This window comes from Apium graveolens, chromosome 10, assembly GCF_009905375.1.
Source record: "Apium graveolens cultivar Ventura chromosome 10, ASM990537v1, whole genome shotgun sequence".
NCBI classification, from domain to species: Eukaryota; Viridiplantae; Streptophyta; class Magnoliopsida; order Apiales; family Apiaceae; genus Apium; species Apium graveolens.
The window spans coordinates 205,545,744-205,689,922 of record NC_133656.1 but is presented as its reverse complement, the minus strand read 5'-3'; the positions used below and the strand labels follow the sequence as shown (position 1 = coordinate 205,689,922).

Genomic DNA, 144,179 nt, shown 5'->3' with positions numbered 1-144,179 from the left:
ATTGTTTCATACTCCAAGTAGTCATTTAAGGACTTTAACCAAGGTTTCAAAGTAAGGCGAGGCGAAATGGTTCGTTCGCGAAACGCCGTTACTTAAAACGGCCGTTTCTCCTAAACCGTTCATCGGATTCAAGAGAACCATATATCAAAAAGAAGCTTATGATATATTCTAGCTAAACATGGCAAGTTCACAGATTCAAGAGTTAGCTCTCTATCCCGAACACTAAGAACAAGAAGTTGTATAAAAACGGGCATTACGACGACTATGTTTACGCGATTACCAAGTTTTAAACCACTCCAAACAACCACAATTCAACTCACAATCAACAATACAACAAACCCTCATCCAAACCTTACTACATCAGTCCCAAATCTCAAGATTTTCCAATTCATTCAACCCTAAACATGAACTACTAACTATACTTAAGTTTCATTAACTATAAATAAGATTCCAACATCCAAATCACTACAAATTCAATCCAAACTTTAAACACACAAGCATCATGCTTCTCATTTACTATAAAAATCAAAACCAAACCTAATACTCAAAGTAAAGTTAGGGTTCAGAGGTGTTATACCTTCCTTGGAGTGATTAGAGTAGCTAGGAAGCCTTAAGAAGCCTTGAGATAACTGAGGAATGCTTGGATCTTAAAGGAAAAACAAAGAAAACAAAGTTAGTAACTTGAAAACGCTATTCATCATCTTGTTCCTTGATTTATTGGAAGAGATTCATGAAGAATTGGAGGCTTAAACTTCTAGGATAGCCATAACTAATCATAAGGGACCTTGGATAATTACCTTGTAATTTAACAAAGCTTGAATCTTGATTTTTGGAATTTTTCTCCTTGAAAAATGAAGAAGGCCGAGAGCTTCTTCTTCTTGGGAGGGGTTTTACTTTGTTAAATGTGTTTGTGGTGGAAAATGGAAGTGAATGGGATATTTGGGTGATTAATTGGTTGAATAAAGTGAGTGGAGTGTGACTAAGCATGACATCACCTTGGCGACTTCATCATTTGCCACTTGTCATCACTTGGTGGTGGAAGCATCTTTTTATGCTAATCCTTGCTTAATTGCTTGATTATCATCCTTGATCCTTGCACGAATCTCTCTTGCATTACTTGTCGTTTAATTATTGTACGACTCGTTTATCGTTCGTTCTTGCTAATCGTTTGAGGGATCATATCCGAGATCTTATTACTTGGGTTCCCTTAACCTTTCTCAATATATTATATTCCTTTTATGATCCTCTCTTATAATCCTTCAATTTAAATCCTTTTAATCATGTTACCTTATACTCAATTCTTTCAGTATCTGGTGGATTTTCGGTAAAAATCAAAGTGTTCGAATTTGGATTCTAGCGATCTTTACATACACTTATATACCATATAGAGTACTAATAAGATCTCAGAATATCAATAAAAGAACTGCTACATAGTGTGGCATGAAAAGTTTTCTTAATCAGCATAATCAGCAAAATCACTATTTATAAGGGTTACAAAAAGTCCAAAATTTTTGGGGTTCTTACACTTTGTGAAGGTAATTGCTGGAATTATTACCTTACTGACATTAATGTTGAGCACTTTTTCCCCCTCACTATCTGACTCCCCCTGACTAACTGGAATGATAGAGACTTTCTCCTCCTTTTTGTTAACATCAAGTTGAGCAGAATTTGAGGTTTGTGCAGCCACCAATTTCTGAAGAAGGAGTGTCTGTTGAGCTTGATGGAGTTGAATGTTAGTGATAAAAGTTTCTAGGGCCTTCATCCTAACGTCAAAGGAATCAATCTTGCTACTAAGATCAGAATCTTTCCTGAGTTGCCTGTTAATATCTCTCATTGTTGTGTTAGGAAGAATAGACTCCAATCTTTAAGTGATGTCCTTCTTGACTTGTCCAATTTCTGTCTTGATCTCAGACACATGTTGATTTTATTTGAGAGATTGGATTTTTTTCAAGTAAAGAAACTCAAGGTAATCTTGGAGAAGACTCTTGGTGTTGACGTCTGTAGTAGCTTGAAGAGCTGTTTGAGTCTGATGGATTATGTGGAATAGAGTTGATTTGAAGTGATGCTCACTACAGTCTTTGCTAAACATCCATGCTGGAGTGTTTGTGATTGAGCTAGGACCTGCATCTCCCCCTATGTCCAACAAATCCTCCTCATCATTTGAAGCATCCCCAAATGTGCCACTAAAATCTAACTCAAAATCATCACCAGCTGTAGGTGGAAGTGAATTGATTGCATCATTGGCCCTTAGCATTGAAGATATTGTGTGCACCAATTATAGTATCTTTTCAGCCTCCTCATTGCCCTATCCAGCCAGAATTTGATATGTTGGAACATGATGAGTAAATGTCTTAGCATCCAAAGAGATAAAATCTATAACAGCTTGATATTCTTGTTGAAACAGTCTCTCCTTTTCTGCATCACTGACATTCATTGACTCACTAGCAATGATGTCCACCCTTATATCTCATGTACCTACTTTTATCTCATTTTATCTCTATTTTTGCATCAAGGGCTCCCCTTGGCTTCCCACCCTTATACCCTCACCTTCACAATTTAAGGTGAGACTCCTCTCACTTACTTTTTCCAAGCTGGAAGAAATAGCTTGCATTTGTTCACTCATTTCCTCTCCTTTTTCCTGAGAGCAAATCAGCCTCTCACTCTGTTCACTCCCTTCCCTCAATCCTAAGAGTGATTGTACAACTACCAGATCGTCTGCACTTGTAACAATAGTTGAAATTTCAAGTGGTGCAGTGATATTCAATGTATGAGAAACATCCGTCGAGGTAGAAGTTGAGATTTTCAACGGATGATTACCGTTAAGCACATCCATCGAGATACAATCACTGGTCAACGGATAAAGGATATCCGTCGAGATAGTAGAAATGACAGAGTTTGGAGTTGAAACTACTGTAAAATCTGTGGTGATTGATTTGATATTTTGCACAGATTTCTCAGTAGAATCAGAAAGAAATGGCAAGTGAGCTAACAAATCATCTAAAAATGATGCTCACTTGCTTGAGATTTTGGCTTCTCCATGACAGTTAAAGATGGGGAATCAGGAATTGATGTATGAATCATGTCCACATCCAAAGAGTTAGTGGGTGAGTTTTGTGTGTGGTGCTTCTATTGTGAGAGATTTCTGTGACTCCACATTTACTGGAGCCACATCAATCTGACTTTGAGAAGGTGTTGTAACTGAGTCTTTGACTGCAGTTTATAAAGTCTGTGCACCTTGTGTATCCCCAAGTGTTTTATATTTCTTCTTTCTAATGTAAGTTTGAGGTTGATCTGTGTCCCTAACCCTTTTTTCATGTGCTCTTGGTTGATAGATTGTTTCAATAGTTACACCCTTTTGGGAGGATGCAACTAGCAATGAGCTTGAATCCTTATTTAGCATTACAGTCTGTTGGGAGACTGCAATGTGGCTAGGATGGGTTACATACACCTCACTCTCTTTATTCTTAGGGCTTCTTTGATGTTCACCCTGTCTCTCACCAGGCTCACTTCCCTTCACACTCCCCTCCTGGCTTTTGGTAGATTTTAAAACTAGTTTCTTTTGAGAGAAACTAGAGTGGGTTTTCTTTGACTTGGATTTGGAAATTTTTGATTTTGTGGCTTGGGTAGGCACCTTTTTGATCACTGGCACAGATGCCATAGCCACAGTTATTTGCAAAGATACTTGTGATAGAGAAGTAGCAGGGATATAAGTGTTTACCTCACTTACCTGAGGCTGCTCCATAATTGGCATGTAGATGAGGGAACCTCCTTATGGTGATTAGCCCTGTTAAGATCATCAATAACTCTTCTCTCTTGGACCCAACAATCTAACTTGTTTGTTGGGTTCACAATTTAGCGATCCTAAAAAATAAAGTTAGCTATCATCATAAAGAATCTAGCATAATAGATGTTCTTAGACCTCTTCTTAATGTCTCCTAATTAACTCCCCAATTCATACATTACAGAAGTACTGAAATTAAAATACTTATCACTCAGAAGCATATAGAGCATATTAACAAGTGAGTAAGTTACAACATCAAAATTGCTAACTTTTCCAGAAAAGACTTTAATAAAAGAGTCACAGAGAAAGCTCCATTCTTTCCTAAATCCTAGTCTCCTAACTTCACCTAATTTGGTGGCAGTAGGAGCATAACCCATAGTAATAAGCATGTTACTCGCATATGTGTCTGTGTGTAGAGCAAGTGTGTTATTTTCAGGAAATTTAAAGCATGCTTCAAGAGTATCACAGTTAATACAGTGTTCCCTACCTTTGAGAGGAAAGGTAATGATCTTATCCTTGAAGTTGAATTCACGGTAGTAGTCCAAATCTCCTTAACAACTTCACAGTAGATGATTAGAGGCTCGAGCATAGCATGACTCAGTTTGCAGCTTCGAATGAAGTCCATCATTTTGTGATAGTCTTCAGATACAAGAATCTCCATATTCACCAAAGCTACGAAGTTGTTTTTTCATATACATATCCCAGTTTGAGACATGATTTTGACTACTGGTGCCATTACTGTGATTGAAAATAGTTGCATAAAGGGGTTTTTGCTTTGAAGACGAAGAGAGATTAGAGATAGCTTGAGAAAGATAAAAGTAAAAATGAAAATGGAATAAGCTTTTATACTTTCTCAAAAATAAACGGTTAAAAAAATAAAAGCAAAAATAAAGTCACCAATCAAATTAGCCCAAAATAGCCGTTTAAAAAATGAAGAAACCTGTCAAAATTCTAATGATTATCCATCAAAATATACTTGTAGGCTGTAAGTAAATTCAACAGATAATGCCTAAAATTAACGGCTAAGGATGAGAGCAATTCGACGGATAAGGATTAAAGGTACCCAGAATAATATTTGACATTTCAATGGATGATAAAATTCAACGGATATTCATTTTCAAAGAATAATGAACATGCGTCGAGATGTAAATTCTGACTTAGCCAAAATTTCATCTTTGACAAGAAATATCAAATTTTATTATGGCTGCAATTTAAGTTTCATAGACATTAAAACAGATTAAGAGTAATTAAGCATACCTAACTCAATTATCAATCTAGTAAAGGTGGATTCATCAAGTGGCTTGGTGAAGATGTCTACAAGTTGCTTCTCACTTGGAACAAAAAAAAGTTCCACGGTACCATTCATCACATGTTCTCTAATGAAATGGTACTTGATGTCAGTGTGCTTGGTACTTGAATGTTGTACTGGATTTTCAGTAATTGCAACGGCACTATGTTATCACAAAAAATATGAATCTTTTCCACATATAGACCATAGTCCAACAGTTGATTTTTCATCCATAAAATATGTGCACAACAACTACCAACAGCAATATATTCAGCCTCATATGTAGAAGTAGAGACTGAATTTTGCTTTTTACTGAATCAGGATACTCGCTTATTTCCTAGAAATTGACAGGTTCTTGTAGTACTTTTTCTATCAATTTTACAACCTGCATAATCTGCATCTGAATAACCAGTTAGATCAAAACCAGAATCTCTAGGATACCAAATGCCAAGTTTTGGTGTTCCTTTGAGATGTCTGAAAATTCTCTTAATAGCTACTAAATGAGATTCTCTAGGATCAGCCTGAAATATAGCACAAAGTCAAGTTGCAAACATTATATTTGGCATACTGGCTGTTAAATATAAAAGTGAGCCAACCATGCCTCTATAGCTTGAAATATCCATAGACTTTTTAGTAGTGTTTACTTCAAGTTTTGTTGCAGTGGTCATGGGAGTTTTTACAGATGTGCAATCCATTAAATTAAACTTATTTAAAAGATCATAAATATATTTGGTTTGAATAATGAATATTCCATCACTAACTTGCTTAACTTGTAAACCAAGAAAGTAAGTTAGTTCTCCCATCATGCTCATTTCATATTTACTTTGCATCAATTTAGCAAACTTTTTATAAAGTTTCTCATCTGTAGAGCCAATAATAATATCATCTACATAATTTGAACAAGTATAATATAGCCATTAACATTTCTATAGAATAAAGTTTTATCAACAATACCTCTTGTGAAATGATTTTCTAAGAGAAACTTTGACAAGGTGTCATACTAGGCTCTAGGTGCTTACTTCAATCCATAAAGTGCTTTCAAAAGATAGTAGACATATTCTGGAAAATTGGGGTCTTCAAAACCAGGAGGCTGACTAACATAGACTTCCTACTCCAAATCTCCATTTAGAAAGGCACTTTTAACATCCATTTGATAGACCTTGAAATTGGCATGGGCTGCATAAGCTAAAAGATTCTGATGGCTTCAAGTCTTGCAATAGGAGCAAAGGTTTCATCAAATTCCTTCTTATTGACAGTAGCCCTTAGCAACCAATCTAGCTTTGTTCCTAACTACTATGCCATTATCATCCATCTTGTTTCTGAATACCCACTTGGTGTCAATAGACTTCTTTCCTTTAGGCTTAGGTACTAGCTTCTTTATGTATTTCAAATTGGTTTAGCTCCTCCTGCATAGTTAAAACCTAATCATGATCCAATATAGCTTCTTCTACCTTTTTAGGTTCTTCCTGAGACAGAAAGCTGTTGTAGACATTCTTCTTGAGTTGCTTTCTTTGTTTGCACTCATGAAGATGCATCACCAATAATTAATTCAAATAGGTGATCTCTAGTCCATTTTCTCTGATGTGGTGGATTAGCTCAAGATGAAGAGGCCTCATAGTTGTCTTGATGTGTGACTGAGTTTTGATTAGCAGAAACTCCCCCTGAGTTTGTGGATCTTTGACTTGAAGATGGGGTTCTTTCTGATTATAATCCGTATTGGCTTTCAACTCATATTGATGGCTCAACAGATGTTGATCTTTGACTTCCGATGGATGATGCAGATTGTCTCTCAACAGATAATGCACTTGGTTTTTCGACGGATATTGAATTATGTGCTTCATTTATTGTAGATTTTTATGTATTATGTTAGGAATATGTGTATTAATTTGATGATAAGTTAAACAAAATACTTAAGTAGAAATCTAGTGTTTGTAGCCTCAATGGATAAGACCATTCTGGCTATCCGTTGATGGAGTAGCTTTACTTAGAAATAAGTTTAGTATTGTAGCACATTTCAGTTTCTGTATTTAAGTTATAACTCTTAGATGTTGTGGGAAATTATAAGTCATGTTGACTACTAGTGGATATGTAAATAGGAGGGCTAATTGTAAATATTTCATGCCTTGTAATTTTGTATAAGTGAAGTAGTATCAACTGATAAATTAAAGGCCTTCAACGGATGAGAAACAAAGCTTCAACGGATGTCTCTAAAGCTTCAACGGATAACATCCATCAAGGGATGAGTGCATCAACGGATAAAGCTTCAACTGCTAATGCATCAACGGATAAAGCCATCAACGGATGAAAGCTTCAACGGATGCTCAGTTCAATAGCAGTTGATAGTGACAATTCATAAGATGACAGAGGCACATGGGTTGACAGAGACAACTGGAATGTGGCAGCCTCTTGGAGGAATCAAGAAAATGCAGCATTTCCATTCTGGTGCAAACAAGGAAGTATTCAAAGATTCACAGAATATCCTAGATTGCATTGGATAGAGAAATGAAGAAGAAACATGTGAAGAATCTTTTTTTAATTATATTTATACTTTTGTCTTCACTTGTAAACTTGGTGATATATAAACCAAGTTGCAGCTAGTAATTAGATGGTGAATTTTCCAGAGCTGTTTAGAAAAACATAGAGAGAAAATCATCTAGTTTGTACTAGGACGCAGCTGTGATCAATTCTTTGAATCACAGATTTTTTGAAATACACATCTCTGGTGGAACAACAAATCCACCAGAAAAGTTTTTGAAGCCTTTGTGTTCTTTACATTTGTGTCTTGAATATATATCTGTCTGCACCTGCTCAAAGCGATTCACACACAACTGTTCATCAAAACACTTAGCCTTTGAAACTGCTCAAAACTTGAAAATATTTTGAGATTTACATTCAACCCCCCTTCTGTAAATCTCATTGTTAGTTCCTTGGGAATAACAATTGGTATCAGAGCAAGCTCTTAACTTCAAAGAGTTTAAAGATCTATTCTACTAACATCATGAGTAAGAAGGATATTGGTGTAAAGATTCCAATCCTGGAAAGAGATAATTATCATCACTGAAAAGTGAAGATGCATCTACATCTTCTCTCTCAAGATGAAAGCTACATCAACTGCATTGAAAATGGTCCTCACATCCCTCACAAGGTGGCCACAGCTGCAACTGCCACAGTTGCTATTGGACAGTCTATTCCCAAGCCAAAAGCAGAATGGACTGATGAAGATATTGAAGAGGTTCACAAGGACAAGAAAGCCATGAACATTCTGTTTAATGGCCTAGATCAAGATATGTTTGATAATGTCATTAACAGCCAAACTGTTAAGGAAATTTGGGATACTGTGCAACTTATCTGTGAAGGTACTGAACAAGTCAGAGAAAACAAAATGCAGCTTCTCATTCAACAGTATGAATACTTTCATTTTGAAGAAGGAGAATCACTGAATGATACCTTCAATAGATTTCAGAAACTATTGAATTGATTGAAGCTGTATGGCAGAGTGTACCAAGTCAAGGATTCCAACTTAAAATTTATGAGGTCTCTACCAAAGGAATGGAAGCCTATGACTGTTTCACTAAGGAATTCTCAAGATTATAAGGACTTCACACTTGAAAGATTATATGGAATTTTGAAGACCTATGAACTTGAGATGGAGCAAGATGAGCTGTTGGAAAAGGGAAAGAGAAAAGGTGGATCAGTTGCACTTGTAGCTGACAATGAGAAGACTGAAGCCAGGAATGAAGAAAAGACAATGCCAAGTCTCAAAATTGGCACATGCAAATCAGAATCAAGCAAGGGAAAGGAGCAAGTAGCTGAGGTTGAAGATAGTTCCAGTCAAGATGACTCTGATGATGTTGATGAACATCTGGTTTTTTTGTTCAGAAGGTTTGCAAAGATGAAATTCAAGAAAAATGCTAAATTCACTAAGTCAAACAAGAACATGGTGGACAAATCTAAGTTCAAATGTTATAACTGTGGCATAAGTGGACACTTTGCAAATGAGTGCAGAAAGCCAACCTCTGATAAGAAGAAATTTGGGCAAGTGGATTACAAAAAAAAATATTTCGATTTGCTCAAACAAAAGGAAAAAGCTTTTCTGACTCAGGATGACTAGGCAGCGGATGGAGCCAATGAAGATGATGATATGGAATATGTCAACTTAGCCCTGATGGCTAATTCTGATGATAATGAAACTAGTTCATCAAGCAACCAGGTAATTACAACTGACCTCTCTCAGCTTTCTAAAATTGAATGCAATGAAGCTATAAATGATATGTCCAATGAATTATATCATTTGCGTGTTTCCCTTAAATCACTAGCTAAAGAAAACATAAGAATTAAAGAGAATAATTTGTTTTTAAGTGATAAGAATGCTGTGTTAGAGGGTAAGGTAATTGAGCTTGAAAAGATTAAAATCAAATGCTTATCTGTTGAGAGTGAACTAGAAGAATCTGTTAAGAAAGTAGAAATTCTTTATAAACAATTAGAACGTGAACAAGATGTAATCAAGGCCTGGAAAACATCTAGGGATGTTAGTGCTCAGATTGTCAAGGTTCAGGGAATTGAATCACTCTGTGAGAATGCCTGGAAGAAAAACAAAAAGGAAGTACAGTTAATTGATGGATTATCAACGGATGTGGAATCAACGGATGATGAAATTTATCCGTTGAAGGAAGAAAAGGAGCATTCGTTGAAGGCTCATCAATTAAAACAGGCAAGTGATTCTAAAAAGAACAATTTGAAAAATCTCAATAAGAAGTTTGGTTCAACTTCCAAGAACTTTGTCAAAGAAGAAGCTAGCACATCCAAAGATGCTAGTAAGGTGAATATAGGACACATGACTTTAGATCAGTTGAAGAATAGGCTTAAGATGGTTGAGGATAAAAAGGAAACTAAAAAGAAATCTAATAGAAATGGGAAGGTAGGGATTAACAAACACAACAATTACACACCTGATAAGTATGCTCCTAGAAAAAGTTGTGTGCATTGTAAAAGTGTTAATCATCTATCTGCTAACTGCAAGACTGTTAAGAATGCTCCCATTCCTTTAACTTCTTCCATGCCTAACATGTCTATGTCACCTCTGTATGCTATGCCTGTTATGTCTCAACAGAATCCTCATGCACATTTTGCAAACATGCCATATGTTAATAATCCTTATTTTGCTGCATTCAGTATGCCTCAAATGCCATACAACATGCCTATGTGGAATAATATGTTTGCACAACCTATGCCTTATCAAATTCAACCAAATGTGCTAAATGATTCTGTGACTAACCCTACACTTCAACCAACCACATCCGAGACCAAGGTTGACCCAATGTTACCTAAGTCAAAAGATGCAGGAGGTATGAAGTCTAGGAAAAAGACTAACAAGGCTGGACCCAAGGAAACTTGGGTACCAAAATCCACTTGATTTGATTTTGTTGTGTGCAGGGAAAAAGAAGGAATCTATGGTAATTGGACAGTGGTTGTTCAAGGCACATGACAGGAGATTTCACCCTGCTCACAGAGTTCAAGGAGAGAGCTGGCCTTAGCATAACCTTTGGAGATGACAGCAAAGGGTTCACTATGGGATATGGCTTGATTTCAAAAGAAAATATCATCATTGATGAAGTTGCATTAGTTGATGGTCTCAAGCACAATCTATTGAGCATCAGTCAACTATGTGACAGAGGGAATATTGTTTCCTTCAATTCTGAAGCCTGTGTTGTCATAAGTAAGAAGGACAACAAAGTGGTTCTAACTGGAGTTAGAAAAGGGAATGTGTACTTGGCTGACTTCAACTCTACAGATGCATAATCAATTACTTGTCTTTTCAGCAAAGCAAGTCCAGATGAAAGTTGGCTATGGCACAATAAGCTGTCCCATTTGAATTTCAAGACAATGAATGATCTAGTCAAAAAGGACTTAGTTAGAGGAATGCCTCTAGTGGAATTCTCAAGGGATGGACTGTGTGATGCTTGTCAGAAAGGAAAGCAAAAGAGAGCATCATTCAGTAAGAAGCTTGAATCAGCAACTGATGAACCATTACAACTGCTACACATGGATCTTTTTGGACCAGTCAATGTATTGTCAATTTCAAGGAAAAGATATTGCCTAGTGATTGTAGATAATTTCTCAAAGTTTTCATGGACCTACTTTCTTGGATCAAAGGATGAAGCTAGTGAAATCATTATCAATCATATCAAGCAAGTCAATAATCATCCAGATTTCAAAGTAAGGAATATCAGGAGTGATAATGGAACTGAGTTTAGGAATTCTACCATGAGGTTGTTCTTTGAAGAAAATGGGATCATGCATGAGTTTTCAGCTCCAAGGACTCCACAACAGAATGGTGTGGTGGAAAGGAAGAACAGGTCACTAATTGAAGCTGCAAGAACAATGCTTGAAGAGTCAAAACTCCCAACATATTTTTGGGCTGAGGCTGTTAACTGTACATGTTACACTCAGAATATTTCTCTAATCAATCAGGCAAAAGGCATGACTCCCTATCAATTGTTCAAGAGAAGAAAACCAACTTTAAACTTTCTTCATGTCTTTGGTTGCAAATGCTACATTCTAAGGAATCAACCTGATCACAAAGGGAAGTTTGATGCAAAGGCTGATGAAGGAATATTTGTTGGTTATTCTGCTGGAAAATCATATAGGGTCTACAATCTAAGAACCAACATTGTTATGGAATCTGTGCATGTTGTGTTTGATGATAAAAAGATTGATGGACTAACAGATGAGGGACATCATGCAGGACTCAAATTTGACAAACATTGAGATATATTGTGATGATAGTGAAGATGAGAATGATGGAGAAGGCACCTCGAAAAGAATTCAAAATCTGCCTTTCGATAATGCACAAAATGCTGCATCAGTTGAAAGTCATAATTCAGCATCCGTTGAAAGAAGTAATGCAACATCCGTTGAAAGACAAAGTGCATCATCCGTTGAAGTACATAATGAAGCATCCGTTGATCATAGTCTATCAACGGATAATCAATTTACTTCATCAGTTGATAGAACTCCCAGTTCCTTTTAAAGGATTAGTAACTCAGGGGGAGTTTCAGCCAATCAACACTCTATCTCACATCATGACAATACTGAGGCAACCTCAGCTAGAGCTAATCTACCACCTCAAAGGAAATGGACCAAGAATCATCCTTTTGAATTGATCATTGGTGATGCAACATCTAAGGTGCAGACTAGAAGGGGTACTCAAGATTAATGCCTATACAGTAGTTTTCTATCACAGGAGGAACCTAAGAGAGTGGAAGAAGCTCTATTGGATCCAGATTGGATTTTAGCAATGCAAGAGGAGCTAAACCAATTTGAGAGGAATAAGGTATGGAAGCTGGTACCCAAGCCAAAGAACAAGAGCTCTATTGACACAAAATGGGTATTCAGGAACAAGATGGATAAAAATGGCATTTCCATAAGGAATAAATCCAGATTGGTTGCCAAGGGCTATTCTCAACAAGTAGGAATAGATTTTGATGAGACATTTGCTCCAGTTGCAAGACTTGAAGCCATCAGAATCTTTCTAGCCTATGCAGCCCATGCCAATTTCAAAGTCTATCAAATGGATGTCAAGAGTGCATTTCTGAATGGAGAATTGGAGGAAGAAGTTTATGTAAGCCAACCTCCAGGATTTGAAGATCCAAACTTTCTAGACTATGTGTATTATCTGTTGAAAGCACTCTATGGACTAAAGCAAGCACCTAGAGCCTGGCATGAGACTTTGTCAAAATTTCTCCTAGATAATTACTTCACAAGAAGTACTGTTGACAAAACTCTTTTCTTTAGAAATGTTAATGGCTCTACAATACTTGTTCAAATCTATGTAGATGATATTATATTTGGTTCTACAGATGATAAGCTTTGCAAAAAGTTTGCTAAGTTAATGCAAAGTAAATATGAAATGAGCATGATGGGAGAGCTAACTTATTTTTTTGGTTTACAAGTTAAACAAGTTAGTGGTGGAATTTTCATTAGTCAAACTAAATATATTTATGATCTTTTAAAGAAGTTTGACTTAATGGATTGTTCATCTGCAAAAACTCCCATGGCCACTGCCACCAACCTTGATTTAAATAAGGCTGAAAAGTCTGTAGATATTACAAGTTATAGAGGCATGGTTGGCTCACTTCTATATTTAACTGCTAGTAGACCTGATATAATATTTTCTACATGTCTCTGTGCTAGATTTCAAGCTGACCCTAAAGAATCTCACTTATCTAATTGGCTACTCAGATGCAGATTATGCAGGTTGCAAAATAGACAGGAAAAGTACAACTGGTACCTGTCAATTTCTAGGGAATAAGCTTGTGTTATGGTTCAGCAAGAAGCAAAATTCTGTTTCTACATCAACAGCTGAAGCTGAGTACATTGCTGCTGGTAGTTGTTGTGCACAGATACTGTGGATGAGAAATCAACTATTTGACTATGGGTTAACTGTTGACAAAATTCCAATATTCTGTGAAAACACAAGTGCCATTGCCATTACTGAAAATCTAGTATAGCACTCAAGAACCAAGCACATTGACATCAAGTATCACTTCATAAGGGAATATATGATGAATGGTACAGTGGAACTTCATTTTGTTCCAAGTGAAAAGCAGATTGCAGACATATTTACCAAGCCACTTGATGAATCAACATTCACAAGATTAGTAAGTGAGCTAGGTATGCTTAATTATTCATAAATTCATGTCCTTATTATAATTTGTTTTGAAGCCTAAAATGAATTTGTTGCAAGAACAAAGTTGGCTTTAAGTAAAGATTATTCTATCAATGGATATTCCCTATCCGTTGAAAGCCAAAATTGTTCTATCAACAGATGTTCATTATCCGTTGAAAGACAAATACATTTCTGGTAATTTTATCCTTCAACGGATAAAACTGTGTTAATCTTCAACGGATAACTATTTACCTCATCCGTTGAAGTGTCACATCCGTTGTTTTAAGTAAGTCACAACCGTTGATTCTTTTACTTAACCGTTGATACATATATATATACACAGTTGTGTGTATTTGTATTAAAGGTAGTTTTTAGAATTCATACAGTTTTCTTTATTCTCAAACAGCTGTAATTTACTTAAAAATAGTGTACAATCATTTTCTTTGTGTTTTAATTTGAGAAAGTATAAAAGCCCTTTGAATTCTTATTTTCACTTTACGCTTTCTTGCAATTTTTCAAAAGCTTTTACTCTCTCTTTCTCTCCCAAAACTCTCAACTGTTCTCTGCAACCTCTACCCACTACAATGGCACCAGTAGTAAAGATAATGTCCCAGTCCGGATTTGTCTATGAGAAAAATAATTTCGTAGCTTTGGTGGAAAAGAATGAAGCTCACTCAGATTATCACAAGATGATGGACTTCATCAAAAACTGCAAACTAAGCTATACAATGCTGGAAGCCCCAACTATTTACTGTGAGGTAATTGAGGAGATTTGGACAACTGCAGAGTTCAATCCCACATATATGACCATCACTTTCTCTCTCAAATGTAAGGATTATTGTATTAACTGTGATGATATACAGTCCTGGTTCAAACTACCTGAGAACAATGCCATGACACCATACACTAATAATGATGTATCTAGCATGTTAGATTCCATAGGCTATTCTTTTGATTCTGCTAGTTTAGGGAGTATTAGAAGAAAAGGCCTTAGGAAAGAATGGAGTTTTCTTGGTGATGCCTTTATCAAGGTTTTCTCTGGGAAAATTAGTAATTTTGATGCAATAACTTCATCTCTATTTAATATGCTCTATATGCTAGTTTCTGATATGTATTTTAATTTTAGCAACTATGTCATGCTAGAATTGGGTACCAGGTTAGGTAACAAAGCGAATAGACCTCATAACATCTACTATGCTAGATTCTTTATGTTATTGGCAAACCATGTTGCTGAAGGTTTGGTCATAACCAATGAGAGTAATAAACTCAAATGTTGGGCACAAGAGAAAAGGGTTCTTGCAGACCTTTTGAGAATTAACCTCAACAATCAGGTGTCATTGGTATATTTACCAATAATGAATGCACCTCAGGTAAGTGAGGTAAATACTTCTTCAACTCCTACTACTTCCAGCCCCATTATTTCTTTGCCTTCAAGTGTGGCCATGGAATCTGTGTCTTTGTCCCAACAGATTCCTACCAAAGCCACCAAACCTAAAGTTTCAAGACCAAAGTCAAAGAAAGCCACCTCTGTTGTTTCTCAAAAGACAACAGTTGTAACAACTACCATAAACCTTGAGGGGAGTGAACAGGGTGTGAGTGGTGAGGGGAGGGGTGAACATCAAGAAACCCCCCAGGATAAGGTAGGAGAGGTGAGTGGTACCCCAGCTAGCCAAGCCACAGTTTCTCAAAAGACTGTGGTGGTTGAAAATGATTCAAACTCATCCCTAGTTGCATCCTCCCAAAAGGGTGTAGCTATTGAAAATAGTCCCCAACCAGGGACACAGAGCAAAAGAGGGAGGGAAACTGAAGCCACACACTCACTTGTGAAAGCCTTTACAAGAGGAAAGAGGGTCAAAACCTTAGTTTCCACACAGGGTGCACACACTGCACAAATACACCCACCTGTATTTATGCCTTCTCAAATTCAGCTTGATGTGACTCCAACAAATGTGGAGTCACAGTCCCATTCTCTCACAATTGACACACATCAATCACCAAATTCTCCATCACTATCTCTGGATATGGACATGATATTCACATCAATTCTTGATTCTCCCTCTTTACAACTTAGGGAGGAGCCCCACTCAAATACTGGTGATCATCATCTTTTAGATGATTTGTTGGATCATCAGCCAATTCTTTCAGACTTAGTTGAAGAATCTGTGTCACTTAAATTAAAATCAATCTACACAGATTCAACAATTATGTTAATTTCAGTTTCTACTTCTTTTCCTTCTTCAACGGATATTCCTCATCCATTGATAAGTGGTTGTTCTTCGACGGATAAGCTTAACAGCAGTTATCCGTTGATACCATCAGTTCCTACTTCAACGGATACTCTCTATCCGTTGATAGTCTCTATACAAATAACTGAATCAATTCCAAGTGTAGAAGACATGGTAACTGTACAATCACTTCCAGGATTGAGGGAAGGGAGTGAAAATTTGAGTGAGAGGCTGGGTTGCTCCCAGGAAAAAGGAGAGGTTGAGAGTCTAAATATGCATGCTATTTCTTCCAGCATGGCAAAAGAAAGTGAGAGGAGTGCCACCTTAGTAGGTGAGAGTGAGGGTGTGAGGAGTGTGAGCCAGGGGGAGCCCTGATGCAAGAAAAGAGAGAAATTGAGAGAGAAGCAGGTACAGAAGGTATAAGGGTGGATCCAGCCATTGCTAATGAGTCAATGATTGTGGATGATGCTGGAAAGGAAAGACAATTTCAGCAACATTACAAAGCTGTAATTGATAACATTTCCTTGGATGCTGACACTTTTACTCATCCTGTGTCAGCCTTTCAATTGTTGGCTACTCAGGGCAATGAGGAGGCAGAAAAGACTTTAAACTTAGTGCATACTTCAGAATCTCTACAAAGGGATAAAGCTGTTGTCAACTTGATGCCTTCTACAGCTGGTGAGCCATCTGAAGAATTTAGAGTAAATTCTAATGATGATGACTCTGTTTCATTTGATGGAAGCATGAACTTAGGGGGAGATGAAGGCCCAAGTTTTATTCCAGACTTACCTGAATGGGCATTGACAAATGAGTCAACACCTGGACAATTCAATGTCTCCTTAGTCAAACAAATCATGTCTATCCAAAGAGCCATTCAGAACACCTCCAATGCTGGTACCAAGGATCTTCTTCAAGCCCACCTAGATTCTCTACATCTCTTGAAGCTACAGCAAGACAGAATCTGAGTGTGGATGAACTCAAGAAGGATATAGCTGACTTGAAGTCCTAAAATTCTGAGAAGCTGGATTCAGTCATGCCCTATGGTACCATGCAGGACTTGTTACTGAGACTGAGAAGAGAATCAGATGCTGAAAAGAGGCTGGCCAAGTTGGAAGACAGAGTTCAAGTCATTGAAAACTCTGTGGTCACCATTCTTCAAAATCAACAGTCTCAAACAAGTCTACTCATGCAACTGGCTAAAGCACAAGGCTTGACTCCTCTCCTTGATGATAACAAAAAGGGGGAGAATAAAGTGGAAGGGGGAGGGGAGCCATCTACAAACATCGAAATATCCAAAGTGCTAGTTCCTGCCATCACTACTTCTCCAACACTTCAAATCAAAGGAAAGCTTGATGGAATTGATCTAATCCAGCTAGCAGAGCTGAGATGAAGGTGAAGGAGCAAAGAAAAAGAATTGATGAAAGGATGCAACAAGTGTTTGGCTCTACAACTTTAAAATCATTATCTGTGAAACATAGCACAAAGGTTGAGCAAATCATTTTGGAGCACAAGCCAGTAAAGAAGAATAAGGGTGGAGAAACTTCTTTCAGGAATGTGAAACCCATGGTACTCAAGCCATCCACTAGATTCAACAGGGACTCTACAAAGAACCCACTAAACTTTAGTCAATCAAAAGAAGTAGATTTTCCTCTTCCAAAACCCGATGAAGATAAAGTTTTGGGTGGCAGCATCATAAAGCACAAAGAGACCAATGATGTAGTGGAAAGAATGAATATGGCTATCATTTATAGAGAAGGAAAGAGTATATATGTGATGCAAGGACATCCCAAATTCTCAAAAGCCAAGAGGGAAGAAACCATGAGGTTAAAGGAAGAAGCCAAAAAGCTGAAGGCTGACAAAAGAGCACAAGCAAAGCTTGAAAAACAGCTAGAGTCAAGTAAGACTGAAGAAAGGAAGAAGATTGAAGACAAGAGTGAAGAAAACAAGATTGAAAGCAGAAATGTGGATATGGGGAATGTGGTTGGTGAGAGTGTGGAGGAAAGAAAGGAATGGCAGAAAGGGAACAGAAAGAAGGCTAATGCAAAAAGGAAGAGTGAAGATGACACTAAAGAAACCCAATCAAAATCTAAACCACTACCTTCCATTCCTGAATTTTTTGTTGCTGATCCTAGTATAAATGTCCATGGTGAACCAATCATTCCTAAAGAGGAACCTATTGATTGGGACACCATCAACTTGCCTACCTTCCTAACTATCTCTCCACCACCAAAGAAACTGAAAAGGAAATCCAAATCAACACCTCCCCCAACCTCAAGTAAATTCACTAAGAAATACAAACCTAAGCCTAAGCCACAAGCCTCAAAGGATGATTATGTTCACATTTGTGACATAAAAGAGTTTACAGATATTGAACTCTATCTGGATGAGCTGGAGGAAGTTAGAGGAATAAGTGTATACAAACAGCTCCCAGAAAGACTAATGTTCAAGTATAAAGAAAGTGAGGAAAGGACTTGGCCTCTTCAAAGAATTCTGAATGAAGGCTATTCTACCTTGGTTAGAGTCTACTCAGCTATCAAAAGGGATTCTGGCTTTACCAGGACTGCCAAAGCTGAGATTCTCAACAAGATTGCCAGCATAAGGAAAACTTGGTGGGAGTCTAATTCCTTACCAAGAACATTACTCATCCCTGAGCATGGAATTGCAGTTCATAAATCACCTCATTGGCTGATGGAGTTCAGAGACAATAAAGGAGTCAGAAGATTTTTCAGACTTGAAGACCAACTTAAAATTGCCAGTAATGAAACTCTCAAGGACATGCAATCTAAGTTGGATATCAGTGAAGAAGATGAAGCTGAATTCTACAGACAACTCCAACTACAAGTAGAGGAGAATGACAGGAGGCTAGGGAAGAAAACAAGGGATCAAAGGAAAAGAAAATAATTTGCTCAGCCTAAAGGAGCATCCTTGAAAACAATGTAATTCTTCAATTCTATCTCAGTACATACACAATTGCAGCACTTTTCAATTTCTACTTGATTTCAGTTCATATATTTGTTAAGTGTTTTGTTATCATCAAGTTAAACCCAAATTTATGCCTACAATTCTAGTAGACATAAATAGGGGGATATTGTTACGAATATGTGTATTAGTTTGATGATAAGTAAAATAAAACACTTAAGTAGAAATCTAGTCTTTGTAGCCTCAACGGATAAGACCATTCTGGCTATCCGTTGATGAATTAGCTTTACTTAGAAATAAGTTTAGTATTGTAGCACATTTTAGTTTTTGTATTTAAGTTATAATTCTTAGATGTTGTGAGAAATTATAAGTCATGTTGACTACTAGTGGATATGCAAATAGGAGGGCTAATTGTAAATATTTCATTCCTTGTAATTTTGTATAAGTGAAGTAGTATCAACTGATAAATTAAAGGCCTTCAACGGATGAGAAACAAAGCTTCAACGGATGTCTCTAAAGCTTTAACGGATAACATCCATCAACGGATGAGTGCATCAACGGATATAGCTTCAACTGCTAATGCATCAACGGATAAAGCCATCAACGGATGAAAGCTTCAACGGATGCTCAGTTCAATAGCAGTTGACAGTGACAATTCATAAGATGACAGAGTTACATGGGTTGACAGAGACAATTGGAATGTGGTAGCCTCTTGGAGAAATCAAGAAAATGCAGCATTTCCATTCTGGTGCAAACAAGGAAGTATTCAAAGATTCACAGATTATCCTAGATTGCATTGGATAGAGAAATGAAGAAGAAACATGTGAAGAATATTTTTTAATTGTATTTGTACTTTTGTCTTCACTTGTAAACTTGGTGATATATAAACCAAGTTCAGCTAGTAATTAGATGGTGAATTTTCCAGAGCTGTTTAGAAAAACATAGAGAGAAAATCATCTAGTTTGTACTAGGACGCAACTGTGATCAATTCTTTGAATCACAGATTTTCTGAAATACACATCTCTGGTGGAACAACAAATCCACCAGAAAAGTTTTTGAAGCCTTTGCGTTCTTTACATTTGTGTCTTGAATATATATTTGTCTGCACCTGCTCAAAGCAATTCACACACAACTATTCATCAAAACACTTAGCCTTTGAAACTGCTCAAAACTTGAAAAAGTTTTGAGATTTACATTCAACCCCCCTTCTGTAAATCTCATTATTAGTTCCTTGGGAATAACATATTATCTTTAGATATTGTGTCTTGATCACTTTGATCATCAATATCATCAAAAATCATCTCAACATTATCAAATTTGAGGCTTTTATGGAAATCTCCATCTTGTAGTCCTTCAATCTTCTTATCATCAAATACAACATGTACAGATTCCATAACAATGTTGGTTCTGAGATTGTAGACTCTGTATGCTTTTCCAACTGCATACCCAACAAAAATGCCTTCATCTTCTTTGGAATCAAACTTTCCATGCTGATCAGTTTGATTCCTTAAGATAAAACATTTACAGTCAAAGACATGAAGAAAGTTTAATGTTGGCTTCCTATTCTTGAACAATTGGTAGGGTGTCATGCATTTTTCTTGATTGACCAAAGATATATTCTGAGTGTAGCATGCAGTGTTTATAGTTTCTGCCCAAAAGTATGTTGGTTACTTTGATTCTTCTAGCATTGTTCTTGCAGCTTTAATAAGACATATGTTCCTCCTTTCTACCACTCCATTTTTTTGTGGGGTTCTTGCTACTGAAAACTCATGCATGATCCCATTTTCTTCACAAAACAATCTCATCACAGAATTCTTGAACTCGATTCCATTACCACTCCTGATTCTTCCAACTTTGAAATCAGGATGATTGTTGGCTTGCCTTATGTGATTGATGATTATTACACTAGCTTCATCTTTGGATTTGAGAAAATATGTCCAAGAGAACTTTGAGAAATCATCCACAATTACTAGGAAGTATCTTTTCTTTGAGATGGATAATACATTGACTGGTCCAAATAAATCGATGTGCAGCAGTTGCAAAGGTTCTTCAATTGTTGAATCAAGCTTCTTTTTGAATGATGCCTTGATCTGCTTTTCTTTCTGACAGGAATCACACAATCCATCCTTTGAGAATTCCACTTGAGGAATGCCTCTTACCAAATCTTTCATGACTAGTTTATTCATAGTATTGAAATTAAGATGGGATAGATTCTTATGTCATAGCCAACTTTCATCTTGACTTGCCTTGCTGAAGAAACAAGTGACAGATTCTGCATATGATGAGTTGAAGTCAACTAGATACATATTTTCTTTTCTCACACCAGTGAGAACTGAAAGTGTTTGTCCTAAATCCAATCATGTATGATGAGTTCGGAAGAACTTTCTTGTATTCCTATTTGATTTCATTGAAATTAATAAAAGACTTGTTTTAGTTTTATTATGGGCTTTATCTATTTAAAGTGTTTTATATAAGATGCTCCATAGTTTAGAGTAAAGCTTCTATAATTATAATGAGATTATAATAGTGAGATCTAGAAGATGATAACTCTAGACTTAAACAGTTCCTGATCATAGGATAACTAATCGGATGTTAGTGGATCTGCAAAGATTGGTACATACTATGCTTGCTCCCTTCAGGCGGATGTCTGTTCTCATAGGCATTTGTGTGGTGACACTATAGCTAGTATGTAGGTGCTTATTAGGGAATAAGTTCACTGAACATGACTCGATAAGTTGAACAGCTAATGGAGATTACTCACGTGTCAATAGTTATTCACTGAGTGATAGTTGTACAAGTGTCCTTAGACTTGAGATCGTTAAAGTTATCTTGTATATAATGAACTGTGTTTTGGTTTAGTCCTTAGTCTCAAGGACATCCATTAGGTCTATTCTGGGCATAGGGATTTGTGTATAGAGATAGTTAACGTCAATAGAGGATCTACCCCTTCCAGTATAGGAAGAGAATATCCTATGTTATTCTTAGTATGCGAGTTCTGGAATCTCTGGCCAGAGTGTATGGAATTAGAAAGGAGTTTCCAATTTCCATTAATATCAACTTTTCATTATAAATAAGAAATCATATGATTAAATTTGATAGGCCTGACACGAGATCCATGCCTTGTATTTAATCGGGATATTATAAGGGTAGAAGGAATTCATTGTACGGTAACTAGTCACTGACAAGTTCTTGGTATTCTAAGCAGTAAATTCATATTATCCGGATAGTCGCGATATGTTGAGAAGCATCACTCACGATGTAGAATAAATATAATTAATCAGTTAATTATATTTAGTGAATTTTAGTATTCATGTAAATATTTAATAAAATTTTATTATTATTTATTTCTACTACCGGCATAATATTGAACCTACAGGGTCACACCATAAAAGAATATTTTCTTTGATGAAATAATGAGAGAGAGAATTATTTTCTAAATAGTTTAGAAAAAGAAATAATGATTAAAATAGTTTTAATTATTATTAAAGTATTTTATAAAGATAAAATGTGGGGCTAATATATATATATTGATATATTATGAAAAACCGTAGGAGTGCCCTATAAATAGAATGAGATGGCTCATTCTAAATATACACTTGGTTTTGTGAAAACCCTAAGAAGAGCAACTGGTAGCAACTGGTGGATACCAGTAGAGTGCTTCACACACTGAGGAGCAACTGCTAGCAACCATATTATAAAGCTTCGATTTTCAAGGTATGGTTACGATTCCTCCGTTTTTCTGATTTATACGTTTTCTATATGTGCGATACATGGTTTTTACGGAATAATTATTATATCATGCTTCCGCTCATCCGTAAATTCCTTCAATGGCATCAGAGCTAGGTTTTGCATATAGAGATTCATATAAAAAAAATTCAGATTTTTTTATGCATGTATGGATTTGTTATGATTTTTGCAAGTTTATTTAGATTTAATTATGAATTAATTCGAAATAATTTTTGCATAAGATCTTGACTACTGATCTGGGTTCTACAAGTGTTGTAAATCATCTAGGTATTTTTTCATAATTTTGTGATGTGTAGATTATTTGTTATGAATTTCTAAAAATTGTTTTAACTAAAATTCATGAAATAATTATGCATGTGAATAAATATGATTAAAATTTGCACAAGGACCCCTGGCTGATTTGACAATTTTCTGCTACTGCCTGATTTAAGAAATTATATTATTTTGATTTTTATTAACTTATTAATTAAATGTTAATTAATTTATTAATAATAAAATTAAAATAATAACATATTAATAAAAGTTATTAAGTGAGGGAGTAAAGGAAAGGGGTTACCCTTTTTTTTGAAATGGCAGTAAGCTGACAAACAAACGGCAGGAAAGAAAAAAAAAATCTGCAACGGTCGGGCGTCAGCTGTGCCAGGCGCGTGTAGCACACGTGCGGGGGGGGGGGGGGGGGGGTTGGTGTCGCGCATTCTGTGAATGCGTTACACATTGTTGCGCATTTACGAAATGTGTTACACACAGAAATGGCTTAACAGTATTGTAACGCATTACCGGAATGTGTTACAACCCTTGTAATGCGTTTCTGTAATGCGTTACAACCCGTCTGTCCACATTAAATTTGATTTTTTGGGAAGTTCATAACTCCGTTTTGGGCATGTAATATATCGTTGGATTCTTTTTTCCGAGACGGATCTAATGGAGTGGTCAAATATTTTTTATATAAAAATTTTGAACTTTTTATATTCCCGAAAGTGTTTTAAAGCATGTTTTAATTGTTTTAATTGCTTTTAAATGCTATAATAAATCCATACATCATTATCTCAATGTGTGACATGGTATTACTTGCATTCTTACTTGTTTATTTATTTTTATATATGAGATATATACCTATGTTTATCATGCGATGATAGATTTAGGTGAACTTAAATCAAAATAAGGCGTGCTCTAGAAAATCTAGAATATGAATCATTTCTTGCCTTAACAATAATATTATGAATACAATCATGAGATTCTTATGTTTATGAAACACGTAATTAAATATGAATTTTCAATACTGAGAGAAAGGATGATTCTGTCAAAAGCAGATTTCGATCTGTAAGAAAGGGGTATTAAGTGACGCCTCTTGACAATGCTCCCCCCGATCTGGGAATCATCTGATTATCGATTATTGATTCAAAATATTTAATTTAAAAGGAAGAATCTCTTTATAATATGATTATGATTGTAACATAATATAATCCCTCTAAAATTAAATAATATCAAGTAGTAATTGGCCAATGACACAACGAGTTTATGTCGGTCATAGCCTTCCAACATGGTAGAAAGTAGTTCTTATTTTTAAATCATTGTCGTTTCGTGCTACAGCCGAGGGCTTTGATTTCGAAATAAGAAATACTTTTCTATTACATATAGATGTGTACATTGAATTAGAATCTAAAGGTCGTTACGTGCTGCAGTCGTGGGCCGTTGGAGACTGATTCAATTGTACGAAATGTTGGGTTAGACTTGACTTAGAATATTGAGTCTGTCATGCTACAGTCGTGACTCAATTATTCAAGAGGCTAAAGTTTTATTAGAGAATAACATAAGATGTAATTGACAAGAGTTTTCTGCCTATTGAACATCACATGACGTTTCGTGCTACAGCCGAGGTTGTGTGATGGAATGTAGGATCCCTATTCCCACTAGCATTATGAATGCTTAATTTTTCACTTAAGAGGTTGTATAAATTAGATAAACTAGTGGGAGCCACTTATGAATAAAGACTCGATTTATATAGTGTTTTGAAATGAAATTGAATATTTGCTCAGTATTGTTATGTGTTCATCATTTACAGATTTACTATATACGTTATGTCTTCTGCACTATCACTCCGGAGTATACTAGATGCTCACAAGTTGACTGGTCCTAATTTTGCTGTCTGGCTTCGAAACTTGAGAATTGTTCTCAGGGTTGAGAAGCTAGAATATGTGTTTGACTCACCTAAGCCTGCTGAACCTGCTGACGATGCACATAATAATGAACATGTTGTGTATCGTAAGTGGATAGATGATGCAAATGTTGCTCAATGTATCATACTAGCTTCCATGAACATTGAGCTACAGAAGCAGCATGAGCATATGGATGCTCACACTATCCTTACGCATCTACAAGAGTTGTATGATGTGGCAGGGAGGACAGCTCGATATGAGATATCGAAGGAGCTGTTCGGTTGTAGGATGTCTGAAGGATCATCTGTGAATGACCATGTACTTAAGATGATCAATTTGATTGAATGTCTTGGACAACTTGGTTTTAACATGCATGGGGAACTGACTCAAGACTTGGTCTTGCAATCACTTTCGGGTTTGTTTTCGCAGTTTATTGTGAACTTTCAAATGAATAAGCTGGATGTCAGCCTGGATGAACTCCACAACATATTGAAGACTGCGGAATCAAATTTTCCCTCCAAGAAGAGCTCTGTTCTTCTAATTGGTGAAGGTTCCAATCCTAAGAAAAGGAAGAAGAACCCTTCCAAGAAGAAGAAAGTAGGTGAGAAAAAGCCGGTTCCACCAAAAGCTGAAGACCCCAAGAACAAAACTGTTTGCTTCCACTGTAACAAGGTGGGGCACTGGAAAAGGAACTGCAAGGTTTACCTTGCAGAATTTAAGAAGAAGAAGGGTAGTGAGACTACCACTTCTATTTCAGGTATGTTCATGATTGAAGTGAATATGTCATTAAATCAAATTTCTACTGGGGTATTAGATACTGCCTGTGGTTCTCACATTTGCAATTCGTTGCAGGGACTAAGGAGAAGTAGGACTCTTGAGGAAGAGGAGGTGATTCTACGGATGGGAAATGGAGCAAGAGTTGTTGCTGAAGCTATAGGATCATTTCATTTACATATGCCTACAGGCAAGACTATTGTTTTAAATAATTGTTATTTTGTTCCCTCGATTGTGAGGAATATTATTTATATTCCCATGTTAGACTTGGATGGATTTTCGTTTGTTATTCAAAATAATAAATGTTCAATTCTTAGAGATAACGTTCTTTATGGAAGTGGTATTTTAAATAATGATATGTATATATATGACGTAGAGCATAATTTACTACAAATTGAACATACTAATAAAAGAAAAAGGGATGATGAAAATCTCATATTTTTGTGGCACTGCAGACTTGGTCATATTAGTGAAAATAGACCGCGGACATTGCATAAGGAAGGGTTACTTGACCCCTTTGATTTTGAATCATGTCCTACATGCGAGTCTTGTCTATTGGGAAAAATGACCAAATCTCCATTTAGTGGACATGGAGAGAGGGCTGCAGATTTGCTATAATTGGTACACACGGATGTATGTGGACCAATGTCTACGCAAGCTATGGGTGGATTTTCATACTTCATTATTTTCATAGATGATCGATCTAGATTCGAATATGTGTATTTGATGAAACACAAGTCTGAAGCCTTTGAAAAGTTCAAAGAATATAAGCATGAAGTGGAGAAACAAACCAAACATAGTATTATAACTCTTCGATCAGATCGAGGTGGTGAATACTTGAATGGAGAGTTTCTAGATTATCTCAAAAAAATGGTATATTCTCCCAGTGGACTCCTCCATATACTCCAAAGTTGAGTGGGGTATCTGAAAGGAGAAATCAAACTTTGTTAGACATGGTTCGGTCCATGATGAGCTATGCGGATCTTCCAGTATTCCTGTGGGGTTATGCATTGGAAACCTCATCATATTTACTGAATAAGGTGCCTTCCAAATCTGTTCCTCAAACTCCATATGAGATATGGAAAGAAAGGAAACCAAGTCTTAAACACGTTAAGATTTGGGGATGTCCAGCTTATGTCAAGAAAGTTGACCCTGATAAGCTGGAATCTGGCTCCGTAAAATGTAGTTTTGTGGGATATCCTAAAGAGACTTTAGGGTATTACTTTTACACCGATCATAGGGTGTTTGTCTCCAGACATGCTACCTTCTTGGAAAAGTAGTTTATCCTTGAAGGAAACAGTGGGAGCAAAATTGAACTTGATGAAGTTCAAGAAGCTCAAACTACTACGGTTCAAGTGGAAACACCTGTTCAGACTGAACAACCTTCTGTGGAACAGCCCTTAGGCCAGGGAGAGTATCTCTCCAACCTGAGAGGTATTATGGCCTTGTCATTGAGAATGATAATGAGTTGTCAATCATTTATGATGATGACCCTATGACCTATAATGAGGCTATGAGTAGTGTTGACTCAGAGAAATGGCAAAGTGCCATGAAATTCGAATGGAATCTATGTATACCAACCAAGTATGGACTTTGGTTGAAGCACCTGAGGGTATGAAGCCTATTGAGTGCAAATGGGTATGCAAAAGAAAGATTGGAGCAGATGGCCAGGTGGAGACCTATAAGGCCAGGCTCGTGGCAAAAGGATTCAGACAAAGGCAAGGGATTGACTTTGATGAAACTTTTTCGCCTGTAGCCCTGTTAAAATCAATTCGGATTTTGCTTGCGATTGCTGCTTACTACGACTATGAGATCTGGAAAATGGACGTAAAAACGGCCTTCCTCAATAGGAAACTTGAAGAGGAAGTGTATATGACACATCCAAAGCGTTTTCTTTCCAAAGGAAATGAACACCTAGTGTGTAAGCTGCTACGAACCATATATGGTTTAAAGCAAGCTTCTCGTAGATGGAACATCCCTTTTGATGAGACAATCAAAAAGTTTGGTTTCATCAAAAACATATATGAACCATGTGTCTACAAGAAGGTTAGTGGGAGCGCGATAACATTTTTTGTATTGTATGTGGATGACATACTTCTAATAGGAAATGATATACCGATGCTGCAATCAGTCAAAGTGTGGCTATCGAAGAACTTCACTATGAAGGACTTGGGAGAAGCATCCTACATTCTCGGTATGAAGATCTATAGAGATAGATCTAGAAGAATGATAGGTCTTACCCAGGGTACATACATCCAGAAAGTGCTTAAAAGGTTTAGCATGGAAAACTCCAAAAGAGGTCTCATACCGATGAGCCATGGAGTGTCCCTTTCCGAAAAGATGTCTCCTAAGACATCTGAGGAAAGAGAGCGTATGAGTAAGATTCCTTATACTTCAGCAATAGGATCTATCATGTACGCGATGTTATGTACTAGGCCTGATGTTGCTTATTCAATTAGTGTGATGAGCAGATATCAGTCCAATCCAGGTGAAGACCACTGGAAAGCAGTGAAGAACATCCTTAAGTACTTACGAAGGACTAAGGATATTTTTCTTGTTTTTGGTGGTGGATCTGAGTTGAAAATAGAGGGTTATACTGACTCTAGTTTTCAATCAGAAAGTGATGATAGCAAATCCATGTCAGGGTACGTGTTTACTCTGAATGGTGGTGCGATTAGTTGGAAGAGTTCCAAACAGTCTACAACGGCTGACTCCACAGCGGAAGCAGAATATATAGATGCAAGTGAGGCTGCAAAAGAAGCCATTTGGATGAGGAAATTTGTTTCTGAGTTGGGAGTTGTTCCTAGCATTGAGGAGCCTATTGTGTTGTATTGTGATAACAACGCAGCAATAGAACAAGCCAAGGAACCTAGGTCTCATAAAAATTCCAAACATGTTTTGCGACGCTTTCATTTGATTAGGGAAATCATTGAAAGAGAAGATGTCAAGATTGAGAGAGTTGACACACATAACAACGTAGCAGACCCACTCACAAAGTCATTATCTCAGATTCACTTTGATCATCATAAAGAGAAGATGGGTATTAGATATCAGGGTGATTGGCTTTAGTTCAAGTGGGAGATTGAAAATGTTTGTTGTGACGACTGAGAATTTTGCAACGTAATTAAGTGAATAAAGTATGTGTTATGTGATGTGATTATAATAATTATGTGACTAAGTGATGATTATTTGTCTTATCTGTATACTAGAGTTTAGGATCGTGGATAAAAAAATGTTCCAATTTAAAGAGTCAGCTTAAAAGATAAGATGTGGTGTCGGGCCGTCAGGTAGAACGGAACCCGCCCTAATATGGAGTTAAAGAATATAAAATGTGAATTATGTGTGATTGAATGAAATGAATGAGTAAATAAAGTATTTCGTCCTAAGTGACGTGTTGATTGGTAAAGACGTTGAGAAGCGTAATCGAAACGCTGAGCGTCGGGCCGTCAGGCTGAACGTGACCCGGTACGCATAAAAGAGGATAAAGATTAAAGAGGGATAGATTCTATGATCAGACCTGAGTCGTTATGTAACTGTATATGTGTGATTGCTTGACTGAGTGTATGACTATGTGTTCTATGTCAATTTTGTAAATTTTAAAGGAATTACTTGATTTAAATAAAGGTTTAATTAACCTTCGCGTATTTTTATAAAATCATTCGAGTAAGATAAAAACATGGGATTTGTTTTGTTATCTTCGTAATGGTCCTAGAGACTTTTTAAAAATGATGAGTGAATTTGATAGTTGATCTTTGCATTTTTAAATTGATTTTATGTGAAAAATGTATTTATTAAAGCAAGTTTGCGAAATTCATATAAAATCAACCGTTCGCTCAAATTCTTATTATGAGTAATGGATAAAAAGCTAATTTCAAGACCTACGTGTTAAAATTGTCATTTTCGATAATTCTCGACTTTCCGAGAGAGATATATTTTATATTTGAATTTTGTTGCATTTGAGTAAAAAGAGAAAGAATGTGTGAGCCAAAAAGGAATTAATAGATTACCATTTTGCCCTTGCTTTGGTGGAGTACAAAATCACCCCTCCCTCACCCATTTTCTTTTTCTTTCCCGTGCACTCACTCTTTCCTCTCTTCTCTTTTCTTTCCTCTCTCTCTCGAACACTCTCTCTCACTCTCTCTCGGCTCTCTCATCTCTCACCTCTCTCACTTGCATGCAACCATCAAAACATACTCAAACACAAAGATATTGCTACCTTTAGTTGTTATTTTTGGTATACACTTCGATTCCTATTTGCATGTAAGTAATTATAAAAGTTTTGTTGGTTAATCACTATGGTAGTGTTCAAGAAAAACCATTTCTTGATACATAACCATGAGAGTGAATTCAAGCATGTTTAGAGGTTACAAACTCAAGAAGAGACCCATTATGGGCTCTCTCAAGTTCGGCCACCACCGGCCATGATCCAAAGGAGAGTCGGTGGATTTTCCATGGTGTGATCATTTGATTTTAGCTTTGCATGTTATGATTTCTTGAAGATTTAAAAAAGGGTTTTGTTTCTTTGATGAAAATCGAGTGTGTGCTTGATAAAATGATTTCATTGATTGTGTTAGGAAGTAAATGAATGTGTGCAAATGATTGTTGCTTAGAAAATCAAAAATTAAAGTTTGTATGTGGATTTTTGCTTCGGCTTTTTGCTAATTAAGAAGAGGAATTTGATTTTTGTGAGATAATCTTGGTAAATACTAAGTTTATATGGCATAAAAGTGATTGCATGTTAGTTTTAAAGAAGATCAAGATATGCATGTCATTGATTTGTCCTTGAGATGTAAATTTGAGTTTTTGCCGAATGGGAATTTAGTTAAAAAGGGGTTAATTTGATGAATAAGTGGATGCATGTTATGATCTAGGTGAAATTCGATTGTGTTAAGGAATTTAGTTGGTTTACTTGATGAAAATGAAGTCTTTCATATAATGATCAGTCGAAATTGAATTGCATGCAAGCATTTATGTATGATTTGGTTCGAATTATTGTTGATAAAATGAGATGTTAGTTTAATTGTTGGATTATGCTATGATTAAGGATGCATGGTGTAATTTTGAGAAATTTGATTGTATATATATATAATTATGGTTCAAATTTTTATGATTAAAAGAAAGGGGAATGATTCTTTAATGGTTTTTGAATGAGTTATGTGGTTATATGATTTAAATTACGTATTTGATTGATTTTGTGTGATAAGGCCAAATAGGCCATAGGGATTAAGAGTCAAAAACTTGATTTTGATGATCACAAGGATGATTGAAAGTGTATAAATGAATATCTATGAATTTGTTTGCTTAATTGTAGTATGTGGTTCGAATTAAGGAACAAAGGAAAAAGGGAACTAAGTTGAATGATTTTAAAAGATATAAGTGATAGTTATAGACGTAAATGTTTGGTTGCGAATAAATCTTGTACTCGTACGAGTTATATTAGTGTGATTTGAGAAATAGCCAAGGTTAAGCGAGTACGCTTTGATTGTTAAATATATAAGGGTATAAAAGCTACGAGAAAGGGATATGCTATATGCTATGCGCTATGTGCTTATATGTATAAGCTATATTCGTATACTCGAGTCAAAGATATAATCGAGTTATCGTATAGAGTGATCGTTCCGGGAACGAGAGTTGAGAATCTGATTAAGATTTTGGGTTTTATTGTAGATTCGAAGCGTGAGGGCATTCAGGCTAGGAAAGGAAAGGATTTGCTAGGTGGCAGTAGTTCAACCTTCAGGAAAGCAAATTCAGGCAAGTAACTCTGATTACTTGTGTAAATGGTTATAAAGAGAATATTGTTCATACCATGTAGAGTATTGAACTGTTTAAGTATGAAACCCTCGTTTTATGAAACCCTGATATTGATTTGAAGTACCCTTGTTCTTGATAACCTGTTATTGATAAGCCTATTGATTTCACCCTTTGATAATCTGTCTTTTCTGTTCAAGTTACCTATTAAGCCATGAATTATATTGAACCTTTTAATTATCTTTGTTAACCCTGTTTAATGATATCCTGTTTCTCTTGATCACCCTACTGATCCCTAAATCAGTGCTGATCCTTCTAATTTAGTGCTTTGTTATCCTTGATACAGAATTCTTATGAATTGTTCCTTGCGAATCTTTGAATCACTCCCTGAACTTTGTTTCCTTAAAATCTGAATTAAGAATGAGTTTCGACTTGAAAAAGTCCGAATGATTTCAAATGCTTGGTAATGATAAAAATGGATTTTTGAGAACCTACTTGTTTTTCCAACTCAAGGTTTTCCAAATGAATTTCTGATGGATTGGATTGGGACGTAAGAGGCTAGTGGGACTAGTCCAGCATGGTAAGAGGCTAGCGGGGCTAGTCCAACTTAAGGCTGAAATTATGCCGAATGGTACCTTAAAGACCAGAATGGAGGTCGATACGGACTGATCACCCGTATATAATGAAATGGAAAGATAAAGTGATCCAATCAAGGGTTCTAATTGATTATTTAAAAGGGAACTGAAACTTTTGTTCAGTAAATTGATTTTGAAAATGAAAATGGTTTATATTGCCTTGAAAAGAGTTGATTATGTTATTGTGGAGCTTAAAGCTCGAGAACCCTGATTCTTGAAATTGTTGATCATATGATTGATTCTATATCTTGAAATACTGTTGTTTTCCTCTATCAAAAGATCTATTTTGATCCTACAATGATTTGTAATGAATGTCGGCTTTCGTCCTGCTTTGAGCCTTGTTCCTTGAAAGCCCCATACTATTCTTCAGAAACCTTTCCTTAACCTAAAAAGATGGAAATCTGCCACCTAGATTAAATAAAGTAGAATGCCCTAGTTTGTTAAAGCATGTTGTGATATAATATTGTAGAACTACTATATAGTTACTTGCTGAGTTTTATACTCATTTGTTTTGTCTTAATCTAACCATGGCAGTTAAGCAAGAAGATGGCCAGGCTTAGGCGTACTGCTCGTAAGAGCGTACCTGGTGGTCCCTACCGTGTTGAGGGCTTCCGGTTGCCAGAGCAGGTAATGGTAATCATGAGTGAGCTCGCGCCTAGAAAGAAGTGTATAAAGATACAATGGGTTATCTGTCGGTTCCCAGCCGGAATTGATGTTGGTTATCTAATAATATTTTGGGTTTGTAAGTTATATTTTATGATTGGTAGTTGTGATCTTGTCTCATACTTTATCCTGTTGATCCTGTTAGTAGTTAATCGGGGTTTATGCATATTTAATTATTAGATTAGAGGTGTGTGAGTCCTCATTTCCTAACCCCGAGATTGAGGGCGTCACATTTATCCTAAATCCAATCATGTATGATGAGTTAGGAAGAACTTTCTTGTATTCCTATTTGATTTCATTGAAATTAATAAAAAACTTGTTTTAATTTTATTATGGGCTTTATCTATTTAAATTGTTTTAAATAAGATGCTCCATAGTTTAGAGTAAAGCTTCTAGAATTATAATGAGATCATAATAGTGAGATCTAGAAGATGATAACTCTAGACTTAAACAGTTCCTGATCATAGGATAACTAATCGGATGTTAGTGGATCCGCAAAGATTGGTACATACTATGCTTGCTCCCTTCAGGAGGATGTCTGTTCTCATAGGCATTTGTGTGGTGACACTATAGCTAGTATGTAGGTGCTTATTAGGGAATAAGTTCACTGAACATGACTCGATAAGTTGAACAGCTAATGGAGATTACTCACGTGTCAATAGTTATTCACTGAGTGATAGTTGTACAAGTGTACTTAGACTTGAGATCGTTAAAGTTATCTTGTATATAATGAACTGTACTTTGGTTTAGTCCTTAGTCTCAAGGACATCCATTAGGTCTATTCTGGGCATAGGGATTTGTGTATAGAGATAGTTAACGTCAATAGAGGATCTACCCCTTCCAGTATAGGAAGAGAATATCCTATGTTATTCTTAGTATGCAAGTTTTGGAATCTCTGGCCAGAGTGTATGGAATTAGAAAGGAGTTTCCAATTTGCATTAATATGAACTTTGCATTATGAATAAGAAATCATATGATTAAATTTGATAGGCCTGACATGAGATCCATGCCTTGTATTTAATCGGGATATTATAAGGGTAGAAGAAATTCATTGTACGGTAACTAGTCACTGACAGGTTCTTGGTATTCTAAGCAGTGAATTCATATTATCCGGATAGTCGCGATATGTTAAGAAGAATCACTCATGATGTTGAATTTTAGTATTCATGTAAATAATTAATAAAAGTTTATTATTATTTATTTCTACTACCAGCATAATATTGAACCTACAGGGTCACACCATAAAAGAATATTTTCTTTGATGAAATAATGAGAGAGAGAATTATTTTCTAAATAGTTTAGAAAAAGAAATAATGATTAAAATAGTTTTAATTATTATTAAAGCATTTTTTAAGCTAAAATGTGGGGCTAATATATATATATTGATATATTATGAAAAACCGTAGGAGTGCCCTATAAATAGAATGAGATGGCTCATTCTAAATATACACTCGGTTTTGTGAAAACCCTAAGAAGAGCTAGCCTCCATCTTCTTCCTCTCTCTCTCTCTCTCTCTCCTAAAAATCCATTTTTATAAAAGCTTGGTTTTATAAAAAGCTTCATCGAAGAGGATCATTCTTGGTGGATACCGGTAGAGTGCTTCACACACTGAGGAGCAACTGCTAGCAACCATATTATAAAGCTTCGATTTTCAAGGTATGGTTACAATTCCTCCGTTTTTCTGATTTATACGTTTTTCTATATGTGCGATACATGATTTTTACGGAATAATTGTTATATCATGCTTTCGCTCATCCGTAAATTCCTTCAAGAACCACTTTGTTGTTTTCTTGTTGGTCACAACACAAGCTTCAGAACTGAATGTTAGTGAGTTGCCCTTATCACAAAGCTGACTAATACTCGGCAAATTATGTTTAAGTCCATCCACTAGGGCAACTTCCTCAATGATGATATTGTCCTTTGAAATCAAGCCATATCCCACAGTATAACCCTTGTTGTCATCTCCAAAAGTAATACTTGGGCCAGCTCTCTCCTTGAACTCAGTGAGCATGGTAGAATTTCCAGTCATGTGCCTTGAGTACCCACACTCCAATACCAAAGATTCCTTCTATTTCCCTACACAGAACAAAATCAAATCAAGTTAATTTTGGTACCCAAGTTTCCTTGGGTCCTGTTTTGTTAGCCTTTTTCTTGGGTTTCTTAAGCTTGTCCTCATTTGACTTAGGTATTTGAGATTCATCCTTAGTCAATTGAGTAGAGCCTTTAAAACCATTCATCATTACAGAATTATCATGAACAGACTGGTTAATATGAAAAGTCATATTATGTGCAAACATGTTATTCCAGTAAGGCATGCTAAATGGCATTTGTGGCATACTAAATGCAGCATAGTAAGGATTTTATGCAAATGGCATATTAGCAAGTTGTGCATTTAAATTATGTGCAGGCATAACATTCACAGGCATTGTAGGCATGTTAGGAAATGAAAAAGGTACAGACATGGGTGCAGGCATAGCAAGTTTGCAATTAACAGACATATGATTAACACTACCACACATCACACAGATTTTTCTAGGTGCATACTTGACAGGTGTGTAGTTGTTATGCTTGTTAATTCATACTTTCCAATTCCTATTATTCTTCCTTTTTGATTCTGCTTTAACCTACATTTTATCCAACCTGTCATGCAATTGAATCCACATCCGTTGAGAGTCCTTCTACCAAACTGGAATCTGGTTTCTCTTTGCTCTTTTTCCATGCTTCATCACAGTAGGATTTTATACCTTGAACTTCAGTATTTTGAGCATGGACATCTCTAGATGATTTCCATACCTTAATTACTTCCTATTCTTGTTCAAGTTGCTTTCTTAAAATCTCCTCTTTCTTTAAGGATTCAGTTAGTTCATCTTTGGCAATCTTGCACTCCATCTTCAGTTTCTCAAACTCAACAAATTGAGTTTCTAACGCATTATTTCTTTCACTCAAAAATAATTTGTTCTCTTTAATTTTAGTGTTTTCTTTAATGAGAGATTCGAGTGTAACACGCAGATGATATAATCCAGTAGACATGTCATTTATAGCATCATTACACTCCGCTTTATATAAATATGCTAGATTAGTAGTAATTACCTGATTACTGGATGAACTGACCTCTGTTTCATCTGATTTAGCCATAAGTGCTAGATTGACATAGCTTGTATCCTCATCCTCCTCTAATACATCAGCAACCCAATCATTTTTCTGAGTTAGAAAAGCCCTTTCCTTCTGTTTGAGCAACTCAAAGTATTTCCTTTTGTAATCCACAGGCTCAAACTTCTTTCTGTCAGAATCAGGCTTTCTGCATTCACTTGCAAAATGACTACTCAAGCCACACTTAAAACAATTGAATTTTGACTTATCAACCATGTTTCTGTTTGGCTTATATGCTCCAAATTTCTTCTTGAATTTGAGCTTGGCAAACCTTCTGGATAAAAAAATCCAGATGCTCATCTATGTCATCCATATCGTCTTGATTCAGATGATCTTCATGTTCAACTACTAGCCCTTTTCCTTTGCCTTCACAAACTCCAGGGTTTGGTAGAGATTCCACAGCTTCAAACTTTATCTCCTTCTCTCTCTCTTGTTCAGCAACCAATGCAATGGATCCTCCCTTCTTCCTTCCTTTTTTAGCTTCTCATCTTGCTCTGTTTCAATCTCATAGGTCTTTAGAATCCCATATAATCTGTCCAAGGTAAATTCCTTGTAATCTTGAAAATTTCTTAGAGAGACTGTCATAGGCTTCCATTCCTTTGGTAGAGAGCTAAGGAATTTGAGATTTGAGTCCTTTGTCTGATAGACTCTTCCATGCGGTTTTAGAGCATTTAGCAGTTTTTGAAACCTACTAAAAATGTCAGTGGGTGACTCACTTTCTTCATTATGAAAATGCTCATATTGCTGAATCAAAAGTTGCATTTTATTTTCCCTTGCTCAGTTCCATCACATATAACTTAAATTGTATCCCAGACCTCTTTAGCAGTTTTTCAATTTATGATGTTGTCAAACATGTCACTATCGACACCATTAAACAAAATTTTCATGGCCTTCTTATCCTTATGAACTTGTTCAATATCTGGATCAGACCATTCTGCTCTATTTTTGGGATGGATGGCTCATTTCCTGTAGCAGCTCTCATAGGGACATGAGGACCTTTTTAATGCAGTCCACATATTCTTCATCTTGAGAGAGGAGATGCAGGTGCATTTTAACCTTCCAATGGTGATAATTGTCTTTGTCCAGAAATGGAATCTTTACTCCAACATCTTTTCTGCTCATCTTGTTAGTTGTTGTGATCTTTAAACTTTTTATTCTTCAAGAGCTTGCTCTGATACCAATTGTTACTCCCAAACAATCTTACAAATAATTACAGAAAGGGGGTTGAATTTAATTCTGGTTTCTTTTTTATTTTAAGAAATGTTTTATCTTAAATATATAATTGTGTTTGATTTAGCTAAAGTGCGGAATGAAAATATTGAGGAAATCAAACACAAAGTAATTAAACAGAACTATTTAAAAACTTTCTGGTGGATTGAAATTTTCCACCAGAGGTATATATAAAATCGAGAACTCTGTGATGCAAGATTTGCACACAGCTGCTTACAAGTAGAACTTACAAAAAAAAAGAAAATCTTTACAGATACAGCTTTATCAATTTCTCTGGTAAATTGCTTACTAAATTGATATTATTCTACTTGCTACCCTTGGTTTTTATATATCACTAAGTTATATGATAAAAAGATAAACAAATAAGACAAAATGTTTCTTAGTATAATTACATGCTTCTTCATTTCTCTATCCAGCATCTTTGAATATCTCCAGTTTAGCATGGAAATGGAAATGCTTCTTTGTTCTCTAAACCTGTAAATAGGCTGCCACATTCCATTTGCATCTAATCAACCCATGATACTGACAAGTCACTATCAACTGCTATTTGAATTTAAACATCCGTTGAAACTTCATTGGATCATCCATTGAAACTGTGTTGAATCATCCGTCGAAGTTTCACTAGATCATTCGTTGAAGGTAACTTGGGTCATCCGTCGAAGCCTTGTAGAATCATCCATTGAAAGTATTCCATAGCAGTTAACTCTATTTCACTTATGCAAAATTACAAGGCATCTAATATTTACAATTAGCCAACCTATTTTGCATATCACACTAGTAGTCAACATGACTTTGAATATCCTACAACTTTTAGATCTTTAAGGCATTGTAGGATGCATAAATGTGTTACAAGACTTATTAATACATAGAGCTGTTCACGAACAGAGCCAAGCCGCCTTTTGATACCGAGACGGGCTTTCATTTTTTTCTGACGAGCCGAGCCGAGCCGAGCTTTCTTAACGAACAAAAACCCATGTTCGAGCTCGAGGTCGTTAACGAACGAGCCGAACACGAGCTTTTATCGAACAAAATCGAGCCGAGTCGAACCGAGCCGAACACGAGCTTTCTCCATCAAAATGAGCCGAGTCGAGCCGAGCCGAGCCGAGCCGAGCCGAGCCGAGCCGAGCCGAGCTGAATTAAAAAAATCTGGTCAAAACACCGGTTGACTGTTAAAATAACGAACCAAATACTTTTATTTTTTTCTAAAATTTTTGTCATATCACTAAAATATATTGATCTTAACATCCGTACGGTTGGATCATTCATAAAGATATTTTTAAAAAAATCGAAACATTAATATGATACTGAACACTAGTTACAATTACAGGTCTAAACACCGGTTGACTGTTAAAATAACAAATCAAATACATTTATTTTTTTCTAAATTTTTTGTCATATCACTAAAATATATAGATTTTAATATCCGTATGGTTGGATCATCTATAAATATTTTTAAAAAAATCAAAACACGAATACGAGACTAAACACCAGTTACAAGTATATGTCAAAAACACCGGTTGACTGTTAAAATAACAAATCATATATATTTATTTATTTCTACAAAAAATTTCAGGTCACTGAAATATATAGATATTAACATCCGTACGGTTAGATCACTCATAAATTTTTTTTTAAAAATTGAAACATTAATATGAGACTAAACACTGGTTACAAGTACTATTCAAATAATTGGTTGATTGTCAAAATAACAAACAAAATAAATTTATTTTTTTCTAGAATTTTTATCATGTCACTAAAATATATAAATATTAACATTCGTATGGTTGGATCATTCATAAATATTTTTTAAAAAATTGAAACATTAATATGAGACTAAACACTAGTTACAAGTAGTGTTCAAACAATTGGTTGATTGTCAAAATAACAAACAAAATAAATTTATTTTTTTTAAAAAAAAATCATGTCACTAAAATATATAGATATTAACATCCGTACGATTGGATCATTCATAAATATTTTTTTTAAAATTGAAACATTAATATGAGACTAAACACTAGTTACAAGTAGTGTTCAAACAATTGGTTGATTGTCAAAATAACAAATAAAATAAATTTATTTTTTTCTAAAATTTTTATCATGTCACTAAAATATATAGATATTAACATCCGTACGGTTGGATCATTCATAAATATTTTTTAAAAAATTGAAACATTAATATGAGACTAAACACTAGTTACAAGTAGTGTTCAAACAATTGGTTGATTGTCAAAATAACAAACAAAATAAATTTATATTCGAAAAGCTCGAGCTCGAGCTCGGCTCGATTATTTTCGAGTCGAATTCGAATATTTTACGAGCCGAGTTCGAGTAGCTCACGAACAGTTTGGCTCGTTTACACCCCTACTCCTGAGTACCGATCTAACATCAATTGTATTTCTTTATTGTTGCTAACATAAGTGAGATGATTAGTTCCCGACAACGAAACATCATCCTCGTAAACTCCATTCACATAGCTAGCAAAAACAACAAGAGAAAACACAAATTTTTTGAGAAAATGTGAAGCCATTGTGTTGAAAGTATTGGATGGTCAAATGTTGGAGTTTAACAAGAGCAGTTTATATAGATGTCTTATGGGCCTATATGATATTGGGAGATTAGGATAACTATGAATTAAACATTTAATAAAGATTTCCTTAATTATGTCTGAAATACCGTGGACAGTAAATTAACCGCGTTATGCATGCATTAGCTGTAAAAAGATTAAAGTTACCCCGTAACTAGATAAGTGATGCTCAGCTGAATTGAAAAAGAAAACTTGAAAAAATTAATTAACAGTATGAACGGATAAAATTTATTATTTGAGGAACATCCATTAGTTTTTCCTGAAAAAATCGGTTAATTCATTCTTCACTCGTTTTTAGCCTACTAATTAACAACATGCTTTGTTCTCAATTATCGGGGTTCTTCAAAATTTAAGATTGGGAGAAAACAGTCCATGCAAAATTTACTCCCTCTGTTCCCGCTTTTGACTTTGTAACACCTATTTTTGCATGTTAAAAAATATACTTAAACGTAATTATCATATTTAATACATATATAAAATAAAAATTTAAACTATAAGCTTTAATTAAATATAAAAATAAATTTTAATTTTTATAGAATATGAATAATTTTTTTGTTACCTTGAAACATGAGCGTGTTTAAAAATTATATTATTGAAAATAAGACTGAGTAATAATTTGTTTAATAAACAAAGTCTAAGATATTATAAACAATATATATGAATGAACCGTGCTCATTAGGTACCAAAAAATGTCCAACATAACACATTACCATAATATCTGAGGCAATAACCGATAATAAACTGACAAATAAATTTTTTTTAGAGAAGAAAATTCCATTAATTATGAGAAGAATCACTCAGAACATACTCTAACATACAGGAAGGAGGAGAAGTAAAAGAGTTCACAGTTCCTAGAATACATGGTAGTTTAGCTAAATTATGAGCTACACTATTTGCTTGCCTCCGAACATGCTGAACTTTTAAATCCGATCTTTGTCGTAGAATGTGCCTACAACTATCCAGAATACTACCAACCTCAGAACAATATGCAGTACCCTGCTGCAACGCACTGACCATATTTAGAGCATCACACTCGACCTCCATATTTCCCAGGCCCAGACTTTCAATCTGTTAGTCCCTTAACAATATGGAAAGAATTACAGAAGGGGGGTTGAATGGAATTCTTGAAACTTTTTCTTGAATTAAAAATGTTCTAACTCGAATATATATATATATATATCAGTGTGAATTGATTAGCACAATGCAGAATAGTTACTTAAATGAATCAAAACACAAGTAATCAAAAACAAGAGTCTTTAAAAACTTTCTGGTGGATTTGAATGATTTCACCAGATATATATATATATATATATCTATTATATATCGAGAGAACCCTGTGTGCAAAATGCTCACAGCTGCTTACAACAATTGAACAACTAAGAATACAGAGAAATACTAAGAATTCTGCTTACAAAATGTTTCTCTGCTTGTTTCTCAGATTGTCTATTTTCTTGTCTATCTAGTCTATTACAATACTACTTCATAACCCTATTCCAGCATCTTTGAATATCTTCATAATAGCATGGAAATGGCAATGCTTATTTGTTCTTGAAAACCCAGTTGAATAGGCTACCACATTCCATTTGCATCCACTCGACGCATGTGACTGAGTTGTCAATGTCAACAGATATTTGAATTCTTTATCCGTCGGGTTATTGATCATCCGTCGAGTTATTGATCATCCGTCGGGTTGTTGATCATCCGTCGAATTCATTGTAGTTCATCCGTCGGGTAGCAATTAGGCACTTGACTTCATTTCACTTATGCAGAATTACAAGACATCATTTATCTACAATTAATCAACCTATTCTGCATATCTATCTGATGTCAACATGACTTAAGTACTACTACAGATTCTAAATAATATGTATGCAGAAATGTGCTTCAGACTTATTATTACACAAGCTACTCACTCGATGGATAATAAGTCATCATCCGTCGGGACTATATTGAGTCATCCGTCGGGACTTTAAACCTTATCCGTCGAGTGCTACATTATTTCACTAAGTAAAATCTACCAAGATATTTTGTTCATGAAATCGTCAAGTACACAACATATACACAACAATCTCTCCCAATTTATGTCTACTGGAATTGTAGCCATAAATTAAGAGACACTTGATGATAAAAAAACATCTTAAAAATACAACTTTAAAAGAAAGTAGATATTACTGAAAAGTGCTTCAATTAACAAAATGTACAAAGTTTTTGCTCACAGTCATTTTCAAGATGCTCCTCTAGCCTGAGCAGATTTATCTAGTTCCTTGAAGGTCTGGATCTCTTTCCAAGCTTTCTGTTATTTTCCTCAATCTGATTTTGGAGCTGCCTGTGGAATTCCAGTTCATCAGAGTCTGAGAGATTTAGATTTCCTTGCATTTCCAAAAGAGTCTCATTGCTAGAGATGCTCAATTGATCTTCTAATCTGAAAAATCTTCTCACTCCTTTGTCATCCATGAACTCCATCAGCCAGTAGGGCCTTAGATGGACTCTTCTCCCTGTGTGGGGGATAATTAGAGTCTTTGGGAGTGCATCTTTGGCTCTAATACTCCTTAGTTCTTCAATCTTCTTCAGTACCAATCTTCTTGCAGTAATATTGAACCCAAAGTTCTTCTTGAAGGATGAATAAACTTTAATCAGTACAGCTTGGCTTTCTTGAAGGATCCTGTGAAGTGGCCACTGAATCTCCTTTCCTCCTTTGTACTTGAACACTAATCTTTCAGGTAGGTTTCTGTATGCATCAATTCCTCTCACTTCATCTAGTTCATCTATATAGAGGTTTAGATCAGAAATTTTTTTGATGTCACACAAGTACATGTAATCTCCCTTTCTGACTTTAGATTGAGCTTTGACTAGAGATTTGGATTTGAGAGGTGACAGCTTCACTTTCTTGACTGCTCTTGACTTTGTTCTTCTTGTCTTGTTAAGGATTGGAAAATAGAAGTCAGGAATTTGTATGTTCTCCCATTCTACTAGTTCATCCTTAGGCACAATAGGTTCACTATGGATGTTCCTGTAAGGATCCACCACCTTAACATCTTCAAATACCATAGAGGGTTTTGATGCTTGAGTTGTAGTTGGAGTGGATTCCTTGGGAAACTGATTCTCCAATTCCTTATCAACAATATCCAGTTTCCTTTTTGTTCTTTTAGCCAATTCCTTGATTCTTGGAGATTTCTTCTGTTGTTCAACTTGCTTCTTTGATTCAATAACTTCAGATGGCTGAGAAGAAATTTGTTGTGATGAGTTTACAGCATGTAGCTTGGCCAAGATAGAAATTTGCTCTTTCTTTTGTTTAGTCTTTTAAGCATCAAGAGCATCTTGCTTCTTTTCCTGCTTCAATCTAGCCTTTTCTTCTCTCTTTGCTTGAGCAAATTGAGGATGTCCAGCCACCACACAAATTTCTTTCCCATTTCTGAAAATTCTAGCAATCCTTCTTTTTGAATCTGAGTCAGCTGGATCATTGTAGAAGGCAATTGACCTTGACAGAAGCTTCTTTTCATCAGGCTTAGGTGTCTCATACACAGTATCCAAAGGGTTCTTCAATGATGATTTTGAGTAGTTTACCCTTGGTTTCATAATTATTTCAGCCTTTGGAGATTTGATGCAGGATGACTGTCCTCTTTCCAGATAGTTCATGCTCATCTCATTCACACTGATTTGCATGACTTGAGAGTGATGGATGGCTGACTTAACTGGCTCCTTGACAAGTTCAAACTTCTTCTGTATTTCCTCATCAATTTTTTCAGTTGACTAAACTCAACTTCTCCTTATCAGCTGCTCTTATGTTGGTTGCTGCTGCATTGATCAGATCTATACTATTTGTAACTGGTGGCTTTGAGATAGTAATTGAAGGTACAATCACTTTACTGATTTGAATATGAATCCTCTCCCCCTCACTTGGTCCTTTCTCCCCCTTTTTGTTATCATCAAGTTGAGTAGAGGAGGAGGTTTGAACAACCACCAATTTCTGAATTAGATATGTCTGTTAGGCTTGATGAAGATGAATGTCTGTTAAAGATGCTTCCATGGCTGACATTCTTGTGTCCAAGGCATCTATCTTGTTGGAAAGATCAGAATTTTTCCTTAATTGCCTCTTGATGTCAAGCATTATAGCTTCTGGAAGTTTAGAATCTAGCTTGTCTGAGATAGCCTTCTTCATCTCCTCAATATCACCCTTCATGGTGTTTACATCCCTAGCATGCTGGAAGCCCTGGATTTGTTGAAGTTGCAGGGAGGCTAGATGTGCCTGAAGGAGCTTCTTGATGCAGACATTAGTAGTGGTTTGAAGAGCAGTATTTGTCTGATTGATTAGTTGGATCAAAGTTGTCTTGAAGTAGTGCTCATCACAGTGCTTTGAGAATGCCCATGATGGCCTGATCTTGAACTTGAGCCTACTTCTCCCCCTATGTCCATGGCCTCATCTTCACTATATCCACTCCCATCACCAAAGAAATCAGCTGAACCACCAGTCTCATAGTCCACATCACCAACTATAGAAGGCAAAGTTGTGATGGCAACCTTAGCTCTCATCATAGACTGTGTGGTATGCACCAAATTCAGCATCCTTTCTGCATTGTCATTTCCCTGTTCAGCTAGAAGTTGATAAGCTGGAATAGGGTGAGTAAATGCCTCATCATCAAGGGAAGTGGAATCTATAACAACTTTAGGATGCTGAGATAGTCCTTCCCTGTCTGCATCCTGGACATTCATTAACTCACTAGCAATGACATCCATCCTTATAGCTCCAGTACCTGCATTTCTCTCATTTTCTCTCTTTTATTGCATCCGGGTCTCACCCTGGCTCCCCACCCTCACACACTCACCTTCACCTACTAAGGTGGGACTCCTCTCACTCTCTTTTTCCAATCCTGAAGAAATGGATTGCATAGTTTCACTCATTTCCTTTCCTTTTTCCTGGGAGCAACCCAGACTCTCACTTAAAACACTCTTCTCTCTCAATCCTAAGAATGACTGTACAACCACTAAGTCTTCTGCACTTGAAATAAATGAAGTTTGAAGCTGTGCAGAGATACTCGACGGATGAGTGATATCCATCGAGTGAGTGGTGTTATTATCCGACGGATAACTGCTGTTAAGCTTATCCATCGGGATACAGTCACTACTCGACGGATGAGCAATATCCATCAAGAGAGTAGAAATGAATGAGCTGAGAAAAAAAACTAATGTTGACTCTGTGCTGATTGAAGATATTTTGGGCACAGATGATACAACAGTTCCTGAAAGAATTGGCAAGTGAGCCAACAAATTATCTAAAATATGATGCTCACTTGCACTAGATTTTGGCTTCCCCAACAGAGTTAAAGAAGGGGAATCAGGAATTGATGTTTTTATCATATCCACATCCAGAGAATTTGTTGGTGAGTTTGGTGTTTGAGGTGCTTCTATGACTAGAGATTTTGGCTGTGACTCCATATTTATTGGAGCCACATTAAACTGAATTTGTGAAGGTGCAGTGATTGTGTCTGTTGCACCAGTTTGCACTGTGTGTGTACCCTGTGCATCCCCAAGGGTTTTAGATTTCTTCTTTCTGGCATAAGTTTGGGGTGAGCTTGTGTCCCTAACCCTCTTGGCCTGTGCTCTTGGTTGAGAGCTTTGTTCAATAACTACATCCTTTTGGGAGGATGCAGCTAGAAATGAGCTTTTGTCCTTTTTAAGCACTGTAGTTTGTTGGGAAATTGCAGTGTGGCTAGGCTGGGATCCACTCAACTTTCCATCCTTATTCTTAGGGTTTCTTTTATGTTCACCCCTTCCCTCACCTACCTTTCCCTCCTTCACACTCCCCTCTTTGGTTTTAGTGGATTTTGTAACTGGCATCTTTTGAGAGATACCAGAGAGGGCTTTCTTAGATTTGGATTTTGAGATAATTGCAGGTATGGTGGCTTGGGTAGGCAACTGTTTGGTCATTGACACAGTTTCCATAGCCACACTAGAAATCAAATAAATTATTGAGGTTGGAATAGTTGTAGGGATAGATGAACTTACCTCACTTACCTGAGGTGCTTGCATTACAGGAAAATAGAACAATGGCACATCCTTGTGATGATTGGCCCTGTTCAAATCTGCAATGAGCCTTCTCTCTTGAACCCAACAATCTAGTTTGTTGTTTGGGTTCTCAAGCACAATCTCTTCACAGAGGTGGTTAGCTAACAACATAAAGAATCTAGCATAATACACATTTTTACCTCTTTTATTTAACTCACCTAATTTAAAGCCTAACTCAAAAAAGATAAGATCACTGAAAGTGTAGAATTTATATGTAACTAGCATGTAGAGCATGTTAAGCATGGATATATTGACTGAATCAAAATTATTGATTTTTCCTGAAAAGACCTTTGTCACAACATCACACATAAAACTCCATTCTTTCCTAAGACCCATTCTCCTAATGTCACTTAACTTAGAAGTAGGAAGAGCATAGTTCATGGAATTAAGCATATTGATAATATCAGTGTTAGTGTGTGGTGAAGTTGCAGTGTTATCGGGAATCTTGAAACATGCTTTTATAACATCACTATTGATACAGAATTCTTTACCTTTAATGGTGAGAGTGATGGTTTTATCTGTAGAGTTGTAGGTAGCAATGGTACACATCTCTTCAACAACTTCACAGAAGATTGTAGGAGATTCCAGCATGGCATAACTGAGTTTGCAATTCCTCACAAAGTTCATCATCTTGTGATAGTCACCAGATTGCTGAATACCCTTGTTAACCAGTGCAGTGAAACTGTTCTTCTCATAAATGAACCCAGTTTGAGACATAATCTTTACAACAGGTGCCATTGTTAGAGAATAAGAGCTTGAAGAGAAAGAGAGTAAGTACTTTGAGAGAGAATGAAATTAGAGCAGTTGAATTGAGAGTGATAAAAGAAAAGCAATTGAAATGAAATAAGCTTTTATACTATCTCAAAAATAACTGTTAAAAATAATAAAGTAAAATAAACTAACCAATAGAAATTGCCTAAAATAGCCGTTTAAAAATAAACTGTAAAAATTCCACCCATTATCCGTCGTGTTATGCTTACAAACTATAAGTATACTCGATGGATAATGTATAGGGAATTAACGGTTGAGATTAAGACAATTCGACGGATGAGGATAAACGGATATCCGTCGAGTCATAAAATATTCCAGAAAAATAATTGATTCTTATTAGCAAATAAAATTCTGACGGATGATCAAACTCGATGGATAAAGATCATTCGTCGAGATATAAATTTTGACTTAGTCAAAATTTCATCCAAGACTGAAAAATCAATTAAATTTCTGGTTGCATTTCAACTTGCAAATTAACTCATATAGATTTAGGAGTAATTAAGCATACCTAGCTCACTTACCAACCTTGAAAAGGTGGATTCATCCAGTGGCTTGGTAAAGATATTTTCAAGCTGCTTCTCACTAGGAACAAAATGTAGTTCCACAGTACCATTCATTACATGTTCCCTTATGAAGTGGTACTTGATATCTATGTGCTTCGTCCTTGAATGTTGTACTGGATTTTCAGTGATGGCTATTGCACTTGTGTTATCACAGAAAATAGGAATCCTCTCAACTTGCAAATCAAAGTCTAGCAATTGATATTTCATCCATAATATCTGTGCACATCAACTACCAGCAGTAATATATTCAGCTTCAACTGTAGAGGTGGAAACTGAATTTTGCTTTTTATTGAACCAGGACACAAGCTTGTTTCCTAGAAATTGACAGGTTCCTGTTGTACTCTTTCTATCAATTCTACAACCTGCATAATCTGCATCTGAATAACCAGTTAGATCAAAACCAAAATCTCTAGGGTACCAAATGCCAAGTTTTGGTGTTCCCTTGAGATATCTGAAAATTCTCTTAATAGCTATTAAGTGAGATTCTCTATGATTAGCCTGAAATCTAGCACATAAACATGTAGCAAACATTATATCTGGCCTACTAGCTATTAAGTACAGAAGTGAGCCAACCATGCCTCTATAACTTGAAATATCCACAGACTTTTCAGTAGTGTTTAATTCAAGCTTAGTTGCAGTGGCCATGGAAGTTTTTGCAGATGTACAATCCACTAGATCAAACTTCTTTAAAAGATCAAAAATGTATTTAGTTTGACTAATGAATATTCCATCACTAACTTGTTTAACTTGTAAACCAAGAAAGTAAGTCAGTTCTCCCATCATACTCATTTCATACTTACTTTGCATCAGTTTGGCAAACTTTTTGCAAAGTTTCTCATCTGTAGAGCCAAAAATAATATCATCTACATAAATTTGAACAAGTATACTAGAGCCATTAACATTTTTGAAAAACAAAGTTTTATCTACAGTACCTCTTGTGAAGTGATTTTCCAAAAGGAACTTTGATAAAGTGTCATACCAGGCTCTAGGTGCTTGCTTCAGTCCATAAAGTGCTTTCAAAAGATAGTAGACATGTTCTGGAAAATTTAGATCTTCAAAACCAGGAGGCTGACTGCCATAGACTTCCTCCTCCAAATCTCCATTCATAAAGGCACTTTTGACATCCATTTGATAGACCTTAAAATTGGCATGGGCTGCATAGGCTAAGAAAATTCTGATGGCTTCAAGTCTTGCAATAGGAGCAAATGTTTCATCAAAATCTATTCCTTCTTGTTGACAATATCCCTTATCAACCAATCTAGCTTTTTTCCTGACTACTATGCCATTTTCATCCATCTTGTTTCTGAATACTCATTTGGTGTCTATTGGATTCTTTCCTTTAGGCTTGGGCACCAGCTTCCATACATTATTCCTTTCAAATTTGTTTAGCTCCTCCTGCATAGCTAAAATCCAATCAGGATCCAACAAAGCTTCTTCTACCTTCTTTGGCTCTTCCTTGGAAAGAAAGCTACTGCATAGGCATTCTTCTTTAGTTGTTCTTCTTGTTTGAACTCTAGAAGAAACATCACCAATGATAAGCTCAAAGGGGTGATCTTTTGTCCATTTTCTTTGTTGAGGTAGATTAGCTCTAGATGTAGAGGCCTCATTGTTGTTTTGATGTGTGATTGAGTTTTGATTGTTAGAAACTCCCCCTGAGTTTGTGGATCTTTAATTTAAGAAAGGGAAACTTTCTATAGGTGATCTATCTTGATTTCCAGCTTCTCTTGATAACCCGACGGATGGTGAATTTTGAGTACCGACGGATGAAGCTGGTTGTCTCCCAACAGATAATACAGATTGCCTCCCGACGGATGAAGCATTATGCAACTCGACGGATGTTGAGTTTTGTGCTTCAATTGTAGTAGATTTTTCTGCATTATCCTTAGATGCTGTTTCTTGATCACTTTCATCATCACTGTCATCACTAACCATCTCCACATTATCAAATTTGAGGCTCTCATGGTAATCTCCATCTTGCAGTCCTTCAATCTTTTTATCATCAAACACAACATGTATAGATTCCACAACAATGTTGGTTCTTAGATTGTAGACTCTATATGCTTTACCAACAGTATATCCAACAAAAATTCCTTCATCTGCTTTAACATCAAACTTCCCATTTTGATCAGTTTGATTTCTCAGAATATAGCACTTGCAGCCAAAGACATGAAGAAAATTTAGAGTTGGCTTCTTGTTCTTGAATAATTGATAGGGAGTCATGCATCTTGCTTAATTAACCAGAGAAATATTCTGAGTGTAGCATGCAGTATTAACAGCTTCAGCCCAGAAATATGTTGGCAGTTTAGATTCTTCAAGCATTGTCCTTGCAGCTTCAATAAGTGATCTGTTCTTCATTTCCACTACTCCATTCTGTTGTGGAGTTCTTGCTGCTGAAAATTCAAGAAAAATCCCATTTTCCTCACAAAATGCTCTCATGACAGAATTCTTGAACTCAGTTCTATTGTCACTCCTGATTCTTCTAACCTTGAAATCAGGATGATTATTGACTTGCTTTATGTGAATGATGATGATTTCACTAGCCTTATCTTTAGATTTTAGGAAATATGTCCAGGAGAACTTTGAGAAATCATCTACAATTACTAGGCAAAATCTTTTTCTTGAGATAGACAACACATTGGCTGGTCCAAACAAATCCATATGTAGCAGTTGCAGAGGTTCTTCAATTGTTGAATCAAGTTTCTTCCTGAATGATGCTTTAATCTGCTTTCCTTTTTGGCAGGCATCACGCAGTCCATCCTTAGAAAACTCCACTAGAGGAATGCCTCTAACCAGTTCTTTCTTTACTAGCTCATTCATGGTCTTGAAGTTTAAATGAGATAGCTTCTTGTGCCATAGCCAACTTTCATCCTGACTTGCTTTACTGAGAAGACAAGTAACAGATTCTGCATTAGATGACTTGAAATAAGCTAGGTACACATTTCTTTTTCTCATACCAGTGAGAACCACTTTGTTGCTTCTTTTATTAGTCACAACACAGGCTTCTGAGTTGAAGGTTACTGAGTTGCCTTTATCACAAAGCTGGCTGATACTCAGCAAATTGTGTTTGAGACCATCCACTAAGGCAACCTCCTCAATGATGACATTATCCTTTGAAATCAAGCCATATCCCACAGTATAACCCTTGCTGTCATCTCCAAAAGTAATACTTGGGCCAGCTCTTTCCTTAAACTCTGTGAGCAGGGTAGTTACACCAGTCATGTGTCTTGAACAATCACTATCCAAGTACCAAAGATTCTTTCTGTTTTCCTGCACACATCAAAATCAAATCAAGTTGATTTTGGTACCCAAGTTTCCTTGGGTCCTGCCTTTTTAGCTTTCTTTTTCTATTTCTTGGGCTTTATCTCATTTGACTTGGGGATATCAGATTCATCCTTAGTCATTTGAGTTGGGCCTTTGAAACCATTCATTGCAACGGAATTATCATGCATATTATTATTAACAGGGAATGGCATGCTATTAGTAAACATGTTATTCCAGTATGGCATGCTAAATCGCACTTGTGGCATATTGAATGCAACATAATAAGGATTAGGTGCCAATGGCATGTTAGAAAACTGTGCATTCATATTCTGTGTAGACATAGTATTCATGGGCATGGGAGACATGGCATTCATATTTGGAAAGTGAGGTGGCACAGACATGGAAGTAGGCATGGCAGATTTGAAATTAACAGACAGATGATTTACACTACCATACTTGACACAGATTTTTCTTGGAGCATATTTATCAGGTGTGTAGTTATTGTGTTTGTTAATTCCTACTTTACCATTTCTATTGTTTTTCTTTTTGGTCTTTGTTTTTACCTCTATCTTTTCAAGTCTGTCACTTAACTGTTTGACAGTCAGTTGACCAACATTAGCCTTTTTCCCTTTCTTAACTTGACTCGATTATCCTGAAACAAAGTTCTTGGAAACAGACCCATACTTCTCATTCAGCTTAACAAGTTTGGCTTTACTGATAGGCTTGCTCACAGCCGACGGATGAGGATTTTCATCATTCAACGGATAACCCTTTTTATTATTCGACGGATGATCTTCATCATCCGTCAAGTCTACATCTTTCAGCACTCCATCTACCAAATTTGGTTCTAGTTTCTCTTTGTTCTTTTTCCAGGCTGCATCACAGAAAGACTCAATTCCTTGAACTTTGGTGATTTGAGCATGGACATCCCTGGATGTTTTCCATGCCTTAATCACCTCTTGTTCACGCTCGAGCTGCTTCTTTAAAATTTCTTCTTTCTTCAAGGACTCAGTTAATTCCTCCTTGGCAATCTTACACTCAATTCTTAATTTTTCAAAATCAAGGAACTGAGACTCAAGCACATTATTTCTCTCACTCAAAAACAAATTGTTTTCTTTGATTTTAGCATTTTCTTTAGTAAGAGACTTAAGTGTAACACACAAATGATATAACTCTGTAGACATGTCATTTATGGCATCATTACACTCAGCTTTAGATAAATGTGCAAGGTTTGTAGTAATTACCTGATTACTTGAAGAACTTGTTTCTGTCTCATCAGACTTGGCCATTAGGGCTAGATTAACATAGCTGACATCTTCATCTTCATCCAGACCATCTGCTGCCCAATCATTTTCTTGTGTTACGAAAGCCCTTTCCTTTTGTTTGAGCAGTTCAAAGTATTTTGCTTATAATCCACAGGCTCAAACTTTTTCTTACTAGAATCTGACTTCCTACACTCACTGGCAAAATGCCCTGCCAAGCCACATTTGAAACATTTGAATTTTGATTTATCCACCATGTTTCTATTTGGCTTGGCTGCTCCAAAGTTCTTTTTGAACTTGAGCTTGGCAAATCTCCTGGAAAGAAATGCTAGGTGTTCATCAATGTCCTCCATGTCATCTTGGCTCAAAGAATCTTCATTTTCAGCTACAAGCCCATTGCCCTTGCTTTCACAGACCCTTGAAGTTGATTCAACAGCTTCCATCTTCACTTCCTTCTCTTTTTCCAACTCAGCAACTAGTGCAATGGATCCTCCTTTCTTCTTCCCTCTCTCCATTCTCTCATCTTTCTCTATTTCAAGTTCATAAGTTTTCAGGATGCCATAAAGTCTCTCCAAAGTAAACTCCTTATAATCTTGTGAGTTTCTTAATGAGACTATCATTGGTTTCCATTCCTTTGGAAGAGATCTAAGGAATTTCAGATTGGAGTCTTTTGTCTGATAGACCCTTCCATGCAACTTTAGAGCATTTAGTAGTTTTTGAAACCTACTAAAAATGCCAGTGAGAGACTCACTTTCTTCATTATGAAAATGCTCATATTGCTGAATCAGGAGTTGCATCTTGTTTTCTCTAACTTGTTCAGTGCCATCACAGATGATCTGTATTGTATCCCAAACATCCTTGGCAGTTTTGCAGTTGATAATGTTGTCAAACATATCTCCATCAACTCCATTAAATAGGATATTCATGGCCTTTTTATCCTTCCTAACTTTTTCAATGTCAGGATCAGACCATTCATGCCTTATCTTGGGGACTGATGGCTCGTTTCCTGTTGCAGCTCTCATTGGAACATGAGGTCCTCTTTCTATGCAGTCAACATAGGCCTCATCTTGAGAAAGCAAATGAAGATGCATCTTTACCTTCCAATGATGATAATTATCTTTATCCAGAAAAGGGATCTTGACTCCAACATCCTTCTTGTTCATCTTGATGTATTGTTTTGATCTTTAAACTCTTTGTAAGTTAAGAGCTTGCTCTGATACCAATTGTTAGTCCTTTAACAATATGGCAAGAATTACATAAGGGGGGTTGAATGGAATTCTTGAAACTTTTTCTTGAATTAAAAATGTTCTAACTCGAATATATATATATATATTAGTGTGAATTGATTAGCGCAATGCAGAATAGTTACTTAAATGAATCAAAACACAAGTAATAAAAAATAAGAGTCTTTAAAAACTTTCTGGTGGATTTGAATGATTCCACCAGAGATATATATATATATATATATATTATATATCGAGAGAACCTTGTGTACAAAATGCTCACAGCTGCTTACAACAATTGAACAACTAAAAATACAGAGAAATGCTAAGAATTATGCTTACAAAATATTTCTCTGCTTGTTTCTCAGATTGTATATTTTCTTGGTTGCTACTTCTTGGTTTATATATCACCAAGATTACAAAGTAATGAGATAGGATAATAAAACAAAACCATCTAGTCTATTACAATGCTACTTTATTACTCTATTCCAGCATCTTTGAATATCTTCATAATAGCATGGAAATGGCAATGCTTCTTTGTTCTCGAAAACCCAGTTGAATAGGCTACCACATTCCATTTTCATCCACTCGACGCATGTGATTGAGTTTTCACCGTCAACAGATATTTGAATTCTTTATCCGTCGGGTTATTGATCATCCGTCGAGTTATTGATCATCCGTCGGGTTGTTGATCATCCGTCGAATTCATTGTAGTTCATCCGTCGGGTAGCAATTAGGCACTTGACTTCATTTCACTTATGCAGAATTACAAGACATCATCTATGTACAATTAATCAACCTATTCTGCATATCTAACTAAAGTCAACATGACTTAAGTACTACTACAGATTCTAAACAATGTGTATGCAGAAATGTGCTTCAGACTTATTATTACACAAGCTACTCACTCGATGGATAATAAGTTATCATCCGTCGGGACTATATTGAGTCATCCGTCGGGACTTTAAACCTTATCCGTCGAGTGCTACATTATTTCAGTAAGTAAAATCTACCAAGATGTTTGTTCATGAAATCATCAAGTACACAACATATACACAATAATTTGCCTTTGTGAATAAAAATTCCTGCAGCAGAATGATTAATTTACAACCCTAGAAAGTATTGTAGTTCACCCATTAAACTCATATCAAATTCCTTATGCATGCAGTCAGAACACCACTTACACAAAGATTCATTAGTAGATCCAAACACAATATCATCTACATAAACTTGAACTAAAAGAAAATGATCACGTTTATGAAAAATAAAGAGAGTTGGATCGAGTGTACCGAGAGTAAAACCATTATTGACAAGAAATTGACTGAGACGGTCATTCCAACACCGACGAGGTTGTCTCAATCCATAGACAGATTCCTTAAGCCTGTAAACATAGTTAGGATACTTTTCATGAACAAAATATGAAGGTTGCTTGACGTATACTTCTTCCTTGAGATAACCATTTAGAAAGGCACTCTTGACATCCATTTGATAAAGCTTGAACTTCTTGTGAGCAGCAAAATCCATAAGAATGTGAATTGCTTCTAATCGTGCTACTGGAGCATAAGTCTCGTTGTAATCGATTCCTTCCTGTTGATTGTATCCCTATGCGATCAATCGAGCTTTGTTTCGAATAATGTTGCCATCTTCATCCTTTTTATTTTTGAAAACCCAATGAGTGCCAATGACTTTAGCATCCTTGGGAGGTGGGACAAGTTCCCATACATCACAACGCTCAAACTGATTCAGTTCTCCCTATATTGCAACTGACCAGTGTTCATCTGCAACAACTTCTTGAGCATTTTTCGGTTCGAATTCAACAACAAAAGAACATCATGCATATAAATTATGAAGTATGCTTTGAGTTGAGATTTCTTGATCTAAATCTGTAAGAATATTATCTGGAGGATGATTCTTCATAGTTCTGGATGACTTTGGAAGATGATTATTACTCATTTCTTCTTCATTAGAATTATCTGCTGGAAATGAATAGGGGTTGTCTTTTTCAAATGAGACTGTCTCATTTACTCTTGTGAAGATCTATCCGATGGAGAAGCAATGAAATCAGTTGTGTGGTTGTTAAGAGTCCTTGGGGAACCAATATTATTTGAACCATGAGGAGAATTTGGTAAATTACCAGAAGACCGAGATGAACTAGGAGAATCTTGACAGCTTGATTTGTCTGAAGGAGACTGACTCTTTTGAGAAAGAGGTTGTCTCATTTGAGAATGAGACGGTAGATCAGCATAATCTTCATCAATTTGAGAGATATTACGAGTAGATTCATTGAAATCAATATTGATAGATTCTTCTACTTTGTGCTTGATTTAATTATAGACACGATAATCCTTGCATGTAGAAGAATACTCCAAGAAAATTCCTTCCGTCGATCTTGGATCGAACTTACCTCGGTTATTCAGAGTATCTAAAATAAAACATTTCGAACCAAAAACTCGAAAATAACTGATGTTAGGAGTCTTTCTCTTAAGCAATTTATAAGGGGTTTTAAGCAATATAGGACGAATAAGCACTTTATTTAAAATATAACAGGAAGTGTGTACCGCTTCAGCCCAAATTTCCGTAGTATCTTACTCTCATGAAGTAGAGTTCTAACTGTTTCCTATAGACACCTATTTTTACGTTCAACAACTCCGTTCCGTTAGGAGTACAGGGAGCTAAGAATTCATGCATAATCCCTCTCGATTTGCAAAAGGTTATGAAGTCTTTTTCGAATTCACCTCCATGATCGCTACGAATTATTTTGAGCTTAAAGAATACTTAGTCTCAAGATTATTAATGAGATCTTTAAACTCAACAATGCTTCATCTTTAGTATGTAAAAATAATAACTAAGTAAAACGAGAATAATCATCGACTATAACAAAAGCATAATTCTTACCACCAAGACTTACATAGCGTTCAGGACCAAAAAGATCAAGATGAAGTAACTGTAAAGGATCAGTCATTGATACGTTATTCTTAGCAATAAAGGAAGTTTTCACCTGTTTACCAAGCTGACATGTCATGCAAGGTTCCATCTTCTTGTACTTAAGCTTTGGTAGACCTCGTACAAGACCACAAGATGATATCTTTCGAAGCAAGTCCATGTGTACATGACCGAGACGTCTATGCCAGAGATTCTGTTGTTCTTGAACAGAAGCAAGACATATTTCTTAATGTTGTTCATAAAAATCTAAGACAAAAATATTTCCCCTTTGTTTGGCAACTAATGCAAACTTATTAGATTTAGTACCAATATAACATGCATCTTTATCAAAATTAACCTTATGACCAGCATCAATAAGTTATGACTTACACTAATCAAGTTATATTTCAAACCATCAACTAAACAAACATTCGTAATAGCACACCTGTCATTATCAATGGTGCTTTTACCAATAATACGTGCGGTGTTAGAGTCAACAAGTGTAACTAGACTTCCCTCTTTAGCGAAGAGTGAGAGAAACTTGGATTTATCACTAGTCGTATGGCGAGAGCATCCACTATCGATTATCCATTTATTATAAGGAAAGTGGACCTTCAAACACACCTGTAAAAATTGCTTCACTTAACCTTGGGTCCTGGTTGGTTAGTTTCATAAATCTTATATAAGTGTCTATCTGATTTCTTAATCCGTATCTGAACAATATTAATGGATGCATGGATAGATTTATATTTAGTAGATGATCTATAAAATGAGATAGAAAAGTGGCCCTTGATACCACATAATCTTGATTCAGAAGTAGTGTGACCAGGTTTACCACAATCTCAACATTTCTCATAGGGCATCTTGTACTTCATTGGAGTCCTCTTGTAACCGCTTTGAAATGCTCTTTTATTGATAGATTCGAATATTAATCCTCCTTTATCAAGAGAAGATTTTTATTCTGCAAGTAAAGCATTCAGAGTTCCTTCTCAATGAAAACACTTTGCTAGATCCTTTTCTAGCTGTGCAACTTTCTGCTTTAGTTCAGGAACCAAGGGGTCAGGAGCACTGTCTCTTTTAACAGTTTCTGGGTCCACAAAGGCTGACTCTTTCATCAAAGCTTCAAGACATTCATCTTTCATTTCAATCTCATTCTTGAGATACTCATTTTCTTCAGTAAGTTTAGATATATTTTCAATTAAAGATCAATTTTCAGCAGCCAAAACTTTATCTTTCATAGGATTATCCATTTCACTGAGAATTTGACTTAATGCTTGTTTTAAATAAGCATTCTTTTCTTTTAGCTTTCTATTCTGAGCCTGCAAGATTAGTACAGTTGTAGATATATTTGAATTTACATTATATTGAACATTTTGTACCTCATCATTATCATCGGAGCTGTCTTCGAGTCCAGCAAAATATAGTTGAGCAACTTCATCATCCGAGTCTATCTCCACATCAGAATCATCATCACTCCATGTAATAAAATGCCTTCTTCTTATTTTTTAGCTTATAACAGTCCTTTTTAAAATGCCCATTTTTTCCACATTCAAATCATGTATCCTTCATTGAATTAATCTTGTTTTCTTTACTGGGATTGGACTTGAAATCCTTCTTTAAAAACTTAGATTTCATAGGTCTCTTTGATGCATTCCTTTTAACAAGAAATTTGTGGAACTTCTTGGTCAGGAGTGCGATTTCCTCACCGGAATCATCAGGAGATTCATCTGTATCTGCATTAAGTGCCAATGTCTTTTTCCGAGGAATATTATCTTCTTCATCATATCTGCGTAACTGATTCTCAAATTCTTCCAGTTCACTAAAGATTGTAAGAGTGTTCATCATAGAGAGAAGAGTCGAATCCTGCCAGTATGGTGACTTTAGGAGCAAATTTATTTGGCATAGCCCTGAGAATTTTTTGATTAATTTCGGATTGCGGAATAGTCCTTTCCAGAAGTGATATAGAATTCATCAAGGTCAAGAACCTTTCTTGAGCATATCTGACACTTTCATCTCTTTCCAACCTGAAACCTTCATAATCACTCATTATCATACTAAGTTTGACTTCACGTACCTTAAATGTACCTTCATGGCTGACTTTGATAGTATCCCAGATTTGTTCAAGTGGTATAAGTTAATACTTTACGTAATTCAGTAGCCACCATTGCATTGAAAAGTGAATTCATAGCTTTAACATTAGAATTCATAGCATTGACTTCTTCAGGTGAGAGTTCCTTGAGAGATTTAGGCTTGTCATCTTTCATTGGGACTGCAAAACCATTTTCTACAGCATCCCATTCAAAAGCATCACGCTGGAGGAAGATTTTCATGTGGAATTTCCAGTCGTTGTAATTTTCAGCACCGTGAAGCAATTGCGAGTAATTATTCGATTACCAATCTGATTGAGCCATGGACCGCTACAAAAATAAATACTAAACAGAGAATTAAATGCACCCGCTCTGATACCAAATGAAATTCGAAGGCACAATCTAAATATCCGAAAATCTAATTATTAAGATAAATGGTACAGTCTCTTTTGTGAATGGGACATACCTTTTACGAATGAGACAGACAATGAGACAGTCTCAATAAATCTGCAGAATATAAATTACTGAAATGTAAATGCAGTAATAAAGAAATTAAATAATGCAGAACACCAAGACATTTTCACTTGGTTCGGCCCCTACTCCTAGTCTATGGCCTATATTCAAGTCTCCATGTCAACTGTATAGAGAATGTATTATATCAACTTCAATAAAAGAATCTAAAATCTTTTCTTTGATTACAAACAAATAGCCACAAAAGAACCATTTTTCTAGCACATTTTCTACCTAGCACACCTGTTATAACCTAGCCCACTGGCTACCTTGGCTAATCCTTTGAAATCAAAATGCTTGCCACAACCCGACACAAGTTGATATGAATACACGTACAATCAAATGAAATATGAAATTACAAGTAACCTAATCTCTTGTTCAACTGGGTATTCAAAGTATGTATGTAGAACAAGAATGATGTTTCAGAATAAAGATGGAGCGAGTAAGCATTAACCATAAATCTGAAAACAGGAGTTGTATTTTTAGGCACAAGTTCTAACATATTCGATTTTCAAACAATGGATGAGATAGATAAAATTGAAACTGGTTTGTTTGAAAATAATTTGAATAAGTTATTAGAGGATAATCTGTTAGCTTGTTAAAGAGATAAACCTTGATAAAGATAAGTGTTGAATAGATCAAATAGGTTTTTCTTGAAAGAGTTTGTTTGAGATCAAATAGGAAATAAAAACCTAGTCAAACTAGAGTTATAACAAACCCTATCAAACCAAACAGTTATACGTTCCTGGACTGTCTAATCAATCTGCAATGTCTCAGATAATCAGTTGTCTTGTTCTCGATTAGAAACACATCATCAGAAACCTGTGCACTAACAATATTCTATTATCTCTCTCTCTCTTGAATAATTTTCTTGGCCCGCAATTTTGGCACTATTCGGTGATTATAGGTTAGCTATAATCAATTGAATTAGCCGTTTTAACTAATTGATCAAGTTATTTTGACAAATTGATTAAATTTAATTATTTTGAACAAAACTATTGGTAAATAAAAATTTCAATTAATTTTTTTTATACCTGAATTGAAAAAACTCCTGTAAATATTTTTTTGAAAAAAAATAATCGTTATTACAAAAAGTTAACTACCAACTGTTAATGCCGACTCAAACCTCTAAACTAGTTTAAAAAACTAACTTTCATATCTTTTATCCCCACAAATCAAGTACCGCAAATTTGGCAGGTTACATGAATAACAGCAGAATGCTACTTCTGCTGCCTTCACGCAAAGATTAGTGCATGCATATATGTGTTATCCTGGTAAATGCGATTAGCCAGCCGCGTATAATTGTTTCATGATCATACGCAATTCATACACAAGAATTAATCTAAAGCCAGATCGGGGGGGGGGGGGGTCTGCTTTTACATAGCTAGCAAGCTACCTGTAAATTGTAATACCATAAGGAAATTTTAAACAAAAAAAGAAGATAAAATAGTAAAAGGTCCGGCCTGCCCCATGTGTTCGAGTCGCAAACGAACGGAAGGAGGACCAGAAAACAACGAGTTTAGTTAGTCAACGATACCCCTGATCCAAAATGGAGAAAATAGAATTTCATAATGTTTTTTTTAAAAAAATTGAATAAAAATTTAAATATAAAATTTTATTTAAAAAAAATATTATAAAATTATACAAGCATATCGAAAAGTAACCTAACCAATTAAGTAGGACTAAAGGAGTATATTTCCTAGCTACTAAGCATATACAACATTGTTAAAGCCATCATTTTCTTCCTATTCTTCGCTTTGCCCATGTACTGTCCCCGCTTTAGTCTTACTCCAGTACCCTCACTTCACACACCCTGCACTTTCTTCCTTACTTTACACTTTACAGTCACTCATCAAGTACTATTTCTCCAGATTTTTTTTTTTAATTTTTTGGATTTGTCATCCCAATTTTATGTAATTCTAAAATTGTATAAAAACAAAATTTTATAAAATAAAATTAACTATATTTTCTGTTTTTCTTCATTATACCTATTAACTTTTGATATTTAAAATATTAATCGATTTTTGTTAATTTATCCATTTTTCTTATTTGTTCCTATTATTTTATATATTTTCATAATCTCCGTGCCTTATTCTTTTCTATCTTTAAGTAATTTTCTAGCTAGACTAATGTTAGAGTCACATAAAAAAGTATAAAAAAATTATTACAAAATGACGTGTAGTGGCTGATGTGGAAGTCCAAAATGATATAATTGATGTCATTAATGTGAATGAAGGGTATTTAATGAAATTGATGGATAATATTTTATAATTATTTTGGGAACATATTTGACAAACATTATATTTTTCTTCTTGCTAACGTGCAACCGGGTATTGTTTTTGGATAAATATTACACGGAAATTGATAAATATATTTCACATATAAAAAGAATACAATAAGGTTTGGTTAAGGCAAAATGTGGACGTTAGCTTCTTCATATAATTACTTCTTGGGAGATTACAAGCAAAAGAAAAGAGGAATAGGATGTAGCTAGGTAATTGATGTATCTTTGCAGGGGATCTAATCATCTAAATGAGGAACTTTTTTAAAACAATAATTCAAGCACACCTGAGGAGCCAGGTAATATAGTATCCTTAATAAAGCCAAAGTTGGCAGGCTCAAAGCAAATTGCTAGGGCTAGGCTACAATACAGCTAGCTCCACTAAAGAAAATACAAGTCAGTTAAAGTTAGTGTCCAGAGAGCATATATGTCTGCACAATCTGCAGATATACATACACATATGCTTGGTGTTATTATAGTTTGGAATATTAGCCGGAGAGGTATAGAAAAAAGAGAAAAAGAAAGATATGAATAAAGGGCGAGAGATGGAAGAAGAAGAAGAAGAAGAAGTGTTGTCACTCCCAGTTAGTGGTGGCTAAATGAGTGTGCCAGATGTGCCGTGTTGGTTTTTTAATAGTCCGAGTTGGCTATATCTTAATTCGTGAACGGCACGTCTAAGTATACGGTTTGTGCCGATTCGTATAAGTTGAACTCGCGTGCAGCTCGCGGTTTATACGAGCTGAACGGGTCAGGGAAGATTATAAATAACAGACAGAAAATGGGGCGCGTGCGGCGGGTTTATGTTTACGGGGCGGGGCGGGTTTACGGGACGGGGCGGGGTGAGTTAAGTTTTTTATTATTTAAACAATACAACTTGCAAGTTGTAACTGCGGAATTGCAAGCAGTTTTTTTAGATATATATTTGTGCATATCTTAGTTATAGTAACAATCATACGATAATTGTCTCATTTTTATTTTATATGTAAACTTATATTAAATATTCATCTGAACATTTAATAATAATATATGTTAAATAAATAAAAGAGGACGATACCTATATAAATTTTATTAATTTTAAAAAAGATTTACAAAAAGTTTGAGAGGACTCCTCTCTAATAAAACGGAACAAACTGCGTGTACATTTTAAACAAACTATGAAACAATTGAAATATAAAATATAAAATAAAATATTATATCTAATCCACTATTTATTTATACAAATTCTTCTTGTTCTTATTGTTTGTTGGTAGTTGACGTACCCGATTCCGAGGATGTGTCCATTGTCATTCAAATACCTTCTTCTCCATCTGAATTATCTTCTTTCCTTCCTTGTGTTTTTGCAGCTTGATCCCAATCTTTTTTACAAACACATATCTTTACAATGTCCGGTGCAAGACTTGATCTTTTTTCGTCCAACATTCTTCTACTGCGGTAAAAGCGGACTCGGACGCAATTGTAGAGGCGGGAACTACTCAAATATCCCTTGCAATTTTAGCTAAAACCGGATATTGATTCTCATGATTTTTCCACCAAATTAGTATTGAAAAATCTTCGTCTAACTCATAATTGTAAGAAAAAAAACTCTCAAGTCATACTAAAAGAAGAAATAGGTGTGGAAGTCGTGGTGTAAATTTTACACTTTTGTTTTTTAGTTAATATTCCCGAAATAGTACTATTAAATCTACTAACATTACTAGTTTTAGATGGGACGATATTTTGAGTTTTGGGAGTATATATATCTACAAGACGATGTAAAAAGTTTATACAATTTTGTACATAAAGTGCATGATTATATGAAACTCCTAACACTTGATAGTAATGTTCTAACATATTTTCTAAACCCTCTTTTCTAACACCGGGATCAAGAAGAAATGCAATACCATAAATATAAGGAAATTCTGTAAAGTACTCAATCCACTTTTTTCATTGTCTTAACTATTTCAAAAAAGCGATCATCATTTTCAAATTGTTGTAAAGTAGTAACAATATTTACACACTCAATAATAACATGATGTACATTTAATTCGTAAACATAAGAAATTTTTTTAGTGGCATGTGCAAAACACTCAAGCAAATCACGAACTTTAATTGCCAACACCCACATAGATTCATTAATTAATCTATCCTCTGTTGGATATTTTTAATCTAAACATATTTATTATTAGCTGATTATTGTAGGTTTTAATTGTTTAAGTTTATTTGATTTAGTCTTTGTAGTCTCAGAGAGTTTTCAGGAGTGTTGAACTAGTAATAAGGTAGTGGAGTAGTTTTAGGAAACTAGTAGTTGATATGTGCGTGCTTCTAGCTGATGTGGGTGTTCTGTTTTTTTTCTATATACTCTTGTATTGCAACGCTTTGAATAATAAGACGGATAGCAGTTTTACTTTCAGCTCATTCTTTTCTCTTGTTTTAGTATATACACCTGCAAATATATATAAATATATTTCATCACCTGGTATCAGAGCCTTAAGACCTAGAGACAAGCAAACAAAAGGAAAGCTCTTTCAGGTTAAGCTATCCCATGCTGACAAAAACGAATTACACCGCATGGGCATTGAAGATGAAAGTCTTTATGCAAGCTCATGGAGTATGGGATGCCATAGAACCCAAAGAAACTAAAGATGGGAAAAGCATCGTGGAGGACAAAGTGGACAAGTGAGCACTGGCAGTGATTTACCAAGGAATTCCTGAAGAACTATTACTATCAATTACGGAAAAACGTACTGCAAAGGAGGCTTGGAACGCTATTAAGACGGTGAGTTTGGGTGCAGATAAGGTCAAAGCAGCTCGGGCACAGACTTTAAAAGGTGAATTTGAGTATTTAAAGATGAAAGAAATGGAACAATTGGATGACTTTTACATGAGGCTAAACAACCTGGTAACCAATATTAGGACATTGGGAGAGAATATGGAAGAAGCTTATGTGGTGAAGAAACTGCTCAGAGCCGTTCCCTCAAAATTCTTGCAAATTGCTTCGGCTATAGAACAATTCGGGAATTTAGAGGAGATGTCATTAGAATAAGTCATTGGATCGCTCAAGGCGCATGAAGAACGGATTCGTGGACCAACTGAATCGATGCAAGGACAGCTCCTATTGACAACAGAAGATTGGAGAAAGAAAGAATGTGCTGAGGGTCAATTGTTGATGACCCGAGAAGAGTGGTTGAAATGAACAAAAGGGAGTGCAGATCCTCGGGGAAGAGATGGAAATCGAGGCACTCGAGATAGGAGCAAGCTGAGATGTTTTAATTGTCAAACTTATGGGCACTTTGCTTACGAGTGTCGTAAGCCACGAAGAGATGTGAGAGACGTACAGAAAGAGGTCAACCTGTCCAAGACAGAGGAAGAAGAGCCTGCACTTTTGTTCACCGAGTGCAGGGATGATGAAACTGGGATGATCATGTTGAATGAGGAAAGAATGGTCCCCGAATTAAAGGCATCAGATGAAGGAAGAGATTCACAAGTGTGGTTCCTCGAAAATGGGGCCGGCAATCATATGACTGGTCAAAAGGGAAAATTCAAGGATCTAGATGAAAATGTAAAAGGCGTGGTTCGATTTGGAGATGGCTCCTCTGTTGATATAAAGGGGAAGGGGACTGTATCTTTTAAATGTAAAAATGGAGAAGAAAAATCGTTACGAGACGTATACTTCATCCCAAAGCTGCGTAACAACATAATAAGTCTCGGACAAATGGCTGAAGATTTTAACAAGGTGGTTCTTGATGGAGACTTACTTTGGATTCACGATGAGAAAGGGATATTGCTGATGAAAGTCACAAAATCAGTGAACTGACTATACAAAATTAGTCTAGAAGAGAGTGCACCTTTGTGCTTACTATTAAAAGCTGAAAAAAATGCATGGACATGGCATGCAAGGCTTGGTCATGTCAACTTCCAGGCACTCACTCACATGTTGAAATAAAAGATGGCATATGGTTTACCAGACTTGAAGCAGCCAAGAAAAATTTGTGAAGGGTGCATAATGTCTAAACAAGTGAGGAAAAACTTCCCAAAACAAATAATGTTTCATGCAAAGGAGCCCTTAGAGTTGATATATGGGGACATGTGTGGTCCTATATCTCCTCACACACCTTCCAGAAACAGGTATTTCTTTTTACTAGTTGATGATTATTCACGAAAAATGTGGGTTTATATGTTGAAGGAGTAAAACGAAGCATTTGAAAAATGTAAGAAATTTCGGAGCATGGTTGAAAAGGAAACAAGTGGAGTGATTAAAATTTTCAGAACAGATAGGGGAGGGGAATTCTGCTCAAATGAATTCACGAGATATTGTGAACAAGCTGGCATAATCAGACACTATACAGCTCCGTACACCCCACAACAAAATGGGGTGGTTGAACGCCGGAACAGAACGGTAGGAGCCATGACTAGAAGCTTGTTGAGGGGAACAGAATTACCAGCATTTATGTGGGGAGAAGCAGTCTGTCACTCAATATATTTGCTCAATCGATTGCCAACAAAGATATTATCAGGAACAATGCCTTATGAAGCATGGAGAGGTAAGAAACCCAATCTTAAACATATACGATTGTTTGGCTGCCTGGCATATATGAAATTACCACAGGTACAGGTGAAGAAACTCGATGATCGTAGTAAGGCTGTTGTGTATTTGGGCAAGGAACCAGGGACGAAAGCTAGCAGACTATATGATCCTATTGCAGGTCGCGTACACATAAGTAGGGATGTGGTGTATCGAGAAGACAAGGTTTGGCTATGGAAAGATCAACAGAAAAATGAAGGTGAAGTAACATTCCCAAGTTCATTAGTGATGGTGAACACTGAAGCACCCGATACTGTGTATTCAGACTCAAAATATGTGAGTGAAGCTAGTACTACTGTACAGACTCAAAATTTGGGTGAAGAATTCACTCCTGGTCAGTCACGAACATCCAGTCAATCCATCAAGTCAACAAAAGGCAACTATAGTACTGAATCTAGTGGGTCAGAAACAAAGCAGTGAACCAAGGAGATTTTGACTGCTGAGTGACATTTACAACGAAACGGAAGAAATTAAAATTGAAGATGAGATGCTCATGCTTTCAGTAGAAGAACCCACCTCGTTATTACAAGCTACAAAAGATAAAGAGTGGAGAGATGCAATGGAAAGTGAATTAAAGTCCATTGAAAGGAATAATACGTGGGTTCTAACAGATTTACCTCATGGTCACAAGGCTATAGGTTTGAAGTGGATTTTTAAGATAAAGAAGGACGTGAATGGAAACGTGGTAAAGCATAAAGCACGGTTGGTGGCCAAGGAATATGTTCAGCATCAAGGTATTGATTTTGAAGAAGTGTTTGCTCCTGTTACGAGAATGGAAACGGTGCGGTTAATTCTGGCAATATAAGCAAAACACGGATGGGAAGTCCACCACATGGACGTAAAAACCACATTTCTAAATGGTGAAATCCAAGAGGAAGTATATGTTTTACAGCCAGAAGGTTACGAGAAGAAGGGCCAAGAAAGGAAGGTCTACAAATTGTTGAAGGCATTGTATGGGCTTAAACAAGCCCCTCGTGCGTGGTATGCAAGATTAAGACGATGCCTTGAAAATTTGGGTTTTGAAAAATGTCCCTATGAACATGCTGTCTACACTAGGCGAGAAGAAAATGAATTTTTAATTGTTGGTGTCTACGTAGACGACCTTTTGATAACAGGATCAAGTAATGGAAATGTGCAGAAATTTAAGGATCAAATGAGGAGTGAATTCGATATGAGTGACCTGGGGAAACTATCCTACTATCTTGGCATTGAGGTAGAACAACGACGAGGCAGTATTGAATTAAGGCAGACAGGCTATGCGAAGAAGCTACTTGAAAAGGCAGGAATGTTGGGGTGTAAACCAACAAAATACCCCATGGAACCTAAAATTCAGTTGAGCAAAGATGTTATTGGAAAAGCAGTTGATTCTACGGTCTATAAAAGTCTGGTTGGAGGACTCAGGTACCTTGTGCATACAAGGTCGGACATATCATACGCAGTGGGTATGGTGAGCCGTTTCATGGAGAGACCCACTGAGCAACACTTAAGTGCAGTCAAGCGAATTTTACGTTATGTTGCAGGTACTTTGGAGTGCGGTTTGTCCTATTCAGAACATTCTGGAAATCACTTGTTGTCTGGTTATACAGACAGTGATTAGAGAGGGAACGTGGATGATCACAAAAGTACAAGTGGTATGGCCTTTTACTTGAGTAAAAGCCTAATCACGTGGGTGTCTCAGAAGCAACGATGTGTTGCATTGTCCTCCTGTGAAGCAGAATTCATGGCTGCAATGGCTGCAGCATGTCAAGGTGTTTGGCTCAAGAATTTACTCAGCATGATCATGGATGTTAACATTGGACCAGTGGTGATTTACATCGACAATCGTTCAGCGATAGACCTAGCAAAAAACCCATTATTCCATGGGCGAAGCAAGCATATCGATTTACGTTTTCATTTCATTAGAGAGTGTGTGGAAACCGGGAAGATCATCGTCAAGTATATTGGAACAGGGGAGCAAAGGGCTGATATACTAACCAAGGCTCTGTCGACTGCAAGGTTTGAGAAGATGAGGGAGCTGCCGGTAGTAAAGAACTTGAAGTGAATATGTTCAAATTAAGGGGGAGCTTGTTGGATATTTTTAATCTAAACATATTTATTATTAGCTGATTATTGTAGGTTTTAATTGTTTAAGTTTATTTGATTTAGTCTTTGTAGTCTCAGAGAGTTTTCAGGAGTGTTGAACTAGTAATAAGGTAGTGGAGTAGTTTTAGGAAACTGGTAGTTGATATGTGCGTGCTTCTAGCTGATGTGGGTGTTCTGTTTTTTCTATAAACTCCTCTATTGCAACGCTTTGAATAATAAGTCAGATAGCAGTTTTACTTTCAGCTCATTTTTTTCTCTTGTTTTAGTATATACACCTGCAAAGATATATAAATATATTTCATCATCCTCCACTTGATTTCTGGAATCAGAATTATATAACTCGGTGATAACTACCTTATATTTAATTGCTTTACACAGTAAGTTATAAGTAGAACTCCATCTTGTGGAGTTTAACTCGCCCCGCTACGAGTCAAATTTTAACGGTTTATTAAGCGAGCCGGGGCGAGTTCGGGCGGGTTGAACCACCCGTTTGGCCACCTCTACAGTCCTAGCACATGCTTTGAAATATCATCACATTGGTCAATGTGCCTTGTAAGTTGTACTTCGTCCATCCCAAAATCTGTTTCCTATTTTGATTTTTTTACTGTTCATGACAATCGATTGACTACTGAAATTTGTTTCTTATTTTGACTTTTTTACTGTTCATTACAGTGATTAACTACTAATTTACATTTAATCTATAAGATTAAAAATAGTCACGAGTGATTTTGTTGGATTTAATCTATAAGATCAAATATAGTCACGAGTGATTTTGTTGGATTCGTATTTATAAGTATTTTAATATAATAAAATTTTTATATTTAATACTAATAAAAAATTAAAGATATTAACAACTAAAAGTATATATCGGCAAACGTGTTCATACAAACGGGAAATGTTTTTGGAAATGGAAGGAGTATTTTGTATATGAAAGTATACAAAACAAAAAGAGCAAGGTAAGTTACAAAAAGAGCAAGGTAAGTAGCAGAGTGGCAGACTGCTAGTACACATATAAACTAAAGCAAGTGTAGAGAAGTGTTGTATCATTGTATGGGACAGAGAGAAGGGTAAGGTGCCGTTAAAAAACAAGAAGAAACTTACAAAATGTAAAAGAGGTTACTCGTTTGACGTGAAGTAAATTAAATCAATGTCACCTCCCCTTCCTAAATAGCCTGGACCTCTTTCATCTTCTTTTAGCCTTGACGAATTTTGATCATGTCCATCAACTGGGTTTTATGTAGTTTAATTGGATTCTTTTCGAGGAGTTTACTTAGCTGTGTTCGTCATGGTTAAAGTTTCTAAAAAGTGAAATATTAATATTGTAGCGGTGTTTGGAAGTTATTTTTTGAGTTTTTTTTTTGAAATAAATTAGAATTTTGATCAATTAAAACCTTTATTAGTGTTTGATGAATAATTTTTTGAACCCAAAAAACTAATTTTGAAAAAACTATTTCGAGAAGTTTTTTCAACAAATGTACAAAAAATTAATTGAAACAACTATTAATCAAATAATTTTGTTCCAAATAAATAAATTCAAACCGTTAAATACCAAACATAACAAATGCGTTAGTATTTAAATTAATAATTTGACTATCGAAAATTGTAACTTCATTTCGATAAATCATTCTCTACCTAGTATTGACATACTAAGGGCTCATTTGTTAAATTTGAATAATAATTTCTAAATGATTAAAACTATGAACCAATGTTTAATCTGAATGTTGAATGAGTAATGTTGATTGTTAAATCAATATAAAATTGTTGAATGATAAAATTAATAAATTTTAAATTGAAATTAATTTACTTCTTAGTTTTATTATACTGCTTAGTGTTATATGCATTTGTTTCATTATTTTGTTATCTTAAATTTATACAAGTAATTCATAATAATATTGTAAATTTCACATTAATTTTTTATAAATGATTTTAAATAAATCAAATTAAATTTTACTACTAAGTATAAGCTCATCTACGTGAGAAAAATTATATTATGAATACAAAAAGATACTTATATAATTATGAAATTTGACCAAATAGTTACAAAAATTTCATTTTAATGTTATTTGAGAATTAAATTGTAACTTTTAATAGTATGTGAAAGAAGATATGAATTTTATTAATAAAATTTCATATGAGGAGTGTTTATTAAATATAATAAATATTTAATTAGTGAAGTAATAATAATGAAAATAGCCTACAATAAAGTTGATTGTTGTTATAACTTTAAAATAAGTAAGGTGGAGACATGGGCATTGATGAAGGAATGGTTCAGCTAAAATTTTTACAATGACCGGTCCAGAACTTGTTCAGATAAAAAAGAATTGTCCAGGAAAATTGATGCTTAATCAAACAATCTGAATGACTAGATAATACTTCATTCAGTTCAACTGAGTCCATTCCCTTATAAACAAATGGGCCCTAAGTCATTCACATGCCCCTGTTCCGGTTGCCTTATTCCTTTCAAACTAACTATCTAAACTTCCCCGTTAGAAGTCGGGCATTAGAAATCATGTGAGGCAATGAATAACACTTTCCATGTATCAATACATTTTCCAAATATTGTAGAAGCTCAAAGGAATCTTTTTGAAGCAGTATACATGTTACACCCCAATTCCTTCAGATGGATAAACAGGCTTCGGCCTCCGTAAAGTTGCCTTCGGCTGTGACCTGAAAGTGAAGAGAATGTGACGGATTGTTCCCCGATTCACCTCCGGTGTGAGAATAAGAATCTGGTTGTAAAGTGGGTAAAAATACAAGAAAGTAGAATGTTTGAGAGAATGTGAATATCCTTATTTTTTTACTTTCCAAGGGATTTTATACCCAATTCTGCCATTAATGTTTTTTCGTTACTCATTATTAATGAGGGAGTGAAAAAGGGGCATTATACCTCTTTGTTTCCAACGGATGGAAAACGAAGTGGGCCACAACCTGTGGCATTCCGTGGGCCTTCGGCTCATGATCCTAGTGGACCTTCGGCCCAGTAGCGTAATTTTCAGATGGACCTTCATTCAGTGGGCCTTATTGGTCCCATAGCCAACATGTCCCTGTCCTTCGACTGGGCCTTCAGTCGGGCCGATGGACATCCGTCTTGGCCCATATTGGGGCGAAGAAACCCTAGGGCGACTATTCTAGTTTTTCCTTGATCCTCATTCGTACACGTGGCAAGTTTATGGAAGTTTGTAGGTGTATTAATGTGACAGCTGTTGGCACGTCATTTCATGGCTCAATCTCAGCCGTTGAATCTTAAACGTTTCAATCCGGAACGTCCATTTCAAAGCTCCCCAAATGTCGCCCCTTTTGGCACCTAAACTCATTTTCAAGCGCCTATATAATAGTCACGGTGTATTTTATTTTGCCTTTATCATTTTCCGGCATCCAAACACAAACAACAACAATCCTAGTCGAGTTCTCCAATTACGGGCAGCAACAATTCCACATTTCCAGATCATCCCATCTCAATCAAAGAACATCTTCAAATCAGTAAGTCTCTTTTTCCATTTTTATGCATTTTGCGCTTCTATGCAAGTTTAGCAGCGTTGTTGTTTTTGCATTTAAGTCCAGAGGCTCTTTCCTGGGCTTTGTATGCGTTTTGGGGTTGTGTCTTGGTTTATGGGATATTTTCTGGGTAGTTAATATGAGTTTTTTGGGTTTTTTTGTTTTAGGGGCACCCAACGGGTTTAAAGAAGGCATGCGAGGTGTTCTTTAGTCAAAAACTCTCTTCGGGGGGTTCTTCGCTGTAGAACATCCTTTGGGAGGCGACCCAGGGCATAGATATTTGGTCTGGAGTTTAAAGATGGCAGGAGAGGGTCTACGGGGGCAAGAATTTCCTCCGGGAAACTTGTTTGTTAGAACATCCTTCGGGAGTCGACTCCAGGCACTTTCTTTGTTCGCTCGGTTATAGGACATGTACTCGGTCCTTCGTCCCTTTTATTTTTCTTTTTGGTTTAATCCGAGTATATTGACTAATGTCTCTCTGTTTCCGAATACAGGGACATGGACCGAGCGAATCTTCTGGCTGAGACTTGGGACCCGAGGTCGAATAGTTTGGCTGAGACATCTTCTATCCGTCCAGAGAGGACGGGGCGAGATCTCTATGGTTCTGTGACGAACTACCCGGCGGCGAGCAACCGATCGGAGTTGTCGAAGGAGCGTGTACGTCAGATGTATTCTGACTTCTTCGTTCCTTGGGGCTTCTTCTGGCTTTATGCCGCCAAGGAGAACGAACGGATTTATGACACCCCACAAGTGCCGAAGGGATACGGCGACTGTGCGGTCGGGGTTTCAGAAACGGCGTTCAAATGCGGCTTTAGAGTACCGACGTTGAAGATTCTGAGGCATCTCTTCAGCTAGATGGGGATTTCCCTAGGACAGATAGACCCCAACGGGTTCATCCATATAAACTATTTCCAGAATAGGCGTCTTCACGCCGAAATTATTCCCGGCACTCGGCTATTCTGGTATCACTATGATTTCCGGAAGAATGCGAAGAGCCTGAGTTTCTACACCATCGCTCGTCGGGCTGGCCGAGCGGATTGGACGGCCACCAATTCCAGCAATAAGACCATCCACATGTATTGGTGCTTCGTCAGTGGGCCTAAACTGGCCGAGATGTAGGTGTGGTGTGATGTCAACATTTCGCTTCTCCTTATGCCAAACTTGATGGATGAAGAGAAGGATAACTATGCGGCGTTGGTGGATGTCAATATGGGCAAGCTTGGTCCCGAGGAGTTTCGGTACAAGGACTGGCTCCCGAGTTTGTGGGGTGGGGGTAACAAACTCTTCCTTTTTCTGTTTCCTTTCCCTTGTAGTTTTATTATACTTTTATTTGCCTAGTTGCTTTCTTTTGACGTTGAACGTCCTCTCCTTTATTTCGTCTTCCTTATTTACTTGTTTCTGCATATATTGAGACTAACTTATCTTTTGTCTATTGTTTTTCAGTGTCTTCTTGGGATACCTTGATTGAAAGAAAAAAGGCCAGGGAGGCCGAGAAGAGAGCTGCGGAGGAGGCAGCAAAGGAGAAGGCTACTGGGAGGAAAGCTACTCTGAACCCCTCCGGGGAGACAGAGGAGAGGCCCCAGGCTGAGAGGGTCTCACCACTTCGCCAAGTCTCGCTTACTTCGGAAGACGGCGAGGGGGATGAGCTGGAATTTATGGGAGAAGGGCCCCCTCCCAAGAGGACCCGAAGCCTTGACGGGGTCGTTCAGACGTACCTTCCTGGTTGGGGCATTCTGACGTCCAACCATATTGTCTATTCGGCTAGGCAGTCAATAAATGAGGTGGCCTCAGACCTGTGCCACGACCTTCAGCTCCCTACCGACCTTCCGGCCTTTGCATCGGCTTCTCTGAGCGAGGCTTGTACTGAGCTTTTGTCCTTCTTGTCCCTGGTACATAGTTAGATTTACATTTATTCGCCTTCCCTTCTGTATATTTCTCTTCTTCTTTTATTTGACATTTTTGCCTTGTATATTTTTTGCAGGCTGCTCCTTGGGATGTGGCGGTTGAGGACAAAGTTAAGGACATGGAGACTAGGATGGCCGAGGTGAAGGAGCTGGAGAGGAGGGCCACGACGACCGAGGAGGAACTCGAATGAGTGAAGACCCCGAGCGAGGCTCTGGATGGTCAGGCCAAAGTGTTAAAGGGGGACATGACAAGGCTGGAAAGGGACCTTGACAGAGCGAATAGGAGGATCACCCATCGAAATGCGCAGCTGAAGAAGTCTCGAAAAGAGCTTTGGAAGACGAAAAAATAGCTGGATATGACGGAGGAGCGCTGCTTCTAGTTCGGCGCTGATTATGTCATGTAGAAGGCTCACGACCTTAACTGGGATTATAAGCATTTGTTGGACGATAGCCTGGAGGATTCTATCGGCCGACCAGCAGTCGAAGCCCCTCATGTCTCTTCTGGTGAAGACGAAGAGCTTTCAGATGAAGACCTTCAGGCCTAAGCTTTTAGCCCCGAGGTGCTTGATAAGACTGAAGATGATCTTGTTGTGAAGTCTGTTGTTGGTGTTTCCATGGTCATACCCAACTCTTGAAGCTGCTTCATTCGTCCATCTTTTTGACTTGTAAATTTGTTTTTTTGTAATTGATACTCCTGCCTTTGAGCTTTTTTAATTCAACTAGCCCTCGGGCATTTATATTTTAATGCATCTTTCATCTTTTGTCAGCATTATTTTTATTGCATCTTTGGCTTAGTCTTTTGCCTTAGCAATTTTAAGAATTTTTAATCATGGCCTTACTACTTCTTATGTCCTCTTTCGGCCCCAAGTGTCATAGGACGAGGTCTAAGTTTGAAGAGAACCTCAGGCTGTTGACACTACTAAGGGCTCCCACTGGACGAAGGAACAGGGACGGCGGTCATCTTCGGATTGCCCCTTGTCCGGCCTTCCTTCGTTCCTTTGATCAACGTGGGTACTTGTAAAAAGTAGATGGGATATTAAGCCCGAGGATGGGCTAGTCTTCTTCGGGATCGCCCAAAGACCAGACCTTCATCGCTCTTATAAGTACATGTATAATTTGAGGATGAAGGGACATGTCTTCTTTGCGGTCGCCCTTAGTCAGGGTTTTCTTCGCTCTTACATATATATGCATGATTTGAGGACGAAGGGTCTTGTCTTCTTCGGGATCGCCCCTAGATAGGGTTTCCTTCGTTCTTCTTTAAGGGATGGACGAAGGAGAAAGTCTTATCTTAGGATTGCCCCTAAGAATTCTTCATTCATCCTTGCCACGTGTTCATTGCAAGTTGGATAATAGTTGCGGAGTGAAGGATGTTTGATTTTTTTGATTTTCGTGGGATTGCCCCTAGATTTTTATCTTTTCATCCTTTTTTCATAAGCAAACCGAATGTGTTGGCCGAAGAGTTTATCTTCTTCGGGATCGCCCCTAGATAATACTACTTCGACCACTCAGTTGGTATTTAATAAATGAAATATGTGACAAAGAAGTGCATTTTCATTTATTATTAAACTTTTACACTTTTCACATAAAACTTAAAGAGAAGTACAAATTGACTTTAAAGGAAATTTCTTACTGATAAAATTTCCGAAGACGACTGGCGTGCCGGGTGTTTTTGATTGCTTCGACGGTTAGCGTTTCTAGTTTGTATGCTTCTGGACGATTAACTTTGATTACCTTATACAACCCTTCTCAATTCGGCCGAAGCTTCCCTTGTTTTGCTGGAATGGAAGCAGCCAGCTCTCTTAGGACTAGGTCTCCTACTCCGAATGACCTCTTCTTGATTCCGGAGTCATAGTGTTGGGCTTCCTGTAGCAAATATTTCATGTTCCTTTGGTGGGCAGCCTCTCTTTCTTCTTCCAAGAAGTCCATGTTCGCTCTTAGCCTGAAGTTGTTAGTTTCCACGCTGTAGACCTCAGTTTGGTACGACTCCAAGCCTACTTCAACTGTAATTAGGGCTTCCATCCTGTAGGCCATCCTAAAATGAGTTTCCCCTATTGAAGATTTAGGGGTCGTTTGATAAGCCCACAAGATCCAAGAGAGCTCTTCGGACCACCTTCCTTTAGTTTCGCCCAACCTCTTCTTTATTCCTGGAAAGATTATTTTGTTTGCCACTTCGATTGCCCCATTCCCTTGTGGATGGGCGACTGAGCTGAACCTCTGTTCAATCCCGAAGTGGTGCAAAAACTTTCAGAACTTATTTTCGATAAATTGAGTTCCATTATCAGAGATGCAAATCTTCGGAATCCCAAATCGAAGAATAATCTGCTCAAGAAAGTATTTCTTAGCTGCTTCCTAAGTTATAGCGGACAATGGTCGGGCTTCGACCCATTTGGTCATGTAGTCGGTGGAAATTATGCACTATTTTGCTTATTTTGTGCTTGTTTGGAGAATGCCAACTATGTTAACAACCCATATGGAAAACAGAATGGGGCTGAGAACATAAGTCATTTCTTCAGGGGTTGCTTCGGAATTGTGGCGAACAACTGACATCGTACACACTTCTTGGCATATTCACTGGCATCGGCTTTCAAAGTTGGCCAAAAGAACCCTTGACGAAGGATTTTGAAGGCGAAGGACCAATCAACCAAATGTTCTCCGCAAATTCCTTCGTATACAGCTTCATGAGCTTGATGTTGTTCTTCGACATTTAAGCATCTGAGGAGGGGCTGGCTGACAGACCGGTGATACATTCTTCCATTAATGATAGTGTAGCTCAACGCCCTATATTTTACCTTTAGTGCTTCCCTTCGATCTGGAGGTATGATACCTTTCTCTAAAAAGGTTCTTAATGGGGTCATCCAATCGGCCCTTGGTAAATTTCCAGACATTCTTTCTTCTCAATCGAAGGAGTCTTGGCTTCGGTGAGGTAGATGGAACCAGTTAGGCTCTGAGTCTAATCCAAAGCTAGCCTAAAGAGGGCATCTGCCCATCCATTATTCTCCCTGCCAATTTGACTTAGCTCAAAAGTTTCAAATGACAGAGAAACATCTTTTACCTTGGTGGCGTAAGCCTTTGTCCGAGGATCTCTTTGCTCATACTCTCATGTGAAGTGCTTTACTACCAGCATAGAATCGCTGAAGGCCCTCAGGTGCTTCGCCTCAAGACTTCGGGCCAACTCCATTCCCGCGAGGAGTGCTTCGTACTCTGCTTCATTATTGGTGAGGGAAAAGTCAAATCTTATAGCCTGGCATATCTCAAACCCTTCGAAGCTGGAAAGTATTAAGTCGGCCCCACATATTTTCCCTGCGACTGACCCGTCTACAAAGAGTTTCCATTTCCTAGGAGTCCGAATGAGCTGTTCTTCCGGGGTGAGATCCTGCGGCCCCGAAAACGTGCATTCGACCATGAAGTCAGCCAAGGCTTGAGCCTTAATTTCCGTCCCGGGGACGTATTCAAGGTCAAACTCCCCAAGTTCGATAGACCAGGCTACCACTCTTCCCGAGGCTTCGGGCCTTATCAAAATCTTCTTCAGAGGTTGACTGGTGACAACTTGGATTGTTCGGCTTTGAAATTATTGTCCCAATTTTCGGAAGGCCATAACCAGCCCATATGCAAATTTTTCAGCGTTGGGGTATCTTGTTTCTGCATCCTTTAGGACTTGAGACACATAGAACATAGGATGTTGATTACCTTCGTGATTATTCACAAGAACTGCCCCTAGCGTTCTTTCGGACACAGCCAGGTAAAACTGAAGCATTTCCTTCGGATTAGGTCTCATTAAGAGTGGTGCCTTAATGATGTATTCTTTCACTTCTTCGAATGCCTTTTGACATTCATGCCCCCACTCAAAATTCTTTGACCCTTTGAGTATGACAAAAAAAGGGAGCGCCTTCTCGGCAGATCTGAAGATGAAACACCAAAGGGCGGCGAGTCGACCGGTCAGCTTTTGGATGTCTATGATGCATCTACAGGCTTCCATGTTAATTACTGCTTCGATCTTTTCATGGTTCGCCTCTATCCCATGGGCGCTAACCATATAACCCATGAATTTGCCACTGGATACTCCGAAGGTGCATTTATTTTTCAGAGCGTCTCGAAGCACTCTTTCAAGTCTTCAGTATGATCTTGGAACAGTGACTTTACAATCATGTCGTCCACATATGCTTCCATATTCCGACTGATCTGCTCTTTAAATACCTTGTTCACCATTCGTTGGAATGTGGCTCCAGCATTTTATAGTCCGAAGGCCATTTTAATATAAGCATAAGTCCCCTTCGGAGTTATGAACGTTGTCTTGGGCACATCCTTGTCATTCATGGAAATTTGATGATGGCCAGAAAAAGCATCAAGAAAACGAAGTACCTGGTAACAAGCCGTAGCGTCTATCAGTTGATCGATGCTAGGCAGGGGTAGTGGTCCTTCAGACATGCCTTATTGTAATATTTGGGATATATCGTGTAATTATTTTTGCTAACAAATAAATATTATGCATGTTCAATATTTATTCTGTGAATTAACTGTTAAGTGGTATATGTATTTGGATGTTTAAAAATATTATCAATTGAGTATTTTAATTTTTATATGTCCAAAATAAAATATAGATAATTGTCATATCTTCCTATTTATTTTTATGTTAATTTATGATTTTATAGGAAATTTATGGATTTTAGAAAATCTTTTTCCGAGTACCTATAAACTATTTTATATAATCGGGAACCAACCGATGTCACCCGTTTTTACGTTTTTATAACCCGAAACTTTTCCGAGAACTCCTTCCTAACCTAATTGCAATATTTCGAGCATTTTCAATATATTGACTTTCTCGATCCGGCGTACGGTTTGTCATGAGCGGGTCCCGGCACAATATTTTCGATACATTATTCGTTCGGTAAATCAATAAAACTCGTATTTTTGATAAACGGGATCTTTTTATTAAATTATTACAATTATTACCTCGTAATACATGCAACCAGGCACGGAGACCAAGACCGCAATACAAATTGTACTAATTTGGATAATTATCCCGAAAACTGGTACCGTTTGGATCAGTTTTTATAAATAAACGTACCATTTTGTATCTGGAATGATCCAACGGGATACTAATTTTCCGTAATTATAAATAGCCTTTACCGTATTTTATTTTGTACTAGAAATCATTTGCAAACAGTATTTACAAAGATTTTACAGAGAAAATACTATAATTATATTTCGTTCTTCATAATCAAACACAAATTCGGAGGCGTTATCGATATCCGATTGTGGCGTACATATACTCAAAACGAAGCTACTGAAATCTAGAATCCAAATCTTTCATCCGTTTCACTGCAGATTTCAAAGGTATTTTCTGATTTAATTATTTATATTCGAATTTCTTGATAATTAAATTATGATTTTTTGTTCGAGAGATTGTTTGTATGATTTGATGATTGTATGTTGTAGAGCTTGTTTTTCTGATCATTTTGGTATATTATACTCTTGATTTGGAGTTCAATAACATGTTAAATTTTGGGTTTAATTCTCGAAATTAGAAATTAGGGTTTATAGTTCGTTTGAATATTCTTGATTGAATTTGGGGGTTTCTTATTTTGGAATTGTTAGATGTTCTAGAGGGGTGGGTTGTGTTTCTTATGGAATTTACAATCGATTCGTATAAGTCTTGCAAATCGACGAGGCCTGTAGAGAAGGGAGTTGTGATTTGAAGTTTTCGCCGGTTTTTATTTGAGCTCGACGGAGTTCATATCGATTTTGGCCAGAGTTTGTCCCAGAACTGTTGTTCGTAGTTGGTTTGTGTATATCTGTGTTCCTATACCGATTTAGAATCGTTTTACATTAAAATCTGTGAAGAACAAAATCGTTTTGAACCCCAATCGAGGTCACCGGAATCCGGGATGGGTCACCGGATTTTGGGTTCATCCGGCGGTTCATCCCGACCCGGCGACCCGGTTTCCTGACCCGTTTTTTTATTAAAAACCCGGTTTTGATCCAAATTAATCCTAAACCAAAGTTGTTTTTAGCATTTTTACAAATTAGTACCTGAAAGTTTGCAGAACTTTCAAGAATTTGATTTCTATTTAAAATCTTTTAAAAATTGGATTTGTTTTTATAAAATCATTTTAAAAATTGTTTCTAATTTCCAAACATTCCGAAAATGATTATTTTAATTCTAAAATTCATTTTTAATTCAAAAATAAATCCAAATTATTTATTTAATTAATTTTAATTAATAATTAATTAACTGATTTGTTAATAATTTAAATATTAATTCATTAATTAGTTTAATTACTTATTAAATGATTTTAATTAATTATTTAATTTGATTTAATTATTTAAAAATAATTTAAAAATTATGAAAAAAAGTTTCGAGCTTTAAAATATTATTTTAAATTGTTTTCAAGGCTCAATAATTATTAGAAAATTATTTTGAAGCCAGATGTGGCCAACCGAACCCTGTTTATTGCTTTAAAATTGATCCAACGACCCGTTTTAATTCCGAAAAATATTTTAAAAATCATATTAAATACCCAAAAGCTTGTTTATGACCCGAGAGTCCTTTATAAATTATATATCATTGATTGTTTGACGTGTTATGTGTTATATGTGACTTGTTGTTTGACTGTCGATCTATATGTTCGGTGTTTACTTGTTTATTGCGTAACTTTCAATCCGTTAATCGGATTTGGGTAAAACGAAGAGTAGATAGAAGTGTATACCGAATAGAATCGTATGAGTTGAGTATTGATAGATACTTATGTTATGTGAGCAGAAGAGGAAAGGCGTAGGAAAGGGAAACAGATAGCCGAGGAATAAGACAGTTGTGATTGGAAGTTAGTACAGTATAGCAAGCTAGTACCAGGCAAGTGTTCTGAACTTTCTCGAGATATATTGTAGATTATTGATAGTCCTATATTGCAAGTGCTTTGAAGCACTGAACCCTAAACCTTGATTCCAATTGTTGATCTTTGAGCCATAAATCTTATTCTTTTTGAACCATTACTTGCTGTATCCCGAATACGAATCACAGATATACGATATTACTCCACAAATATATACAAACTAAATGCCAAACACTGAATCAAATTGCTTACATATTCAAACCATTGTACCTTATGCTTTGAAAGACCAAATCCTTGTAACCTTAAAATGTTGATTCCTTTGTTATCCAATTCTTTCATTACCTAACAGCCATTCTTTGAAATTGATATATTGATCCTTTGTGAAAATTGAAACCATTTCATTGTTTAATATCCAATGTTGATTATGATTTTGTTTATTGTTTTACATTGTTTATTCTGTTATTATGTTAGAATTGGATTGTTTTATAAAATTGTGGACCAGATTCGTGGTCAGACCAGATTGGTGGTCAAGTTAGGCCAATGTGTGCATTGGATCCAGTAATTAGAGCAGAGCTGTGTGCCTTGCTCGGGGTTAGTGCGTGACTGATCAGAAGCCTAACCTAGGTTTTGAAAAATATAATATCCAATTCTAAATTATTAATCATTGTTCACTTGATATCATAACCCTCTTCACTTGATGATCATTATTCTCAGTCTTGTCATTGTGACTTGCTGAGCTAGTTAGCTCATTTGTGCGATGTTGTTTATGTTCTTTTCCAGTTAAGAAGGAACCAGTTGGTAGCGAGGATCCCCAATCCAGTGCGAGAGCTAGGGGTCCAGGTTGATCGAGTTAAACTAGCGGGCAGCTTTTGAGATAGTTTAAGTTTGTAAAAGTTTGTATTAATGTTTAGTCTTCAGATTTGAGTTTGAATAGTTGGGATTTGTACGTTTGTAATATAAGTGTGTGTTTGTGGCTAATGTGCATACTTTAACCTGTTACGGTCCGTGGTAGTTGGTAAGTTGGGTCACTGCATATTATTATTATTATCTTTATTATTGTTATAAGCAGGTTATAATTAAGGTGTGTGTGTGTGTGTGGACCCTAAACTTCTGACCCGGGTTTGGAGGGCGCCACAGGTTTGGTATCAGAGCTACAGGTTATAAGTAACCGACACAAGCCTAGGTTGATGGGAATGGGTAGAGGGTTAGGAATAGAAGTAAGAAATAGAAAGATAGAGCGTCGAGAAGTTAAGTGCGACGGTGTAACATGTATTAGTATAATTCGTGTCGTGGTTCGAGATTCTTATATTGCGATATGATTTCAGATAGCAGCGATGGACGACTCTTTCATCCCCATATCAGCTGATCACTGAGAGCCCTCAGTTGGAGTACCATCTTCAGATCCACGTCCTGTTGTTCCACCCTTGTTGACTATTTTACCTCCACCTGTGTTGCAGCCTATACCACTGCAGGCTATCCCACCCCCAGGCATGAGGCCACCTATCAAAGGACCTCCACCAGCTGATTCAGATTCCACTGGGCATTTAGTTGTGGGTGCCCCATTCCAGTCTACCTTGCATCCTGTTCCTTATTACCGGTATGAGGCTCTTTTATTGGAGCGTGATTCCTTGTTGGCACAGATCCGAGAGCTGCAGCATATCATCAGGACTACAGATATTGATCGTGGTGTGAGGGAGCTTCGAGAGGAGATCCATGTGACACGCAGGATTCTTGAGACTAGGCTACATGGAGCTACATTACCTGGTCGAGGCCCTGATGCACTTATGGGATGGGCTAGTGAGGTGATGGAAGACTTTGAGAGGCTGGGAGGACCAGAGTTTCCTTGGAGTTAGATCCAGAGATGGAGATGCTGATCGGTGTTGTTGTGGTTGTGTAGTATGTACAGAATTATGTAGTATGTATCAATAGACTTTTGGGTTGTATTTATAGACTAGATCTGCTGACTAGTGGGTATGTTTGTTGTACCCTTTTTCTTTTCTTTCGAAGCATCTTTACGCCTGTACTACCTAAAACTTTGATCTATATATATCAGTACCTTTTCCTTTCTAGCATTGTCATTTATTTTATTGCACCTGTTTTACTTTACCTTATTTATTGCACCAGTTATACCCCTGTGATACCATGTACCCTGTTCCCTTAACTGTTTATATTCTGTAAAGAAGCATGCAATTTACTTAGTTCAACTGTTACAACTGTTTCCAAAAAGAGATAATTCTGTTTTATAAAACTTTTCTTTTATGCAAAGGATTTGATTTAAAAGCTAAATAAGTTGTTTGATTCTTTACAGAAAATGCCTCCCAGAAGAAATACCCGCACCAACACCTAGAATGAAGAAACCAACAACAACAATAACAACCAAAATGATATTAACCAGAATGCAAACTCAGGACCCATAGACCCAGAAATAGCCCAGATTCTTCAAATCTTGGCCCAACAAACAGTTCACCTGACATAACAACAATAAAGACAGACCAATCCCCAGGTAACTTTCAAAACTTTTCAGGTGGTAAACCTACCAGAATTCAAGGGTTCCCTAGATCCGATTGTAGCAAATGTTTGGATAAAGGAAATAGAGAAGTCGTTTACTTTAGTTAAAGTGAAGGAAGAACAAAAGTTTGAATTTGCAAGTTATTATTTGAAGAATGAGGCCACCTATTGGTGGGAGACTGTGAAGACATTGAAAGGTACAGATGATATTACTTGGGAGAGGTTTAAGGAATTATTTTTAGAAAAATATTTTCCCCAGTTTGTTCAGGATCAAATGGAGCTGAAGTTTCTAGAATTAAAACAAGGAAATATGTCGGTAGCTGATTATGAGAGTAAGTTTGAGGAACTGTCAAGGTATGTGCCGTCATATGTAGATACTGACAGGAAGAAGGCTAAGAGATTCCAGCAAGGTCTGAAGCCATGGATCAGAGGGGAGGTAGCCATATTTGAATTGGATACCTATGCAGGAGTTGTACAAAAGGCCATAATTGCAGAGACAGAGAGCGAGATATCTCAGAAGGAAAAGGAAAGTAAGAAAAGAATGTTTGAAGGGAATGAAGGTCAGTCACAACCAGGAAAGCTTCCAAATTTTAAGAAGGGCAGATTTCAGCCGGGGAGAAATTTTAATATCAACAAACATAATGTAGGCGATAGAGGTCAAGGCAACCGTCCAGTCAACGTGAATCGGCCGAATCAGTTGAGGCTAACTTTTCCAGATTGTCAGGTATGTGGGAAGAAACATGGAGGAGTCTGTAACAAGTTGAATGTGGTTTGTTTCAAGTGTAATCAGAAAGGGCACTATTCAAGGGAGTGCCGCAATCAGCCAGCGAGAGAGCCAGCAAACAAGGATCAGCCTATCCGGAATCCAGCAGTTAAGGTTCCAACTATTGGATTTAGGTGCTTTAAATGTGGAAAGCCAGGACATATAGCCAGGGATTGCAAGACACCCGCCCCAGTCAGTAATGCATTGAGAATTATGGGATCTACCCCAGCGGTGAATGAGACTCCAAGGGCTAGAGTTTTCGATATGTCTGTGAAGGATGCTATCCAGGATACCGATGTCGTGGCAGGTACGCTTAATGTGAATTCTTTATGTGCCAAAGTATTGATAGATTAGGGAGCAACTCGATCGTTTATTTCTCAAGATTTTGTTAGTAAGTTAAATTGTCCAGTTGAGTATTTAAATGAAATAATGACTGTGGAATTAGCAAATCAAGAACGTATATCTGTTAATCAAGTTTGTGGGAATTGTGAGATTGAGATTTCTGAAAATAAGTTTTGTATAGATTTGATACCATTTAAGTTAGGAGAATTTGACGTTATCTTAGCAATGGATTGGTTATCTAAGCACGATGCCCAGATAAATTGTCGAAATAAGAAGGTAATGGTGAAGACGTCAGATGAAAGGATAGTCACATTTAAGGGCTAGAAACAAGTAAAGAAATTATTAATGATGATTCAAGCCAAGAAGTTACTACGACAAGGATGCGAGCATTTCGTTGCTTATGTGATTGATAAAAGGTAGGAGCCAGCAAAACTTGAAGATATTCCAGTAGTTAATGAATTTCCAGACGTATTTCCCGATGAGTTACCAGGACTTCCTCCGGATAGAGAAATTGAGTTTGCGATCGAGTTAGCACCTGGAACGGAACCAGTATCCAAGGCCCCGTACAGAATGGCGCCCGTTGAGATGAAAGAACTAGCAAAGCAATTGCAAGAGTTATTAGAGAAAGGAGTAATCAGACCCAGTATATCTCCGTGGGGTGCACCGGTACTATTTGTCAAGAAAAAGGATGGAAGTATGAGACTGTACATCAACTATCGGGAGCTCAACAAGCTTACAATCAAGAACAAGTATCCGTTACCCAGAATTGATGATTTGTTTGACCAGTTAAAAGGAGCCAAGTACTTCTCCAAAATCGATTTGAGATCGGGATATCATCAACTAAAGACTAAGCCAGAGGATATACCAAAGACAGCTTTCAAAACAAGGTATGGACATTCTGAATTTTTAGTGATGTCTTTTGGATTGACCAATGCCCCGACAGCATTCATGGACCTGATGAACAGAATTTTGAAGGAATATTTGGATAAGTTTTTTATTGTGTTCATAGACGATATTTTGATTTATTCAAAGACAAAAGAGGACCATGCAGAACATTTAAGAACAGCTTTGAAGATTTTAAGGAAAAAGAAGTTATATGCTAAATTCTCGAAGGGTGAGTTTTGGCTACAAGAAGTTCAATTCTTAGGACACATAGTCAGTAATGAAGGGATCAAAGTGGACCCAACGAAGATTGAGGCAATTATAAATTGGGAAAGACCGAGAACACCAACAGAGGTAAGAAGTTTCTTGGGATTAGCGGGATATTATCGTCGATTCATTCAAAATTTCTCAAGGATCGCAACACCATTGACGAAGCTTACACGGAAGTATGAAAAGTTTATATGGAATGATAAATGCGAAGAAAGTTTTCAGGAATTAAAGCAAAGATTAATTACGGCACCTGTTTTGTCACTTCCAGATCATCAAGGAAATTTTGTAATCTATAGCGATGCTTCTTATAAAGGACTCGGATGCGTTCTGATGCAACACGATAAGGTGATTGCGTATGCATCAAGGCAATTGAAACTACACGAACAGAAATATCCTACTCATGATTTAGAGCTAGCAGCCATAGTTTTCACTTTGAAGATTTGGAGATATTATCTATATGGAGAAAAATGCGAGATTTATACGGATCATAAAACCTTAAAGTACATATTCACACAGAAGGAGCTTAATATGAGAAAGAGGAGATGGTTAGAGTTAATCAAGGATTACGACTGTACAATTAACTATCATCCCGGTAAAGCAAACGTTGTGGCAGACGCGTTGAGTCGGAAGGAAAAATTAAATGTGTTATCAGTACCTGAGGAGATATATGAGGAATTTCAGAAATTGGAATTGGAAATTAGAGTTTGCAAGCCTGATGAAGCGAAAGTGTATAGTATGACTTTCCAGCCGAAGTTGTTGGAGAAGATAAGGAAGTCTCAAGAAAAGGTAATGGATCAGGATATAAATCGTTTGGTAGGGGAAGAATTATGCACGCAAAAGGACGATCAAGGTATTCTTAGGTTTTCTTCCAGAATTTGGATTCCACCAGTGACGGAGTTGAAAAATGAAATTTTACAGGAAGCTCATAATTCAAGGTATTCGATCCATCCAGGAAGTACCAAGATGTACAGAGATTTAAAGGAAAATTATTGGTGGCCAGATATGAAGAGGGAGATTGCGGAATGGGTTAGCAGATGTTACACATGTCAGAAAGTTAAAGCAGAGCATCAGAGACCAAGTGGAATGTTACGGCCAGTGGAGATTCCAGAGTGGAAGTGGGAGCATATTGTTATGGATTTCATAGTTGGATTACCAAGGACAAAAGCTAATCATGATGCCATTTGGGTTATAGTGGATAGACTTACCAAGTCAGCTCATTTTTTGCCTATAAATGAAAGATTTTTACTAGATAAGTTGATCCATATGTACCTAAAAGAGATCGTAGTTCGTCATGGAGTTCCTGTGTCTATCGTATCCGATCGAGATCCGAGATTCAATTCGAGATTTTGGAAGAGTTTTTAAGAATGTTTGGGAAGGAGACTGAATATGAGTACATCTTACCATCCACAGACGGACGGCCAGAGTGAAAGAACGATCCAGACAATCGAAGACATGCTACATGTTTGTGCTATTGATTTCAAAGGAAGTTGGGACGAGCATTTACCCCTGGTAGAATTTGCTGAAAATAACAGTTATCATGCCAGTATTGGGATGCCACCCTATGAAGCTCTTTATGGACGCAAATGTCGATCTCCTGTATATTGGGACGAAGTAGGAGAACGCAAAATACTTGGACCTGAACTGGTGCAGCAGACGAAGGAAGTTGTTGAAGTTATCCAGGAGAGATTGATAGCAGCACAAGATCGTCAAAGGAAGTATGCAGATCAATCAAGGAAAGGTATGGAATTCGAAGAAGGAAATTTGGTATTACTGAAAGTATCACCGTGGAAGGGATTGACGAGATTTGGGAAGAAAGGAAAACTGAGCCCAAGATACGTTGGACCTTTTGAGATTTTAAAACGCGTTAGAAAAGTAGCTTACGAGTTGGAATTACCTCCGCACATGGAGCACATTCACAATGTTTTTCACGTATCGATGCCTAAGAAGTATAATCCAGACTCCAGGCATGTAATCGAATATGAGCCAAAAGAACTTCAAGCAGATTTGTCATATGTAGAGAGTCCGATAGAGATTCTAGAAGAAAGAGAGAAAGTTTTAAGGAATAAAGTGGTAAAGTTAGTAAGAGTATTGTGGAGAAATCCAAGGGTTGAAGAGTCAACCTGGGAGCTAGAAAGTGATATGAGAGAAAAGTACCCTCATTTGTTTTCCTAGGAGATTCTGAGGACAGAATCCTTTTAAGGGGGGGAGGATGTAATATCTGGGATATATCTTGTAATTATTTTTGCTAACAAAATAAATATTATGCATGTTCAATATTTATTCTGTGAATTAACTATAAGTGGTATATGTATTTGGATGTTTAAAAATAATATCAATTGAGTATTTTAATTTTTATATGTCCAAAATAAAATATAGATAATTGTCATATCTTTCTATTTATTTTTATGTTGATTTATAATTTTATAGGGTATTTATGGATTTTATAAAATCTTTTTCCGAGTATCTATAAACTATTTTATATAATCGGGAACCAACCGACGTCACCCGTTTTTACGTTTTTATAACCCGAAACTTTTCCGAGAACTCCTTCCTAACCTAATTGCAATATCCGAGCATTTTCCATGTTTCGACTTTTTGATCCGGCGTACGGTTTGTCATGTGCGGGTCCCGGCGCAATATTTTCGATACATTATTCGTTTCGGTAAATCAATAAAACTCTTATTTTTGATAAACGGGGTCTTTTTATTAAACTATTACAATTATCACCTCGTAATACGTGCAACCAGGTGCCAAGACCAAGACCGCAGTACAAATTGTACTGATTTGGATAATTATCCCGAAAACCGGTACCGTTTGGATCAATTTTTATAAATAAACGTACCATTTTGTATCTGGAATGATCCAACGGGATACTAATTTTCCGTAATTATAAATAGTCTTTACCGCATTTTATTTTGTACCAGAAATCATTTGGAAACAGTATTTACAGAGTTTTTACAGAGAAAATACTATAATTATATTTCGTTCTTCGTAATCAAACACAAATTCGGAGGCATTTTCGATATCCGATTGTGGCGTACATATACTCAAAACAAAGCTACTGAAATCTAGAATCCAAATCTTTCATCCGTTTCACTGCAAATTTCAAAGATATTTTCTGATTTAATTATTTATATTCGAATTTCTTGATAATTAAATTATAAATTTTTGTTCGGGAGATTGTTTGTATGATTTGATGATTGTATGTTGTAGAGCTTGTTTTCCTGATCATTTTGGTATATTATACTCTTGATTTGGAGTTCAATAACATGTTTAATTTTGGATTTGATTCTCGGAATTAGAAATTAGGGTTTATAGTTCGTTTGAATATTCTTGATTGAATTCGGGGGTTTCCTATTTCGGGATTGTTAGATGTTCTAGAGGGGTGGGTTGTGTTCCTTATGGAATTTGCAATCAATTCGTATAAGTCTTGCAAATCGACGAGGCCTGTAGAGAAGGGAGTTGTGATTTGAAGTTTTCGCCGGTTTTTAATCGAGCTCGCCGGAGTTCATATCGATTTTGGCCGGAGTTTGTCCCAGAGCAGTTGTTTGTAGTTGGTTTATGTATGTTTGTGTTCCTATACCGATTTAAAATCGTTTTGCTTTAAAATCCCTGAAGAACGAAATCGTTTTGAACCCCAATCGAGGTCACCGGAATCCGGGAGGGGTCACCGGATTCTGGGTTCGTCCGGCGGTTCATCCCGACCCGGCGACCCGGTTTCCTAACCCGTTTTTTATTAAAAACCCGGTTTTGATCCAAATTAATCCTAAACCAAAGTTGTTTTTAGCATTTTTACAAATTAGTACCTGAAAGTTTCCAGAACTTTCAGGAATTTGATTTCTGTTTAAAATCTTTTAAAATTTGGATTTCTTTTATAAGATCATTTTAAAAATTGTTTTTAATTCCAAAAATTCCGAAAATGATTATTTTAATTCTAAAATTCATTTTTAATTCAAAAATAAATCCAAATTATTTATTTAATTAATTATAATTAATAATTAATTAACTGATTGGTTAATAATATAAATATTAATTGATTAATTAGTTTAATTATTTATTAGTTGATTTTAATTAATTATTTAATTTGATTTAATTATTTAAAAATGATTTAAAAATTCTAAAAAATAGTTTCGAGCTTTAAAATATTATTTTAAATTATTTTCAAGGCTAGATAATTATTAGAAAATTATTTTGAAGCCAGATGTGGCCAACCGAACCCTGTTTATTGCTTTAAAATTGATCCAATGACCCGTTTTAATTCCGAAAAATATTTCAAAAATCATATTAAATACCCGAAAGCTTGTTTATGACCCGAGACTCCTTTCTAAATGATATATCATTGATTGTTTGACGTGTTATGTGCTATATGTGACTTGTTGTTTGACTGTCGATCTATATGTTCGGTGTTTACTTGTTTTTGCGTAACTTTCAATCCGTTAATCGGATTTGGGTGAAATGAATGGTAGATAGAAGTGTATACCGAATAGAATCGTATGAGTTGAGTCTTGATAGATACTTATGTTATGTGAGCAGCAGAGGCAAGGCGTAGGAAAGGGAAACAGATAGCCGATGAGTAAGACAGTTGTGATTAGAAGTTAGTACAGTATAGCAAGCTAGTATCAGTCAAGTGTTCTGAACTTTCTCGAGATATATTGTAGATTATTGATAGTCCTATATTTCAAGTGCTTTGAAGCACTGAACCCTAAACCTTGATTCCAGTTGTTGATCTTTGTGCCATAAACCTTATTCTTTTTGAATTATTGTTTGCTGTATACCCGAATACGAATAACAGATATATGATACTACTCCATAAATACATACAAACTAAATGACAAACACTAAATCAAATTGCTTACATATTCAAACCATTATACCTTATGCTTTGAAAGACCAAATCCTTGTAACCTTGAAACGTTGATTCCTTTGTATCCAATTCTTTCATTACCTAACAACCATTCTTTAAAATTGATATATTGATCCTTTGTGAAAATTGAAACCATTTCGTTGTTGAATATCCAATGTTGCTTATGATTTTGTTTATTGCTTTACATTGTTTATTCTGTTATTATGTTAGAATTGGATTGTTTTATAAAATTATGGACCAGATTCGTGGTCAGACCAGATTGGTGGTCAAGTTAGGCCAATGTGTGCCTTGGATCCAGTAATTAGAGCAGAGCTGTGTGCCTTGCTCGGGGTTAGTGTGTGACTGATCAGCAGCCTAACCTTGGTTTTGAAAAATAAAAATATAATATCCAATTCTAAATCATTAATCATTGTTCACTTGATATTATAACCCTCTTCACTTGATGATCATTATTCTCAGTCTTATTATTGTGACTTGCTGAGCTAGTTAGCTCATTTGTGCGATGTTGTTTATGTTCTTTTCCAGTTAAGAAGGAACCAGTTGGTAGCGAGGATCCCCAATCCAGTGTGAGAGTTAGGGGTCCAGGTTGATCGAGTTAAACTAGCTGGAAGCTTTTGAGATAGTTTAAGTTTGTAAAAGTTTGTATTAATGTTTAGTATTCAGATTTGAGTTTGAATAGTTGGGATTTGTACGTTTGTAATATAAGTGTGTGTGTGTGGCTTGTGTGCATACTTTAACCTGTTGCGGTCCATGGTAGTTGGTAAGTAGGGTCACTGCATATTATTATTATCTTTATTATTGTTATAAGCAGGTTATAAATAAGGTGTGTGTGTGTGTGTGGACCCCAAATTTCTGACCCGGGTTTGGGGGGCGTCACACTTATTAAGGTCCGTGTAGTCCACACACATCCTCCACTCCCCGTTTGATTTTTTGATGACCACCATATTGGCTAACCAGTTTGGGTATTCAATTTCCTCTATCAATTTGGTCTCTAACAGTTTTTCTACTTCGGCCTCTATTACCTTCTGTCATTCGACTGTAAAAGTTCTCTTCTTCTGCTTCACCGGTTTGGCCTCGGGCTGCACGTTCAAGCAGTGCTTAGCCATCTTGGGATCCAACCCGGGCATTTCTTCCGGCCCCCAGGCGAACACATCATGGTACTGCCGAATTACAGCGATTAATTTTTCCTTCAGATCTGGTTCCATATATTTTCCAATTCGAACCATTTTTCCCGAGTGGATGTCATACAGTTCCACTTCTTCGGTCTCCGCTACTGGTTCGGCGATCAGACTTGAAAGATCTGCCCCAAACTTTTCAAACTAAATATTCAGTGTTTCTCTGCTTCTACCGTGTTCTGCCTCAACCTTTTTTCTCTTTCCGGTTTTGTCCGGCTTCTCATATTCCTGATCTTTTTCCAGGTCTTCCGGCATTATAATTCGGGCAGTTTTTTGATCGCCACTCATTTCTCCTACCCATTTCTATGTTGGAAACTTGAGCTTGAGGTGGGGTATAGACTCCACTGCTTCAAAGGTTGACAAGAATGGTCTTCCAAAAATGGCATTTTATGGGCTCTCAATCCGAACCACGTAGAATTTTACCGGCTTTTCCACAGTATATGGCAATTTACCCAGTAGGACCGGAAGAGTGATTGTGCCCTCAAACTGTATGGGGTGTCCTCCGAAGGAGTAAAAAGGAGCTTCGTTGCAGGGCTCTGACTGTTCTCCAGCCAGGTTTATCTTGCACTAGGTCTTGTGGAACAGTATATTAGCCGAACTTCCAATATCCCCCATCACCTTCCAAATTTTTGTAACACCCCCAGATCCGGGGTCGGGGATCCGGGTCGTCACGAGTTCCATTTCCCTTAATAATACTTAATCTTAACAATCAACCAACTGCTGCGTACTGTGACCCCACAATATACACACACACACCACAAGTTATAGTCCCAGAAATGAATACCAAAAATAACACAAGTCATTTTATTCCACAATTAAAAGCCATTACATCTTAAAAGGGTTCTGAATAAATTTACATATTCCTTGCCATTATTACAATTCATATTATACATAAGTCTGGTTCATCAATAGTTGAAAACCTAGCCTATTGGTAGCTCCTACCACAGCTACGGCGGCATCAACGCTTCCAGAAAACTGCGGATCGTTTCCTAACCGCTTGTGAATTGGCAGCTTGGTCATGTTCATCCTTTCTATCTGTTGTTGTGTGATGAAAGAAGAAAGCAAGGGTGAGCAACAAGCCCACCGAAATAATATGCATAATAATTAACAATATATAAGCATTCTCATAGTACTCATGAAAGTCTTGGTCAAGAAGAAATGAACCAAGTTTGACCTCTTAATGCGACGAAGTCGCAAAATATTCAGTATATATACTTATATACTTTTCAAAATCTTTGAAATCTTCTGCCATGTATAATATACACAGAGTTCCAGTTTATAACTGTATAAAAATATCGTTGCAAGGTGATCTCATATATCTAACCTTGTCTCAACGTTTTTCTGAAAATCTTTGTCATGCACAAGATAATCATTTACTAGATATAAGTTGAAAAGATGAAGTTACAAGATACTCCAATATACTTATATCCTTTCCGAATACTACTTGAACTACCACCGTTCAAGGTATAAATAGTTCATCACATATATGAAGCTACAAGGCATAACTTGTATAGAATCAATCTTTGAAATATCATTCAAAAGAAATGAAGTTACGAGATACTTCATTTGATGGAAACATCATTTTGAAAACTCGACCCTGCCAACACTCAACAATCGCCCAACCGTAGCCTTTCTATCGAAGTGCTCTGGGTAGTGTTGTAGAAATATCCAACTGGGTGATGAACTCATTACGGGAGTTTGCCGCGCCAGGAAGACCACTTACGATGATCAGTCGTAGTAGTGTAACCCCACCATTTTCTACATGTAGAGGAGAACCTGTCGGATTTACTTGTCAACCGAACACTGGACTCCTAAGGAATGTACCGCCTTAGCGGAACTTCCAGGCCATTTGGGCCAATATAATAAGGCTGGGCCGGCGCCACTCGACCACTTACGCCACTCCTAGTTCAGATGAAATTCATGACTCTGAAACGTAAAGCTCGTCCCCCCTTTCCCCAAGTAGAAACTTGTTGATACGGCTCTACCAAGAAGTCGTATCTATTTGGAAAGGAAAACTCACCGATATTTCCCAGGCGATGCCTGTTAATGGATTAACTTGTTCCAAGAATTTTACTTCCCGAGTGTTGGGTAAGTAATCAAAAACTCTTTGATCAAAATAGCAACCTTGTTGCGAATATAAAACACACAACAGAGCCGGATCCCTCAGGTTTTGAGCGAGTATTTAAATCCCCTTCGAAATGAAGATCTTAAATATAAAAATGAGTTTTGGGATCCGCTCTAATCTTTTAAAAATCATTTTGAAGACTCAAAAACATTTTTAAGAATATTTGGAGTAATGCTGATTTAAAGAAATAAATCAGCCCCGATGTGTTAGAAAGTATTTGAATATTATTATTTAAATAATATTCTCATAAGGATAATCTTTATAAAAATAATTGAAGTAGAAGTTTTTAAACTCATACTTGAAATGAATAATAAATAAGCAAAGATATACTTATACGAAAGTACGATCTTTATTTGAATAATCGAAAATAAGTTTGATTATCAAACATCATTCTTTAATAAAATAAAGAATATTATTTAATAAATAAGTGGAGTCATAAGTCCTCGAATGAATATTCAAAATAATATTTTGATAAACAAAATAAACGGAGTCATAAGTCCTCAAATGAATATCCTAGATAATATTCATTAAATAAAATAAAGTTATCGAATAAACCTTATTCGATTAATAGTTTTGAAAACTATATCTATATATATATATAAATATATATATATATATATATATTATACTCGGGAACATCGACTCCCGATTTTTAAAAAATGTTCACCTTTGGGTCCCCTATATTAAGGGTATACGCAACTACTGCTTATCTCTAGCATAGGTATTATGCAACTTATAAGCAATGGAATCAACAGATATATATCAAGATTACGGAACAAACATGCATATATACCGTATCACATGCTCCAATATATCGCAAGATTTGCTAATAACAATCATGCACTTATCACAAGATAATGCATATACATATATATATCACAACAACAGTATAACGGGTAGAAAACTTGCCTAAGCGACTGGGGGTGATAAATGGTTTGGGACGAGTCTGGTAACCTATAAACAACCTATAAGTTGGAATTAAACCAAAGTCGCTTATTAATCTATACTTTAACCAATTAGACCCTAACGTTCGCTTTTGCGCTTAACGATTCACTTAAGTCGCTCGAGTACCCTCGGCTCCACCATTTTTAATAAATTAACCATTAAGAATTTTAAGGCGATTCTTTTGCGAGTACTCTACCCACTGCCTAATACACTTTAAATAATTGTTTCATACTCCAATTAGTCATTTAAGGGCCTTAACCAAGGTTTCAAAGTAAGGCGAGGGGTAATGGTTCGTTCGCGAAATGCCGTTACTTAAAACGGTCGTTTCTCCTAAACCGTACATCGGATTCAAGCGAACCACATATCAAAATGAAGCTCGTAACATGAAATATCTAATCATGGAAATGGTCAAAACCTAACAGTGAGTTCATGGGTCCTGATGTTAAGAACAAAAATAGTCTAAAGTAAATCGGGCATTACGACGGCTATGTTTACGCGATTACCAAATTTTATCCTACTCCAAATCAACCACAATTCAATCACAATTCAACCATACAACCAAACTCCATCCATACATCACTACAACAGCCCCAACACCTCAAGTTTTCCAATTTATATTATTCTCAAACATGAACTAAAACTATTCTTAAGTTCATTAACTAATAACCAAGATTAACAACTCCAAAAACATCACAAAACCAACTAATCTCTACATATTCAATCATCATGCTTCTCATGAACTATCCTACTCATAATAAGCTCTTAATATTCAATAACAATGCTAGGTTAAGAGATTATACCTTCCTTGGTGAGTAAGAGTAACTAAGGAGCTTGGAATCACCCTTGAAAGTTCTTACCAAAGCTTAATCTAACCAAAAACACAAGATCAAACAATTTAAATTTCTTGAAAACACTATTCACTCTCTTCTTAAATGATTTATTGAAAGAGATTGTGAAGGAATTTGGAGCTTAAACTCCTAGGATAGCCATAACTAATCATAAGGAACCTTGGATAATTACCTTGCAATTTAATAGTGGTTGGATCTTGGATTTTGAAAGTTTTCTCTTTGAAAAACAAGAAAAGCCGAGAGCTTCTCTTGAATAATGAGAGTCAACTTTGTTTTGTGTTTTTTGATTTGTTTGGCTTGGTTGATCCACTTTTCTCTTGATTTATTACCTTTTAACCATGGTGAATTTTGTGTGGTTTATAATCAACCAACCTTCCTTCCTTTTTGGTCATGCTTAGGTCATCATTCTTATGTCATCTTCCCATGCTTGTCCTCTTCTTATTGGTTTGATGACATCATCCTCACTAACCTCTTTGATTAGCTCATAATTACTTGGCTAATGACCTCTGATCTGTTATACGGTTCGCTTAACTTTCATTTTCGTTTATCGTTTGAGGGATCATACCCAGGGTCTTATTACTTGGGTTCCCTTAACCTTTCTCAATACATTATATTCCTTTTAAGATCCCCTCTTATAATCCTTGAATTTAAATCCTTTTTATCCTGTTCGTTTATACTCCATTCTTTCGGTATCTGGTGGATTTTCGGGAAAAATCAAAGTGTTCGAATTTGGATTTTGACGATCTTTACATACACTTATATCTCATATAAAGTACTAATAAGATCTCAGAATAACAATAGAAGAACCCCTACATAGTGTGGCATGGAAAGTTTTCTTATTCAGCATAATCAGCAAAACACTATTCATAAGGGTTACTAAAAGTTCAAAAATTTTGGGGTTATTACAGTCTCCCCTCCTTAAAAGGATTTCGTCCCGAAATCAGGAGAAATGAATTGGGATACTTTCTTGGCATTGCACTTTCTAACTCTCAAGTCAATCTTCCCACATTGTGGTTCTACCATCAAACTCTGACTAGTTTGATAGCCCTTCTCCCAAGCACTTGTCCCTTTTCAATCTATAACCCTTCTTGGTTGCTCCATATAAGTTACGTCTGGTTGCATGTCTATGCGCTCATATGCCCCTATTTGTCTGGCATCCGAATTATACTTCCTTAACATTTATACGTGGAACACGTTATGAATTTGCTACAGGTTCGGGAGTAGAGCTAGCTCATATGCTAACTTCCCAATACGTCTTAATACCTCAAAGGGTCCAACAATTCGAGGGCTTTGTTTTCCTTTCTTTTGGAACCTCATCCATCCTTTCCCAGGGAATACCTATAACAACACTAGGTCCCCTACTTCCTATCTTTTGTCCTTTCGTGTCGAATCAACATACTTCTTATGTCCATCTCGGGCTACTACCAGCCGTCCTCTGATTAAATCCATTATATCCTTGGTCCTTTGGACCACTGCTGGTCTAAGCATCTTGCGCTCTGCAACATCATCATATCATAAGGGAGATCGACATTGTCTTCCCTCAAGGATCTTATAAGGCGACATCTCGATAATGACATATGATCTATTGTCGTAAGAAAACTCAATCCACGTTAAGTGATCATTCTAAATTCATTCAAGTCTATTGCACAGACTCTCATCATAGCTTCTAGCACTATGGCTTTTGCTTCGCAATACCTATTCTTTTCCAGTTTGTAGTTATTACTATCTTCCGTACAAAATACTATATTGGTTACACTTTTGCTCGTTAGCGTTCTAAAACCTTTAAATAACCACGTCAACCTTAGTATCACGAACGTGTTAGAATCAGAATACCACCGTACTGATACTACTTCCTTTCTAGCTGCTTCTATCTTCAAAAGCTTGATCCATCATATAGAAGTAAAGGAATTTGTTGAGAGATCACTATGATCATGAACTCTTGTTCTATTACATAGTTAGTACAGAAGGTGGCCAGCCTTTAGTACTCGACAAGCAATTAAACAATAGATGGTATCCTACTAGGCTTCTATCACACAGATAGATAGTCATTCGGTAATACCTCCCCTTCTATAAGGGTTGTTCTTCTCAGCTTAAATGAAATGAAAAGGAGAGAAAAGAACGAATTGAAGAGAATTGTATATATATAAAATATACTGCCACAAAATATCTGGCTTGGAAACTACCTCTGAACTATAGAGGTTTGTCATAGGAGGACAAATCATATACGTATATATATCAACATCAAGTATTATCGCATTGCATTTCACATGCTTAAATATTTACTATTCCATCCATCATTCTATGGACCCATGCTCTTGCTCGAGCTTATACACAATAACCTTTGAAACTCCCTCGACATCAAAAATCGAATCTGGGATTTCATTCTAGACATCACCGTTACTAGAATTCTATGCTTGCACTGCAACCTTCCTCGTATAGTAATACGACTCTCTATTGATAAGAAGGAATAGGTTTTCAATAGGTAGATAATCGACTTAATTAGTCTATCAATGATAACTTATACATCACCACAACCCGATTAGTGGTACTTAATCTCAATATCCATTCCAATACAACTCTTACGGTTGTAATTAATCGTCTCATTACCCGCAGAATCATTCCTGCACTACTAGGGTCCACCGTTGACCTACTGTAGTCATTCATTTTCCATGAAGTCTTAATAGCTAACCATACGGAGTCCATACATCTCGTATCAAATTCTTCTAAGGAGGTAACATGATCACCGTTCATGATTCATGAAGAACACTCCTGATCCTAACGTACATTCATGAAGTGAAGCAGATAAAATTGCAGAAGAGTTTCAATAAAAGCAACGATAGCAGGTTAATACCATTATTAACCATATGTCTTTTTTAGGAGACATGAAGCTCAAAGGTTCATTTAGTCCTTTCGTAACATGGTCCTGGCTTATCTTAAGATTTGACCCTCTAAGATAGATAGCCCGCTCACGGTGATTACAAAAATTAATCTTTACCCAACTACTATCACGGTTGAGTATCACACAATCATCAGAAGGAATGTCAATCTTTCACACCATAATACAACCTTCACGGCCTTAACCATTATCATTATATTCCCCTGACACGAGCGCCTATAATTGTCCTCTTACACTTAAAGTGTCAGCCACCTCTTTGGCCTTTCTTGATAGTAATATTTCCTTACAATCAATGTCATTTTAACCACCTTCACTAAATTTTCTACCTCATTTCCAATCATTGCTTGTGTGAAGATGTTTTCCTTAAAATCTGATGAGTAAAAAAAAGATATCACCATTTTTCCATAGTTATTGCCTCAGTCTTTAGAGGTTAATCATTGTCACGACTGACTCTCGATCATACTTGGGACATCTTTTATCTTAGGTCCTAATTGCCCTGAACAATTTCGACCTTTACTGGTTCGATCCATACTTTCTCGTGGTTTAACACGTGCCCCACTTAGCATTATTATGATTACATCACATTTCCTTTATCAAAATTTCTATTCTTGAGAACCTTGAATATACCTTTCTCCTTGTAAAACCTCTAAGGTTATCCTTAAATCCTTCATCATGTATACCCTAGGAACAGGGAATATCAAAATACCATTTACTAATACTAGACCCATTGTCTATGTACTTCTGAATTTTTTTTTACTGATCTTTAAAGGTTGTTGCTATCTTGATCCTTTCCAATTCATACTGTCAAAACTCATGTTGTCCCTATTAAGGGTGGAATGCCAACCTTTATATATTCCCCTAGGATTCATCTCAAGTTATTGAAGTTATAACCTTAACTCCACCTTTAAAAAGGTACTTGCATCCTTCCATGGATAAATCAAGTCATATATCCTTGATAGATTATCTTATTTATCATTCCCACCTCGATAGTCTATACCTAATTTCATAATAGTATCCTTATTCAAATTGAGGTCAAGCAATATGGCCTCCAAAAGATAACTACGGTTATCTACTTTTCTTGCCTTATTTGGTAACGATAACAAGGATGTTCTGGAAGATATTGGTCGTGTTCAACGTGAAAATCTTCTTAATAAATCCTCATTTACCTTTGTTGTTTATCTCAACAGTCATCTCAATATTGGGATATCTTTCCTACCTGGCGTCTCCCTTTCTGGGTATCATGCCACCGGTCTTACACTTCACATTCTTGAAGGTCACTTCCTTCATCCAATTTTCCTAATTTCTTACTTTCTTGTCTTCTCAGTCTATCCGCGTCTCATAATTTATTCTTCGAACTATCTCAAGGTTTCCTCGAATCCTACCAACTTACAGGGGATAAAATATATGTATCTCTTATGCCTTCAACCATCAATTTTAACTCATGGTGAATCATCATCATCCTGACGATCATATACTTTTCTCTTTCTATTACTACGAGTCTTTAGGGATTCCTCATACCCGACTCCCTTATCATTCCTCAAACTCTATTGCCTTTATGCTCCTTTCCACTTCAGTTTCTTTTTTTTTCCTTTCTATTACAATCATTTCACGTACCCACTAATCATTGACTTCAAACATCACGTCGTTCTGGGATTCTTGTCCTCCAGACGAATCTTGACAACTTTTACAATCTTAGATTCATAATTCATCATATTCGTCCGCCTTTGTTCTGGCTCTTAAAGCTTTTACACTATCTCCATAACCTTGGGATTTACTTTCTCGAAAAATTTTTGACTGAACTTTAATCAGTTTATCATAACCTCTTGCTCCGTGCCTTTCTTGGTCTTTCACCAGTGGGTGGTCTCTCTCTTAGGAGGGTAAGTGACAAAAATAGTCTTTTGTGATTCGTCAATCATTTAGAATCTCAAATGATTCATGTATTTCCTTTAGCCAGGCTCTTGCCTCGGCTGGGTCAGCTATTTCCTTGGAACTCTGAGAGATTAGCGACTTAAAGGTCCTGAAAGAATTTCACACCACATTGTTTCCTCAAGGTGGTGGTTAGGGTAAAAGTATAAGTTTTGTTTTAGGCAGGTCCATGGATTTCCCAATAAGAGTACCATCCTGGTTCTTCCTATCTTGCTCGACTTCTGTTTTCTCAGTCTAAATATTTCTTCCTACTCCCCATAATTGGGGTCATCTTTTAATTTAAAATCCTCATTTTCCACTTCATTATATTCTGGGTTCCTTATATCTTAATTGCGACCTCCCTGATTATCACATTCAAGGTTTGCCCCTAATCTTATTCCTCGTGGGGGCATAATGCTTAGAAATTTTTTGAGAATCTCTGGATATTTGTCTTACTTACTTTGCTTAAGTCTTTCCCTCGTTCAATCCTTGCATGATTGCAAATTATGAATTCTCAAGTTCTATAAACTTCGCGACACTCTCTTAAGTGTTAATAATGCAATTAGCAATATGAACTTATCACAAACAAACTGATCTGAACTGAAATTAACGAATATATACTTAACCATTTATTCGAGGGTACAACAAGTAAACACATTAAAGAGAATTACATCATTTGATCTGATCGCTTCTATCCCAAAAGTACTACCATAGATAATCATCTAGTCATCAAAACTAATCATTCATAACTTAGGTTAATCCTCCAAAAGCGGTGCAACATGAAACCCTTGTCTGATCGCTCTGGCTCTGCACACTACCATGGATCAAGAAATGCGGGCACGCACGACATCCCTAACCTGCTCCATCACAGAGGTGATGAGGTCTAAGATAGTCGCAAGTAGAGCTGGACCAACCTGACCCTCAAGATGGCCTCTAGCTGTAATTCGTGTGGTAGCCTCAATCATGTCCATGCTATGAGCTAATCCTGCTGGAAGTACCCCGCCCTCAATTCTTGGTGCAGTAAGTTGGTCCAACAGATCACTTCTAACATTACGGGCCTCAGACAGGCCACCCAAAGTCATATGATAATTAGCGATAAGAGAAGCCTGAGTGGTAGCATCTAGCAGTCCATGGGGTGCAGGTGGTGCAGACCCAGGAGATCCAAATGGATAACCTAGCACGGTATCAAGTGACAATGGTGCAGGAGATAAAGGTGGCATTTCCTCAGTAGGTGCTGGGCTCTGTATAGGGGAGGGAACATGAATTGGTGGAACCTCATGGATGTCTACATGAACCTCTGGAAGAGGGTCCGATACTGGTATAACCGGTGTCGTGGAAGGCCCCACTTCTTCTGCCCTCATTATCCTATGTGCCCTTGGTAACTCTTCATCCTCTAGTGCCACCCTCGCGGCCATTCTAGCTCTGGTAGTCGCCCTGACTACGGTCATCAATTCCTCAACAGTCCTCTCTTTATTTCCGTCAGGACCCTCCACGAGATCCTCCTCAGCAACAATCCCTTTTGGGATAACATCCTCAACTGCAACATTCCCAACATGAATCTTATCCGGTCCCTCGCTAGGGTACTCTATCGGATTCACAATTTGATCTCTAACATATAATTAAACAACATATAATTAAACATCATCATGCTGATGCTCCTGAACCTCAGGGTTCGGTGCCCCACTGCCCTACATGATAACGAACTATGTTACTACCACGATATTTATAAGGGTTCCCATAAGGGTTTTAACTGTCAGTACTACATTAGATAGCCCGACTATGAACTTGGCAAGAGTTCTTATTATCTTAGTGAACTTATTATCATAACGCCACATCATCTCTGAGGTTTATAACGTTTGGCTCTAATACCATTTCTGTAACACCCCCAGATCCGGGGTCGGGGATCCGGGTCGTCACGAGTTCCATTTCCCTTAATAATACTTAATCTTAACAATCAACCAACTGCTGCGTACTGTGACCCCACAATATACACACACACCATAAGTTATAGTCCCAGAGATGAATACCAAAAATAACACAAGTCATTTTATTCCACAATTAAAAGCCATTACATCTTAAAAGGGTTCTGAATAAATTTACATATTCCTTGCCATTATTACAATTCATATTATACATAAGTCTGGTTCATCAATAGTTGAAAACCTAGCCTATTGGTAGCTCCTACCTCAGCTACGGCGGCATCAACGCTTCCAGAAAACTGCGGAACGTTACCTAACCGCTTGCGAATTGGGAGCTTGGTCCTGTTCATCCTTTCTATCTGTTGTTGTGTGATGAAAGAAAAAAGCAAGGGTGAGCAACAAGCCCACCGAAATAATATGCATAATAATTAACAATATATGAGCATTCTTATAGTACTCATGAAAGTCTTGGTCAAGAAGAAATGAACCAAGTTTGACCTCTTAATGCGACAAAGTCGCAAAATATTCAGTATATATACTTATATACTTTTCAAAATCTTTGAAATCTTCTGCCATGTATAATATACACAGAGTTCCAGTTTATAACTGTATAAAAATATCGTTACAAGGTGATCTCATATATCTAACCTTGTCTCAACGTTTTTCTGAAAATATTTGTCATGCATAAGATAATCATTTACTAGATATAAGTTGAAAAGATGAAGTTACAAGATACTCCAATATACTTATATCCTTTCCGAATACTACTTAACCTACCACCATTCAAGGTATAAATAGTTCATCACATATATGAAGCTACAAGGTATAAATTGTATAGAATCAATCTTTAAAATATCATTCAAAAGAAATGAAGTTACGAGATACTTCATTTGATGGAAACATCATTTTGAAAACTCGACCCTGCCAACACTCAACAATCGCCCAGCCGTAGCCTTTCTATCGAAGTGCTCTGGGTAGTGTTGCAGAAATATCCAACTGGATGATGAACTCATTACGGGAGTTTGCCGCGCCAGGAAGACCACTTACGATGATCAGTCGTAGTAGTGCAACCCCACCATTTTCTACATGTAGAGGAGAACCTGTCGGATTTACTTGTCAACCGAACACTGGACTCCTAAGGAATGTAGCGTCTTAGCGGAACTTCCAGGCCATTTGGGCCAATATAATAAGGCTGGGCCGACGCCACTCGACCACTTACGCCACTCCTAGTTCAGATGAAATCCATGACTCTGAAACGTAAAGCTCGTCCCCCCTTTCCCCAAGTACAAACTTGTTGATACGGCTCTACCAAGAAGTCATATCTAGTTGGAAAGGAAAACTCGTCGATATTTCCCAAGCGATGCCTGTTAATGGATTAACTTGTTCCAAGAATTTTACTTCCCGAGTGTTGGGTAAGTAATCAAAAACTCTTTGATCAAAATAGCAACCTTGTTGCGAATATAAAACACACCACAGAGCCGGATCCCTCAGGTTTTGAGCGAGTATTTAAATCCCCTTCGAAAGGAAGATCTTAAATATAAAAATGAGTTTTGGGATCCGCTCTAATCTTTTAAAAATCATTTTGAAGACTCGAAAACATTTTTAAGAATGTTTGGAGTAATGCTGATTTAAAGAAATAAATCAGCCCCGATGTGTTAGAAAGTATTTGAATATTATTATTTAAATAATATTCCCATAAGGATAATCTTTATAAAAATAATTGAATTAGAAGTTTTAAAACTCATACTTGAAATGAATAATAAATAACCAAAGATATACTTATACGAAAGTACGATCTTTATTTTAATAATCGAAAATAAGTTTGATTATCAAATATCACTCTTTAATAAAATAAAGAATATTGTTTAATAAATAAGTGGAGTCATAAGTCCTCGAATGAATATTCAAAATAATATTCATTAAATAAAATAAACGGAGTCATAAGTCCTCGAATGAATATCCTAGATAATATTCATTAAATAAAATAAAGTTATCGAATAAACCTTATTCGATTAATAGTTTTGAAAACTATATCTATATATATATATATATATTATACTCGGGAACATCGACTCCCGGTTTTTAGAAAATGTTCACCTTTGGGTCCCCTATACTAAGGGTATACGCAACTACTGCTTATCTCTAGCATAGGTATTATGCAACTTATAATCAATGGAATCAACAGATATATATCAAGATTACGGAACAGACATGCATATATACCGTATCACATGCTCCAATATAACGCAAGATTTGCTAATAACAATCATGCACTTATCACAAGATAATGCATATACATATATACATCACAACAACAGTATAACGGGTAGAAAACTTGCCTGAGCGACTGGGGGTGATAAATGGCTTGGGACGAGTCTGGTAACCTATAAACAACCTATAAGTTGGAATTAAACCAAAGTCGCTTATTAATCTATACTTTAACCAACTAGTACCCTCGGCTCCACCATTTTTAATTAATTAAACATTAAGAATTTTAAGGCGATTCTTTCGCGAGTACTCTACCAACTGCCTAATCCACTTCACATAATTGTTTCATACTCGAATTAGTCATTTAAGGGCCTTAACCAAGGTTTCAAAGTAAGGCGAGGGGTAATGGTTCGTTCGCGAAACGCCGTTACTTAAAACGGTCGTTTCTCCTAAATCGTACATCGGATTCAAGCGAACCACATATCAAAACGAAGCTCGTAACATGAACTATCTAATCATGGCAATGATCAAAACCTAACAGTGAGTTCATGGGTCCTGATGTTAAGAACAAAAACAGTCTAAAGTAAATCGGGCATTACGACGGCTATGTTTACGCTATTACCAAATTTTATCCTACTCCAAATCAACCACAATTCAATCACAATTCAACCATACAACCAAACTCCATCCATACATCACTACAACAGCCCCAACACCTCAAGTTTTCCAATTTATATTATTCTCAAACATGAACTAAAACTATTCTTAAGTTCATTAACTAATAACCAAGATTTACAACTCCAAAAACATCACAAAACCAACTAATCTCTACATATTCAATCACCATGCTTCTCATGAACTATCCTACTCATAATAAGCTCTTAGTATTCAATAACAATGCTAGGTTAAGAGATTATACCTTCCTTGGTGAGTAAGAGTAACTAAGGAGCTTGGAATCACCCTTGAAAGTCCTTACCAAAGCTTAATCTAACCAAAAACACAAGATCAAACAATTTAAATTTCTTGAAAACACTATTCACTCTCTTCTTAAATGATTTATTGAAAGAGATTGTGAAGGAATTTGGAGCTTAAACTCCTAGGATAGCCATAACTAATCATAAGGAACCTTATATAATTACCTTGCAATTTAACAATGGTTGGATCTTGGATTTTGAAATTTTTCTCTTTGAAAAACAAGAAAAGCCGAGAGCTTCTCTTGAATAATGAGAGTCAACTTTGTTTTTGTGTTTTTTGATTTGTTTGGCTTGGTTGATCCACTTTTGTTTTGATTTATTACCTTTTAACCATGGTGAATTTTGTGTGGTTTATAATCAACCAACCTTCCTTCCTTTTTGGTCATGCTTAGGTCATCATTCTTATGTCATCTTCCCATGCTTGTCCTCTTCTTATTGGTTTGATGACATCATCCTCACTAACCTCTTTGATTAGCTCCTAATTACTTGGCTAATGATCGCTGATCTGTTATACGGTTCGCTTAACTTTTGTTTTTGTTTATCGTTTGAGGGATCATACCCGGGGTCTTATTACTTGGGTTCCCTTAACCTTTCTCAATAAATTATATTTCTTTTATGATCCCCTCTTATAATCCTTGAATTTAAATCATTTTTATCATGTTCCCTTATACTCCATTCTTTCGGTATCTGGTGGATTTTCGGGAAAAATCAAAGTGTTCGAATTTGGATTTTGACGATCTTTACATACACTTATATCCCATATAAAGTACTAATAAGATCTCAGAATAACAATAGAGGAACCCCTACATAGTGTGGCATGGAAGGTTTTCTTATTCAGCATAATCAGCAAAACACTATTCATAAGGGTTACTAAAAGTTTAAAAATTTTGGGGTTATTACAATTTTGTTCTGACCAATGATAGGGTTAATGATAAGGGATCTTCGTGTGTACGAATGACGTCCTCTTAATCCTCAGTACTGAAGGTCATGGGCATGTGGGGCTTCGTCTGGCCGAACTGATAGAGGTTGTACACTTGTCGGGCATATTTTTTCTTTGTTATTTTGCTATCATTGTCTAGAATTCTACCCCCAGATATAGTCTTTAATTCTCACCTTCTCCTATCTCTTCGCTCTGGCTCTTCGGATTCTACTTCTTCTTGGTTATCCTTCGGCCCCAATCTGTCCCTCAGATCTCGGAGGAATTGGTTAAGTTCGCCTTCTTTGATCATTCACTCCATCAGCTTCTTGAGATGGTAGCATTCATCAGTATTATGCCCTTTGTCCCGGTGATAGTTGCAGTATTTTTCGGGGTTCTTCTTGTGATTTGGGACCTTCATCTTGGCTGGCCGAACGAACCCAGGCTTGCCCTTGATCTCTTGGAGAATCTTGAGATTGGCACATTCAGAGGGGTGAATACAGCCGAATCTCTATCTCGACGTCGTTCGACTCCATTATCTGTTTCCTTTCTCCCTTCTTTCCTACCATCCCTTCGGTCAGAACCAGATCTTGAGCTTTCGTATATGTCGGCTCACTTCGATCGGTCATCCTTTCAGGAGTCCTTATATCCCCCAATGTTTTCCATTTTTCGGCGAATGTTCTTGCCCCTCACATATATATCATTTAAGGACTTGGAGGAAATCGTAAAGAGAAGAGCGAAGCTTTTTACCTTTGTAAGGGTCTAACCCTGTTGTCAAGAAACCCATTACTTTGACCTTGTCGAGATTAGTGACCATTCCAGCTTCTTCCTTAAACCGAGCCAAATGATCCCCCAACTCTTCGTTCGCCCTCTTTCTGCAGTGGACCAAGGCTTCAGTATCCTTCGCCTTTCGGTATAAGTGCGAATAGTACTTCAAAAACTTTCTTTTCAACTTTTCGTACGACACGATGGACCTGGGTTTGAGGGATTTGTACCACATCGAGGCTGATCCCTTCAGATAGATCTTGAGTATTTTGCAGAGCATGATATCATTATGCTCCATTCCAATCATCAGCAACTCGTACTTTTCGCAGTGGTCTTCAGGTCTCTCTTTCCGTTAAACTCACTCATCTTTGGGAACTGCCTTTCCTCGCCTGGAGGGGGTCGATACTGTTCAATTTCTTTCATCATGATCGGCTCTTGTTCGACCCTTCTATCACCGAACATGGTCTTTTCTAGGCGTGTTAGCCTGATTTGGGACTCGTCGGGCTCTTCACCAGAATCAGATGAAAAGGGTTGCTTCGTCCTCTTTCTGCGGGGATGCGAATCAGAGTCAGACTCATCTTCTTCATCATGCACCCTGCGGTCTTTCCTGTGCTTAGTCATTCTTTCCGGCTCATCGGCCTGCAGTGCCTCGCGCAATGCTTTTTCTTGAAGCTCAATTTCTTCTCTCTGGAGTGTAAGGCCTTCAACCATAGCACATCGGCTTCTCTTCGCTTTGCGCGGGCCTCTACCTCCTTCTCGACTTGGTCATCTTTGGCCTTGCCTTTCTTCGCAGCTAACTTTTCCGCTCGGATCTTTAGGAGCAAGGCTTCTTCCTTAGGTGTTAACTTGATGACTCCATCGGCGTCCACCAGGGTGGACGTCTGCCCCGCATCGTGTGGAGGGAACCCTGGTGGTGGAGAGTGCTCATGAATTATGTTTGTCATTATCTCGATATCTCATCCTGTGATTCTCGTATTTCCCACAGACGGCGCCAAATGTTACGCCTAGATTCCTTCAGATGGATAAACAGACTTCGGCCTCCGTGAAGCTGCTTTCGGCTATGACCTGAAAGTGAAGAGAATGTGAGGGATTGTTCCCCCGATTCACCTCTGGTGTGAGAATAAGAATCTGGTTGTAAAGTGGGTAAAAATACAAGAAAATTGAGTATTTGATAGAATGTGAATATCCTTATTTCTTACTTTCCAAGGGATTTTATACCCATTTCTGCCATTAATGTTCTTCCATTACTCATCACTAAAGAGGGAGTGAAAAGGGGGCGTTATGCCTCTTTGTTTCCAACGGATGGAAGACGAAGTGGGCCACAACCTGTGGCATTCCGTGGGCCTTCGGCTCATGGGCCTGGTGGACCTTCGGCCCAGTAGTGTAATTTTCAGATGGACTTTCGTTCGGTGGGCCTTATTGGGCCATAGCCAACAATACATAAATGTGATTGTGTTTTTTAAGTATTAAAGAGTTGGTTTCCAGCGTATTCTGCAAGAATGAATAAATAAGTGGTGTTGGTGGCATCTGAACCGACATTCAAAAATTCAAATTTTGTTATAAATTATCCCAAATTTTCGATTTAAATAGTGATTCAAATTTATTTTAATATTTAACAATAATTTTTTTATTTATGTAGTTTTAGTTTATTATGTTTAAAATTAATTTGTTAATTAGTGAAATAAACGTGTATTTGGTTAAGAGTAATACTACAGGTACAAAAATAACACCAAAAAAAATAACTCCAAAAATACACTTGTCATGTTTTAATTGGTGGGAATCATCTTAACACACTCGGGGTCTATTACATTGATGAGCAATCAACCATTAACAAATCGACACCTCACTTTTTGATTATTTTTGTTTGGGATTTTGTTAGTGTGTAAGAAATTAATATTTTCCCCTTATATTTAAAGAAATTATATTTGATTTAATTAATTGAATATATATGATATAAAAAGTTAATCATGTTTAAACATTAAATTTAAGAATAATAAGTTTTATATGCTATTTATGTATTATAATATGTGAAAATTTATTTAGATCAATACTTGGATCACGTTATTGGATTTCGTTAGAAATTTGGATCAGAATGTAATTAATTAATGATGTAAACTTGAACTTTTAAATTAAAACGGTTAGAGATAGCATCAACCCGATAGATATGAAAATACATGCATAAATTCAAATGCGAAAACTCAGAGCTGGGATTAATTCGTTAATCTAGTTTATATATTATATCGTACATTTTAACGCACCTAAACCATCTCAAGTTTTGATCCAAAAATCCAGAGATCCAAATCTTTGATAAAATCCAACATCATGATTCAAATTTTTATCTAAACTACCTTTTATAAATTAAAATAAACAAATATCATATTAAACTTTTTTATTTCTAATTTAATATTTAAACATGAGTCACTATTTATATTATATCTAATAAATTAATTAATTTAAAATTTATTTCTTTTACCACACTTAAAAATATTAAAATTATAGACTTAATTAGTTAAAAACATATTCATTTCATTAATTAACATGTAAAATATCCTTAACATTCATTGATTAATCATAATTTATTTTTAAATTTAATAAACTAAGATTACAAAAGTAATAAAATTATTATTTTATATTAAAGTATATTTTTGATCAGTGTACTATTCAGTTATCATTATTTGGATCACTGAAAATTTGAGATAATATTTGGATTTTTGAATATATATTCTTACAAAACTTTTCAATGTGTTGGTATATTCGTACGCAACTACGTCAACAGAGGAAAAAGAGGCAGAGGCAAAATGCTAGGTCTGGCATACATAGGCGGGGTATAAAAGTAGATTCGATTTTTATATAGGAATGAAAAATTGATTCTTTTGATGAACAAAAAGAAAGGAAAGGAGACTAGAAAAAAAGAGAGAGGAAGGAAAGGGAGATGACATGACAATGTGTTTCATATAACTCGATTACCGAAACTCTGAGGAAAAAATAGGATTACTGATAAAAAAAATGAAGAATTAATTGCAGTTTTCAATCGCTGCCTTTCATCCAATAACAAAATTATATATTTATCTTCAAAAATACGTTTACAACCTGTAACTTTAGACATCAAATACAATATGCATCCCTTTAATCATTTTGTTAAAAATATTTATATTGTGAAAGGTAAAATTGAAATTCAGCAAAATATTTAAATAATAATTTTAATTTTTTTAAATTAAACTAAAATTTAGAATTTCAAATTATAAAAATAATATTAATGTCAATTATAATTTTTAAAATTTTAAAATATAGATATATTTAGAAACTTTATGATTATATATATAAATATATATTTTACTTAATAAATATATTTTAAGTATTTAGCATTATGATTAATTTAGAGTATTACTAATAGAAATTAGCTATAATTTTTTTCATGTAAAAAATGCATTAAAATAAATATTTTAATTAATTTAAAATTTTAGTTATTAATATTAACATCTCAAATTCAATTTTATAACATGTTATAGTTGATATTGAAAGTTAAGGTTGCAAACTGTATTTTACGAAGTATGTATACTGTTTTGATTTTAAATAAAATGAGGGGTTGTAAAGTGCAATTAACTCAAACATGAACCACATATAAAACTGTAATCTCGATTAGTGTCAGTCTAGTTCATCAATTATTACCCAAACGGCGAGCAATTATTAAAAGAGATGTGAATCAGGGGCTAAGTTAATCAGGCATTATGTGGGGGTAATGCGTGCGTGATCTGTCGTGGACAAGAAAAGTGAGAGAAAGGCTGGAAAATCGGTCACGGGGTTAGTCTTGAAAAGCCCCTTATATTTTCCACAGTCCCAGACGAAGCAGACACTTATTCTCCTCTTCCCTACATATATAAATATGTTATGCACACACTTCTCATCCCCAGAGAGTTTTATCATCAAGCTAGTAAATATTTAAATCTCAAGGCACTGCTAATATTAACCTACTACTAATCACTCTCCTCTCTCCCTTCCCAATTGGCTCAATGGCTGCGCTAATGCTAGACAACTGCCACACCATATTACTCTCGCTAGACTCTCACAAATCAGTCCCCGCACCATTTCTTACCAAATCTTACCAACTAGTTGACGACCCACTCACTGACCACATCGTCTCTTGGGGCGACGATAACACCACCTTTGTGGTTTGGCGTCCCCCCGAGTTTGCTCGTCACCTTCTTCCCAAATACTTCAAGCACAACAACTTCTCTAGCTTCGTTCGCCAGCTCAACACCTACGTAAGTACACACACAGTGCTTTTCTTCCTTGTGTCTTTTTTTTTTTTGTAGCATTTGGTTTAAATATACTTGGATTCTTTCTTTTTTATTGTGATTATTAGGGTTTTAGAAAGATTGTACCGGACAGATGGGAGTTTGCGAATGACTTCTTCAAGAAAGGCGAAAAGCATTTACTCAGCGAGATTCACCGCAGAAAAACTTGTCAACCACACCAAATGTCTCAACCAGGGTTCTTCCCCTACCAGAACCCTAGCATTTCCCCTACTAACTCCGACGACCAAGTCAACAACTGGTCGTGTGACTCTCCGCCGACTCTCACTTCTCCAACTCATCTGCCAACTTCGAACAGCCTATACAGCACCTCAGTTACCGCGCTTTCAGAAGATAACGAGAGGCTCCGGAGGAGCAATAATATGCTAATGTCTGAGCTAGCTCATATGCGAAAGTTGTATAATGACATTATTTACTTTGTTCAGAACCATGTCAAGCCTGTGGCGCCTAGTAATTCTTATCCACCTTCTCTCGTGTTCCCAAATGCTGGTGCTAATAATGTCTCCGTGGTGCATCAAAAGGGCTTTAATGGTCATCAGTTTGGTAATGGGTGTGATCAGCAAGATTATAATTATCAGCTTAATAACAGTACTAAACAAGGTATAAGTAATGGAGGAGCAAAGCTATTTGGGGTGCCACTTGAGTGTTCTAAGAAGAGATCATTACAGCATGAGTATATTGGGATGAGTACTAACAAGGCTAGATTTGTGTTGGAAAAAGATGATTTAGGGTTGAACCTTATGCCTCCTTCTCCTTGTTAACATCTGTAGTTAAGCACTTAAGCTTGCTTTTTGTTCTTAAATACACCCTATTTAAGAAATCCATGTCTTTAGTTCATTAGTCTTCACTTGTTATATATTAACTAATCTTTGATGTTCGGTTGTCTTGTCATGAATATTAAAAGTTAATGAATATATGTGTTGGGAACTTGTCATTCATCTCTGTAGCTAGTGATCATAAGGAATAATTAAAATTTCATAGTTCAAGGGATAAGTGTAGATTTTAGTTGAAGGTGATTCTAATTAACTTATAACACTAGATGTCAAAGTCTTAAACTAAATCATAATGTAAGTAGCTTGAATGATCAAAATAATCAAAAAATTGAACTTAATTGTGTCATCTCAGACCTCTTTCTTCCTTTGTTGGTGCATATGGTCCCTTTAATATTTGGGGCTGTATTCATTTAATGGAGAGCTCCAAATATTGTCCCATTTGGGATTAAGCTGACAAGGGGTTTTTCTTTCTTCAGACTCCTGGTTGTTGCATGACAAATTTCTGTGGCTTTTACAGCAATGCATCATTAATGACTCCAATACTATAGATGCATGTATATATATATTACACTTACATATGTATGACAAGAAATACAGTACTAGTATTCCAGTACTCATTCGTCTTTTAATTAGAGCAGAATCCTGAAATTAAAATAGTGTAGCCAGTACCACTACCAGTATTGACATTTGACTATGGAGGGAGTGTGGTTGTGTGAGGAAAAGCAGCTGACAGCCACTCATGTTTCCTCAGATATGTATAAATAAGAGCCTCATTATTGTAGTAGTAACTAGTAACTATAACCCCCATTATTTTCAACAAAGAAAACAGAGGCCATCATATCATGGTAGGATAAGATGTGATTAAGGTTAAATTTCATAATTTTCTAGTAAATTTGAACAACAAATAGTACTACTGAGTGGTCACCCAGAGTCAAGAAAGGAAAATATAGAAGATATAAGAAACAGAAGGACAAGTAAAAGAATATGAAAAAGAAGGCGAGTTATTCCAAATCTGAGTGGGTAAAGTAAAGAGCAAAGAAATAATAGCGATGTTGCGGAAACGTTTTTATCAAGGCTAGTGTGTGCATTTCCTGCTTCTCCCTACTTTGAGTATCTGGTTATAATGTTATATCTCCCCCCTTTATTCCTTGTCCAGAGCACCTCAAGCTGAGGCTGTGACATTGACATTGACATCTTTTACTATGTTCCAAATTTAGTCCATTTGATTCATATAACTAACTATTACTCGGAACAATCTTCAATTTTTGACGAAATTACTACTCCAAAATCGGAAATTAATCGACACTAGTTAGCATAAGCGAATGCTTGAACCAGTAATGAATGTTATAGATTCGAATATTAAGATGGATACTCAGATTCTCGAAAACACAAGTACAACCGTATTCCAATTTTATAACCTTAGCAATATATGTGGGAAATTATTAATCTACAGGACTAAAGTATGAGATCTTTAGTCTTCTTCACGTGGAAGTGGCACATGCAATACAACAGAAGGAATACACACAACACAAACCATTCAAGAAACAAACAACAGAAAATGCAGCTAAAAGATGCTGTATGTCTCAAGTGTACCAGGGTTTAGAAAAATACTATACGTAAAAAAGGTATAATCATACATGGAAATAGACTTGTTTGTTAATGCTTAGTTTATGTGATTCCAAAGTTCACTTTGTTGACGCATTAACTTTATTGACAATGTTTAGCTTTACCATCAAACAATGTGCATCTAGATGTACTGCTAAAAACTACACTCATTACTAATTAAATTTCGTAAAGTTCTGGGAACCACCCTCCTACTTTACCAGTACAAGGTGCGGTGCTTTATTAGTAAGTTTCCTAGTGTTTTAACTTCGAGTTATCTCTTTCTTTTTGCCAGAAGTTTGAATGTACAGTTGATTATATAAAGGTTGGTGCAGCGTAGGTTCAACCAGAGCTATGTTATAGACTCGAGGAGGATTACAATTTACACCAGTTTATGAAGGTACTAGTTGGTGGAGTAGCTAGTAACCTATAAATGTCTATATGTAGTCACTCTTTTGTACCGACTTGATCAATTCAAACTTTCAAACTAGTTTTATCTTATTTTTGCCTTCAACTTAGTTGCTTCTAGGTTGAGTATTGGACTGTCACTGCGTCATTATAATTTATTTTTTTTGATAAGACCGTATCATTACTAATTAATTATGTCTTCGAGTATCTCGAAATAATTCTCGATATAAAACTCGAAATTTTAAATGACTCCTAACTTTTATTTAGTATTAATTTAACTTATAATATTTTATAAATGATATACAATATAATTAATTATTATTTTCCTATTTTGGCTAGCCTTTTACAATTATTTTAACATTAGAAATATATAAAAGTTGTATTTATTTGTTACAAACTAGTACGCACTTACGAGTTTTTTTGGGAACGTTATTCTTTTTTTTTTCAAATTTTTTCTTCTAAAACCGAGTTTTTTCCGAGTAATCCGAGTTTTGTCATAATAATAAACCGAGTTACGGCCGAGTACACCAAAATCGGATCGGAAATAGCTCCGAATCCGAGTACTCCGAGAATACTCGTCCGGGTACTCCGAGTTTTAGAACAATGTTCTTAGATACATGCGAGGTAAATCTTTTTAAGTCCATATGAAAATTTGGAATTTCAGTAGAAAGATAAAATGAAATGAATCAATATGATGCAAAATGTCATAGATTTGAGGCCAGCCCAAGACGAGGACAGAGTCATTCGGTCCAATTAAGTGCGCCGTCCACCTCGGTCCTGCAGCTTACATTTACAAACGTTATACTCCATGGCCCATGCTCCGCTCTTCTCACCCTACAGTTTGACATAAACATTAATTAAAAAAAATTGTGGGTTAATTATTAAAATCTATTCGAGTTAATGAAAAAATATTTAACATTTAGATGGGAACACCCAAAAAAAGTGCTGGCCGAAGAAATATGATAAAAGATAATGATACCGCATTATTTGTTTGATAATAATATTTTGATGGTATTTGGTTGTAGAAAAAAAGTCACCTAAGTTTAGAAAGTTTTGTAGTGTGAAAATATGTGTAGTATTTTTGTGAAATAGTAAATGTTTCTGTAACTACAATTTTACATTAAGTAAATAATTTGTTTTCGAAGGTTGGGTTTACGAGGTGGCTATGAATAAGTATATTTAGTTACCAATTAAGTAATTGGTAAAGTGAAAACAACCGCCTTTTTAATGTGTCCAGAAAAATCTATAGGCCCAGACGGATTAAACCCGGGGTTCTTTTAAGTTTTCTGGAATGTGGTAGGTGGTGATGTTGTTAAGTTTTGTCAACAATTTTTTGATACAGGCCAGGTGCTTCCAGGAATTAATCGTACGCTAGTATGCCTTATTCCTAAGGTTAAGAGACCAAAGAGAATGGCAGAGTTCAGACCGATATCGTTGTGTAATGTATTGATAAAGGTAGTTTCAAAGGTAATGGCAAATCGAATGAAATCACTTTTAAAAACACTGATCTCAGATAAGCAAGGAGTATTTGTGGAAGGAAGGTTATTGACAGACAATGCATTATTAGCTTTTGAAATTAATCACTGCATAACGAGACGTTCACAAGGGAAGAGGGGACTTGCAGGACTCAAGTTAGATATCTCCAAAGCATACGATCGATAAGAATGGATGTATATTGAAGGTATGTTGAATAAGTTTGGATTCAATCGGGTTTGGATACAAAGGGTGATGGTCTGTATAAGTAGTGTTACCTATACTTTTACTAATAATGGGAAAGTTTTTGGTGAAGTTCAGCCTTATAGAGGTATACGACAAGGAGATCCAATCTCCCCGTATATATATCTTTTATGTGTGGAAGGATTAAGTGCCATTATTAGAATACATGAAAGTGTTGGGCTGCTACATGGTATATCAATTGCAAAAAATGCTCTGAATATTTCACATTTACTGTTTGCAGACGATTGTTATATATTCTTTAGAGCAAATGGAGTTGAAGCGAGAACAATGAAAAGTATACTTGATCGATATGAAAGATTATCGGAACAAGCTGTTAATTTTAATAAGTCAAGTATATATTTCAACCCGAATACTTTGAGTGCAGATCGTGAAGAAATTTGTCAAAGCCTTCAAGTACAGGAAGTAAATGAGCCAGGGAAATATTTGGGGCTATCTATGAAAATAAGTAGAAAGAAGATTTCAGTGTTTCAGTTCTTAATAGATAAAGTCAAACAAAAATTGCAAGGATGGGGAACTAAATCAGTATCGAGAGCAGGGAAAGCTACGTTGATACAAACTGTTGCACAGACGATTCCTAATTTTTTGGATGAATCTGTTTCAAATTCCAAGTGAAGTATGTGAAAGTATAGAGCGACAGATGAATGGATATTGGTGTTGGCATGGAATTGATAGGAAATGGATTAGGTGGAAAGCCTGGGAACGTATGTGTGTAAGGAACGAAGCGGGAGGTCTGGGGTTTAAGTGCTTGAGAAATTTCAATTTGTCTATGCTTGCTAAGCAGGCCTGGAGGTTATTAAATAACGACAATCCGCTGGTCACAGCTTGTATGAAGGCCAAGTATTATCCAACTAGGGATTTTCTAAATGCTAAGATAGGCGTAAATCCTAGTTTTATGTGGAGAAGTTTGATAGCAGCACAGTATATCATAAGAAAGGGTTGTAGAAAGAAAATTGGTGATGGCACACAAACAATGATCTGGGAAGTACCATGGCTACCGCACTTGGAGAATGGTTATTTAACAACTGAGATGCCTGGGAATTTAGCTGGGAGTAAAGTCTGCAGTTTTATGGAGATTAATGAGAAGAAGTGGGATGATGAAGTACTTCTGGATATTTGTAACGAGCGGGATCGTAAGCATATTAAACAAATTCCACTATCAAGTACTCAGGAAAATGATGAATGGATGTGGTTACCTGATGATAAAGGATGATTTACAGTGAAGAGTTGCTACAGATTGATACAAGGGGAGATAGAGGCACCTTATACACGTTTCTGGTGCAAATTTTGGAATTTACAGTTACCAGGCAAAGTGAAACATTTTTTGTGGAGAGTGTGTTCTCATTGCCTGCCAATCCCTGCTAAGCTGGTCACAAAACAGGTGCAAATTAAAGTTTCTTGTACCTGGTGTCGTATGTATCATGAAACAGAAACACACATTTTATTTGAGTGTGATTTTGCTAAGCAAGTGTGGCTGCAGATGGGGTTTCAGGACTTGATACAGAGTACATCACCTGGAGAAAATGTGTTCGAATTTATGAGAGATATCTTTGATAAATGTACTAGTGTTCAATGTGGTTTGATGGCAATAGTTTGCTGGAGTCTATGGAACCGTAGGAATAAGTGGCTATAGGAGCGAATAAATGTGTCAACGTTTGGTGTTAAAGCTTCTGCAATGAATATGTTGGCAGAATGGAAGCAAGCAAAACAGCAGCAAGCACAAGTGGGGATGAATGGAGGAGTATCTATGGTGATTAGACGGTGGGAGAGACCTGTAACTGGTTGGGTTAAAGTCAATATCGACGCTGTATTATTTGAGGATGTTCATAGTACTGGTATGGGTATTGTAGTTCGAGACGCGGAAGGAAAGTTCCTCATGGTTGTATCTAGACAGAGGGATGGTTTGGTGTCTCCTCGAGAAGCAGAGGCGCTGTGTTTAAAAGAAGCCTTGTCATGGTTGAAAGATAAAGGCTTATCGAAGTGTATATTTGAGACTGACTCTCAACTTCTGGCTCGGGCGTGCAAAGGGGTATACGGACGATCTTATTTCCATTCGATTGTTAGTGATTGTGTAGAGTTATTTAAACAATTTTCGGAAGTGTTAGTATCTTTTGTGTATAGTCTGCGAATGGGGTGTCTCATGCCTTAGCACGAGCGACTCATTCTATGCCAGGCTTTCGGGAGTGGTATGATTGTGCTCCTGAGTTTATTGATCATTATAATAGTTTCTGGAGGTTTTTAATCAATGCAAGTACGATTTTAGTCAAAAAAAAGTAATTGCATATAGAAAATTAAATTAAAATACATTTGAACTACTGTGAACAAGACAAAAATAGAACGTATGACTTGCTTACTTACATGTGTTGGTCTAAGAAAAAAGATCAAATACTAGATCTCTTCCAGAAAACACTGGTTGAAAGCTTAATGATCATGATCACTTCTGGTATGAATCTGTAAACAGGTACTTTTCACAATTTTATGAAGCAGTCTAACCATTTTTAAGCCATAGTTGCACTTAATACCCGCGGTTGCTGCAGCAAAAGTCGACCTTTCTTTCTCGTTGTGTCTATGTTACTACAAGACTTTGTTTGTTACAAACTTGCAATACATGCCTATTATATTATTGATAATAGCGTACGATTTTAAATGTAAAGTTTTGGAACGGTACAGTGCTTTCACAAAGGACCTCAATCCATTGTGGAACAGATCTAGACAATGCATATGAAGTAGCTAGCTAGTACCAAATATTTGGGTCAAATTTACTTGTTGCATGTGCTTGTTTATATTCACTTCACTATTAAATTTTGCTGATTTGTTGGTGTTCTTTATAACGTTATGTGGTAGTTTTATTAAATTGTTTTTGTATTAATTTATACGCACTGTTTGATGATATTTACGGATCCGATTAAAATGGGAATGATTACTTGTTATAAGGATTTTGCTTAGATTTTGTTGGGGATCACTACCTTTTGATTGTTGTGCCGGCCTGCAGGATGGTGCATGATTACGGTTAGTTTTACGTAACGGATTCATATTTCATTGTCAATCTTTTTCTGAAGCAAGGTTCAGTGAATTGTACGCATTGATCATTATAGTTCTCCATTTTTATTACATGTCTTATGTGCAGCTCTTTTTGGGTTATACACACACACACACACACACACATATATATAGCTTTTGTTATACAACTGTGCTTGGTTCAGTGTTCAAAGAGATAGGTTTATACAACAGTTAAAATGCATAGCTAGTAAATGGAGGGCATGAAGAGATATGATATAGAATTAATAGAGATGGGGATGCGGGGGAGAAGATAAGGTAGGAATATATAGGATATAGAATGCAGCTGCATGCGATATTAATGTAAAATTAAAAATTTATAAACCCCTCCAACAAAAATATCTATCTTCTGGATTCTTTTATCCAACTCAAACCCTCTCTTGCAGAGAACATGTTCTCTTTTTCATGTCTTATTGGTTAAGTGCTTATGTTAATATATGAATGAATACTTGTAAGTTGTAACCCTGATTGCTTTCTTTCTTTTTTGGCCTATTGAATTTGATCACCTCCTTGCAAGAAAAACACATCAAATAGAGAATCAAATAATAGACTCTGATCGCTACCTAGTTAGGTAATTAGTTAAAATATATAAAAATTATTTTTTTCCTATTACACAAGATGGGTGAAAGTGAAACAGCTTTGGATTAATACTATATAACGTGTTCTTTCACACTGTTTTATAGTTCTCGGTTTGTTGACATTTCCAAGAGAAAATTAACATAATTAGAGGGGGGCTAGCAGTGGCCAGAATCCCCAATATATACCTTATAGATGAATACATATATTTTTTTTAATATGTCTCGCACATTGGTTGATTTGTTAAAAATAGAAGACGTACTAGAATGATAACTGCATAATAAACATGATGAAAAATTGATATGTACAATACCGAAATGCTCTCTAGGACTACATTGTATTATCTTCTAATTTCTCTAAGAAAATAAATTACATGCTGCAAATAAATAAGTAAAGTATAGGGTACGTGATACTAAACTGCTGCTACAAATTAGGAACTATATCAGCCACTTCCCAGACTATTTCAACTACTAAATAAACTTCACTACCTCCTATAATCTCTCCACTAAGAGGTTGACTACTTTATGCTGCTATATCTGATACAACAACGATTACTATTTTTAAACACTAAACATAAATAAAAACATAGGCCCATCAACTTAACCAAAGCCCAAACAGTTTAGATTAGAATCCAACAATCACCTCCTTAATCTAAATTGTTTTAAGTTAAGCTTGTTTCTTCTATGCCCATCTGGCAATCACTTATTTGCCCATCTGACAATCAGCCCGTATGGCTTTCATTTGTCTGTCTGACATGTCATTTATTTGCCTGTATGGCACTACAAACGTGCCCGTCTGGCACTACTAACTTGCCCGTCTGACACCTTAAGTTTCACAATATCAGAAGCCCGTTTGGCTTTCTTCCTCATCACTTCCTGTGAGTTAGACCACAATCCTCCTGACCAGTCCGCCAACCTCACCCTTGTGCCCCTGCAATACCATTAACATTGAACTCATCTTCCCATTTTTCTCTGCTATATTTTGTCCAGTCTATACATACACAAGTAATATATATGTATACTCATATGGACAACCAGCACCATCATTCTATCTTCCGTGATTTCTTCTTTCTCGGTTGATTGCAAATAGACATACATCACATCACATGCACAACAGCTCCTGGACAACAACAGTATGTTGTTTTCTTACTACCATCACTTTCTCAAAGATACCACCACCCCTTTGTTAATAACAAGATCATTGTTCTCGTCTGCTCCTATTTCTAAGACTTCTCTCGGGACTTCTTCCCATCCTTTGGCCTTCTCACCTGAAGCTTCTTCTCGAAAAACAAATTGTTATGCCACAAAGATCGGTAGCTCTGATACCATGTTAAAAATAGAAGACGTACTAGAATGATTACTGCATAATAAACATGATGAAAAATTGAAATGTACAATACCGAAATGCTCTCTAGGACTACATTGTATTATCTTCTAATTTCTCTAAGAAAACTAATTACATGCTGTAAATAAATAAGTAAAGTATAGGGTACGTGATAATAAACTGCTGCTACAAACTAGGAACTATATCAGCCACTTCCCAGACTATTTCAACTACTAAATAAACTTCACTACCTCCTATAATCTCTCCACTAAGAGGTTGACTACTTCATGCTGCTATATCTGATACAACAACGATTATTATTTTCAAACACTAAACATAAACAAAAACATAGGCCCGTCAACTTAACCAAAGCCCAAACAGTTTAGATTAGAATCCAACATGATTTCCTTAAAATTTTATACTGGATTTTGTATATCTGCACAATACATGGGTGGTGTTTAAAATATCAACTAGTACTTGAATTAATTAGTATCATTACCAACTTTGTCACAACACTTTATTGAACGAATTCTAGGATTCACCAGCTTGTTTCCTATACATAAGCACATTTACCAGATTATGATAGCAGCTACTTTTAATAATAATTGACATTTTAATATTATTGTAATAGAATATTAGTTCTGCTCTTATCTTATAATCCTGGTCATGTACCCTTATATATATATATATATATCTTTATATTGTCTTTGGAGATCAATTTATCGATGACTCAGATCAAGTACCCTTATCTTATTGTGGTGCATTTGTCACAACTCACAATCTTCTTCCAACAGCATTATGTAAGTCCATAAAAATACTCATTCATGTTAGCTAATATGAAAAGCACACATGTTGCTTATAAAAGATATCAACTCACAGATGCATGCAAAAAATAAATATACATGCATGTATTTGCGGCTAGAGCTGGCCAGTCGTGCGGGTTCCAACCGCCCGTTCGGGACCGGCTCGTACGGAAGCCCGATTAATTCGGCCCGAAGCGGGCCGGTTCGAAACCTGCACGATTCGTTACAGTACAACGAGCCGAATACGATTCAAAAAAGTTCAACCCGAGCCCGGACCGGCCCGCACAGCCCGGCACGGTCCACAGTTTAGGATCTTTTTTTCTACATCCTTTGCAGCCTAGTCATATTTGTAGCCTCCATTTTTTAGTTTCTAATGTGATAAAGTAGATTATAGTAGGATGGAACCTAGTAAATGGAGGATTAATACACATTGATAACTACAATAACAACAAGAGGAAGATGAAGCATTTAATACATGAGCACGATAGATTGAATAAACAAATTAGAGAGGACAGTAGATAGAATAGAGCATTTAATTGGCCGACCTTTGAACCGCAAACCCGCCCAGGCTCGCGGGCTCACGAGCTCAGTAACGACTCGCGAGTCTAATCCGGTTCTCCTTTTCACGGTTCAAACCCGGCCGAACCCGATTCGTTACCTGACAGTGCCGGTTCAGTGCCTGGGATCAGTGAACCGAACCCGCCGGCGGCCCGGCCCGAACCGCCCGGACCGCCCAACTGGCCACCACTATTTGCGGCTGTGTGCTGTACTGTAAATTACAAAGCATAGATAGAGTTTCTTGCATTTAACCTATATGGATCAAACAATTCATAAGATTTGAAAACCCATTAATTTAGCTTTCGGGGGTTTTGAAGAATTCCGTGGCTCAGAAATTCAGAATCAGATATCTAAAGCAATCTCTTTTAGTGCCTGGTTGCCTGCCTCCGGTCTAACTAGTGGTTATATATTTAACATTTTAGACCTTAGATTTATCTTGAGCCCTCTTTATACTGAGCTGCATGCATAATAGGTCCTCGATATTAGCCGAATAGACTCGTGAAAGGAAGAATAATGCATAAACCTGGATGAAATTAGTTTTGATGAAAAAGGCCCAGGAAGTGTGGTTAAATTGTTTTGAAGAAAGAATGTGAATAACATCATGAACAGGGACCGATCAAATTTTTTTATTTAGGGAGATATCAGGTAAATTTTTTATTAGAAAACAAATTTATTTTTTTGAAGTTGAGGGGGCACTTTTATATATTTCTAAAAAAAATAATGATGAAAAAAATAAAAAAATTGATTTTATGAAAACAGTAAAATTTGATTTTGTCCCCAAATATCCCTTACTGTATCATCCTCTGTTCATGAAGCAATACCATCCGAATGAAAATTTTAAATTTTAAATTTTAAAATTATTTGTCTTCTAATGAACTAATTATCATTTCTTTCTATATTTTGTCTTATAGTTTGAAATTCACACACAAAACAATTTTTTTTTTCTATACTTTGTCTTGTAGTTTGAAATTCACACACAGAACAAAAATGTTCAATTGTAGTACATAACTGCGATCTCCGGTGATACATATGAAACTTTATACGGTACCAAACCCGTCTGGAGATTAAAGATAATATTAAACTATTATTTATATAAAATTAAATTTATGTGAAATATATACTGAAATATAATTAAGAAGTACGGTTAAATTATGTATTAATATCAAATTGCACTTTCAAAGAATAGTTACGTAGTTAAAATGAATCAAATCATTTATGGAATTTCTTAGTTCTGTGTTGTTTACTTGTTATAAAAATCTAACCTATTAATTTTATTTTTGTAAAACGGATTATATATATATATTATAAACCAAATATTTATTATTTAAGATAATCTAATATTAATTAATAGTATTTGATAATTATCTTATCATTAACTTTTCCAATATAGCTTATTAAAACTAAATACATGTTATTATACTTAAGTTAATATTACTTAATATAATCTAAATACAACCCATGAATTTGTTACTATAAAAAAATATTTTTTTAACTTAAAAGTGAAAATGGTTGTATAATTTTCTAATGATTACCAAGATTTCGTACTTCCATGTTCTAATAGAACATGATCCCGTTTATTAGTATAGATCGTTAATTACTCGTGTGAATTACGGGTCCGAGATTAAAAAAATTGAATTAGTATTTGTAGAGAAATGAACTCATAATACGTGCGAAACATGGATCGAAATAAATATTTAATAACAAAATGGGACTTGCAAAGAATAATTATATATGTAGTTAAAAGTAATCGAATTATTTATGAAATTTCCTAATGCATTTTTTTACATGTTATATAAATCTAACATGTTACTTTTATTTGTATGAAACGAATTTTTCATTTATTTTATAAATCAAATATTTTTTATTTTAGATAATTTAATATTAATTAATAGTATTTGATAATTTTCTTATCATTAGCTTTTTTAATATAGCTTATGTAATATTACTTAATTATTAATAAAAAATATTTTTAAAAATATATGTAAATAGATGTTATTATGTGTCTCCATTGTTTGCAATCTCAGGAACGACAGTCCATTCTACAATAGTGCATTGCTTTCTATTTTATCTATTTTATGAAAAGTCATTGTCTCTGGGGATGTATTGACATTGATCATATGTTTCCTCTTTGGACGGTATGAGGGAAATTCTTTCTCTCTCTCTTAAGTGTTAAGGAGTGTTAAGAAACCAGTTATTCTAAAATTTTAAGGTGTTAGAGAATGACCATGTCCAGGATCTTATATTATTCTAACACTCCCCTCACTCGAAAGTTCATTTATGGGTCGAAGAGTGGATCACGGGTGCCCATCTTTGAGGCATAAATTTGCCTTTCGTGTCCTTGCCATTCTCTAACATTAAGTAACCGCGATCATCATCTTCAACTTTTCCCGCACTATTTATTAGAAGATCAAGATTAAGGGCACTGACAATTCTTTATTTTACGTGTTCTAGGAATCCAGATCAAGTTTGGAACAAAAGAGGTTATATTCTCCCTTATACAATTTCATTTGGAAACAACTTTGACAATTGAAAAATATATCTTGTTCATCTAGAGGAACCAACTTTCTTTAGAGCGGTTACTTTTTGTATTTATCGATCACACACATATACGTTGATAGGGATAAATAAATTATGATTGTATTATTAAATACTGCATTAATTGTACAAGCTGTGGGCTGCTAGACCCAATAAAAAGATATATGATACTCAGACCAGAAAGGTTAAGCCTGATGGACCAGATCAGGCCTGATGGAATAAAAAAGGCCCAAAAGCCCTGATTATTAATTAATTTCGTAATTAATTAATAAGGGACAAAACAGATGTTGAAAAGAGTCCCGATAAGAATATAAATCCTTGGAGATTAGCCTCAAGGGGACCTAAAAGGATAAGGAATCAATTTCCTACTATCTAGGACTCCAAAGTCCATTCTAACTATGAGACTTGCCCACCAAGTCTCCTATACCAAGTCCAATTCAAGGACTCCCAACATCTATATAAGGGGTCTCACCCCCACCAATCAGAACTACGTTTTTTGGCTTGATTCTCTAATTCACAGAGATACGTAGGCATCTCGTAAAGGCAGATTGAGTCACGAAACACGAGAGCAGCCATTAAAGGCCTTGAGCTCTCGAATCTTAGTATTAAATACAGCAAGTAATAACCTTGGTTTTTTATCCATAACATTTGGCGCCGTCTGTGGGAAAACAACAACAACCATGGCGAGAACACGGAGAACAATTGGAGCTCTAGAGGAAGGAACACCATTAGAGGCAACCCAGGTGATTTCATCAACCGTGGAGGTTCCTCCCCATTCAACTTATGCATCTACTCAGGGGGAAGCCCAGACAGGGGCAACTCATCCTCAGCCACAAGGGACAACTCCCCCGACTATTCAAGGTACGAATCCTCAAGTTCAACAAATACATATACCTGTGAATTCTCGACCCGCCGGGTATGAATATTCAACTATTGTTACTACTAACCCCCTTATGGGATGCCCCTTCATCCTGAGGTTGGAGGAAGCGGATATGCTGGGCGAAGCGAAGCACGAGGGCAGTCGCCCCCCTATATACGAGGTTTGGATCCTATCCCTGAGGATCGGGAATTTTATGGTCCATACACTGAGAGAGACTCCGAATCTTCGGATGATGAAGTGGCCCCGAGAAGGAGGCGTCCTGGAAAAGAGCCAATGGCCGATGGAAGGCAACGCCCCCAAAGCACCCCAGGGGCGAATCCCCAAGAAGTGCAGGAAAAGATCAGGGCTCATGAGGCTGAAATCCAAAGGCTGAGGCGTGACTTGGAGGCTCACCAAGCCACCAGAACCCACATACCTCATAGGGGGAGAAATCCTCCTCCTATCATAGACCTGGATGGTCCGGTAAGAAGAAGGGCTGCTGTCCCAAGAACTGATCCAAGCAATCTCCTTCCCCTTGGAGATCCTGATGATCCAACTCCACCCTTCACAGAAGAGATAATGAATGCCCATATCTCAAGGAAATTCAAGATGCCCACTATCAAAGCCTATGATGGCACGGGAGACCCCGCTAATCATGTTAGGACATTCTCTAATGCACTGCTGCTGCAACCCGTGAACGATGCTATAAAATGTCGGGCCTTTCCTCAAACCCTGTCGGGTATGGCTCAAAGATTGTACAGTCGCCTACCCCCAAATTCTATTGGATCATTCAGAGAATTAAGTCAGGCTTTTATTAAGCAATTCATCAGTGGAAGAGTCCATGAGAAAAGTTCAGCATCTCTTATGAGTCTTGTGCAGGGAGCTAAGGAATCCTTAAGAGATTACCTGAATCGTTTTACAAAGGAGGCTTTAAAAGTCCCAGACCTTGATGATAAGGTAGCCATGATAGCACTGCAACAAGGAACTAGGGATGAGTTTTTCAAGATGTCTTTGGCCAAACGACCCCCTGAGAGCATGTTGCAGCTCCAAGAGAGGGCAGGGAAGTATATCAAGGTTGAAGAAAGTATGAGGAAGACCGTAGTAAGTAATGAGCCCACTGGAGGCAAGAAACGAAAAATTGATTTGGAGTATATCGCTAAGGACAAATATCCTAGAACCGAACAAAACCCTGATTCAACCCCCAAGAAGGGAGGACCTGACCAAAAGTTCACTGAATACGCTAAGTTGAATGCTCCCAGAAGTCAGATTTTGATGGAGATTGAGAAAGACAGAGATATTCGCTGGCCTAAGCCCTTGAAGGCTGATCCCGCCAAGCTAGATAAGGGCAAGTATTGCAGGTTTCACAAAGATGTTGGCCATGACACCGATGAGTGTAGGCAATTGAAAGATGAAATTGAGTTTTTGATTCGAAAAGGAAGATTGAACAAGTATACTGGAGATGGAGGGGACAGAAATAATAATGGAAGGAAGAACTTTGAAGATCGTAGGAGGGACCAAGACGATCAGGGGCGAAACCCCCAGCCTAGAGGACCAGTTATAAACACCATTTATGGAGGGCCGAGACCTCGAGGGCCTGTGATAAACACGATCTTTGGAGGTCCAACTGCTGCTGGATTGTCCAAAAATTCCAGAAAGGCATATACTAGAGAGGTTATGCATATTGTTGGAGAAGCCCCGAAGAGGGCCAGGACAGAAGTAACATTGGCTTTTGATGATTCCGACCTAGAGGGTATGAAGTTTCCCCATGACGACCCGCTGGTCATAACACCAATAATAGGAAATAGCCCGGTTAAGAGGGTCCTTGTGGATAATGGTGCTTCTGTGGATATCTTGCTCCACGACACCTTTCTAAGGATGGGGTATAACGACTCCCAGTTAACACCAACCGACATGCCGATATATGGATTTGCTGGAGTAGAATGTCCTGTGGAAGGGATAATCAAGTTGCCAACCACCATAGGTACGGAGCCAAGGCAAGCAACGCAGATGCTGGATTTCGTAGTGGTAAAGGCTAGTTCAACTTATAATGCTATCATGGGGAGAACAGGGATACATGCCTTCAAGGCAGTCCCCTCTTCCTACCATTCAGTCATGAAGTTTCCCACCCGAAACGGGATTGGAGAAGAGAGAGGAGATCAAAAAATGGCTAGAAGCTGTTATGTGGCCTCTTTGAGGGCAGATGGAGTCGGGGGGCAGGTTCTTCCTATTGAAGATATGGATGTTCGAGAAAATGATGAGAATAGAGGAAGGCCAGCAGAAGCACCATTATCCACAAGGACCCTCTTAACCGGGCTATTTCCTATTATTGGTGTTATGACCAGCGGGTCGTCATGGGAAAACTTCACACCCTCTAGGTCGGAATCATCAAAAGCCAATGTTACTTCTGTCCTGGCCCTCTTCGGGGCTTCTCCAACAATATGCATAACCTCTCTAGTATATGCCTTTCTGGAATTTTTGGACAATCCAGCAGCAGTTGGACCTCCAAAGATCGTGTTTATCACAGGCCCTCGAGGTCTCGGCCCTCCATAAATGGTGTTTATAACTGGTCCTCTAGGCTGGGGGTTTAGCCCCTGATCGTCTTGGTCCCTCCTACGATCTTCAAAGTTCTTCCTTCCATTATTATTTATGTCCCCTCCATCTCCAGTATACTTGTTCAATCTTCCTTTTCGAATCAAAAACTCAATTTCATCTTTCAATTGCCTACACTCATCGGTGTCATGGCCAACATCTTTGTGAAACCTGCAAAACTTGCCCTTATCTAGCTTGGCGAGATCAGCCTTCAAGGGCTTAGGCCAGCGAATATCTCTGTCTTTCTCAATCTCCATCAAAATCTGACTTCTGGGAGCATTCAACTTAGCGTATTCAGTGAACTTTTGGCCAGGTCCTCCCTTCTTGGGGGTTGAATCAGGGTTTTGTTCGGTTCTAGGATATTTGTCCTTAGCGATATACTCCAAATCAGTTTTTCGTTTCTTGCCTCCAGTGGGCTCATTACTTACTACGGTCTTCCTCATACTTTCTTCAACCTTGATATCTTGCTCCACGACACCTTTCTAAGGATGGGGTATAACGACTCCCAGTTAACACCAACCGACATGCCGATATATGGATTTGCTGGAGTAGAATGTCCTGTGGAAGGGATAATCAAGTTGCCAACCACCATAGGTACGGAGCCAAGGCAAGCAACGCAGATGCTGGATTTCGTAGTGGTAAAGGCTAGTTCAACTTATAATGCTATCATGGGGAGAACAGGGATACATGCCTTCAAGGCAGTCCCCTCTTCCTACCATTCAGTCATGAAGTTTCCCACCCGAAACGGGATTGGAGAAGAGAGAGGAGATCAAAAAATGGCTAGAAGCTGTTATGTGGCCTCTTTGAGGGCAGATGGAGTCGGGGGGCAGGTTCTTCCTATTGAAGATATGGATGTTCGAGAAAATGATGAGAATAGAGGAAGGCCAGCAGAAGAATTGGTCTCGGTTCCTTTATACCCCGAGAATCCTGAGAGGACGACTTTCATTGGAGCCACATTAGAGGAGCCCCTTAAAGGGAAGTTAGTGAAATTTTTGCAAGAAAATAGTGATGTGTTTGCATGGTCAGCAGCTGATATGCCAGGCATAGACCCGGAGTTAATTACTCACAAGCTAAACGTAGATCCAAGCCGGAAGACAGTGAAACAAAAGAAAAGAAATTTTGCCCCGGAAAGACAAGAGGCTATAAAGCAGGAAGTGGAAAAGCTCTTAGAGGCTGGATTCATTGAGGAGATTCAATTTCCGGAGAGGTTAGCAAACCCTGTAATGGTGAAGAAGGCTAATGGAAAGTGGAGGATGTGTATAGACTTCACCGATCTGAATGATGCATGCCCCAAAGACTGTTTTCCGCTGCCTAGAATTGATACTTTGATTGATGCTACCGCTGGACATGAGATGCTGAGTTTCATGGATGGGTTTAGCGGATACAACCAGATCAAAATGCATAAGGATGACATTCCAAAGGTATCATTTATCACTGACTTTGGTGTTTATTGTTATCTTGTTATGGCGTTTGGTCTCAAGAATGCAGGAGCCACCTATCAAAGGTTGGTGAATAGAATTTTTAAGGATCTTATTGGTAAGACTATGGAAGTCTATGTTGATGACATGTTAGTCAAGAGTCTAGTAAAGACTGATCATATAGCCCATTTAAGGGAAGCTTTTGAGGTCCTGAGGTACCACAAGATGATGTTGAATCCGACGAAGTGTGCTTTCGGAGTAGGATCTGGAAAATTCTTGGGATTGATGGTCTCGAAGAGGGGAATTGAGGCAAATCCCGATAAAATAAAGGCGATCCTGGACATGGAACCCCCCAAAACTGTCAAGGATGTTCAGAAGCTCACAGGAAGGGTTGCTGCGTTAGGACGATTCATCTCCAAGTCAGGAGACAAGTGCTTGTCATTTTTCAAGTCACTGAAGAACATCAAAGACTTTGTATGGAATGAGGAAAATCAGAAGGCATTTGAAGAGTTAAAGAATTATATGGGCCAGGCCCCGTTGTTGGCCAAGCCAGTTCTGAATGAAGTTTTATTTTTGTACTTGGCTGTTTCAGAGAGCGCCTTGAGCGCCGTGTTGGTTAAGGAGGAACTGAAAGTCCAGAAACCCGTATACTATGTCAGCAAAATTTTGCATGGTGCTGAGTTGAATTATTCAGCCATTGAGAAATTCGCTTTAGCCTTGGTAATGGCTTCAAGAAAGCTGCGTCCTTATTTTCAAGCTCACCAAATTGAAGTGCTAACAAATCAGCCACTGAGAAATATCATTCACAGTCCCAAGGCAAGTGGGAGACTGATTAAGTGGGCAATAGAGTTGGGAGAGTTCGATCTCAAGTATAAGCCACGTACGGCCATAAAAGCCCAGGCACTAGCTGACTTCGTGGTGGAATGTACCATACCCAACCAAGAAGTCGGGGGGCAGGAAGATACCATACCTCAAGACAAGGGAGTCGACAATGGGGACAAGGAGAAAGAATATTGGGTTCTCTATTTTGATGGAGCATCAAAAACAAATTCCAGTGGAGCAGGGTTGGTTTTGCAAAGCCCAGATGGATTCTTAATTGAGTATGCCATGAAACTAGACTTCCCAACCACAAACAATGAGGCAGAGTATGAAGCCCTGATTGCTGGCCTTGGTCTAGCTGGGACACTTAGAGTCAAAAATTTAAAGGTCCGTGGAGACTCGAAGTTGATCATATCCCAGGTAAAGGGAGAATTTGAGGCAAGGGATGATACGATGGCTAAGTATGTTCGCCTAGTAAGGGCTGTGATGACCCAATTTAATGAATGCCATGTTGAACACATTTCAAGGGAAGAAAATGCTAAAGCGGATGCGCTATCAAAGTTTGCTTCATCTGAGATTGAAGAAAGTTCAGGAAGTGTGTACTTCCGTGTTTTGAAGACACGAAGCATAGATGTTAAGCTTGTGGCTCCCGTAGGCTTGGGAACGTCATGGATTGATCCCATCAAGGCTCACATTCAGACCGGTTGGTTGCCAAGCGATGCGATTGAGGCACGGAAGTTAACTGTTCGAGCACTAAGGTACTCTTTGATAGATGGGATCTTATATAAAAGATCTTTCGTGGTTCCTTACTTGAGGTGCCTCAGGCCCGATGAGGCACGCTTAGCTCTTGAAGAAGTGCATGAAGGTGTTTGTGGACAACACTTGGGGGGTAGGGCCTTGGCTCATAAGATAACTCGTTTAGGTTTCTATTGGCCAGAAATGATGGCTGATGCCAAAGAATATGTGAAGAAGTGTGATCGCTGTCAGAAGCACGCACCAGTTGTTAGACTACCCCCCGAGATGCTGACCTCTATCAACTCCCCAATCCCCTTTGCTATGTGGGGGATGGATATTCTAGGGCCTTTCCCTATGGCCACAGCCCAAAGGAAGTTTCTGATGGTAGCCATTGATTATTTCACTAAGTGGATTGAAGCCAAGCCTTTGGCCAAAATCACAACTAAACAGGTTGCACAATTCCTGTGGGAAAACATTATGTGCCGATATGGAATTCCCCGTATCCTCGTCACTGACAATGGAACACAATTCAACAACGAGGAATTCAAGAAGTATTGTGAAGAAAATGAAATTGAGTTACGGTTCACCTCTGTGGCTCACCCACAAGCTAATGGGCAAGCAGAAGTAGCAAATCGAATAATCCTGGATGGATTAAAGAAAAGGATCGAGAAGTCAAGAAATAATTGGGTGGATGAGATACTTTCCATATTATGGGCCTATAGGACTACCTGTAGAGTTACGACAGGAGCAACTCCCTTCATGTTGGCGTATGGGGCAGAAGCAGTAGTTCCCGTGGAGATATCGCATTCCTCTCCAAGGATTCAGACTTTCAATGCTGTAGAAAATGAGGAAGGGCAGAGGTTAGCCCTGGATCTAATTGATGAAGTGCGAGATGAGGCACATGTAAAGATAGTAGAATATCAGAAAAAGGTTTCATTCTATTACAACCTAAGGGTTAAAGAGAGATTTTTTAAACAAGGAGATCTAGTCTTGAGAAAAATAGAGGCTTCTGGTGTTGGACAGAAAGGAAAGCTTGCCCCGAATTGGGAAGGGCCGTACAGAGTCAAGAGCGTTCAGGGTAGGGGAACCTACAAGCTGGAAACTATGGAAGGTTTTGAAGTCCCGAGGACCTGGCACGCACAAAACCTGAAGGTTTACTATGTGTAAGATAGGAGAAGTACGATTCTCACTTGTCATTGACAAGTAGGTTTAAAAGCACCTTGAAGCTTTGCTTGCATAGGATTTTATATTCCAGTAGAATTTACATTGTCTAGTTATTGTTGATTAGGGTCGAACCCATGCTATGTAAGGTTTTGGAAAACCAGACTTCATATTAAAGAGTTTGAAATTATTTCTATCTAAGGATGTTTAAGGTTCAAATGCATATTAAGATTGTAAAGATAAAACAAAAAAAGGCAAGAAAAGCAACATATAGAATACAAGCCCCGAAGGGTAATAAGTTCTGAATGCGATTAAGTCAATACATAGAAAGCCACAATGGGCCAAACAAGAAAAACAAAATACTCAAAGATCCTTGAAGAAGTCATCATCGATGTTTCCTTCATTGGCAGCAGAAGAAGGAACTGGAACATGATCAGCACCTCGAGGAGAAACAGCTTCGGCCTCAGCAGAAGAAGCAAGAATAGGAGAAAGAGGGATGTCATCAAGAAGAGGCTCTTTCCCAGGAATATCAGGGACTGGATAGGCAGTAAGAGTCACCTCCGGAATCTTCTTCCCAATCTCCTCTACTATCTGCTCCCAACAGCTAGAAAAGGTCTCCGGGAAGTTAGCATCGTACTCAGCATTTAGGACATCCTGAAAGTCCTGAGATGCCTTATACTCAGCTATCACCTCAGCTCGGGCCCTTTGAGCATCCAGCTCCAGCTTACGAACTTTCTCCTTCTCGTCCGCCAGCTCCTTCTCTACCTCACGAAAACGAGTGAAGTTGGCCTCGGAAGCCTTGAGGTACCTATCCCTGTCCCTCTCAGCAATAGTTAGGCTGGTCCTCACATCCTTCAAATTGTGAAGGGCAGCCTGGAGATAGGTATTCATCTGCATGAACATGTAGTAAGTAAGTAATAATAAGCAAAAAAAAAAACAGTTAAAAAAGGAAGAGGCTTACAGAAGCCACGGCCTGAGCACCCAGACGTTCAATCTGTAGGTCATCAGAAGACTCGACGATCTCAGCCCTGTCACGAGGCGTGATCACACTCTGAGACCAAACGGCGGCAGCCTCGGAACTCCCTACCACCATGTCCCTCCTCTGAAGGCCCCAAGTGACGGTGAAGGGAGAGTTATCTTCATCAAGGCTAGGAGGCCTCTGGGATAAAAAAGTAGGGACGGCCTCCTGAACCGCGACTGAAGGGCCGTCACCAATCCTAACCCGCTTGTCGCGGTGGCTCTCAACAGCAGAGCCCTTGGCGGCACGGGCCTCCCGCTTCTTGAAGATCGTGTCCAAATCGGCCCTAGCTGCAGGCAAATACGAGCACATAAGAAAAAGGACAAATAGAGAATGGAGGAAATGGAACAAAAAGGGGAAAGAAATACCCTCGGGACCAAGGTCACTTAGACCTACACCTTGCAAATTACCCTCTGAAAGGATGAGAGCGCAATGGTGCAAGTTATCAGCAGTAATGGCCTTGATGGCCGCATCCTCATCTATCCCCAATTTTAGGTCTCTTAAAGACCCGTCTATACTTTTTGAGAAGTTGGGCCTGAAAAAATGGTCCCAACCCTCCTCGGAATCCAGAAATATATAAAACCACTCACTTTTCCATGTTGGATACGAGTCGGGATTGGTGCCAGAAATAAAGCAGGAACGAGCCAAGGATCTATGAACTATTTTGACCCATCCTTGGTCCTCAGAAGCATTTACAAATTTAAATAAATAACGAAAGACACAAACATTTGGCTCAAAACCGTGTTTACGAGATTGGGCCATATAACAGTGAATAAAACGCCAAGAGTTGGGTGTGAGTTGGGTCGGACAGACTCGGGCCTCAGCCAAAAGGCGAAAAACAAAAGGATGAGGAGGTAGGCGAAAACCAGCATAGAAGGTTTCCTTATAGACCCGAATGGCCCCAGGTTTTGGGTAGCAGGCCCTATCATTTGGGCCCGGAGCCTCGGCCCTATAAGGGTGGGAAATGCCAAAAAGGCGGGCTATGGTACCTACTTGATCTGGACCAAATCTAGAAGGATAATTATATGCATCTAAGTGTAACATGTTAGGAAAGGCTTGCCCAAATTCGGTTAAAAGATCCCTAAGAGAAATAACTGAGGAATGTACAAGAGATTTTTTACCTCGGCTGGCCCTAGAGGGACGGGCAACAGCTTGGGGGACATGGGAGTGAGATGAATCGGAATCCGCCATGGATGAAGACAAAAACCCAGGAAGCTCTTGAAAGTAAGTAAAGAAGATGAAGATTCAAACGGAATCTTCAAAATAAGCCCAGAAAAGCGGCGGAGTAGAAAGCCGGAAATCGCTTGGAGGTGGCGATTCTTGAGAGACTAATTGCAGAGTTGAAATTTAGAAATTTTTGTGAAAGTGAAGTGTGAGAAATGAACTCACACTCCACCTCTTATATAGAGGAGCTCAAAGATGCACAAACGGGCCTGGGCCTAAGAAAAAGGCGGGAAGCCCATAAGATTTGAATTTTGAAAAGATTTAAAATCAAAGTTCAATGAATGAATCAAGGCTCGAACAGCCTCAACAACGCTCAGGATACATCGTCCCTAGCCGTTGTTAGAAGTGTGGCTCCTAGGCATGGATCAACAACGCCCAGGAAGCATCTGTATTCAACAACGCTCAGGATACATCGTCCCTAGCCGTTGTTAGAAGTGTGGCTCCTAGGCGTGGTACAACAACGCCCAGGAAGCATCTGTATTCAACAACGCTCAGGATACATCGTCCCTAGCCGTTGTTAAAAGTGTGGCTCCTAGGCGTGGTACAACAACGCCCAGGAAGCATCTGTATTCAACAACGCCCAGGACGCAAGTTTCCTAGACGTTGTTAGAAAACTGTCTCCTAGGCGTGGGTGCACAACGTCTAGGATCTATGAAAGCATCTGTATTCAACAACGCCCAGGACGCAAGTTTCTTAGACGTTGTTAGAAAACTGTCTCCTAGGCGTGGGTGCACAACGTCTAGGATCTATGAAAGCATCTGTCTTAAACAACGCCCAGGACGCAAGTTTCCTAGACGTTGTTAGGAAACCGTCTCCTAGGCGTGGATCAACAACGCCCAGGAAGCATCAGCCTCCAACAACGCCCAGGACGCAAGTTTTCCTAGACGTTGTTAGGAAACTGTCTCCTAGGCGTGGATCAACAACGCCTAGGATGTATTGAGCAACAAAAATTCTGTTTTTCTGATTATTTAAAAAAATAAGAAAATTCCTTAAATATTTTCTGAAAAATGTTAATATTTCCAGAAAATTAGGGAAAAATCCCAGAAAATTAGGGAAAAATCCCAGAAAATTAGGGAAAATCCCAGAAATTAGGGAAAATCCCAGAAAATTAGGGAAAATCCCAGAAATTAGGGAAAATCCCAGAAAATTAGGGAAAATCCCAGAAAATTAAGGAAAAATCCAGAAAATAAGGGAAGAATCCCGGAAATAAGGGAAAAATTCCTGGAAATTAAGATAATTCCTGAATAAAAGGGAAAATTCATTGTAAATGTGTAGGTCGCTCCACACTTTACGGAAAAATGAAACCCTGTAAGGGAACGAATAGACTTAACTTCTGCGAAACCTAATCGATGTTTCCCAAAAGTTGGGGGGCAAATGATAGGGATAAATAAATTATGATTGTATTATTAAATACTGCATTAATTGTACAAGCTGTGGGCTGCTAGACCCAATAAAAAGATATATGATACTCAGACCAGAAAGGTTAAGCCTGATGGACCAGATCAGGCCTGATGGAATAAAAAAGGCCCAAAAGCCCTGATTATTAATTAATTTCGTAATTAATTAATAAGGGACAAAACAGATGTTGAAAAGAGTCCCGATAAGAATATAAATCCTTGGAGATTAGCCTCAAGGGGACCTAAAAGGATAAGGAATCAATTTCCTACTATCTAGGACTCCAAAGTCCATTCTAACTATGAGACTTGCCCACCAAGTCTCCTATACCAAGTCCAATTCAAGGACTCCCAACATCTATATAAGGGGTCTCACCCCCACCAATCAGAACTACGTTTTTTGGCTTGATTCTCTAATTCACAGAGATACGTAGGCATCTCGTAAAGGCAGATTGAGTCACGAAACACGAGAGCAGCCATTAAAGGCCTTGAGCTCTCGAATCTTAGTATTAAATACAGCAAGTAATAACCTTGGTTTTTTATCCATAACATACGTACTTGTTCATCATTATACATTTTGAAGTGGACTTTCAAACTTCTTGTCCGATTGATTGCAACTTGCGGGCGACCAGAAAACAAGCAAGTCCCATGTGAATTATACCATGGGTTAAGGTTCGTTTCGACTTTTTTCAATTTAAGTGATTAGATTTTTTGTTTGTTTGAAGTGAGTATTGATTCTTTCGTATATGTTATATTGTTTTTTTTACTTTTTACGTATTTATGGCATGCACACACAAGCCGGGGGTCTTTCGGGGGAAACAGCCTCTTCATTCTTCGGAATGAAAGAAAGGCTGCGTACATCTTAACCTCCGCAGACCCTGCTTTAAGCGGGATATACCGGATATGTTTAGATTGGTTTGGTATATGTAAATAGATGTTATAATACTTAATTTAATAATACCTAATATTATCTAAAAACAACTCATACATTTGTTACGGTTAAAAAATATTTTTTAAATTAAAAGTAAATAAATGATGTGATGGACAGTGATAAATACAATCATTAAATCATTGATTTTCAGTTTAAAATTTAATAAATATCACTAAAGTTATTTACCATTATTTAATTATTTGAATTGACGCTAGGATGTACATTAACTAATAGAAAATAAACTTTATAGAGAATATAAGTAAATTCGCGTTAGTATAGTAGTTTTTGAAATTAAAAATATAGGTTATTTTACTTAATTTAACGTAACTTAATAAACTTTTAATATAATATGTAAATTTGGTTAAAAACATTTTTCTATTTTATAATATAAATAGACGCTTGGAGGGAAACTAATTAAAAATAAAGTTTAGACAAAATAGAAGTCAATTTGTGTTCAAAATAAAGTATAGAGTGAATAGAAGTCAATTTGTATTAGGTAAGTACCAAAATTTAATATTTAAATATTTCAATAAATTTGTACTACAATAAACATGATTTTGATTATTAATAATAAATAGTATAGAGATAGATTAACAATTTTCTCGTGAATACGGCGGATGAACAAAGTATATTAGCTACTCCTGCAAAATAAAGGCTGGCAAAAGGTAACCACTTCTTGGTAAGCTCAGTTATAAGTATAGTTACGCCCAGTTATAAGCATAGTTATATCGATTTACAATTTATAGAGCGAATTTTAAAAATTGATTGATTTATTGATAATATATCGGAAATCGTTCAATCATACAAATATTTTTAATCAATTTTAAGCGATTTATTCATGAATTTTAAAAATCAGCCAATTTCTACCACCATGATTATAAAACGAGAAGCAATTTGCAAAGCAGGTTGATCCTGTAATCCACCTTGAGAAGTGTTCCGGGGGTAATTTTAAATATGTTTTGGTCGCAAGCATTTCGTTTCCATTACATGTGTGATGGTTTTATGAAATATATAATACTATACTAATACATTGATGAGAAAAGTCTGTCAGTTCTAAGGCTGCACATGAGTTGGGTTGAGTCGGTTTAACCATTTTAACGATCCAACCTATTTAAAATGGGTTACAAAAATTTCAATCAATTAATCTTAAAAAAATTAAAAAACCCAACCCTACTAATCGTTTGACGGATTAGGTTGGTTAGGGTTGAATTGTAAAAAAAATATTATGTCACAATTATATTATTAGAAATCTCATGATACATATTTTTTAGCATAAAGGTATTTAGAAGAGAAATTCACCGGCTTATATAAAATAACTAAAATTAGTTGAACTATATAGAAAGAAAAAATCTACAACTAATGGAGATCATTACTGTCTCCAAATCTAACCAACGAATACTTGGCTAACCAAATCTACATTTTAGAAGGGCGGTGGTAATCAAGTGATTCAATGCATGAATTATTGGACTGTGTAGTAATTTATACTATAATAACATAAATTATTATTATATATATATATATAAAAGTTCAGTGAAGACCTGATTTTAGTCGGAGACTTGGAGACCTAATCCTGACCATCTATTTTTTTTTCATCTGATGGTTGCTATTGTTTTGTTTTCTTTTATTTATGATAGGAGGATGCATAGGAGGATGCATGATATTTAATTGGAGGACAATCTTTTTCAAGTGCAGGACATCTTTATTATGCAAGTTGCATTATATTTTTTATTTAGGTTTAAAAGTACTAAATATTTATTTATGCATAAATATTTTTTTTGTCATTTACTCCACATCAAATATATTACACCCTAATTTTTATTAGGCTAAGTTATGCACTACAACTTTATTTTTGAATATATTTTTTAGATAATATGTGTTCTACATGTTAAATTATATTTTTTTATTTAGATTTTAAAGTACCACATTTTGTTTATAAAAAATTTACAATATGTATGCACTCTATTTTTTCTAATATATTTTTCACATAATATTTGATTCTGCAAGTTGCATTATATTTTTTATTTAGGTTTAAAAGTAATACACTTTATAATTTTAAGTACTACACTCTCTTTATAAAATTCTATTATATGTTCTACCTTTCATTTTTTTAATATATTTTTCACATAATATTTTATTCTGTAAGTTGCATTATATTTTTTATTTAGGTTTAAAAGTACTACACTTTATAATTTTAAGTACTACACTCTATTTATAAAATTCTATAATATGTTTTGCCTTTCATTTTTTTAATATACTTTTTTACATAATATTTTACTGTGCGAGTTACATTATATTTTTTATTTTGGTTTAAAAGTATTATATTTTTTAATTTAAGTACTACATTCTATTTATAAAGTTCTACAATATGTTCTGCACTTTTTTAATATATTTTTTCACATAATATTTTATTCTGCATGTTGCATTAATTTTTTTATTTAGATTTAAAAGTACCAAATTTTATAATTTGAAGTACTACACTCTATTTATAAGGTTGTACGATATGTTCTACACTCTATTTTTTAAATAAAATTTTCACGTAAGATTGTAATCTTGTTACAAAATTTTATAATTTGAAGTACTACACTCTATTTATAAGGTTGTACGATATGTTCTACGCTCTATTTTTTAAATAAAATTTTCACGTAAGATTGTAATCTTGTTACATTATTTTTTTTATTTAGGTTTAATTGTACTACACTTTATAATTTAAACTACTACACTCTATTTATAAACTTCAGCACTTAATTTTTTTAATATATTTTTTCATATAATATTTATATACATGTTACATTATATTTAGGTTTATTAGTATTAATTTATCTCTCACTTTGCATTAATCTCTAACCGCACAATCTTACAAAATCTAAGGACACTTATACAGGTCTCCAGGGTCTCCAAATAATATTGGTCTCCACTGAACCCAACTCTCTCTCTCTATATATATATATATATATATATAGGGTGCCCTTCCACAGCCACAGGTGGTTTGCCGCATTATTATATTGCGGAAGTATAGCCGCTTTGCTTCAATGCGGGCTACGCAATGTTACATTGCGGGAGTACATCAGTTTTGATTCAATGCGCCTTAAGCAATGCTTCATTGCTGCAAATAATTTAGTTTTATTTTTAAATAATTATAAAATAATAGATAATAAATATATAAATAATTTTAATTGATGTATAAATTCCTAATATATTTATTATTTGGTTGTTATATTTTTATTTTGTATTTATATATTTCTATTAATAAATTCTTTATTTTAACAAACTATTACTTAAAATTCACGAAATTACAGAACAACCCCCGCCTCCGCAATGACCCAACCCGGGTTTAACCCGTTTCTTCCTGAAATCCCTAATTTCATAATAACAAAAACCTAATTCAGCGGCAGCGGGCGATTTCAGGCGATTTCGAGCGATTTCAACATCTACTCCAGCGATTCAGCTACTCAAGTATGATTATCATCATCTACACACACGTATACATACACATAGTTACATTCTACCACAATGACCTATTGTTGCTTCCGCAATGAGTCCTAGATGTCTGTTTTGGTGTTGATTACTCGATGTTCTTGGCGGAACCGGCCGCCTCCTGTCCCTTTTCTCCCGATATGTGTGTTGTGCGTGTCTGTGTATTTGTTTGAATTATTTGTTGTGATAATTGTATATAATTCATATGATTTTCTGTGATTATAACGAATTGTACAAATTGTTTGAATTATTTGTTGCTGTCTGTATATAATTCGAATTATTTGGATTGCGTTATGAATTTGGTTGCTAAAATATGATAGGAGCAGAAAAAGCCTTATATAGATTAATCTCCTGCCTTGTATATTCTTTGTTTTGGGTTTTAAAAGTTTTAATGGTTAGTAGTAATTTGACTCGTTTGTGCTAATTAATGGTTCGAAATGTATTAGTAATAGTTTGGCATAGTAAGTTGAGATATGTTGTTGTGATTAGATAGTGGATGGAATGCTTGTTGATTGATTGATTGATTGTGGCTAGCTTATAATTGAATGAGTCATGCCGAATTTTTGGTAGGACTTAAAATAGAAAATAATGATTCTATAAATATTTCGTGTTTAAGTTGGGATTATATAGTATTTTTTATTATGTACTTTGCAGTTATTATGGATAATGAGTGCGGGCCTATTATTAGATCACTCATGACGATGCAGGATGATCATATTAGTACTGCCATATGGGCGGAAGGTGTGCGGGATAAGCTGGATGTACGGCAGTACACAGCTAATCATCAATAGTGGATATTTTCTGATCCCCAGCGTGAGTTACTGAGGCAATGAAGTTTCTCGGCTTTCACGAACAATCGTTCAGTTCCTCAGAACGATATTCGTTTGATAACGGCCTTAGTGGAAAGGTACTAATTTGTCGGCAGTTTTCTCATTTATTTGAATCGTCATTGGCAATGTTTGTGATGTTTATGTATGAATGCAATTGCAAGTGGAGGCCAGAGACTAACACCTTTCACTTTCCATTTGGTGAGTTGACCATCACCCTTGAGGATGTATACATGATTATGGGCCTCCCTCTTAAGGGTCGTCTAGTTACTCATAGAGAGCTTGACACTCCGAAGGTGTATTGGATGAGGGAATGACAGGATACAAGATTGGATGAGGTGGGGCGTAAAGTATGTATAGGGACGGGGTCAAGCTTTACAAATTAAGGGAACGATATGCAGAGCTACCAGAGGGGGGCTAGAACAGGATCTTGTGGTTTACACACGAGCTTATCTTTTATACATCGTTGGGGGCATATTGTTTCCTTCATCGAGTAGATATACCGTGCATCCGAGGTATTTACTTGTATTTGTTGCATTTCAGTTTTTAAATTATAGTTTATAGCATCTTAGTCCTTCACTTGTACTTTTTTCTTGATTTTGCATATGAAGCCCTGTATTCTCATTTATTTCCAATTTGACACTATAATTCTTGTAATTGATGCATTTTAGTTCTTAAATTGTAGTTTATAGCATCTTAGTTCTAATTTGACATTAATGCCACATTGTTTTTGCATATCATGCACATATCATGCCCTGTATTCTTACTTACTCTGTATTTCCTTTGTCGCAGGTACTTACAGCTCATCCAGGATTCACCTCGGATTAAATCGTATGCATGGGGAGCTGCTGTATTGAGCTATTTGTTTAGAGGTTTGACCAAGGCTGCTCATAAGAGTGCAACAACACTTAATGGATGCACGATGCTACTGATGATATGGGCACACGAGAAGTTGTTACTTGGTGCTCCTAAGATTGCACCTGGGGTGGAGCTTGTTTGGCCGAGGGCTTTGGCATGGGCTGAGCCGAACCCTGATCGGAGGGAGAACCCTCACCACCATACATGTACTGTTCTTTTTTGCATATTTACTATTTGAACTCTCCTTCGACCAAACATTTGCATGCTTTTGAACTATCCAGTTTCATATGTTCCCTTATTGTTTTGCTTATAGGTCAGTACCGGGGGGATTTTGACTGATTTGAGATGAGTTGGCTGACATGGGAGCCTTATCGGTTATTCTTTGATGCGGTGAACTATTCTGAGGAGCAGTATGATGTTGAGTTGATGGATGCTTCGTATATGAGTCTCAGCCGTATTCCACTTATTTGCTTCGAGATTGTCGAGTATGTCATGCCGGACAGAGTCTTGAGATAGTTCGGTATGCTGCAGCATATTCCAGATGATCCTATTGACATGTCTGCTCTGCGGAGGGACATGTTATCTTGTTGACAGAGGGACCATCATATGACTACTCTAAGACAGTATCGGGATGAGTGGTATGCTTTTCTTGATGGCCAGATAGAGCCCGTTGGAGAGGGGCAGTACGTACGTGAGTATTGACCAGTATATGTACTGGTATAGGACCCATAGTAAGCTGATGATTGCTCATTTTGTGGGTGGGGATCCATGCAAGAGAGTGCCGCGTGACTGGTATTCTCAGCAGGACATGGTTGATATGGTCTGTTTTAGAGTTTAGTTTAATATTTGAATCATGTATTCATTTATTTCATTATTGCATTTTTATAGGGTGTTTAGGTAGATGATTAATAGTTAATGATTTGTACAGCTTGACTGTGGGATGAGGACATTGCATGCTATTCACAGCCATGATCTCCCAGACTATTCTATGAGTGCATTCCTGAGTTTCTGATTCGTTATGATCGAGTCAACACTAAGTGGAGGGGTCCTGCATTCAGTAGACCCAATTTTGATAGACCCTCACGTGCACAGGATATGCATATTGATCCAAGTGCTCCTCCTTCACCTGAGAAACGTTCACGTGATGTGCGTTTCATTTATGTCATTCCAAAATCCAGTCTACTATATTGAATATGAATGTGTGTATGATCGTTATCTTATCGTGTTATTGCAGGAGTTTGCCTCCTGATTCTCATGATTCACCTACACAGGCAGCCAGTAAATGTCCTCGTCAGGTACTTACTTGAGTAAGTTATTCGAGTAGTCTACTACACCGAATTATATGTAGTTTTATCGAGTTATTGACATCTAATGTAGGATGAGACTATAGTCCCCAACGATGTGGCTATCCCTGTACATGGCTCTCATCCTGTTCAGATTGAGGTACTTATTCATATTCGAGCATGTTATTCGCGTAGTCTAACTCTTTACTTTTTGAGATATATATAATGTTTGATACTCAATGCATTTGTAGGTTGCTGCTACTGCTCCCCCTGCTTCACAGTCGACCCCCCTATCCGCTCCCCCTATTGTTCAGTCTGATGCTGTTCAGTCTGAGGTACTACTCTTTAGTTTTAGAACTTTACTTTTTTTACTATTGTGTGCCTTATACATATTCGAGTATTTTATTCGAGTAGTCTAACTCTTTAGTTTTAGAGATGTATATAACATTTGATACTCAATGCATTTGTAGGTTGTTACTAAAAACCAAGTTTTGTTAACAAAAAGAGGCAGTGAGTTTTGGGTGGAACAGAGCTCCCATCAATGAGTCATTGCTGCAGTGCCCACCTTTAGCAATGTCTCATTGCTAGGTACTCTGTCACCAGTTCGCATTGGCTATTTTAATGTCTAGTTGACTTTGTTTATTAAATCACTTTTTTCAAATTTTTACATTAATACTGCATATTTAATTATTTTAAGAGTTTTGGTGTTGAAAAATATTTTAAAAATAATAATATTACTAAACTCACTTTTGTTATCAAAAAGAGGCAGTGAGTTTTGGGTGGAGCAGAGTTCCCCGCAATGAGTCATTGCTGCAGTGTGACCTCTAGCAATGTCTCATTGCTGGGTGCTCTGTCACTATTCTTTTACGATATTTCAAGTTGGATAAAAAGAGCGACCCTAAAGTAAAGAACTCCAAACCGACTTAGGGAAAATACCACGTCCGTGTTGACTATTTTAAGGGCTAGTTGACTTAATTTATTAAATAACTTTTTTCAAATTTTCCCATTACCACTGCATATTTTTATTATTTTAAGAGTTTTGGTGTTGAAAATGTTTAAACAATATTAATATTACTAAACTTGGTATGTTAAAAAATAACATTAATATGCAACATTATGTGTAAATTTAAAAATAACGTTAATATTATGTAATTTAAATAGAAAAGTTAAAAGAACTAATGTACTACCTGTCAACAATTTTTAGGTTAAACTAGGGTTGAGCATTCAGTCGGTTCTGTCCGATCCAAAATCGGACCGAACCGAATAGACCGAAAAACCGAATTAACATTTTTTCTTGGACCGGACATAACCGAAATTGTAATATGGACCGGACCGAACCGAACCGAAATAGTTCGGTTCGGTCCGGTTTTGGACCAAACGGACCAACTTTTTTAAAAAATAAAATTTTATTGAAATTTTAAACCAAAAATTATAAAATATAAAATATAATTAAAGTAAGGTAATATATAGAGTAATAAGAGTGTATAAATACAATTACAAATTAAAAATTATGATTATAATTATTAAGATGTATATACAATGAATATAATATAAATTATTATATTTATAATTTGGTCTATTCGGTCTGGACCGAAATATTTTTTAAAAGAACCGGACCGAACCGAATTTTATTTCGGTCTATTCGGTCCGGACCAAATTTCTGAAAAATCAGGACCGAACCGAACCGAATTAGCATGGTTCAGTTCAGTTTTTCGGTTTCGGTTCTTCGATCATGCTCCTCCCTTAGGGGACAATTTCTTGCATTATGTTCTCCTCCGATCTCCCCATAATAATTGCATTTGCGAGGCTTGATCTTAATCTTTGAAGTTGCCGTCTCAATTCAACTTTTAAATCTTTTTGTTTTTTTCCTTCCTTTAGTATTCGACGTTGGAGGATCGAATATTGGATCATGTTGGTTGTCCTCTTCAGTTTTCGCCCCATGGGTTCTTTCGCTACGCTCTTCATCCGCAAAAGAATCTTTCAAGTATCTCTTCTCTCTATCAATCACACTCATTAAGTATTTATACCGTGAAACGGAACAACTACCGGAAGCAGCTAAATCTTGAAAAGATTTGCACAATGCACCATACCTTAATGGTTGTGACGCACCATCATTACCAATAGCGGGAGGAGCATATGGAAGAGGCCCCGCAATTTTGTTGTCGTTCATTGTCCACCTACCCATGATGAGACTTTCCGGTATCTTGATTTTTTGTTTT

At 36.8% G+C, this 144,179-nt stretch overlaps 5 protein-coding genes across 5 annotated transcripts; 4 read left to right on the top strand and 1 right to left on the bottom strand.

Annotated features, from left to right (window-relative positions):
* Nucleotides 1–63,032: 63,032 nt before the first annotated feature.
* LOC141691708 (uncharacterized) lies at nt 63,033–64,304 on the top strand. Its single transcript, XM_074496467.1, has 3 exons — nt 63,033–63,158; nt 63,243–63,389; nt 63,801–64,304. The coding sequence occupies exons 1-3, from the start codon at nt 63,033–63,035 to the stop codon at nt 64,302–64,304; spliced, it is 777 nt and encodes a 258-aa protein (XP_074352568.1).
* A 9,995-nt stretch (nt 64,305–74,299) lies between these two features.
* Nucleotides 74,300–75,956, bottom strand: LOC141691707 (uncharacterized). The gene is made up of 2 exons (XM_074496466.1): nt 75,672–75,956; nt 74,300–74,767 (listed from the first exon to the last, which is right to left on the bottom strand). The coding sequence occupies exons 1-2, from the start codon at nt 75,954–75,956 to the stop codon at nt 74,300–74,302; spliced, it is 753 nt and encodes a 250-aa protein (XP_074352567.1).
* A 33,577-nt stretch (nt 75,957–109,533) lies between these two features.
* LOC141692730 (heat stress transcription factor B-4-like) lies at nt 109,534–110,928 on the top strand. The gene is made up of 2 exons (XM_074497657.1): nt 109,534–109,950; nt 110,052–110,928. Exons 1-2 carry the CDS (start codon nt 109,699–109,701, stop codon nt 110,760–110,762), a joined length of 963 nt encoding a protein of 320 aa, XP_074353758.1. The 5' UTR covers nt 109,534–109,698; the 3' UTR covers nt 110,763–110,928.
* A 3,584-nt stretch (nt 110,929–114,512) lies between these two features.
* On the top strand, nt 114,513–115,133 carry LOC141691705 (uncharacterized). Its single transcript, XM_074496465.1, has 2 exons — nt 114,513–114,588; nt 114,742–115,133. Exons 1-2 carry the CDS (start codon nt 114,513–114,515, stop codon nt 115,131–115,133), a joined length of 468 nt encoding a protein of 155 aa, XP_074352566.1.
* Nucleotides 115,134–115,158: 25 nt separating this feature from the next.
* LOC141691704 (uncharacterized) lies at nt 115,159–116,667 on the top strand. The gene is made up of 3 exons (XM_074496464.1): nt 115,159–115,651; nt 115,949–116,095; nt 116,210–116,667. Exons 1-3 carry the CDS (start codon nt 115,159–115,161, stop codon nt 116,665–116,667), a joined length of 1,098 nt encoding a protein of 365 aa, XP_074352565.1.
* The last annotated feature ends 27,512 nt before the right edge of the window (nt 116,668–144,179 follow it).

Excerpts from the sequence above, each read along its gene's own strand:
- LOC141692730 (XM_074497657.1), top strand. The coding sequence starts at position 109,699 with ATGGCTGCGCTAATGCTAGACAACTGCCACACCATATTACTCTCGCTA. Across the intron at positions 109,951-110,051 it reads TTCGCCAGCTCAACACCTAC|GGTTTTAGAAAGATTGTACC; the intron begins GTAAGTACACAC and ends TGTGATTATTAG.
- LOC141691708 (XM_074496467.1), top strand. The coding sequence starts at position 63,033 with ATGCTGACAAAAACGAATTACACCGCATGGGCATTGAAGATGAAAGTC. Across the intron at positions 63,159-63,242 it reads AAAGCATCGTGGAGGACAAA|GAGGCTTGGAACGCTATTAA; the intron begins GTGGACAAGTGA and ends CGTACTGCAAAG. Across the intron at positions 63,390-63,800 it reads ACATGAGGCTAAACAACCTG|CCACGAAGAGATGTGAGAGA; the intron begins GTAACCAATATT and ends GAGTGTCGTAAG.
- LOC141691705 (XM_074496465.1), top strand. The coding sequence starts at position 114,513 with ATGGTCTGTATAAGTAGTGTTACCTATACTTTTACTAATAATGGGAAA. Across the intron at positions 114,589-114,741 it reads TGAAGTTCAGCCTTATAGAG|ACGATTGTTATATATTCTTT; the intron begins GTATACGACAAG and ends TACTGTTTGCAG.
- LOC141691704 (XM_074496464.1), top strand. The coding sequence starts at position 115,159 with ATGAATGGATATTGGTGTTGGCATGGAATTGATAGGAAATGGATTAGG. Across the intron at positions 115,652-115,948 it reads TATTTGTAACGAGCGGGATC|AAACACACATTTTATTTGAG; the intron begins GTAAGCATATTA and ends ATCATGAAACAG. Across the intron at positions 116,096-116,209 it reads ATGTACTAGTGTTCAATGTG|AATGGAAGCAAGCAAAACAG; the intron begins GTTTGATGGCAA and ends ATATGTTGGCAG.
- LOC141691707 (XM_074496466.1), bottom strand. The coding sequence starts at position 75,956 with ATGGTCGAATGCACGTTTTCGGGGCCGCAGGATCTCACCCCGGAAGAA. Across the intron at positions 74,768-75,671 it reads CCTTCAGCGATTCTATGCTG|AGGTTCAGCTCAGTCGCCCA; the intron begins GTAGTAAAGCAC and ends GGGATTGAACAG.